This window comes from Phocoena sinus, chromosome 6, assembly GCF_008692025.1.
Source record: "Phocoena sinus isolate mPhoSin1 chromosome 6, mPhoSin1.pri, whole genome shotgun sequence".
NCBI lineage: Eukaryota > Metazoa > Chordata > Mammalia > Artiodactyla > Phocoenidae > Phocoena > Phocoena sinus.
This window is the reverse complement of record NC_045768.1, coordinates 37,802,565-37,946,743: the sequence shown is the minus strand read 5'-3', so window position 1 is coordinate 37,946,743 and position 144,179 is coordinate 37,802,565. Positions and strand designations below refer to the sequence as shown.

At 40.5% G+C, this 144,179-nt stretch overlaps 1 pseudogene; it reads right to left on the bottom strand.

Moving 5' to 3' along the window:
* Window positions 1–40,234: 40,234 nt before the first annotated feature.
* LOC116754988 lies at window positions 40,235–95,932 on the bottom strand (annotated as a pseudogene).
* Between the last annotated feature and the right edge of the window lie 48,247 nt (window positions 95,933–144,179).

Sequence of the window (144,179 nt, the reverse complement as noted above, 5' to 3'; positions counted from 1 at the left end):
GGCCTCACCTTCCTGTACATGTATCACATCTTGTATATTGCCTGCCCACGTGTCCCTTAGTTCATCAGCCTTTTGTTGTAAGTTCTTTGAGGGCAGACAGCAAGTCTTATACTTCTTTGTAACCATCCTCTCCCGTAATTAGCAGAGCCCCATGTACACAGTAGGTTCTCAATAAGCATCATATGTTAAATATCTATTTGGTAGGAACAGTAGTTATTAAGAGGGATTTTTTTGGTACTCTGAATGTCAGGGTCTCTGCCGTATATAATTAAAACAAGAGTGAACATGGAAAAGAAAGAACAAAACAACCAATGGGTCAAAGAAGAAATCAAGAGAGAAATTTAAAAATACCTTGAGACAAACAAAAATGGAAATATACCAAAATTTGGGGGATGCAGCAAAAGCTGTTCTAAGAGAGAAGTTCATAACAATAAATACCTACCTCAAGAAACAAGAAGTCTCAAACAACCGAACTTTACACTTCAAGGAAGTAGAAAAAGAAGAACAAATGAAGCTCAAAATTAGTAGAAGTAAGGAAATAACAAAGATTACAGCAGAAACAGAGACCAAAAAGACAATACAGAAGTTCAATGAAACTTAGAACTGGTTCTTTGAAAAGATAAACAGAATTGACAAGTCTTTAGCTAGAGTTACCAAGAAAAAAAGGGAGGACTCAAATAAATAAAACAGAAGTAAAAGAGGAAATATCACAAACGGTACAACATAAATACAAAGGATCATAAGAGACTACTATGAAAAATTATACACCAAGAAACTGGACAACCTAGAAGAAATAAATTCCCAGAAATACACAACTATGAAGAGAGAATCGTGATTAAGTAGAAAATAGGAACAGACCAATTACTAGTAAGAAGACTGAATCAGTAATCTAAAAGGAGGTCAACATCATTAGTCATCAGGGAAATGCAAATCAAAACCACAATGTGATATCACTTCACACCTGTTAGGATGGCTATTATCAACAAGACAAGAAATAACAAGTATTGGTGAAGATGTGGAGAAAAAGGAACCCTTGTGCACCGTTGGTAAGAATATAAACTGGTGCAGCCACTATGGAAAACAGTATGGAGGTTCCGCCAAAAATTAAAACTATAACTACCATATGACCCGGTAATTCTACTTCTGGGTATTTATCCAAAGAAAACAAAAACAGTAAGTCAAAAATATATATGCACCCCCATATTCACTACAGCATTATTTTACAATAGCCAAGATATGGAAACAACAGAATTGTCTATCAATGGATGAATGAAGAATTTTATATATAATATATACGCACATACACACACAATGGAATATTACTCAGCCATAAAAAGAATGAAATCTTGGGCTTCCCTGGTGGCGCAGTGGTTGAGAGTCCGCCTGCCGATGCAGGGGACACGGGCTCGTGCCCCGTTCTGGGAAGATCCCACATGCCGCGGAGCGGCTGGGCCCGTGAGCCACGGCCGCTGGGCCTGCGCGTCCGGAGCCTGTGCTCCGCAACGGGAGGGGCCACAACAGTGAGAGGCCCGTGTACCGCAAAAAAAAAAAAAAGAAATCTTGCCATTTGCAACAACATGGGTGGACAGCATGATGCTAAGTGAAATAAGTCAGACAGAGAATGACAAATACCATTTGATCTCTCTTATACGTGGACTCGAAAACAAAACACAAAACAAGCTCACAGATACAGGAAACAGATTAGTGATTGCCAGAGGCAGGGGGTGGGGTGGTAGGAGAAATGAGTGAAGGGGGTACACATTTATTTTTAAATGTTTTTAAATTTAAACAAAGAATCTGTGTTACAGATCTATGACATAACTTCATTAAAGGAAGCGGGAGGGAGTTTATCTGAAAATGAGTAGACATTATAAGACTGAGGACTAAAGGAACTCTATAAATAAGCACTCTTCTCTCATTAATAAAGTGGTTTCCCTCAGTTCTCAATTCTGATACCACTATACATGTGTACTGGGTTTGAGCAAATCATCAAAGAGATGATGAATAATGGTTAAAAAAAAAGAAGAGACAAATTTTTTTAAACTAAAATACTGTTAATTCTGTGGAGGTTTATTAATAAGAAATAATGTTTAAAGGGCAATATTGCTCATCCTGGTTCTGAATGAGTCCTTCCCCTCTATAAAAAGCAACAAACTCTGTGACTATATAGTGATTGCTCCCTGCCCCGTGGTGCCAGGGCTGGGGCTGCAGGATTCAGGGCACTGCAGGCCTTTTCTTCTTTGTCCCGCAGCCCCTCTTGCATCCTCTCTTCCCTCAGTTTCCATTACCTCTCTCTTTCCTGGTTATCTTTACTTTTCTCTAACTGCTCCTTCTCAGCTCCTCTGCCGGGCCCTGGTCTGTTTCCCCAGAGCTTTGTCCTTCACTCTCACATTGTGCAGATTCCCCGAGGGACATCTTCTAAACCCAAGACGCCCATGTCGTCCACCCTGTATGCTGAAGACCCCTACTTACATCGTCAGGCTGCCCTCTCTGCTGAGCTCCAGAACTGGACCCCAAATATATTTAATCACAGGTGTTTATAAAGTTTCTACTATGTATGACATAACTGGGTAGAGGATATCTCTACCTGTTTAGGTAATTCAAATGTGACATATTAGAAACTGAATAGATCATCCTCTCTGTTTCTGAATGGCATCATCAATCACCCAAGCCAGAGAGGGAAAGAGAGAGAGAGAGAGAGAAGGAAGGAGAAGGAGGGAGACGGAGAGAGGGAGGGAGGGAAGAAGGAAGGGGAAAGGGGGAGGGAGGGAGGGAGGGAGGGAAATAAAGGAAGCAAGCTCAGTGCTCAGTCTAGTTTGTGGGCAAGAAGTTACAAAATTTATACTGCGGAAGTATAAGTCAGTAGTTGAAATGCAATTGAGATATGGCATCCATGATGTCTACGGAATAAAAATACTCAAAAGTACCTAATTCCAAAATTGCTAGGACATTTCTAACATAGAAGTGTATTTTATAAGTTCTCATAGGACTGCTTTAAGGATTGTGGCTAACTTAAGTCTTCTATACCAGGAAGCTGACCAGATTCCCCAAGGAAACGCCTCGGACCTCCACACCCAAAGCACTGGGTTCAGGGCATTGCACACTAAAGAAATGACTCCCACCAAATGCTCATTCCTGACCAGGCAAAAAGTAACTCTCCCTATTCCTGAGGTCTGATAGCAGGTGTTTCAGTGAAATGCCAACGAATGAGCCAGGAACGAGACACATCATATTCAAAAAAGCCTGTGCCAGCAAGGAGAGTGGGAGCAGGAGATGGCAATGAACTGGGGACTTACAGGAACAAAGAACGCAGGGACAGAGCAGGTGTGGTAGGGAGATGCTTTCCTGGGATCCATGACCTTCCTTTGACCATACACATCAGAGAACTGTTCAGATGAGGTCAAGAAACTCAACAGTTGGTATTCAACATACCAGCTTGGCCAAATGCATCTGTCAGTGTGACCTGAATTGCTTTGGGTCTCACCTATTTGTGGGCGTAAATAGAGTTCGAGAAATGGTATCAAGCAAAAATTTCCTGGTTTATGGTTCTGTCTTGTTGTAGCATTTTGGTCCCTAAGTACACACACACTGAGTCTGCCCAGGACTCTGAGCATCCTCAGAAATGTTTGCATGAGTTTCAAAAACATGTTCCATTTGTTCTTCCACTTTGGCAGCCACTGGGATGTCAGGTGTCAGCTAAGATATCCGAGGATGGCTCTGTCACACTGACACTGCTGTGTGTCCTCCATGAAAGAGCCTCATTTTCTAGTCTGCCAGGAAACCTGGAAGAGTAGTTCATACCCTGAAGATGGCAGGACAGCCCGGTGCACCCTTCACTCTCCTTAGGGCCGTGTTCCATGTAGAAACACAGAGATGCTCCTCTTTCCTTAGGACACAAACCTAGTGCAAGGGGCTGAACAGAGGAATAGTACCTTCTTGACTCCTTCATTTCTCCATCTCTGTATCCAAGTATTTGAATCAAAATTATTCCAAAATTCAAACTATTCTGTGAAATGCTTATATGTAATGTTGGGCCTGATACTTATAAAGTGGATAAAAGGTCTCTTCTAAAAGAGCTTCAGTGTTGAGAGAGAGCACCAGAATGGTAAGCCAGCTATAGACTCAGCAACTACGTTTTCAAGGTTTAGTGGACAGTTCCTATTTCAAGTAGTCTGCTCCATAAATACACTTGTCTTCAGACAATGTGAAAATAAAATGAACGGAATACTGTGGAGCAAGGAGTACAGTAAGGCTCAGCAGGGTTTCATGAATAACTATGCAGTAAGGACCTAGAGGTCTTTCTAACCATTTTTCTTTTCCTTTCCACTAGAATATATGAAAATAAATTGCTAAAGGATATGAACGTCTGGGACTTCCCTGGGGGTACAGTGTTTAAGAATCCTCCTGCCAATGCAGGGGACATGGGTTCGAGCCCTGGTCCAGGAAGATCCCACATGCTACGGAGCAACTAAGCCCGTGCATCACAACTGCTGAGCTTGCGCTCTAGAGCCCGCGAGCCACAACTACTGAGGCCGCGCACCACAACTACTGAAGCCTGCACGCCCTAGAGCCCACACGCCGCAACTACTGAAGCCCACGCGCCTAGAGCCCATGCTCCGCAACAAGAGAAGCCACTGCAATGAGAAGCCCACGCACCACAATGAAGAGTAGCCCCCACTCGCCGCAACTAGAGAAAGCCCACGCGCAGCAACGAAGACCCAATGCAGCCAAAAATATATATATATATAAATTAAAAAAAAAAGAATATGAACTTCTAAGTGCCCTTTCAGGCAAAGGCACTATACATTCTCATGTGTGAATTTGATAGTAAATGCATCCTATACTTAAATTCTTTCCTGGAGAACTGAACACAACTCTATACCCATACATATCTAAGGTTGAGAGCAGTTCAGACATAACCTGGGCTAAGCAGGTGTAGCCTTTCTTCCCATGCGCGGAACTGGCCAGACATCCAGGAGGAGAAGGGGGTATAGGATGCTGGTGGAGGAGGTGGCAGCTCTCTTTCCTCCCCAAGACAGAGGGGGTTTACTGATGACATGGACTCTTCTACGACAGAGTTTTCCACATTTTCTAAAAGGTACTTAGCGATTAAATGAGACAAAAGTTAAACATTTCTTTGGCCTTAATTATATGTATCCTTAAACAAATCCCCAAGAAACAAACAAGACCCTTCAGGGAGCAAATACTCCCCTCACAGCACGTGATCCTCATTCGAAGTGAATTCAGTATTAACAGTTTGACATTTATTGCTGATTAGAGAAACTGTGAGTAAGGAGACTACAAAAATAAACAAAATATATCCAATAGTTCTCAAGGATGGGGGTCATAAGAACCAGCTGGGGAATTTGTAGGAATGGAGATTATTGGCCTTGCTGTGGCTTCAATCACTATTTGCAATTATTTTATATATTATAATTCTATGCATCCATGCCTTTGCCATGTGACCTAGAACTCCTGCCCTCTGTGTTCATGTTGAGCTTGGCCCTGCAACTTGCCAATGAACCATAGGTGTAAGAGACAGTGTGAGATTTCAGGGCTGAGAACTCCAGCCGGGTCACGGGTTTCAATTTGCTCTCTTGCAGTCCTGCCATTTGCTATATGAAGAGCAGACTCTGGATGGCTACTGGTCCAAGCGGATGAGAAACTCGTGGAGCAAACCCAAATGCAACCCAAACCACAGCCCGTAGCCTGGAACCCAGAGTCCGGCCTCGCCAAAGTGCATCGGACCCACAGACCCCTGAGCAAGTTTGGTGGGACGCTTGGAATGCAACACTGTCACAGAAATAGTTGAGCAATACACTCCACAACCCGACCCCACATAAGACATATATGGTCCTCCACCGCGAACGGCTGAATCCATGGAATATGATTGGAATTCATTTATGATCCACCTAAAATAGCCTAGAAGCATTTTTTTTTAATTTATGCAGCCGTGGGTAATACCTACTTTAATTCTACTGCACAAACTTACAGATTCGTACAGAAATTTACTGTACGACTAGTTATTTCCACTTTGTGCCAGTATATAAATTCTCTTCATCTCTCCATTGCTAGCTCATTATGAGATTACATGATCACTTCACACATCAATTCTTCAAAGGGGGCAATTTCCATTACATGGAAGCCTCCCAACATTGTCATTAACAAGGAAACATAGTAGGCGGCAAAATCCTGGACTAGATGTTCATACAGAAGAACTAATGATTACCTCCACAGTCCACATTTCCTTAATTATAGCATCACATTCAGTAAAGTTAAAGCTTTGTCAGCCATCTCGGAGCTTGATAGGTTTATGTGTTTATGGGGAGAAGGAATCCATATCATTCAAAATGGATATGTTGTACAAGGGAAGGTTACCACCAGAGCAGAATGAAACAGATTGCACTGCAGTCTTCCTTTTTAAAATAACAAATTCTCCCAAAAGAGAGAAAATAAATAGAAGGGCAAATCATCTCTGTTGCTACGTTGTTTCTAAATTCTGCACTCTCCTGATGCCCAGAAAAGAATTCATTCTACAGAGTATATACTTAAACATGAAGCAGCTTGACAATTGCATAAATTAATGAAAACTCTCCACCAAGAAGAGATCTAACGCGATGATGTTTCAAAACAATGTCTAATTTTTCTGCAGCACCCAGATGAGATGTAACAAATAATTTCAGCTAATGCTTCTTGGGCTAGATGTGACAAGCTATGACCTAAATGAAAGAAATACTCTTGTTTTCTGTGATTATTTCTCCTCTGAAGGATAAAATAAATCTAATATAGATATTTTGCAAGATACACTATTAAGCTGGACTCAATACAGCCCTATAAAATGGAGAGCGTTGACTTGTGGGGCTGGAACGTGTGGAGGAGGTGGGCGTGAGTGAAAAAGAGAGAGAGGAAATACATCCTATTGAGAATGATGCAGGCGAAGAAATTATCCAGTCTTTTTGTGTTAGTTCCAGGTGACCCTGTCACTCAACCGACCTATATTTCCTTTCCAGGTTTGCGAAGGGAGTGGGGAAGGAGAGAAATATTTGCCAGGGAAAGTATTCTAGCTAAAGTAGTACTAGATAGTACAGTTCAATGGAAAATGATATCAGCCTTGGTCTGAGGAGTCTTGATTCCTGTCGTAGCTTCACCATTGATTTTCTCTGTAGCTTTGGAAATGCCCCAGCCCCTCTGGCTCTCCATTTCATCACCTGTAAAACAGATCATCTCTAAACTACTGCTCTCCAGTGAATGTAGATAACTAGCACAAAAAGATTTACAGACAGTGCTATGCAAAGAATATTATTCTAGCTAATTGATGCTCACCAAAAGAAAACTGTGTCCACCTCTCTATTTATGATTTGATCATATATTTTTAGTAATAAGGTCATAAGTAATACTGGCCAAAAGGCAAATGAGTCACTCGAAATGTTTCTAGCTAACGCTTATTACGATCAATTTTTCAGGAAGGAAAAATCATACAAGTTTCACGATCTGTCTCAATTCCCCTTTCTAGAGTCATTAGCCCACACTTTCCACCATCTTGCTAGTTACAACATGCCACTGTCACACCTCAACTAGTATGTTTCATGCTGGTTTCTCTGCCTAGAGCCCTCCTCCATCATAGCCCTTGACAAAAGATCTATGGAGGGGACGACTCATTCCCCAACCCCACACAATCCTAGAATGTGCTTCTTATGTCTGACTTTCCCCGTCTCCCCAGATTCTTTCCCAGCTTCTCCTGCAATACCCTCTTTTAGCCTTCCTCGAGGTGTCACCAGCCCTCGCTCAGGACACACCAAACTAGCCCCCTTGCTGTCCACCCCCGGAATGACAGAGCCCATTCCATGTCCTCTGTATAGAACTGTCTTTGGATTCAGCTGGTACTCATGGAGGTTTCTGCAGACGTAGTCTGGAAGGAAGAACGTATACTTCGTGGGAGGAAGGGTGCGATTAGCTCTGCTCATCTCTCTACACCAGCATTACTGGGTTGGGGGCAGTGGTTCCTCTAACTGCAAATGCAGCTGGTCTCCATTATAAGTCATCACGTTCTGGAGGTCACCTGGGCCTGAGTATCTGATGACTGCCCTCTCTACCCACACTCAACCTAGGAAGCAACTCATAATACTGCTTTTGTAAGGCCAACTCTAACCCAAAGCCCAGATAACTCCCCCAGCCACGTTATCCTGAAAGTGCTGTTGCTGCTTTCCTGGGTCAGTTGTCACTTGACAGAAACCCATATTAACTCCTGGAGGCAACTAAGATGCTGACTGGTGCCCAGTTCACTCCATTCTCTGATCCCAAATTTCTGCCCTTGTCGCGGGAGGCAGGAGCTTCAGTGCTTTCCACGAATGAACAATGTGTGTGTTTCATAAGGAAGCATATGACTAAAGTTACTTGCATGTATAAACAAGTTCCCCCCAAAGACCTAAAATGGAAAAAAAAAACTGTTTGTGAATTCTCACAAGTGTACTTGATGAATTGAGAGTCCCAGTGGGTTCAGCGAGGGTGTGAGGGTCTCAGGAGAGTCTGAATAACGTGTTTCACCTTATTTGACTCTTTCCCATCAAATTAATAGAGGATTGATTTAGATTTCAAAAAACATAATTGAAATATTCTTATGCATAGAATGATCTACTAAAAATAAATTCATTGCTAGATCATGCAAGTCTGAGATAGGCAAATTTAAAACCTTTCTATAGGACATGTGCACATTTTTATAAAAGACAAAGCAGATGAAGAGTATTTTTCTCATAGAAGGGAAATAGATTGTTTAAACACAGGCATTTTGTAAGTACTCCGTACTTCACAAATATGCAAATCTAGGCTCAATGGTGAAGAGTTAATTATTCTATTAATATCCCTGTTATATTTGCTTTTCTAACTTTATAATTTTCTTTTTTTTTTTTTGACTACAAAATATCGAACCCTTGAAATCCCCAAATACCAGAATCTGTAAGCGTCCTGGATCTTTCTGAACTTGTTTTTAACGAAGAGGAACAGAACAAATCTGAGATAAAACCCTCCAACCCAGGCTTGACTGTTACCAACTTTGCCACTGACCCAACGTGTGACCCGGGGCACATCACTTATCCTCTTGGTGCCGTGTTCCTTCACCTGGAGAATGAAGGTACCATAATAAGGGCTCACCGCCTCACAGGGCTGCAAGGAAGAGTCATGATTAATTCATTTCCCACACTCCAAACGAGAATCGTACAGCACAGTAATAAAATACAGGCAGTGAAGACACAGGTGTTTTAGGATTCTTAAGTTAATGAGATAAAGTATTACTTAGCTTTCAGATGCAATGGCAGACATATTTCAAATATTGGGTATTATTTACCTTTAAACTGGAAAGAATATTCTCATGGAGAGAGCGGTGGGTGGGGCCTCTGGGGAATCTTGGGACCTCGGGTCCATGGCCATCTCATCATGCACCGACTGCCTGAGCTCAAGAAAGACACTCTCTTGCTAATCTTTCGTTTTCCCCATCACCAAAACGAGGAATCAGATTCCCTGTCCCTAAGTACCCTGCCAAGCCAAACATTCAAGGATTTCTATCATATTCTTTTTTTTTTTTTTTTTTTTTGGTTTTTGGTACGCGGGCCTCTCTCTGCTGTGGCCTCTCCCGTTGCGGAGCACAGGCTCCGGACGCGCAGGCCCAGCCGCTCCGCGGCATGTGGGATCTTCCCGGACCGGGGCGCGAACCCGAGTCCCCTGCATCGGCAGGCGGACTCTCAACCGCTGCGCCACCAGGGAAGCCCCCATATTCTTTTTTTCTATAAACAGCAATATAAATTGTTTCATTTTAAAGAATGTCTACATGCCTATAATGGAGTCACTTTGCTGCACAGCCAAGATTGGAACAGTGCTGTAAATCAACTACACTTCAATTAAAAAAAAAAAAAGAGAGAGAGAGAGAGAAATTGCTTCATTTTACCTTACAGATCATTTTTTGGTGGTCAGATTTCCAATGGTAGCCCAGAATTATTTCTATATACACTAAGTTGGGAAACAAAGAAAACATTTACTTTGTTTTTCTCATTATAAAATAAATTCCACAATAAAATTATATGGAAATGTATTCAGAAAGAGATAGTAACATTATCTTACTTCTCTTGTGAAAACAATTTGGTTACAGTTTCCTTCATAGTTTTATAAGAAGGAGTTATTATAAGTATTTTCCTTCATAGTTTTATAAGTATTATTTTTACTATTAATATTTTAATAAAAACAGGTTTACATGAAATACACTTACTACAAAATTGTCTTTGTGTTTAAAAATTCTTCCCGGTCAGCAAGTATAAACCTATTGCATTCTTTCTTCTCAACTGCATTAGATTCCTCTATGAGTCTGTACCATAATATGGGCATCCTTTTAATAAATTGTTTTGTCTAATTTCCCCAATCACAAATTTCCTGTTCAGAAAACATAGTATCTCTGTACATGTAAATGACTATTGTAGAATAATTAAACTAAGATAGCAGCTTACAATCATATTTTAGGTTGTGTTTTGCTTTATTAATAAACCAACATGTCCGTATCCACCATTTAGTCAAATATGGCTCCACACTGTCCTGAAAGGCAAGTGAGGGGTACACAGAATGTAAGTTATTATATATGATAAAAACTTAATTAGCCACTTGCCTCAAAACGATTATATCTCTTTTAAAATATCTGCCTCCTTTGTTTGCTATAAGTATTCATTTAGATATATAAAATATACTAAGCAACATTTTGTCTGCATCCCATCAAGCAAATTCATTGAGGTGTGAGGGCTACATAAGCAGTGGAGCGGAAGACCATGCTATTACATGGATAAATGCTCCCGAGTTACTGAAGCAAGACAAAAACAATCTTGGGAACGTGGATTCTGGAATATGCTGAAGCAGCCATGTTTGGGGGGATGGGGGGAAAAAGGGGATTGCTCATAAATAGGAAAAATACCGATGTCATGAGATTCCATAAAATTGAGTGTGCTTAGTCTGATTCAGACAAATTGTTACTGTTATGCTATCTGCCTATCAGATATTTTAAATTCATCAAGAAGCCACGGTCAGTTAAGAGACCTCCATAATGGAACGTTTTATAAGATGATTTTCTTTTAATCACCCAAAGGTCTAATAGGGTGGTTGGCCTGCTTCCCTAATAAAATTCAAATAGCTTTGCCACAGGTCAAAGTGAAGTTGGCCATCCTACAAGGAGTTCATCTGTGACATCCATAATAGCTGCCCAGTCTCAAGGGACTATTTGAGGTTACTGCTTCTGTCAGAAAATAAATAATCACACACACACACACACACGCAGGCACATGCACTGCAGGCAGCGGTTTCCTAGCCAAACAAATTCCAATCCATAGTCTGTGACTTTGCCTTATGAAGGCCTGAGAGAGTAGCACAACCTCGTCCTACATCCTCCTGGCCTGGCACACCTCATGATTCCTTCCTCACCTACTGCAGAGGTCAGAGTTTCCCTGTGGGAGGCATCACAGCCAGAGACCAGCAGCTCAGGACCTCTCTGCAGGTCCCGTTCTTATCCCTTGGGCTATGGCCTTGACTCTCTAGTGGTGCTGTAGCCTACCTCCCATTTCCTATCCCTCTGCTTCATCCATGCCTCTGCTGTACTTTCTGCTTGGCTTTTAGTGGTGTCTTCAGCCTTGAATTCTCAGGGATTAATCCCTCGGGCCCATTCTCCAATGCTGATCCCAGATTCCAGGGCCTAAGGCCCTCATCTGGGAGGAGATTGAACCTACACAGTTGATATGCCTTTAATTGGTAATCACACATGGCACACGTGTGCAAGGGCACACACACATATGCACGCATGTTAATAAATGTATCTAACCATGTATGGGTGAGCCATCCCAGTTACTCTTACAAGTAAAGCTCAAAAGACTTCCCAGGACTTGGCTTCTCTCCCTCCACATCTTCGATCTGTTTTCTCTTTCTGCGTAACCTTACTGTGCGCACGGTAGTAAGGTGAGATGGCCATGGCCGCTCTAGTCCTTGAAGTCCAGCAAAAACAGTCTCTGCCCCATCCCTGAATTCTCAGGCACACATCTGATTGTACTTTACTGGCTTTCAATCTGTCTCGTGACATTCCCTGAACCAAATGTAGTGGCCAGAAAATTATAAACACTGATGCCTTCCAAATTCACCTGAAGCACAGGTTGAAAATTGGAGAGAATCTCCAGGGAGACTCTAGATTTACTGCTGGAAGAAGAGAGAGTGAAAGTTGGGGTGAATGATCAAGTACCTGGATGTTAAGATAACCAATTGCTTCATATTTTTGTGCCAGTTATAGAAATTCAGAAGCAGTTCAATCAAGAGTTTCTAATGACTCACAGACTCAGACAGTAGGAAGCCTTAGCAATCATGTAGCTCCTGGCTATTCAAAATACGCTTCCTGGACCAGCAACAATAGCATCACCAAGAAGCTTGTTAGAGTTACAGCACCTCAGACTCCCTGGACCTGTTGAATCAGGATCTGCATTTTAACAGTCTCCAGTATGTACAGTAAAGCTGAAAATTAATGATCCAAACGTATAAGTTTACAGATATGGAACCTGGGATGAGGCAAATGAAGATCCTTGGCTGAAGTCATACAGCCAGTGAATGGGATATAGAATCCAGGTCTCTTGCCATTCGTGGAAGGCTTTACTCCAAGTTGACACTACTTTGCATAGTCAACTTTTCAACCAATCACAATTATGTTTTTAATTATGTGCTTGTTACTAAAACATACAGGGGCTTCCCCGGTGGCGCAGGGGTTAAGAATCCGCTGCCAATGCAGGGGACAGGGGTTTGAACCCTGGTCCAGGAAGATGCCACATGCAGCGGAGCAACTAAGCCTGTGTGCCACAACTACTGAAGCCCATGCGCCTAGAGCCCGTGCTCCACAACAAAAGTAGCCACCGCAATGAGAAGCCCCTGCACTACAACGAAGAGTAGCCCCCGCTCGCTGCAACTAGAGAAAGCCCACGTGCAGCAACGAAGACCCAACACAGCCGAAAATAAATAAAATAAAATTTTAAATAAATAAATAAAACATACATATCAGGATAGAAGTCAGCATAGCATAATGGTTCAGAAGTAGAACTCTGCAGCCAAAGAGGCCTGGATTCAAATCTCACCTCTAGCATTTCTACCTCAGAAATTTGGGAAAGTTATTTGACTGCTGTGAAATGCAATTTCTCAGTTACCTACATTATAGAATTATTATAGGAATTGAAAAAGACAGGCATCTATGTATATTATAGATATTAAAAACTTAATCAGTATTTTGAGCACATGGAGCTTAAAATATTATTTTTATCATTATTTTTCATAGAATAACTTTTTCCACCCATTTCTTCTTTTCATCTCTATCTTCTCAGGCATCAGTAATACAAAGGTGGATAAAGATGAGTGTCTGCCATCCTGGAGACTATATTCTATCAGAGGAGAAAGAATAGCAACAAACTGGGCTGTGACAAATGCAAAACCATCAGCATGCACGAAGTACCACCAAACCACAGAGAAGAAGCAATTAATTTTGCCTAGCAAAGGAGAACAAGCTCCTCAGAAAACATCATATAGTCTGCACCTGGAGGGGGCCTGGGCCTTCATCAAGGTATTCCATTAAATTTAGTTTTTGAGGAATTAATATGTGTGTGGTGTTGACAGTTGAGGGCATTACAAAATAAATAAGATAACGCCCCCAACAGCATCCTAGGATCATAAACTGCTGATGGAGGCTGTGAGGCTCAGCCAATGTCTCCCCCAGGACCTTGCCGTTAAGTAGGGCTGTGAAACGAGTCGTGTAATGAAGCAGGGGTAGAAGTGTTGTGTGTCCGATCCAGAGCAGAGTGTGGAAGAGAGGGCCCAAGAACACACATTCCATTTGGCGCAGTTACAAGATGGTGGAGCTTTGTGATATAGCTCCTTGATAAGAGTCCCCTGCTGCCCAAGTTAGTCATGCTGTGTGGGTGAGAAATATACTTCGGTGGGGATAAATTGCTCTGACTTAGGGGTTGCTCGTTACCATAGCGTAACCCAGAACACCTGACTCACGTGGGATGATAACGTTCATGGAGGTAACTCCTGATTTTAAAGTGAAGAAAACCATAGCTTCTTCAGAAGGGGGCAGAGGGGGACTTCCCTGGTGGTCCAGCGGTTAGGACTTTGCCTTCCAATGCAAGGGGTGTGGGTTCGATCCCTCGTCGGGCGGGGAGGTAAGACCCTGCATGCCTCAGGGCCAATAAAACCACAACATAAAACAGAAGCAATATTGTAACAAATTCAATAAAGACTTTTAAAAAAATGGTCCACATCAAAAAAAAATCTTAAAAAAAAAAAAGAAGGAGCAGTGGGAGGGGATTGGCCTCAGAGAAGGTGGGAGGGGCGGGGGGAAGATTCTTACTAAACCTACCAAAGTGTTTTACTAAACAACACTTTCTAATCATATTTCCCTGCTCACACAACAGGTTTTTTTCAGAATTTAATCTTGAAATCCTCCTAAGGATGCACACTTTCTCATGGCCAATGAAACCACCGTACATCACTGAGTCATAGTGCATGTCAGTGTTACAAAAACAGTTATGAATTGCCTTAAGCAAAGCAAATCCATCTGTGCACCTTTGCGTGCTACTTCAAAGCCACCCGACCATCTAAAGTCAAACTTCTTAGGATTAAATAGGCTACAAGGCTGAGGCGCAGCGAGTGTCACTTTTAACCTCTAGCAAATGTTCACAGCCCAGTGGCAAACTCCTCCCAAACAACATTTCTAATGGGAGGGTGACAGACTTCTAACTAAAGCAGTTCCTGTGTGCCACTATAATAACCTATTTCTTTTGATTGCATTTATTTTTAATGATTATTTTCCCTGCGTGCCAATCCAACCTGTGCCGCCAGCCCAGAAAGAGGGGAAGGGGAGGAAGCCCGGTCCAAGAACGTTGTCTTGGGCTGCACTACCACCTAGAGGTACTACTGAAGAACTGACACATTGCTCTTCAAAGAGCAGTGGCCGGCTGTTTGGTTAAAAGGGGACCTTTCTCCCACTGCGTGGGGCTGGGTAAAATAACTGAAATGATTACCTCAGCTTCACTTAAACAAAATATATTATAAAATATGCAATCATAAGATATATAATAATTTTTCACTGAAAACACCCACGGTGGCCCTAAAGAGGAAGATCCTTTAAAGAATGGTTCTGAGGAGCTCTTGGAAAATAACACAGTTATTTTCATTACAACAGTTAGCTTTGCAGCTTGAACTGAATAGCTGGAAAATCATTTGGAAATGGATTGTTACAAAAGTCTGAATAGGTCCATCTGGTCAGAACTACACTTCAATTGCAAAAATGAAATTTATTCAAAAGTTATTCAGGTTCAAATCAGAAGCCAGGGAGTATTGTGGACATAGAAAAAAGGACAAGGCTGATGATGTCTTATTGATTACTGAAGTTCTGCAAATGACAGAATCTGACGGGTGTATTCCTAATTGTCATTATTTCAAGGGCAAACTCAAAAGTCTGTTGTTGACAAGGTCTTTGACTTTCTCCTCAGGCAATGTCAGCTTGTACACAAATGCAAGCCATTTTATGTAAACCTGAAGAACTTGTATTTCGTGAGGACGTTATTTCCAAATGATTAATGCAATGAACACACAAGTTAGGAAAAAGATAATTTAGGCAGGCTTTTGGAGAGGTAATGATTTAGTCAACATTACTAATGATACTTGCAATAAAAGAGGGGCAAAAGCCAGAGACAAATCATTCAAGAGCTTGGGAATTTTTAGCTACAATCTCTTCGTGACATTTTAAGCCAGGAACTATAGGCTCCTCTTTGAATTGAAGGAGCAAAGGTATGTTCAGGAACACACCCCAGGACCACAGACTGTGTGGCTCCCTTCGTTTGCATCATTTCTCCGAGATCAAAAAACCTAGGGTTTTGATGTTGAAAGAACAAGAGAGCAAAGACACACAAAAAAGAAAAAAACATGTATTTTGCCGTGCAAAAATCCTATTACCCCTACAAATACAAAATTCAATATTAGGCAAATTAATAGTTCAACTCACTGGAAGATGGTTATCTTCAGAAGGGCAAAACAGCACAGTTAAAATAACTGTTTACATTTTTGAGTACTTACAATGGTCCTGGTGCTATCTTAGGGCTTCACTCATTTGGTCCTCAAGCAATGGAGTGCGGTGGACACTATCACATCTCCATTTTACAGATGAGGACAGTGAGGTCCAGAGAGGTTAAACAAACTTAACGATAGAGCCTAGATCACCAGGTAGTTAGTCTGTCTCCAGAGTCTGTACTCGTAAATACCATGCTAAGCTATCTCATTAAAGAACATTTTTTATCGGACAACACAAGAAACTACAGCTTCTCCCAGTGCAATTGTTCAAGATGATGCCTCCAATTGATGTAAGTCATTGCCTTCCTAGGGACCACTCCTGCTGCCACTTCTGTAGGCTTCCTTCTCTGCTCAGATGCCCATTCAGGTCAGATCACCTCAGTAAGAGCAGAGGCCATAAACCCTATCAGTGTTCAGGACCTAATGGCTTTCTCTCGTGGATCCTTCTCTGGTTGGAGCTGAGCCAGCCCATTCTTCAGTCACCCCACAAGAAATTTCCTTTTCCCACCAGAGTCCACATGTGTCTTCCCTTCCCAGGCCTTGGGCAAAGGTGATTTTCTGAAGTCAATTCAGTATCATGTCTGAGGTAGGTACTCAATAAACATTTGAATAGTATCAATGGAGGTATTTCCGAAGCTGAATCAAGCCAGAGACGGTTCATGGTAGCTCTTCTAACCTCACCCAAGATCCCTGATGGCTGAAGATAGAAACTGGTCAATGGCCTACAGGCATTCATTGTTTTCCCCAAGGTGCCCTCTGAAAAAATTGAAACGCTGAAAAGTCTCAAAATAAGGATTTTACTGGTTCAAAAAAAAATCAGGAATTCCCTGGTGGCGCAGTGGTTGAGAATCCGCCTTCCAAGGCAGGGGACATGGGTTCGATCCCTGGTCTGGGAAGATTCCCACATGCCATGGAGCAACTAAGCCCGTGGGCCACAACTACTGAGCCTGTGCTCTAGAGCCCGCAAGCCGCAACTACTGAAGCCCGCGTGCCCAGAGCCCATGCTCCACAACAAGAGAACCCACCGCAGTGAGCAGCCCCCACTCACCGCAACTAGAAAAAGCCCGTGTGCAGCAATGAAGACCCAACAAAGCCAAAAATAAATAAGTGAATAAATTTTTTTAAAAAATCAGCCACGAGAAATAAGACTCATCTGCGAATGTCATTAAACTAAATGCCTCTTTGCTGTAGATCCTTTCCAGGGAGGGTGAAAGGGAGGTCATTTAACTATAACCCCCAGAAGCTGCCCCTGATAATGCAACATGTTCAGTTGGTTTAATTGTTAAGTCTTATGCTATCAGGATATGATAAAATCTAAATTATCCATAGGGTTGGGGAAAAGGAAAGTAGAGGAAAATGAAATTCCCAGGCACATCCCTAAAATGAATCCCATTGGACCACAGCTTCTGTTTCTCTGGTTCAGAAGTATTGAATGAATGAATGAACAAAAGAACCAACAAATCAACCAATGAAGAAACAACTGAATGAAGAAACCAAGATGCCCTGGGCCAATCAAAGGCAATACATCTACACAGTGGACGAGCACGTACACCATTCCCCTTTTGCGCCTAGGCAGTGGCTGCTGCCAAGAGATGCATGTTGTCTAGCGACCTGGCTGGCCTGGCCAGGAGTTGGCGGTCTCCAGCAAGCTGAGCTCCGCAGAGCCAGAGAACATGCGTGGCATTGCGCCCAAGAGAGAGCACCAGAGATGGAAGCCAGAGGAGCCTGTCTGAAACAGGTTTTCAGGACAAAGGAGGCCGGTGGTGGGTATTGGGAGTCAAGAGAGAGCCAAGGTGAGGATACAAGAGGCCAGTGAGACAAAGAAGATTGGGCCAAGCACATTGGAGTAGATGCGCAGGAGGGCTGTTTGTGCCAGCACTGAGACCACAAGTATTTTATTTGTTTGGCTGGGCTTTCTTTTCGCTTTGTGTTTATTTTTTTAATAGGTAATACATGTACATGGAGCAAATCTCAAAAGTTTCCAAAGGGTATACCAAATGGTAATCTCATTATCACCCTTGGCCATCAGTTCCCCAATTTTCCTCCCCTGAATTTCTTCTGGATACTTCCACAGGTAGCCTTTCCATATATAAGCATAAATGTATCTACATCCTATATATCACAAGCCATATCATATTGTACTTATCAGTCTGTATCTTTCTTTTAAATTTACCAGGACATCTTAGAAATGGTTCCATAACAGTATATGTAGAGCTGGTTCATCCTGATGGCTGCATAATATTTCTTTGTACGGACACACCACAATTTATCATGTTTTTTAAAAGGTATATTTAGCTCCTGTGCAAACTTTGCTGTAGCAGAGAATGCTGCAATGATACACATTTTGGATGTGCGTGAATGTATCGGTAAAAGTGAAACAGGTAGGTTCATAAAGAGTAAGTGCATTTAAAATTGTGATATGTATTGTCAAATTACTCTCCAAAGAGGTGCTACAAATTAATATTCCAAACCATGAGTGTGCCTGTTTCCCCAAACACTTGCCAACAAATAGGAAGAGTGAGATGGTATTATTGTTTTTATATGTATTTTTCTTATAATGAATGATGCTGTATAAACTTCATATGATGAAAACTGATGGAGACTTTAGGATTTCTTGGCATCTCATGTGTTACAGAGGATTAGACTCATTTCACAAGGGTGTGGGCAAAGGGGCCCATACTCTGGGATCCAAGACACCTGGGTTTGGAGTTTGAGATGAGGTCCCGTTGATGGAGCACCTACTATGTGCAGACACACCTGCCCCTCACAAGAAGCAGAAACTTGCTCTTCCACAGTGCTATTATTTGAGAAAAGCTGATTAAATGGCTTTTCTAAAGCTACGTGGCTGATAAAGAGAAGAGCTAGGATTGCAATCCAAGTCAGTTGTAACCACACTCTGTGCTCTTTCTGCGTCCTGGCATTACTAACTGCTAACTTGGAGCAGCAAGGCCAGCAGATCTGAAATCAGAAAACCCAGGTATGTCCATCTGCTACTCACTAGCTGTGCGACCTTGGGTAAATGATAACCTCTTTAGGGGCGGGGGAGGTCCTCAGATTTCTCAAAGAATTTGTCAAAAAGCTGGAGTTATTACCTTCAAGTTCTTCCAGGCCTCAGTCTGTAGCACCTTGTAATACGGCAAAAATTCAGATGTCCTGTAGGGAAGAGAAAAGCAAAAGCCCTGGCCTATGCAAATGCATCGTCATCATCTCCTAAAATTTCACAGCTGATTACCTTCAAAAACCTCATTTAGAAACAAACCGCCCTATTCTAAACTTTGTCCTGAGTGCCACCAGCACGCGTGAAGGAAGCATTTTTCCTCTTTCATTCATCTCCTTAGAAGAGTTCCTCTATAATTTTTTTCCTTTTCTTTTTTCTTCTCCCGCTACCTAAATAGGGAGTCATCTTACGCTTAGAAACCACAACTGAAGACAAATCTTCTTCTATACAACAGTTCATCTGTGTGTTGCTCCCTCATTTTAAACACTTGAAGGTTTATGACTTTTCTTTTTTGTTATTGTTTCTTAATATATTTCTCTCATTTGGCTTTTTGAATTCCCTGGAGAGGCCCTTACATTCTGGCTCGATCTGTCCTGAGAAGTGGGAAGCCAGCCGCAGCCTGCAGCCCTCTTCTGCATGGTATGAACAGGCCGGTGAGAGGAAGCAGAAGCAGAGCTCCCCGAAGATCCAGGCTGCCCAGGCCCAGCAAACCCTTCTAGAGAAGAAGGTCATCATGCTCATTACGGAAAAGTGCCTCAAGGAGGAAAACACTCTGCAAATGAACAGCTCACATTTGTCTAACTCCCTGACGTCACTGTCATATACCCAATTCATTGATGGCAGATGCCGGGGGCTGGACAACAGCCTAGCAAAGAGCCTGAAAACACGTCTGCTTTGATCACAGACTAGGTGTCTAGCAATGTGCAAAGTACTTAAACTTTCTTTACCTTTTCACCGAAATTGCTCTTAATATAGATAAGATAGATGAAGAAAGTAAAACTCAGAATGAGTTATGTAAATTGCTCACGGGCACAGTTGGAAGTGGCAGAAGTAGACTTCAAGGCCAGGCCTGTCAGCTTGTACCCAGTGACTCCTGTCCCAACTCCTGAGGATTCCTAGGTCGTGAGGTCAGTTCTCATCTAAGGCAGAAATTATCAACGGGGCAATATTGGCCCCAGATGGGACAAACTGCTTCTTGTAACAGTATATAAACAAATTTAAACAGTATATAAACACAGATGTACATGTAGTATATAAACAAATTTCTAAGATATCTATGGTATAAAATTTCATGTGGGAGGCAACTAGGAAAACATGTCTAAATGACTCTTCAGTGAGATGATAATGAAAATAAGTTGAGAAACACTGCTCTAGGCATACGCCTGACGCAGGTCTTCTGTGCCTCTACTGTATCATGCTGCCTCCTATTCGGCCTATTAGGCCGTTTCCATTAGACATATAAACCTCTTCCAATTAAGTGCTGCTAAACTTAAATTATCACTTAGTGAGCAGCTGATTTTAAAATCGAAGCTGCTCATAGTTACCTTACAAAATTTAGGTTGGGAAGCATTCAAGTCAGGCTCTGTCAAGGTGCGAGCACCAACATTTGGGTACAAACCATTTTCTCATTCCGGTCTTACCTCTCCTTGCTGCTCTCTCCTACCCCAGACTTTCCACTGTCTTTCCTCCACCTTCTTCTCTCTTCATGGTCTCCAAAGTCCACACAGGAAATGGTCTGAACTGGGCTTCAGAGGACAAGACCAGCCTGGGTAAGTTCATTAGCACGAAAAGCAGAGCCACTGTGGGTCCCCTCCTCTCTCATTACCAGCTCAACTCTTTACGTGAAATCAGAGCTGGGGAAATGATCACAACTTAATTCAAGCCAACCCAGTAGGAATTTACTGTTTACGAGAGGACCTGGGAAGGGGTGATGCTAGAGTGATGTGGGTCCTCAGGGAGCTGTTGATCTCTGCCCCACATTTTCCTCTTGAATCCCAGCTTTTCAGACAGAACTTTCTTACCCTCTACTATCTGATTTCTTCACTCCTCTTCATCTTTGCTAAGAACCCCAAAATAACTCCAAACAGAATCCTAAATATTATCGTTGTTCTTTCAGTAATTGAAAATTACTGAAATTTTCAATAATTCTCAGTTCTCTGAGGCTGATCTCAATGGCTGCCTGATTCCAAAGACTTATTATCATTTCCTCTCCCCACAGTGTTTCCTGCCATCACTGCATGCACTGAAAGGGCAACCACAGATGTCACCATGGATGTCACCTGCCCTCGACTGTTCTGAAAAGTGGATAAACCTGTGTGAATAGGATGGGGGAATCACTAAGGTTCCTAATGGAACTGCTGGACTGTGATCTCCTAGAAGGTAAAACATTGTTCCATGCACCTGTTTGGTCCTCTCTTCCCCAGCACCCTCGCTACTCAAAGCTTCTGGCTGTAGCAGGAATTCTGGAAATGTTTGAGGACTGCATTTGTTTCCTAGGGCAACTATAACAAATGACCACAAGCTAGGTGGCTTAAAACAACACAAATGTATTCTCAGTTGTGGAGGCCAGAAGTCCAAAATCAAGGAGTTGGCAGGTCCAGGCTCTCTCTAAAGGCTCTAAGGGTGAAGCTGTTCCATGCCTTCCTCTTAGGTTCCGGTGTTGCTGGTGATCCTTGGGGTCCCTTTATTTTGTAGCTGCGTCACTCTACCCTCAGACTCCGTCATCACACACTATTCTCCCTACCTGCTTGTCTGCCTTCTCCTCTTCTGATGAGGACACCAGTCACATTGGATTAGGGGTCACCCTAGTCAGGTAGGACCTCATCTTAATTTGAATATCTGTAAAGACCCTATTTCCAAGTAAGGTCACATTCACCAATACCAAAGTTTGGGATTTCCATAGATCTTCTGGAGGGGATACAATTTGACCTGCAACGGTGATTTAATGGAAAAAGCAAGTGAGTAAGTGCATACTTCACAGAAAGAAGAAAAAAGAAAGGAAGAAGAAATGAAAAGGAAAAAACTGGGTTTTTCATAAGATACATATGCTACTTTCATAAGTATCATATCAAAAGGAAAAAAGCCATCTCAACTCGGTTTTCTGAATTTATATTCTGATGAGTCACTATGCAATTTGTATTCCTTTATGTAACTGACACACATGAACAGCTCCTTTCCCCTAAGACCTTCGGTTAATTTCCTAAGTCTTTTGCCTGCTAGGTTGCTTTTTTTTTTTTTTTTTTTTTTAATTACCTGACAGTGAGTGCTTTGCATTAAATACCCCAAGTATTTTAGGTTAAGGTCTAGTTTGGGAAAAAATTTTACTTCTATGCTTAACAGGGGAGTCACTAGTGACTGGGCCATATGCCTCTAGTTGTCCTTTCCTTCTGTGCCTTGAAACAAAAACCCCACACCCTTTGTGCCTTTACCTTTGCACTCAAGAGAAATGGAAGGAAGGGAGGGGAAAAAGCTGGCCCACACTCTCAGCTCCTAGTCCTGCAAAGCAGAAGGAGAAGTGTTGGCTTGAAGACAGGAGCCCTGGACTCTGGGTCCAGCTCTGAAACAACACCAGACAGTCATAGGCTCTCCCCAAATACCAGTTACCTCACCAGTTAAATACAAGGTGCTTAGAATGGATAATCTCTAAAATCCCTCTTAGCACGGGCATTCATTCTATCCTGGGTGTCCACTCACTGCGTTAGGTCCATGGAGAGGAGAGTGTTTCCTCTGCTTACCATCCAGTTGGGAAATCACGAACTGGTTCTTAGGAGAATTTGAGAGCTTCCAATACTCGAGATGGAGGGAGAAAAACCCTATAGAAATCATAGTCGTTCCAAAACAAAAACTGAAAGAGACCTGGCCTGCCACAGGGCAAAGGCCATTGAGATGACTGTCTTGAATCTGAGCATTGGCTACATTACAATCTTATCTCTCCTTCTGAAGAGTCAAGACAATAGAAACAAAAGATGTTTCCTACAATTTTTTAAAGTATATATAATAATTATCATCATGAAATATTTTCTTCTCCAAGATCATTTAGACTCAGTAAATCTGGGTGATCTTTAAGACATACTTTGTCTCAGGCAGGGTGCTATAGTGGAAAGACTCAAACAGACCTAGGTGGAATCCTACCTCTGCCATTTAGGCCCTTAATCAATTGAGCTAAGTCACTCATCTTGGTTAAGCCTGTTTCCTCTTCTGTTAAAACAGGAGTTATTGCAAGGATGCAGTGAGAAAATACGTAGAAAGCTTGTAGGACACAGTAAACACTTAGGAAATACTTGTTTTTCTGACTAAAATAAGAAAAGTATGTCCTCTCCATACCTTGCCCAAATCTAAGCTAGCCACAAGTCTGGTTGATGCTCTATGGTACCGTCTGGTAGATATCTAGCTCCCTTTATGATAGAGCACCTGCACAAGGTCAGTTGTACATGCCGTGATGTGTATTTTTAGTCATTCATCTGTGTACTTGCCCAGTGCTCCCACTGAAATCCCATCAAGTCTACAATCTCTGGAGTTATAAACTCCTCAAAGGACCATATCCATTTACAGCCATTTGAACAGCCTCTAAAATGATAAGAGGCACAGAGTACACATTAACCCTATGGATGGCGGAGAAGCCCACGGGAACACACATTCTCCCAGTCACTACACAGCTGGAATTTATCAATGGCTCCATTCTCTCCAGCAGCAGAGGAGATGGCCTCTTTTGTGATCTTGTCAACTAAGTGATATGTTTTTCAGGAATAGGAAGCATATCTTTTTTTTGTTTGTTTTTCTTTCTGCCCAACCTTTCAGAGAGTATTTCCTCTAACCGATGCTGTGTGTTTATTTGGCCAGCTCTATGTCAGGTTGTGATCATTTAGATAAACTTAATGTTTGAAATAATAAATGCTCATTTCCTATTTTCAAAAAGCACTTATGGGCTTCCCTGGTGGCACAGTGGTTAAGAATCCACCTGCCAATGCAGGGGACATGGGTTCGAGCCCTGGTCTGGGAAGATCCCACATGCCGCAGAGCAACTAAGCCCGTGCGCCACAACTACAGAGCCTGCACTCTAGAGCCCACGAGCCACAACTACTGAGCCCGTGTGCCACAACTACTGAAGCCCGTGCACTAGAGCCCGTGCTCAGCAACAAGAGAAGCCACCGCAATGAGAAGCCTGCGCACTGCAACGAAGAGTAGCCCCAGCTCAGTACAACCAGAGAAAAGCCCGTGCACAGCAACAAAGACCCAACAGAGCCAAAAATAAAATATATATAAAATAAAATATTTTTTTTTAAAAAGCACTTATGAATTTTTAAAAATCACCTCACATACAAATATTAAAAAGGTCTCAAAATGTTTGGTGTGTGCTCATTTAGGTTCTCAAAATTAGAAGATTAAAAGGCAAACTATGAGAGAATATAAAGCAGTCTTCCTTTTTAAAATTTAAATCACCTAATGATTCTGAAATTGTAAAAAGAAAAAAAATAAAGGTACAAAATTATTGTAATGTTGCAGTATAGAGACTAATAGCCCACCAAAGTACTAATCCACGGAAACTGTAACATGTTACCTTATTGGCAAAAGGATCACATCTCTGCAGATGTGATTAACAATCTTGAGATGCAGAGGGTTTCCTGGATTATTCAGGTCATCTCAACAAAATCACAAGGGTCCTTACAAGGGAAAGAACAAGGGAGGAGAGTCAGAACCAGAGAAAGAGATATGAATGCAGAAAAGGAACTTGGAATGATGTCACTGCTGGAGGGCATGGGGGAATGATGTCATGTCATGAGCCAAAGAGTGCAGGCAGACTCTAAGGAGCTGGAAAAGACAAGGAATGGATTCTCCCTACAGTCTCTAGAAGAAATTCCATCCTGCCGAAAACTTGATTTTAGTCCATGAGACCTATTTTGTACTTGTGGCCTCCAAAACTGTAAAATAATAAGTTTATGTTGCTTTAAGTCATAGAGTTTGTGGTAATTTGTCAGATCAAGAAGAAAAACAAGACGGAATACATAGACTAATTATTTGGGGTTTTGATGTCAAAATTAAGAGATGTTACATGTAAACAAACTAGAAACATTCATGGATTTACAGTCTTTTTTGAGTCTTAGCAGAAAATAATCTTATCTACAGGCTTTGGGTAACTCACAGAATCAGTGAGAAGGCTTAAGAACCCAGTGCAGATTACAGATTATAAGCAGAAACCAAGCAAGGGAAGCTCATCTCAGGGGAATTCAACCACATCAATGGCCCAGAAGGTCTGTGATCCAACCAAGATATTGCCACTGTAGCACCCCCTCTACCATCACTGTGGTGTGAGTGATTTAATAACTACTTTTAAGTCTGTATCACTCCTTTAGAGATAGGTGCTAAGTCTAGATTATACACATAAGCTGGGGTTTTAGGGGATGGGGAGAGAAAATATTTGTTCCTTTAAATTTCTGTCAGGATCTGTGGCATTCTCCTTCCCACTAACATTCATGGTGTGGGATTCCCTCTAAAGAAGAAGGGTACTCAGATGCTGGTAGAAAAGAAAGTGACAAATGGCTATCAGAGGGTCTGATAACCTGAATTATCCAGCGTAGTATTTAATCAAGAAATTTAAAATACTATTGTGAAGACCCATTTGTCTACAGTTATGAAAAACATAGGCAAGTGATTAAAATTTTTTTGAATGAAATTCAAATATTTAAATTAGAGAATGTTTGAAAATTGTGTTCCATATAACACTAATCTTCCTCTTCCCTCCCTTCTATTTCTTTCCTTCCTTCCTTCCTTCCTTCCTTCCTTCTTTCCTTCCTCTTATTTCTTTCCTTCCTTCCTTCCTTCCTTCCATCCCTCCCTCTCTCCTTCCTTCTGGGCACATCAGTTGAAAATCCAATGAGTAACTCTCTGGAAACAAGGCTTACCAGAGATGCGCAATCTGGGAGGATCTAGTGTGAGCTGGGTAGAGGATGTCTGTGGTAATATAAGAGTGAACTTTTCTCTCTCTCTCTCTCTCTCTCTCTCTCTCTCTCCCTCTCTCTCTCTTTCTCCCCCTTCCTCCCTCCCTCTCTTGTTTTATAGTTTGACACAGCCTCCCACCAAGAGGTAGGAACAGAATATTCCAATGAGGCAGAATGAACAGCTAATCCAAACAGCATGAAGGGAAGGAAGCAGGAACTTCATCAGCACGTGGAGGCAAGGACAGGAGAGCACAGATGAGAACTAGGGTCAGGCTCACTGCAGCATTCTGTCCTCAGATAAAAAGATGCTATAATGGCACTTGGTGATTTTTTTAATGGACTTTTTATTCTTTTTTTTAATTTTTTTTTCCTTTCAGTATTACTGAGATACAATTGACATACATCACTGTATAGTTTTAAGGTGTACAGCATAATGATTTGACTTACATGCATCATGAAAGGATTATCACGGTAAGTTTAGTGAACATCTATCATCTCATTTAGATACAAAATTAAAGAAACAGAAAAAAATTTTTCTCGTGATGAGAACTTTTAGGGTTTACTCTCAACAATTTCCATGTATAACATTCAGCAGTGTTCGCTATATTTAGATGACAGCTTTCTTAAGTCACACTGTTCCAATCAGGACCAGTATCCTTCTGCAACTGCAAAGTCTCTCATCCTGGGCTCTCCCTTCAGTGTCTCTCTGGGACTTGAACTTCATACCATTCCTGTGCTGAATCTCTTATTTTCTATATTCCATGTCACTTACTCTTCCTTTGTTGGAACAAGTTCTCCAAGAGCTTCTTTTAAAAGTGCATAGAGTATATGAAAGAGAAGGTTTTTGGAGACCTTGAATATCTTGAAAATGTCATTATTATTGACATTTTCTTGATAGTTTGGCTAGGTACAGAATTAAAGTTTAGAAAGAATTTTCTTTCAGAAGTTTGAAAGCTTTGCTTCATTGCCTTTTGCTTCTAGTGTTTCTGCTGAAATGTGCACAGCCATTCTAATTCTTGTTTCCTGATTTTCTTGCTTCTTCTCTCTGGAAACTTGGACAATTTTTTCCCTAGACATAGGGTCCTAATGACGGTATACTCTATTTTCATCCATTCTTCTGGGTTCTAGATAGGCTCTTTCAATCTAGCAACTCATGTCTTTCGGCTCTGGAAATTTGTCTTATTTTGTCATCCTGCTTTCTCTGTTGTTGCCTTCCAGAACAGCTATTCTTGGATGTTGGCCTTCCTTCCTCTCCTGGTTTCTTTCTTTGTGCTTTTCTTTCTGGAAGACTCCTCAAATCTGTCTTCCAAACTCTGTATTGTTTACTTCTTTAACTTTGCTGTCACGTTTTCCTTTTTTTTTAATAGATCTTTATTGGAGTATAATTGCTTCACAATACTGTTAGTTTCTGTTGTACACCAAAGTGAATCAGCCATATGCATACACATATCCCCATATCCCCTCCCTCTTGAGCCTCCCTCCCATCCTCCCTATCCCACAACTCTAGGTCATCGTAAAGCACGGAGCTGATCTCCCTGTGCTATGCTGCTGCTTCCCACTAGCTAACTATTTTACATTCGGTAGTGTATATATGTCCATGCTACTGTCACTTTGCCCCAGATTCCCCCTTCCACCCCATGTCCTCAGGTCCATTCTCGACGTCTACATCTTTATTCCTGCCCCAAAACAAGGTTCATCAGTACCATTTTTTTTTAAGATTCCATATATGTGTGTTATAATACAGTATTTATTTTTCTCTTTCTGACTTACTTTACTCTGTATGACAGACTCTAGGTCCATCCACCTCACTACAAATAACTCAATTTCTTTCCTTTTTATGGTTGAGTAATATTGCATTGTATATATGTGCCACATCTTCTTTATCCATTCACCTGTCGATGGACACTTAGTTTCCATGTCCTGGCTATTGTAAATAGTGCTGCAATGAACATTGTGGTACATGACCCTTTTTGAATTATGGTTTTCTCAGGGTATATGCCCAGTAGTGGGATTGCTGGGTCATATGGTAGTTCTATTTTTAGTGTTTTAAGGAAACTCCATACTGTTCTCCATAGTGGTTGTATCAATTTACATTCCCACCAACAGTGCAGGAGGATTCCCTTTTCACCACACCCTTTCCAGCATTGTTTCTAGATTTTTTGATAATAGCCATTCTGACCAGCATGAGGTGATACCTCATTGTAGTTCTGATTTGCATTTCTCTAATAATTAGTGATGTTGAGCATCTTTTCATGTGCCTCTTGGCCATCTGTATGTCTTCCTTGGTGAAATGTCTATTTAGGTGTTCCACCCATTTTTGGATTGGGTTATTTATTTTTTTGATATTGAGTTCCATGAGCTGTTTGTATATTTTGGAGATTAATCCTTTGTCTGTTGTTTCATTTGCAAATATTTTCTCCCATTCTAAGGGCTGTCTTTTGTCTTGTTTATGGTTTCCTTTGCTGTGCAAAAGCTTTTAAGTCCCATTTGTTTTTGTTTTTATTTCCATTACTCCAGGAGGTGGGTCAAAAAAGATCTTGCTGTGGTTTACGTCAAAGAGTGTTTTTCCTATGTTTTCCTCTAAGAGTTTTAGAGTGTCTGGAGTTACATTTAGGTCTTTAATCCACTTAGCGTTTATTTTTGTGTATGGTGTTAGGTAGTGTTCTAATTTCATTCTTTTACATGTAGCTTTCCAGTTTTCCCAGCACCACTTATTGAAGAGGCTGTCCTTTCTCCATTGTATGTTCTTGCCTCCCTTGTAATAAATTAGGTGACCACATGTGCGTGGGTTTATCTCTGGGCATTCTAGCCTGTACTGTGGATCTATATTTCTGTTTTTGTGCCAGTACCATACTGTCTTGATAACTGTAGCTTTGTGGTATAGTTTGAAGTTGGGGAGCCTGATCCTCCAACTCTGTTTTTCTTCCTTAAGATCACTTTGGTTATTTGGGGTCTTTTGTGTTTCCATACAAATTGTAAAATTTTTTGTTCTAATTCTGTGAAGAATGCCATTGGTAGTTTGATAGGGATTGCATTGAATCTGTAGATTGCTTTGGGTAGTATAGTCATTTTCACAATATTGATTCTTCCAATCCAAGAACATGGTATATTTCTCCATCTGTTTATGTCATCTTTGATTTCTTTTGTCAGTGTTTTATAATTTTCTGAGTACAAGTCTTTTGCCTCCTTAGGCAGGTTTATTCCTTGATATTTTATTCTTTTTGTTGCAATGGTAAATGAGATTGTTTCCTTAATTTCTCTTTCTGATTTTTCGTTGTTGGTGTATAGGAATGCAAGAGATTTCTCTGCATTAATTTTGTATCCTGCAACCTTACGAAGTTCACTGATCAGTAGTTTTCTGGTGGCATCTATAGGATTTTCTATGTATAGTATCATGTCATCTGCAAAGAGTGACAGCTTTACTTCTTCTTTTCCAATTTGTATTCCTTTTCCTTCTCTGATTGCCATGGCTAGGACTTCCAAAACTATGTTGAATAAGAGTGGCGAGAGTGGACATCCTTGTCTTGTTCCTGATCTTAGTGGAAATGTTATCAGTTTTTCACCATTGAGTATGATGCTTGCTGTGGGTTTGTCATATATTGCCTTTATTATGTTGAAGTAGGTAGCTTCCCTCTATGTCCATTTTCTGCAGAGTTTTTATCATAAATGGGTGTTGAATATTGTCAAAAGCTTTTTCTGCATCTATTGAGACGATCATATGGTTTTTATTCTTTAATTTGTTAATGTGGTGTATCACATTGATGGATTTGCATATATTGAAGAATCCTTGCATCCTTGGGATAAATCCCACTTGATTATGGTGTGTGATCCTTTTAATGTTTGTTGGATTCTGTTTGCTAGTATTTTGTTCAGGATTTTTGCATCTATGTTCATCAGTGATATTTGTCTATAATTTTTTTTGTGATATCTTTTTCTGATTTTGGTATCAGGGTTATGATGGCTTTGTAGAATGAAGTTAGGAGTGTTTCTCCCTCTGCAATTTTTTGGAAGAGTTTGAGAAGGATGGGTGTTAGCTCTTCTCTAAATGTTTGATAGAATTCACCTGTGAAGCCATCTAGTCCTGGACTTTTGTTTGAAGATTTTTTAATCACAGTTTCAATTTCATTACTTGTGATAGGTCTGTTTATATTTTCTAATTCTTCCTGGTTCAGTCTTGGAAAATTGTACCTTTCCAACAATTTGTCCATTTCTTCATGGTTGTCCATTTTATTGGCATATAGTTCTTTGTAGTAGTCTCTTATTATCCTTTGTATTTCTGTGTCAGTTGTGATTTCTCCTTTTTCATTTCTAATTTTATTGATTTGCGTCCTCTCCCTTTTTTTATTGATGAATCTGGCTAAGGGTTTATCAATTTTGTTTATCTTCTCAAAGAACCACCTTTTAGTTTTATTGATCTTTACCATTGTTTTCTTTGTTTCTATTTCATTTATTTCTGCTCTGATCTTTATGATTTCTTTCCTTCTACTGACTTTGGGTTTTCTTTGTTCTTCTTTCTCTAGTTGTTTTAAGTGTAGGGTTAGATTGTTTATTTGAAATTTTTCTTGTTTCTTGAGGTGAGATTGAATTGCTATAAACTTCCCTTTTAGAACTGCTTTTGCTGCATCCCATAGGTTTTGGGTTGTCATGTTTTCATTGTCATTTCTATGTATTTTTTTTATTTCTTCTTTGATTTCTTCAGTGATCTCTTGGTTATTTAGTAGCCCACTGTTTAGCCTCCATGTATTTGTGTTTTTTAGTTTTTTTCTTGTAATTGATTTCCAATCTCATAGTGCTGTGGTCAGAAAAGATGCTTGATATGATTTCATTTTCTTAAATTTTCTGAGGCTTGATTTGTGACCCAAGATGTGATCTATCCTGGAGAATGTTCTGTATGCACTTGAGAAGAAAGTGCATTCTGCCACTTTGGGGTGGAATGTTCTATAAATATCAATTAAATCTATCTGGTCTATTGTGTCATTTAAAGCTTATGTTTCCTTATTTATTTTCTGTTTGGATGATCTGTGCATTGGTGTAAGTGGCGTGTTAATCTCCCCTACTATGATTGCATTACTGTCGATTTCCCCTTTTATGGCTGTTATCATTTGCCTTATGTATTGAGGTGCTCCTCTGTTGGGTGCATAAACGTTTATAATTGTTATATCTTCTTCTTGGATTGATCATTAGGTAGTGTCCTTCTTTGTCTCTTGTAACAGTCTTTATTTTAAAGTCTATTTTATCAGATATGAGTATTGCTACTCCAGTTTTCTTTTGATTTCCATCCGCATGGAATATCTCTTTCTATCCCTTCACCTTCAGTCTGTATGTGTCCCTAGGTCTGAAGTGGGTCTCTTGGAGACAGCATATATATGGGTCTTGTTTTTGTATCCATTCAGCCAGTCTGTGTCTTTTGGTTGGGGCATTTAATCCATTTACATTCAAGGTTATTACTGATATGTATGTTCCTATTACCATTTTCTTAATTGTTTTGGGTTTGTTTTTGTGGGTCTTGTTCTTCTCTTGTGTTTCCCACCTAGAGAAGTTTCTTTAGCATTTGTTGTAAAGCTGGTTTGGTGGTACTGAATTCTCTTAGCTTTTGCTTGTCTGAAAAGCTTTTGATTTTTCCATCGAATCTGAATGAGATCTTTGCTGGGTAATCTTGGTTGTAGGTTTTTCTCTTTCATCACTTCAAGTATATCCTGCCACTCCCTTCTGGCCTGCAGAGTTTCTGGTGAACAATCAGCTGATAACCTTATGGGGATTCCTTTATATGTTATTTTTTGGTTTTCCCTTGCTGCTTTTTTTTCTTTGAATTTAATTTTTGTTAGTTTGATTAATATGTGTCTTGGTGTGTTATTCCTAGGGTTTATCATGTATGGGACTTTCTATGCTTCCTGGACTTGGGTGACTATTTCCTTTCCCATGTTAGGGAAGTTTTCCACTATAATCTCTTCAAATATTTTCTCAGATCCTTTTTCTCTTCTTCTTCTGGGACCCCTATAATTCAAATGTTGCTGTGTTTAGTGTTATCCCAGAGGTCTCTGAGATTGTCTTCAATTCCTTTCTCTTTATTCTGCTCCTCAGCAGTTATTTCCATCATTTTGTCTTCCAGCTCACTTATTCATTCTTCTGCCTCAGTTATTCTGTTATTGATTCCTTCTCATGTATTTTTCATTTCAGTTATCGTGTTGTTCATCTCTGTTTGTTCTTTAGTTCTTCTAGATCTTTTTAAAATATTTCTTGTGTTTTCTCAATCTGTGCCTCCATTCTATTTCTGAGATTCTGGATCATCTTTACTATCATTATGCTGAATTCTTTTTCAGGTAGATTGCCTATTTCCTCTTCATTTATTTGGTATTGTAGGTTTTTACCCTGCTTCTTCATCTGTGACATATTTTTTTGCCATTTTGTTTTTGTTTTTTTTTTTTTTTTTTTTTGCGGTACGCGGGCCTCCCACCGCTGTGGCCTCTCTCGTTGCGGAGCACAGGCTATGGACGCGCAGGCCCAGCGGCCACGGCTCACGGGCCCAGCCGCTCCGCGGCATGTGGGATCCTCCCGGACCGGGGCACGAACCCGCATCCCCTGCATCGGCAGGCGGACTCTCAACCACTGCGCCACCAGGGAAGCCCTGTTTTTGTTTTTTAATGAGTGGGATTGTCCTCCTGTCTTACTGGTTGTTTGGCCTGAGGCTTCCAACACTGGAGTTTGTAGGCTGTTTGGTAGAGCTGGGTCTTGAGGCTGAGATGAGGACCTCTGTGAGACCTCACTCGGATGAATATTCCCTGGGGTCTGAGGTTCTCTGTTAAGTCCAGTGGTTCCAACAGAGAGCCCCCACCACAGGAGCTTCGGCCCAACCCCTGGTGGTTCGCTTGGGGGTTCCTCCCGTCTCTTTGGGCGTCAGGGTCCCTCACCAGTGGCCAGCGGGTGCCCTAGTTGTAGGGAGACATTAACTTGGTGCCTTTCCACACCACCATCTTGACTCTGCCCCCTGTTTTTAATTTCTAAGAGCTTATTTTTGCTCTGTGAATGTTCCTTATTGATAGTACCTTGTTCTTGTTTCATGGCTGTGATAGTTTTGTCTCTCTCTCTAAATATATTAATGATAGATTTTTTTTCCCTCCATAAGATCTACTCCCCCCACATTGATATTTTTCTGTTTATTTGGTCTCCATTTTCCACGTTAGAGCCTTCCACAAAAATCCAGTGATCCTTTGATTGTTCAGGGGAGCTAAAATCCTGATTGAAAGCTCTGAGTGATGGGAGCAACTTACCAACTTTACTGTAGGGTGATGTGGGCAGGGTGCATTTCTTGGGGAGAGGTCTTACCTCTTAGCTGGTCAGTACTCCAGGGAAAGGTCTTTCAATCTCTGGAAGATAAAGGCAACAGTATCCTGAAAGCCAAGTGGGTATTATTAGCTTTTAGCACTGAGCACTCAGATGTTGTTACTTAATTTCCCTGCTTTTTGAATAGTACCAGTATACTCAACTGTGCCCAGCATAGCTCCCAATCTAGCATCCCTCTCTTTCACTCCAGAAAATACATCTCCAGACTTTGGTCAGAGTAATAGTGGCAGAGCATGGGAGAACAATACTTAAGGATAGAGCTGTTCTCAAAATGCTTTTCCCCCACCTCCCCTTATACCCCCAGTTCCAGAGGTACCTGCTTCCACCAATTCCTGAGCCTTCTGGAAAATCTTCAGTGTAAATCTAGATTCCTCTCAGCTTTCCCCCACTAGTGGCTTAGGATTCAGCTTTCTTAGGTTGTTTACTCATTTCCAAATTTTTCATCTGCTCTCCAGTTTCATAATTTTGTTGCTATTGTCTTCTGTCTTTGTGGGTTTGTACCTTTAAAAGAAATATCCATTTGACTCTAGTTTCAATGGAGTTTTAGATAGAAGAAAAATGATACACTGTCTCATCCCAGAAAACATTCAATATTTCTGATTCTTAACCCAATTTTCCTCAATCTTTGTACCTTCCTTACTTCCTCAGCCCATGTTCATAGCTATAAGAGGGATGATTAAATCAGGCTAGTTTCAGAGCTGCAGTTATAAGACAGGAGATGGATTACAACACATTCCTGCAAAGGCCACATTTTATTCTTAAACTTCAGCACACTTGATGGTCTTGAACTATTGGCCACATACATCTTTTTCTTCTGTGAGATTTAGCTTGCCAGCATATAAAACAGCATCTATGGTTTTAGTACCAGGCTCCCCTTGCTTGGAGCCTCAAGGGGCATGTATTAGCAGTAAGTGTAGATCAGGGGTGCAGGACAGAGCAGGGGGACCAAGCTCTCCTTCCCACAGTAGGCTTCCAGACTGAATTGGAGCACGGAAAGGACTAACATCTCTAAATCAAGCTTGGAGTTTTGATTACTACATTGGTATTCTCATCTGAATATACTATGTTTGCAACTTCTCGCCCAGGGTAGGGGTTCTTATTTGGGGCCATGGACTCATTGAGTCTATGGATAAAAATCCATATTTCTATCTTGGATGGGGAAAAAATTACATGTTTGTGGTCAGTCCCTACTATAATGTAATATGTTTGAGCGTCTGTCTTACCCACTCCACATTCCCAGTGTCTAGAATCACACCCAGGACATGATCAGGCTCAATAAATGCAACTGAATTAGTGAGGGAACAGTTAGGAGGGAGATCACCAAGGTGCTGAGAGATCATGGTAAGAAGTTTTGGGGTTTTATCTAAGAGATGAAGTATCTATTTCTAGAATGACTGATCAGGAAGAGACGATATTTGTGGTAAATTAAAGAACATTAACTTCACTCCTAAAACCACACTGGAACTACTCATGACTCCCCATGAAGAGATCTTAATCCAGCTCCTGAGTTCTACCCTGCTGCACAGCAAGTGGGAGATGTGCCAGAAAACTGGGATTGAAAAATGTTCATAAGTCCAAAATCCTAAGAACAGTGTGGGACTCTACAAAAATGTATGTCAAATGCCATGAAACGTGGTTTGTGCACTGCCAGCCTGCAAGTTCACAAGTTAAAGGGCCTTACAATTAAATTCCCACTCTGCGGAAATTTAAGAGATATAAATTCACAAATAAATCTGATACACAGATGCAGAAAAGAAAATTTTAAACTGGGTAATTTTTCCTAGAATTTGCACTTGAAAATTGATCTTACCCTGTAATTTCAAGTTGAAGCATTTGTGCCTGTTTTCCATTTTCATCTATGAAGACATATCTTAATGTCTAGATCTGGAAAGAAGAGATGTTATTTTTATTTTAAGGCTTGCAAAACAATATGCTTTGCTGGGGATTCATTCCCATCTTGAGGATTTTTGCATATATTCACTGGAGATCCTTGTCAACAGGCTACTTGTCCTACCATAAAGGTTAGTTTCAATTCAGTTAGAAATAGCCACCAAAACTTTTACTGTCATTTAGATTCAAAAATCCCAGACAGAACTCTGGTATTTTCTTAACCCCTTCAACTACTTCATCTAATCAGCCCTTAATAAATGGAGATCCTACACTTATAAGGACTCCATTCACAATTTTCCATTCTAACTTCCAGGCCCTCATTTTTTTCTCAATGATTTCCTTGTCTTTTAATCCACTCTACACAATATTCTATCCTATATGATACCCCAACTATGTATCCATCAAAATACCAAGAAATGTGGGAGGTCAGTGAACTTATGTCAAAGTGAATCCTCTACAATGCCCCATCCCCCAGGTAATCTGGTAAATTTTGGGCATTTTATCACACACTGATGGTAATATCCAGGGTCCTGAACAAGACCAATGCAATCAATTGTGCCTCAAAACTTTTTCATTTTTAATTGAGTGATCAAAGTGCCAGGTACTATTCCAAGTCCTTTCCATATAGTAACTCATTTAGTGCTCATAACAACTCCACGAGGAAGGTGCTGTTATCACCCCTATTTTACCAATGAAGAAGCTGGGTTACACCCCTTGCTCACAGTTACCTACTAGTAGATACATGAGGCCAGGTTCAAACCAGGCAGGCTGGCTGCAGAGCTCAGACCAGTGGCCACTAATACATGCTGCCTCTTATTTATACTGTCCTTGACCATTGTGTATGTGTGTATCTCTGTCAATGTGTGCCTGCAGAAATTCCACAAATCCTGCCTTAGTTAATTCTTTGAAGCAGCAGCAGACAACAGGGATAAAGCTCAGGGCATATGTCTAGTTGAACAAGTATGAGGGCAATAGGAATGCTGACCAGTTAGAAAGGATGCTACATAAGTGAGAGCAGACAGCCTCATCCTGGTTTGAAGTCGAGAGGGGAAACTTCCTGAAGGAAGTGATGCTTAAGCTAAGGCAGAAGGATGAGCAGGAGTTAGCTAGATGTGTATGGGGTGGGGGGGTGGGGGGCGGGTCAGAGAAAGGAACTAATCCCTGAGGTCATAAGGCTAGCCAGAGCGCATCCTATGAAAGCCTCACTATTCCTGGCCATGACACCCCAAGCTGGTCAACTGGCCGAGATGACAAGGCTGTGCCACAGACCGCACACCATGTGTTCATTCTTTTCTCCCCCCAGCCAGCTGCCAACTGCACAGTTTCATGTAGACACATCCTAGAACTAAAACTACTTCAGGGATGCCTGCAGCAAAGCTGAAGAGAACATCCAGAAAGCCAAAGAAAGCGTGCTTCATTGAATTTACAATGCAGAAAATATCTGTAGCTCCTTAGACATTTGTATTGCTATAAAAATTATACTTTATGGGATAATTATTAATGGTTTGAAGAGAATAAACAGTATAAGCAAAATAAAGCTGATACTATGAAAATGTAAACCATGTAAATCAAAATCATAAAATCATTATTCAATACTCAGAGGCCTACTTAATATATACATATGAAATTTCTTACACACATATACTATAAAAGCCCACAAAGACCATCACTCTGAAGCCATTCATGTACAAATATGAAAATAAATCTTTATCTTTAACCTTGATTTTATCTTCAGCAAGAGGACTGTACAGTTTGGCTTTATGCAAATCACATTTAGTATTAAATAATCAAACGTCACATATGTCATATAAAGCAGCAAGTAGAAAAAATAAATTATGAAAATGCATGAGGCTAAAGTTAGCAGTGAAAGATGTCTCCATATCCAACTTTCTTTTCCATGATGAAACTAAAATATTATCCAGTGTGTCAGGATACATAAAAAAGAGTGTAGCATAACTGATTTTAAAAGCTCTCAAAGGAAAAACTGAGCCAAGATGAGTTACTTGCACAGAACTACGCAAATGTATCAAATTATATCTGTTAAAAAAAATTAGATACCTTTTTCTTACCAAAAATATTCTTTAAATTTGAGAACACCTTCACGAAATCAAATGTTGATAATAATCTTGATTTCCTAGCAAGGCAATGGAAAGAGACGTAAGTAGCTTTTCTTTAAATAAGATTGCTAACTGGAGCTTTAAGTTTCTAATTTGGACTTTGTCGCAAAAATATTTATCCAGGTTCAAAGAGCTACAGATGATGGCTTTGTGTACCAGAGGCACCTATGTAATCTAATCAATTTGGGTGTACCAGCCGTACAACCCAGAAGCAAAGATCAAGATGATATTTCTACATCAAAGGTACATTCTTATATACAGATTGTAAGACAAATATAGACACTTTGGGGGAAAATAAAGACAACACAATAACATGTATACTAACAGAGTTTTGAGCAATTGCACCAAACACCTAAACATGAGTACCATAAGTCAACACATAGGTGTCGGGTCCATTCTAACCTGGGCTCTGTAGATGCCACCTAGGCAAACAGCGGTGGCAGAACTTTCATCTGACCATGGCACAAAAATAACCACCACTCCCTCCCCGGTTCAGTTTGACATTCCCCACCAGCAAGGCATTCCTTTCGGTCAAAAATGTAAACTTTTTTTTCTGGGACCAAAAAACAGGAAACAGGAATCCACAGTAAAGTTGCTGAAGACACAACCAACTTTCCAGTTAAAAAAAAAAAATAGATCTAGTAGGTAGAGAGAAGGCACACCTTGAAAAGCTAAACAACATTGTGGCTATTTATAATCTATGTGTGTAACATATCTGGTCAATATGCATTAAAAATAATAACAATAGAGCTTGGGGAATTTAAGGTCTGATCATAAACATCATAAACAGGAGAAAAACTGCTACATGGAATTATTTTAATTCAACAAAAAGGGATGTTTTTAGATGATGTAGTACAATAAATAAGAGCTATTATTTCAGTTTTTTCAGCAAGCTACTTGGGGCCTAGCCCTATCACAAGGTAAGTTCAAGTCTCTGGTTGGGAATAACTTGGCGAAGGCCACTGAAATTCAAAAGCCAAACCTAAAAAACCAGGCCTCACTGACCCACCCTGGGGTCAGGTGTTTAGCTGTTGGAGACATTTCACTGGGGAATCTGGGTGGCAGCACAGCTTCTAGGAGGGCAAGACCCACCAGGCTGTGGGTGAGAGTAACTCACTAGTCTCCTCAGACAAAGGACTCTGACTTACCTCTCCCCTAACCACAATCCGCTTCAAAAGAGATGATTTTCCAAAACTACACGTAACGTTTCTTTCACCGTTCATTATTTAAGAAACTGAATGCTGGCAACCAGAGAGTTAGGAGATTTGAGTTATACTGGAGATTATGCTTTTAAATCACAGGGAGGTTCGAGCATGGGTATTTTCACTTGGCAAAATGGTAAATCGTTTTAAGTACTAGTGTGCTTTTTTAATGAGATATAATTCACATACCAAAAACTTCACCATTTAAAATACACAATTTAGTGGGTTTTAGTATATTCACAAAGTTGTGCAACATTATCACAATTCCACAACATTCTCATCATCCCCCAAAGAAACCACACACCCATTAGAACTCACTCCCTGTTCCTCCCTTCACCAGCCCCTGGCAGTCACTTGCTGTTTTTTTTTTTTTAAGTGAAACGTGACAACTTTCCTGTACTTTGTATTTTCAGTAGCGCGTGGCTTTATACGTTTTCATTAGAATTTTTAAAATTTATTTATTCATTTATTTTTGGCTGTGTTGGGTCTTCGTTGCTGCATGTGGGCTTTCTCTAGTTGCGGCGAGCGGGGGCTACTCTTCGTTGTGGTGCGCGGGCTTCTCATTGAGGTGGCTTCCCTTGTTGTGGAGCACGGGTTCTAGACGTGGGACTTAAGTAGTTGTGGTGCACGGGCTCAGTAGTTGTGGCTCGCGGACTCTAGAGTGCAGGCTCAGTAGTCGTGGTGCACGGGCTTAGTTGATCCGCGGCATGTGGGATCTTCCCGGACCAGGGCTTGAACCCGTGTCCCCTGCATTGGCAGGCAGATTCTTAACCACTATGCCACCAGGGAAGCCCTTCATTAGAACTTTTAACACTTAATTCAAACCATGGGCTTTATAAGTATTCTGAGATTATAAAATACTCTCTTCTATATACAAACTATTTCTGTTGCAAAAATGTTTTTTTTTATACATAAAAAAATAGATATTTCTGTCTCCACTGGAGCTTAAAACATTACCATTTTTTTCCTCAATTAAATTCTGTTCTTGTATATGAAGTGAGAAGAATCAATACTCCAATATTTAAAAAGCATGAATGACCCGAGTCCTTATTAACTGTGGGCCATCTCACTCTCCTTCCCACTGCTTAAAGACCTACCATGCTGAGAGGGCCAAGGCCTGAAAGGCAAAGCTGCTTGTTTACAGACAAGGAAGCGGATCTAACGTGGGCTGGTGACACGTCCAAGACTACAAGGCTAGTTTACAGCACAGCAAGGATAGCAACCCCCCTTTTCCTAGTTTTCTAGTATTGAATATTGGAAGTAAATGTTATAGGTTATCTACAAAATCAGCCACCATATGAATCTAATTATGCCAGTGAATTTCTTCTATAGTTTTGATCTGAGCATGTGATTTTTTTTTTACCACTTTAAAAACCTATATGTTATCTGGTAAGACTTTGTGAGGACAAGACAGGTACATTTAACCAGGGGGCCCAAATCATTCATTGAAACATAGCAAACAAGAGCTGAGGTTCTGGAGGGACCCCAGAGCATCTCTCAGATTCCACACACTGTAACTCTCCACACGACAGTGTCCGTAGGATGCACCACTATGCTATGTAAGAAGCAAACAAGTCACATACATTCAGTACTCTGGAAATGAAGGCCTCATGGGCCAAGAATGTTTGGGATTTAACCATTGCAACAATTCATCTGGGCTGACTTTTTGGAACTGGTCCCACTCAGACTGGAAATGGATTTGCTGTCATCCTCACCAGTTCTTTTCTTTACTTCCCTGGAGAGAGAAAGAGAGACATATAGACAGAGAGAGAAAGGAGATTACTGAGGTATAAAACTGAACCGTAAACAGCTCTATAGAAATAAAACGGCACTACTGAGCACTTGCTATGCACCATCCAGACAGTGTTCTAAATGCTTTGTAGCTGTTGACTTATTTAATTCTCACAACAACTATGTGATTTCATTGTTCCCCATTTTATTTAAAAAAAATTTTTTTTTAATGATTTTTGGCTGTGTTGGGTCTTCGTTGCAGCGAGCGGGGGCACTCTTCGTTTGCGGTGCGCAGGCTTCTCATTGCCGTGGCTTCTCTTGCTGCGGAGCACAGGCTTTGTTGCTCCGCGGCACGTGGGATCTTCCCGGACCAGGGCTCGAACCCATGTCCCCTGCATTGGCAGGCGGATTCTTAACCACTGCGCCCCCAGGGAAGCCCTGTGCCCCATTTTATATGTGAGGAAACGAAGACAAAAAAAGAAGTTAAGAAATTTCCCTTCGGTCACACAGCTGGAGAAGTGGCACAGCAGTTGGGCTCCAGCACCTGCGTTCTAAGCACCAGGTCACACACTCATGCATGAACACACACACATACCCAGGTGCATACACACATGTGCACAGACACACATGCCCAGGTGCATACACATGTGTGCACACACTCACACGCACAGACTCCTCTTGCTCTCTCCTGTGGTTTCATATGGCTTATAGTCTGCCACACACACAGCTCACGCCTTAGAATTCTGGAACCTGGCTCCCGTCCCCAGCTAATGCACAAAAGCAATGATGACTTTATAACCATTCTGTAGTTATACACGATCATGGAGTTAACAACAGATGGTTAAAATCCAGGAAAAAAGAAGTCTGCCTTTTGCCTCTTCCTAAATTTCTTTTAGAATTAACTTCTAGAGGCAGCACTGGACCTAAGACCTCCATGATCTTATGAAAGCCCCCTAGGAAGTCTCCTATCCCTGGGGATGCTTGGGAAATACACCCTTAGACAAGCTGAATGGCAGTCTCTGTGGGTGAGGAGAGTGTGACAGCTCGTCCCCAAGGTGGTCCCAAAGAATTCTGCCTCCCTGTGGTGGTGAAGCTTGTGCGGCTGCCCCCTGGTCAGCACCGCCTCTGTGACTGCTCAGACCAGTAGAATGGCGAGGAAATGGTGTGCTGAGATTTCTAAGCCAGGCATTAATCAGGCCTGGCCGCTCTGAGCTGCAATGTAAGTAGCCCAGGGTTCTTCGCTGGAGAGAGGTAAGAGAGGTCCCGGGGGCTGAGATCCACAGGGAGGAGCATCCTGGCCGCAGACATGCAGACGCGCCACAGCCGGTGTCCATCTGACTGCGAACACATGAGACACCCAAGGGAGAGAAGCTGAGGACTCTCCAAGTGAGATCCAGTCAATTCTGGTAATTTCAGAAAATAAAAAGTGGTGCTGGTCTAGGCAATTACATTTTGGGTGGTTTCTTACAGAGCAGTAGATCCTGGGAACTGGCATATTCCCAGCACGGCGACGCTGTTCAACAGGAATAGAATGTAATGTAATCCATATATGTAATTTAAAAATTTTAGCAGCCACATTAAAAAATGTAAAAGGACAAGTGAAATTTTATTAATATATTTTATTTAACTCAGTATTGCAAAAATACTATCATTTCAGCATGTAACCAATAAAAATATTAATGAGGTATTTTACAATGTTTATACTGTCTTCAAAACCCAGTATTTATTTAATATATCCAGCGCATCTCAGCTTGGATCAGCCATACTTCAGGCAGCTAGTGGCCACCAAACCAGTCAGCACAGCCCCAGAAGGAGCTGATACCTGCTAACCTTTGTAAACCACTGCACTGTGAGTAGGAAACAAAAGGGAAACTAGTTCTTGCTGAAGGCCAGTTAATAAATGCTATGTTACGTGTCTTCACATATCCCTTATTTAATACAAATAACACTCACACCCGCTCGCACAAGATCCTCACAGGTGACAGGTGAGCATCACTGTCCTTACTTCACAGATAAGGAATCAGAGACTCATGAAAAGAAGGAAGATACACAGTTCAATCCATAAACCCTATAAGACTCAGTTCAGACTTCTAACCTGCAGAGCTGTAAGATAATACATTTTTATTGCTTAAACCACAAGGCTAGTGGGAATTCGTTACAGTGACGATAGAAAACTAGTACAACTTCCAAATGCCAAATCTCGACCATTTGGTTATTCAATAAATGTCTGATTTATGCCAAGCTCTGGGATCCTCAACTAGTGACCTTTGAGAGAGAGACAGATGTCTTCTAAATAAATTGTTACCAGGTCCCAAGAGAGCTGCTAACACACAAGCACAGCGTTTGCAGGAACACAAAAGGTGCACCACAGTTGTGCTGGGGTGAGGGGAAGGCAGCTTTGTGGAGACTGAGCTTCAGGGAGACTTTGACAGTGGAGCGACCTCTTGATGGGATAGGAATTCACCTTCATGTAATGAGGAAGGGAGATCCCAGGTGCAGGAAACAGCATGCATGAGGCGAACAGGCATGAAAGAACTTGGCCACAACTGGAAGCAATGTTTGCTGTGTGGATAGATGATCTTTCATTTGGGAAGCAAGATAAGAGATGCAAACAAAGGTAGGTGAGGCTGGGCTCTGAGAGACTATTAGCCACTTGTTAAGGAGCTTGGACTCTATGCTGTAGGTAGGACACCTACCTACAGCAAGAAAGAAAGTCTTAATTGGATGTTTATTTATAAAGATTACCCTGTTTACAGGGTGGGGGATGAACTGATGCTGGAGAAACTCTGAGGCAGAAACTGAGGTGCCTCCTGCACTACCTGGAGTAGGAAATTCTGAGGCCTGAAGCAAAACAAGAGAGAGAGAGAGAGAGAGAATACGGACAGATTCAAGAAAGATTACAGAGAGGTCACCTAATCAATAGGGCCCCAGAACCCACTAGAGGTAGGTGATGGAGAAAGAGAGGAAGGAGTCAAGACTGATTCTGGTTGGTAGTTTCCTGAGATAGGATATGTAGAATGAGGAACAATTTTAAAGAAAAATTAACACATTAGAATTTGGACATGTTGGGGCAGTCATGCCTATGGAATTCCCATTTGTTAGTGGATGGGAATATGGTCATGGAATTTTTTTAAAAGATGAGGATTAAAAATACAGAAATTGGAAGTCATCAGCTAGACATAGTTCTAGAAACCATGGGGGTGGAAGACATTAGGCAGAGAGAGGAAGGAAAGAGGAAGAGAGTGCAGAACAGAATCCTGAGATTACCAGCATTCAAAAGGCAAGCCAGAGATTCAGAGTAGTGAAAAGTCCCAATTTTACTCTTAGTAGCTGTGTCACTTTGAGCAAGCTGATTAAGCATTCCAATTCCCAATTTTCTTATCTGTACAATGGGTATAGTACTCACAGCATCCTCACAAGACAACTCACATCGCTCCCTTCTGGGAGGTCCAACAGCCTCTATTAGCTACATATCATATGGCTCCCTGGTCATATATTTTGTTTTCTTTTTTTCCTCTAATATTAAATTGTATGGCCTTTCTTACATACCCTGATATCCCTACACGGCTTTGATGCTGAGCACTCATAATTATGCAGATATTATTGAACCTGAAAGCAAATATTAAGGGAAAAAAAACAGGTACCCATATTGTTCACCTGGACTTCAGTTTCTTTAATCTACCAAAAATGCAGGCACATCCCACTTTAAGGAAGTCAGGAAGATACAATTTCATACAACTCAAACAGGTTTAAGGCTGGGAAAATTAAATTACCTCACCAAAAACTACCATGTGCTTCACAACTGCATTTTGAATGACTCAATCTTATGGACAGGTTTACACCCAGCGGGCTCAGCAATGGCGCTGATACATCAGCCTGAACTTTTTGTGTTTTTCTCAAATTTCAGGCCATTGATCGATTTAATGCCTGTTGAACTTGAATGTTTAAAGCCTGTGGCTCTAGTGACGGCAAATGTATTTACCAATAGACAATGGTTGGGATGAATTTCCTATCAGCCCTACAGGGAAATTGCATTTCTAGGAGAAACTTTTCCTGGGATTGAGAGGTTTTCCAAGAAAAAGCAGAGGAGTTCAGGTTGTTAACCAAACATTTATGGCCTCCCTTCGAAAACAAATTTTGTTTCAGACAGTGCAAATCCATAAACTCTTCTAGTTCAAGTTTTATGACATGACATGGAATGAAAGGGACCATGCCGGGAAATATCTTATGAAATCTAAATCAAGAACTTACATGTTTTGCATTATATATAACATTCTAAAGGCTGTAACACTTTATTTTTTTTCCACATCTTTATTGGAGTATAATTGCTTTACAACGTTGTGTTAGTTTCTGCTGTACGACAAAGTGAATCAGCTGTACGTATACATATATTCCCATATCCCCTCCCTCTTGAGCCTCCCTCCCACCCTCCTTATCCCACCCCTCTAGGTGGTCACAAAGCACCAAGCTGATCTCCCTGTGCTATGAGGCTGCTTCCCACTAGCTATCCATTTTACATTTGGTAGTGTATATATGTCCATGCCACTCTCTCACTTTGTCCCAGCTTACCCTTCCCTCTCCCTGTGTCCTCAAGTCCATTCTCTACGTCTGCAACTTTATTCCTGCCCTGCCACTAGGTTCAGCAGTACCATTTTTTTAGATTCCATATATTCGTGTTAGCATACGGTATTTGTTTTTCTCTTTCTTACTTCACTCTGTATGACAGACTCTAGGTCCATCCACCTCACTACAAATAACTCAATTTCTTTCTTTTTTAATGGCTGAGTAATATTCCATTGTATATATGTGCCACATCTTCTTCATCCATTCATCTGTCAATGGACATTTAGGTTGCTTCCATGTCCTGGCTATTGTAAATACTGCTGCAGTGAACACTGTGGTACATGTCTCTTTTTGAATTATGGTTTTCTCAGGGTATATGCCCAGTAGTGGGATTGCTGGGTCATATGGTAGTTCTACTTTTAGTTTTTTAAGGAACCTCCATACAGTTCTCCATAGTGGCTGTATCAATTTACATTCTCACCAACAGCACGAGAGAGTTCCCTTTTCTCCACACCCCCTCCAGCATTAATTGTTTGTAGATTTTTTTGATGATGGCCATTCTGACTGGTGTGAGGTGATACTTCATTGTGGTTTTGATTTGCATTTCTCTAATGATTAATGATGTTGAGCATTCTTTCATGTGTTTGTTGGCAATCTGTATATCTTCTTTGGAGAAATATCTATTTAGGTCTTCTGCCCATTTTTGGATTGGGTTGTTTGTTTTTTTGATATTGAGCTGCATGAGTTGCTTGTATATTTTTGAGATTAATCCTTTGTCAGTTGCTTCATTTGCAAATATTTTCTCCCATTCTGAGGGTTGTCTTTTCGTCTTGTTTATGGTTTCCTTTGCTGTGCAAAAGCTTTTAAGTTTCATTAGGTCCCATTTGTTTATTTTTGTTTTTATTTCCATTTCTCTAGGAGGTGGGTCAAAAAGGACCTTGCTGTGATTTATGTCATAGAGTGTTCTGCCTATGTTTTCCTCTAAGAGTTTTTTAGTGTCTGGCCTTACATTTAGGTCTTTAATCCATTTGGAGTTTATTTTTGTGTATGGTGTGTAACACTTTTTTAAATGGTAGTTTTACCTGTGGAAACTATGCCGTTTTCACTTAAGACTTGGGTATTTTGACAAACAAATCTGATGGCACAGTATAAAGCAAATTTAAGTCTTTACATGTTTGTTTATTTCTAATTTTCATATTTAACACATTGTTAACAGAACTCAGAGGACTCAAGCCAGGCCACAATACAATAACAACCATTTTAAAAACTCCTTGATAAGTGGTTCACAAGAAGTGACCTTGTTATCGAACGCTTCTGCACACAGGTGTTTTGTGTTCCCAAAGAAACACAAACCTGAGTGGAAGCTACCCTGTAAACAGGGTGGTGCCGGGCTGAGCCAACTCTCTGGCGGGAGCACACGGGAAGAGCACAAGCGGCCTCCAGCTCTCCTATCCTTGTAACATAGAGAATTGATTATAAAAAGAGAATCGATTCTGCAATCTGGGTGTGACGGTGGCACTCTGGAGTCATTTAACTGTAATGTGACCCCACAAGACAATTCAGTGTTAAACAGTGATTATGTTATTCAGTCGAGTCCAGGCTGTTACATATAGAATCATAGACTGTCAGGACTACAAGGGCCTTAGGAATCATTTTCTTCAGCGCCCTCGTTGTACAGATTAGAAATGCCTAAAGGAAGACAGGGACTTAGTCAAGGCTCTTCAGCTGTTCGGGGTAGATTTAAGATCAGACGTTGAGCCTCCTGACACTACACTCCTCCAACGAGCTGGGCAGAAGCCAGCAGCCATGCGGAGGGCCTGACCTGCAGCATCCTTTCCTGCTCATCCAGGACAGCAATGCAGCACCCCCTGCCTGAAGCTAAGGTAGCACCGAGTCCCTTATTGTACTAAAGTTAAGATTCTTATAAAACCAGAATCTCACAAATGATCAGGAAAAGAACTACACGCCTAAAGTTATGTTTTTGCTTTGGCAGCAATTAAAGTATCATTGGCCTGGATTTTGTTGATACACGTTTTTTTTTCTCTATTTTTTTTTTTTTTTTGGATATTTAATCCCTTTAGACCAGCAAAGAATCATCTTTTCATTTGTGGCAGAAAACTAGGCAGAAGAAATAAATCTAACAGAAAACATTCTTATTTCCTAAGAATGCTGCAACGATTAAAGTACAGTTAAATCCAAGGTCTTCAGTGATGCAATTTTCATTCTAATCCACATCTCACAATATTATTTATTGTTAACACCATTGACTTAGCTTAATAATTACCTGGGTAATAATTTAAACAAAGTGCTTCCAACTGGCATGATATACAATTTGCTTTGTTGAGGTTTTTTTCCCCTTTACCTTGGAAAATGCCATAATAGACAGCTATATTCATAATAGTCTCCTGTGTTTAAAACCTGGTTCCTGGAAGTGATTCATACCTGTCAACTATTAGCTTTGTGGTGACATTTTGCAGAAACATCAACAACACCTCGGATACATCTCCTTTGTTTGTCAGTAAAGGTATTTTGCCAAAGTTCACAGTGAACAAGCATCATTACCAGTTTTTATAAAAACCATGTTTGTTTCTCCAACCACTACTGAAAGACAAGACAGTGTTTTCCAATGTAGATTCATGTTATGGTCAAGAAATCTGGCACACACAACAGCTAAGTGAAAATTCAATCCTGCATCCAGTTTTCGAAATGTAAGGCAAAACTTTACCAGGAGAGATGGAGAACAGCTTCCACTATATTCGAACCATCTTTGGCATTTGTTTTACAAAATAACGCCCCATAGGTCTGTAAAAATTATAAATACACCATTAAATGAAGGCTTTAATTAGGTTTCCTGGAATGTTAGCTTTTAAAACCAATAAAATAAAATAAAAATACTCCCCTTTTGAGTATGCTAAAACTAACAGCTAAGAAATTGAATTCAAAGTTTCAATACTTTAAAAAAAAAACAGGTTTGAGCCTAGTTATTCCAGGAACAACTCCTAGTCAGAGGATTTTTATTTTGCATCCCCCCCCAAAAAAAACCCGTAATACAAAATTTCATGTTTTAAGGTTTTTATTTCCAAGAGTCACATGTGCTACCAAGTGTTCTCTATCAAATAATTTGAGAGAGAGAAAAATGATAGCTTAAGGTAACCACTCAGGAATTAAATGTCCATCTAAAGTATGTCATGAATTGGGAGGTTGGGATTGACATATATACATTAATATGTATAAAATGGATAAATAAGAACCTGCTATATAAAAAATAAATAAATAAAGTATGTCTCCTTTTGGCCAGAAGCTAACACACATTCCCCTTCACCCTATCATCTTTTCCTATCAAGATTCAACAGCCTCTCTGTCACTAAAACCTATGGACATTTTCTAGTCCTCTATTTTTCAACCCCCCAGTGGTTATGCATATAATCATCGATCATACCACTCTCCTTCTTCAAACCCTTTAATGCTTTCCCCCATCCCTCTCAAGTAATACTGAAATGCTTACCTGGCAACAAGGCTTAGCTTGTATGTGGCCCCAGCCAACCCCCCAGTTTAACCTGTCACCACTCTCCCTCACTCACAACGCTCAAGTTACCCTGGCTGTCCCTCTATTTCCCCAACGCTCCAAATTCCCTCCCACCTCAGGACATATGCATCTACTGTTCCCACTACTAAGTCATCCCCTACCCCACTAACCCCCTTCACCAGGCTGACTTTTACCTACCTTCTAGATTTTTAGGTAATCCTCCCTTGAAGTTAAGTGTTTTCTAACTCTGAAAAGTCGGTATTAGGTTTTCCTATTATAAAACCTCTTGACATATGTATTTTCCCAGTATAGCACTTGCCACAGCTGTAATTGACCAAGTTATTTTTGTGTGTCTTTGTCTAACAAGCTGGAGACAATTTCCCTTAGGAAAGGAGAACTCTGTGTGCTGTGGGGCTGGGTGTGGGCGACACAGCCCTGTGTGGGATACGGGCAGGATGTGATGGGTGCTCCGGAGCAGAGAGAAAGGGAAGAACCGAACAACAGGCAAAGACTACTGTGAAACCTTTACCCGTGAGCCCCCAAATCCACAGAAAAGCTTAAAAAAAAAAAATGAATGTATTTGTAGTAGAAATGGGTAGTGCTGCTACCTGACACAGTGCTGCTACCTGGCACAGCCAGGATGTTATGGGGTGAAATAGAGACTGCCTTTGAGGACGCAGGAGGGTGGAGGTCAAGAGATGCATAATAAGGAAGCAAACCTCGGGAAATCTGAGAAATCGTGAAGAGGGAATAAAACTGGCCTGCAGCCAGGAATTCTGAAATCTCTAGAGGGACACGTGGATTACATGAGTTTAATATCTATCTGCCCCAGACAGTAAACTACGTGAGGGCAAGGACAGTCTGGTTTGTTCTCTACCCTTTGCTCAGCTCACAATGAAGTGCTTTTCACATGGTGGATACAGTTAAATATGTGTTGAATCAATCTCTTCTGTATTTCATTGCCTAGTTTTGATGTTTATCATATTTGGTTCAAAGTTCTAAAATTTAAAACAAGTAATAATTCCAACTTAAAATAGTGAGGTTGGGACTTCCCTGGTGGTCCAGTGGCTAAGACTCCGAGCTCCCAATGCAGGGGGTCCAGGTTCAATCCCTGGTCAGGGAACTAGATCCCACATGCCACAACTAAGAGTTTGCAAGTCGCAACTAAAGACCCCGCACGCCACAACTAAAAGATCCTGCATGCCGCAACTAAAGATCCAGTGTGCCACGATGAACACGCGATGCAGCCAAATAAATAAATAAATAATATTTTTTAAAAATAGTGAGCTTGAAACTTCTTTTTAAAGTTAACATGTATATGCTACAGAGCAGTCCTTTCATGGTACTGATGACAGACAGCAATGATAGCAACATCAGGTCAGACTGTTAGGGTAAGAACCTCTTATTTAACCCAAGGAGCATCTGGTTCCTTGTTTGGGTAAGACAAGGCACAAGAGGGCCATGCAGCCTTCTGATACAATGATAATAACGAGAGAATAAACATTACCCACAATAACAATCTGGACAGAAACAGGGTCCAACCACTATACAAATGCATAACCAAAAATAATTTTACACTATTCCAAGTGAATACAAACCTTACAGAAAAGAACAAGTCTTCCAATTCCCTTCACCCCTTCACCCAGGTGACACACAGCCCAACCTTCTGCCCCTTGGCACAGGGACCCTCTGGAACCAAACCCATGTTTTCAAAGTAGGACACCCATTCTTTTCCTTTTACCCAAATTCCAGGACTAGAGAAGGGTTCCAGGAGCTGGGGAAGAGTGAGGAGGAAGACGGGATAATTTTGCCTCCTCTTTGTCACTGACACTCAGTGGGGGAAAACGATCATGTGATGCTTTTACCTCTCTAAGGGATTTAATTCTTGGTGCAGTTACTAACAGTTATGGGGCAGACAGGCATGGGGGCGGGGGCACTGGGAGTTCTGCCTGTATAAGGACAGAAGACCCACCAAACTGAGCGGAGGTCCGTCAAACAACCTCTTCAGCTAAGGTTGACAAAAGTGCAAGACCCCTTCCAGCTTGGACCCACTCTCACTCTTACCATGGCCAGTTTTTCTCCAAGGTACCCTGGGACATGTTTTTGTCCCTCTGCTTTAGCAGCGTCATGAAGATCAGCCTTGTTTCCTACCAAGACGATAGGAATGCTCTCATGGGCTGCAGCCTACCACGAAGAAAAGGAAAAAACTGTGCACACGTCACACATTGGACAAGTTATGAGGATGATGACGACAACAGCTACCATTTCCAAATGCCCCTTATGTGCCACGTGATGTATACACAATATCTTCAAACCTCAAACTATCTCTAAAAGGAGCCAAACTTTCTCCCATTGCCAGGTGAGAAAACTGAAATTCAGAGAGGTTAAATAAGACCTTGTAAGGACCAAGGCCAGGGTGGTCCAAACTGATTCCATCACGCTTGCCACTATACAAACCAATAAAACTCAAGAGGCGTGACCACAAAACACTACTCGGCTGTAGTGCCCACATAATTTTCCACAACTTTCACTCCAAACAGTGGTGATTACAAATCAACTTCATTACCTCAGGTATAAAACACACAAGAATTCCCTCAGCTACAATGGGACAAAAATGGAGTCTGGGGCTTGCCTGGTGGCGCAGTGGTTGAGTCCGCCTGCCGATGAAGGGGACACGGGTTCGTGCCCCAGTCCGGGAAGATCCCACATGTCGCGGAGCGGCTGGGCCCGTGAGCCATGGCCGCTGAGCCTGCGCGTCCGGAGCCCGTGCTCCGCAACGGGAGAGGCCACAACAGTGAGAGGCCCGCGTACCGCAAAAAAAAAAAAAATGGAGTCTGAAAGTTCCACACTCACTGCTCTCTGGTTTATAGCAAAAGCAAAATACAAAGGCCCTAAAGATCAACATTTTTCTTGCGAGGAGTCACTGAGCGATCACTCAACGTAACAGACTCTTAAGATTAATGCCCCCAAATCAGCACAGCACGCTGTCACACAGCCCCGACACTCAGAGGGGAGCTGGCGAGCGCAGCGGAAGCGCTGAGAGGCAGGGTTAAGCTTGAGACCCCACCAATCCCACCACGTGGCTGCTCACTGGCTGCGTGAAGTCAGGCAAGTCTGTTCCTGGTTCTGCCTCACCTTCCCTGTCTAAAATGAAGGGATCAGCAAGGGCACATCCCCTTCAGCAGGCAGGATGAGAAGGGAGGACAAGCAGACAACCCTTGCTCTGGATCCTGAACAAGAGAGACAGCAGCCCTGACTGAGACGTGGGGAATGACCCTTTGCGGTGCCTAAAGACATCCAGGTGCTCATCCACTTCGGTGCCACACCTGATACAGCATCAAGAATTGAGCCTCAGGAACAAGGAAACTGTATTCGACTTCCTTTCTCTTCAGACCATTTTCCTCCAACTGAACATACCAGAGTGAAGTAAAAGCGAAGGGGAGAAGGAAATGAAAGGCCTTCCCTAAAACTGGACACCCCACCCATTAAGGTGTTAAGTAATTGCGTTCAGTGGGGAACTGCTCAGGATCTGAGGGGGCATCACGTGGAAGCCATGAATCAAATACTCGCTTAAGGGCTTCCCTGGTGACGCAGTGGTTGAGAATCTGCCTGCCGATGCAGGGGACACGGGTTCGAGCCCTGGTCTGGGAGGATCCCACATGCCGCGGAGCAACTGGGCCTGTGAACCATAACTACTGAGCCTGCACGTCTGGAGCCTGTGCTCCGCAACGAGAGGCCGCGATAGTGAGAGGCCCACGCACCGCGATGGGGAGTGGCCCCCGCTCATCGCAACTAGAGAAAGCCCTCGCACAGAAACGAAGACCCAATGCAGCCATAAATAAATAAATAAATTTTAAAAATTAAAAAAAAAAGGACTACTTAAAAAAAAAAAATATATATATATATATATATATATATATATATATTCGCTTAAGTAAGCCAAGGGTCTGAGCGTCTAAATGACTTCCCAAAGTCATACAGGAACATACTGGCACCTCCTTCAAGTCCTGACTCAAATATCACCTTCTGGTGTGGCTACCCTGACCACACTACCTGCAGCCCCCCTGCCTCACCATAAGGCCCGTTATCCAGCCCTCTTTTTGGTTTCATAACATTTATCACTTTCTATCGTTCTACTTATTTTATTTAAGTTTGTTGTGTGTTATGCCTCCCCCACTGGAGCACAAGCTCCTTAAGGGTAGGGCTCTGTGTTTTATTAATGGATATATGGCAAGCATGAGCCCAGTACACACACAAAGCAGGTATTTCAGAAATCTTTTTGAATATGTAAAAGAGATCAATATTGTTTGAATATTGTAAATATTCAAACAATAAATTATTTATGACAGGTAAGTAAATGGTCTTCGTTTTATTATAAGATTTTGTAACCCAGTGATTTTCAGTCGAAGTGTATTCATTATTAGTTCCGAGGGTCCATTCACCACTGACATTCTACTGCTTCTCAACCCTCTGGCTTATCCCAACGATCTCACCATTAGTTTCTACCCATATTTATGGTGGTCATATAAAGCATCCCAATACAATTTCCTCAAATTAGAAAAGGTAGCCATGGCAAAGGTTCACTGTGATAAGTGAAAAGTCAAATGCCAAGTGGCATCTAATTTTTTCTACATAACAAATTCAAGAATTCGTATTGAATACAGTTTTCTTCCTTTTTAGACCATATGAAAGGTAATACGAATAGCTAAAAAGGTCACTTATCATATGTAGGTGCTTATTTAGCAAATTATGGCCATGGGGCCCCTGGCACAGGCCACAGCTGGTCACTAAGGGCTATTTCAACCCTATGGCCGACCCTGCCTTTTGTGCCTCCTTTTCTTGAATATAATCCAAAGTCTTAAAATGAAGACCAAATCCAACAGTTCCAACAATAAACTGTTTTGCTACAGATCTTAAATATCTGTAGGTATGAGTGAGCTGGGATTATCCATTCTCACCGGATTCTCCGAACTCACTGGTCGATCCCAGGGAGGTCATCTGTTCCCTTGAGTAGATGCCTCTCCTCTATGCACTAACTACCTTGGAGATCCTTTCTTGACATCAAAAGATTTTTTTCTTAATTTGCTGCACACTCTGGTGCTTAATCAAAGGAGCAACCGACGTTGAATCAGGAGGCCCCATTTCCCCTTCTACGCCTAACCCCTAAATAACCAAAAACCAGTGTCATACGCTTTCTATGCCTTAGGTTTCTCATAAAAAGTGAGAATAACATTACATTTCTTACTTCCTTGCTCAGATATGTTACACAGATGAATATAACATGTGGGAAATTTTGTGAAATAAAATACTATATAAATGTCAACACACTTTCATTGTGTTTATAATAATTTTAAGTCATGATATTTCAGTTGAACAAAATGCATGTTTATTTATCATTGTCTAAGTCTTATTGCAATTTCAACCAGTCATTTCTTAAATCACTTCTCTAGTTAGAAAGAAAACACTCATTCTGGTGATTTACAGGGTATGAAATAGGCCCAACTGAAGAATCTAGAAGCTAACCTGAGATCAGACAGCAATCAGTTCTCTGTTCAGCCACCACTGCACTTAAAGCCTGTTAAAAATTATAGATAATAGACTTACTCGAAAAATTGTATTAGCCACCAGTTTTGTTTTGTTTTTCTCCGGGAGAGCATGCTAAACCATGGCTTGAACTGTAGTGTCACGGTTATTAATGACTGTTGGTAGCACACTGCCTGTGGTCAAAATCATTTTCTACTTTAAAAAGTATTTACCATGAAACCAAAGGATATGAAAGCTCCTCAGATGAAAGACACCATCTTACTGGAGCAAAACAAAGCACAGACAGTTACCACACATGTTTAAAATACCAACTGGTTATTTCAGTGGTACTTTGAGATGTGTAAATCACCCAAATCACTACCAGAAAGAATAAGGTCGAGAACACAGTTCTCTATGCTATAGAATTTGGACCTGGCACAAGCTCACACCCAGGTGGTATCTCACCTATGCCTCTAGCACACATGGAGGCCCTATTATACCCCCAATCACACTACACACCCAGCCCCATCACCCCCTTGTTTGTGAGAGCTGCTGCTCCTTCTTGGGCTGCCTGAATTTTCATGCACTGCCCATGGGGTTCTGATTTTATCTATAAGAAAACACAGAAGTTATCTTTTTTCCCCAGAAGCTCACTTTAGTAGTGTCCTTGGCTCAGTGGGAACTTGCCCAGCTACTAAGGAAGAGACCAGTACTGCCAGATGCCACTGGGAACCCCACATCTCACATCCAGTTCTTCCTGATGGCCTGGATCAGTGGCTTCTAATCAAGTTCGTTTTGACAAAGAAGAGAAAGTACATTTTCCAAGACAGCCTGTGACTCTCCTGTGTAACTTTTTTGTTTCTCTGTTTTCACTTCTTACCTCAACCATACCTTCCCATTCTCGTACGTTGAGAAAGCTTTTCTCACATGTAACATCATACAGCAGCAAAACACCATCTGCTCTTCTGAAGTAAGACTTAAGCAATACTTCTGAATCTGGAAGAGAGAAAAGCAGATAAGTAACAGTTCTAATCAGTCAGTCAGTTTGGGGCTGCCTCATTCTTCCAACTCTTTGATGCTCACTTTCTTCTCATCTTCTAAAATAACCCCCAATTGAGAAGAATCTAATAGCAGCCTATTACTGTGAAATAGCCATCCCCGAGGCCTAGAATGACTTGGTGAATGGTAACAACATAAGAATCTGGGCTGCTGATTGAGAAAAGCAAATCATTTTCTCCACCAGACAATCCCAAGAATGTCTACAAGCCTCAGAGCATAGCTTGAGAGCATAAGTTCTAAAAATTTCAGCCTCAGCAGCAAGCTACCAGATCCCATGTGGAGGTACAGAGAAGGATGGAAGAAGAGGCACATCAGAGAAAAATTATTTTGGGGGTGGTGGGTAGGGAATACTGCGCGTGGGTGGGAGAAGAACTACCCATGTGCAACACCACAGGGCACACACACAGGGTACGGGGTGCTCACCGGAGGAAGAGCACACCTCCACCCACATGTCCTAACTCTAAACCAGGTGCAGCACTTTACAGGACCTTAAATAGGGCCATGTCAACCACACATATTTTTTAAATGGCTTGTCTGTGCAAACCTCAGCAGAATTCAAAGCATTATGGAAAGCACTTGCCTCTCCTGCCCAGCCGTATCCCAGTGCTGCAGGGCTGTTAGCTCTCCATCTACGACGAGAGTTTTCAATTGAAAATCAACTTCTGAAAAAAATATAAGAGGACATGGAGAACATGATGTAAATAATTCCATCGGTTTTTACTTTCGAGCCTTATTTGGATGAGACAAGGGCCAGTAAGCCAAAGTTCAGCGAGGTAGAGAGAAATGAATCTGGCCTTCAAGAGGAGTAACCTTCACAAACTAATTATAAGTCAGACCACAGACATGTGCACAGATGCACATCTGCAGGTTGGCTGGCTTGGGGAAGGATTTTTTTTTTTTTTTTTTTAAACATCTTTATTGGGGTATAATTGCTTTACAATGGTGTGTTAGTTTCTGCTTTATAACAAAGTGAATCAGCTATACATATACATATGTTCCCATATGTCTTCCCTCTTGCGTCTCCCTCCCTCCCACTCTCCCCATCCCACCCTTCCAGGCTGTCACAAAGCACCGAGCTAATATCCCTGTGCCTTGCGGCTGCTTCCCCCCAGCTATCTACCTTACTACGTTTGTTAGTGTGTATATGTCCATGACTCTCTCTCGCCCTGTCAAAACTCACCCCTCCCCCTCCCCATACCCTCAAGTCCGTTCTCCAGTAGGTCTGCGTCTTTATTCCTATCTTACCCCTAGGTTCTTCATGACATTTTTTTCCCTTAAATTCCATATATATGTGTTAGCATACGGTATTTGTCTTTTTCTTTCTGACTTACTTCACTCTGTATGACAGACTCTAGGTCTATCCATCTCATTACAAATAGCTCAATTTCATTTCTTTTTAAGGCTGAGTAATATTCCATTGTATGTATGTGCCACATTTTCTTTATCCATTCATCCGATGATGGACACTTAAGTTGTTTCCATGTCCTGGCTATTGTAAATAGAGCTGCAATGAACATTTTGGTACATGACTCTCTTTGAATTTTGGTTTTCTCAGGGTATATGCCAAGTAGTGGGATTGCTGGGTCATATGGTAATTCTATTTGTAGTTTTTTAAGGAACCTCCATACTGTTCTCCACAGTGGCTGAACCAATTCACATTCCCACCAGCAGTGCAAGAGTGTTTGGGGAAGGATTTGATCTATAGACAAAAGGAAAATCTATGTTCTATTTGCCCATGTAATTAGATGGACTCAGTTATATCTGTGTGTGTGCATGTACATAAATGTCTATGTATATATGTATATATGCAGGTATACTCTGTGTATGTATATAGGGTACGCTCTCTAGCAACCGAACCAAATATTGTGGTATTTTTATGAATCAAACTGAAGTGAACTTTCAAATTTGTTATCTTGAAGGGTATAACAGACAACCACAAATTTACAAAGACACCCACTGTGTAAACCCCCCAAGTGGTAAACCGGGCCCAGATGTAAAACTGGGTTCCAGAAGTAAACCCTCAGATGTAAACCCCCCCAGTTGTAAACATGGGGCCCAGATGTAAAGCTGGGTGGAAGCCATAACCTGCTCAGACGCCAGCCGAACCCCCCGATGCTGTGCACAGGAGCAGAGAAGGCTAGCGCCCAACGCCCCACATGATTCACACCCGAGCCTGGACCTCAGGCGACTGCAACTGACCTTGAAGCCCCTGACAGGAGGCCACCCCTCAGGTGTCTCCAGGACCCAAGCAGAGGAGCCCCCGACAGGATGCCCGGCCTTCAGGCAACTCCGTGACAGGATGGCTGACTGAGCCGTGCGGCTGACAGGGTCTTGGTGCTCCGGCCGGGTGTCAGGGCTGTGCCTCTGAGGTGGGACAGCCGAGTTCAGGACATTGGTCCAACAGGGACCTCCTGGCTCCACGTAACATCAAACGGCAAAAGGTCTCCCAGAGATCTCCAACTCAAAGCTAAGACCCAGGTCCATTCAAAGACCAGCAAGCTCCAGTGCTGGAAACCTTATGCCAAACAACTAGCAAGACAGAAACACAACCCCACCCATTAGCAGAGAGGCTCCATAAAATCATAATAAGGTCACAGACACCCCAAAACACAACACCGGATGCGGTCCTGCCCACCAAAAAGACAAGATCCAGCCTCATCCACCAGAACACAGACACTAGTCTCCTCCACAAGGAGGCCTACACAACCCACTGAAACAACCTTAGCCACTGGGGGCAGACAACAAAAACAACGGGAACTGCAAACCTGCAGCCTGCGAAAAGGTGACCCCAAACACAGTAAGTTAAGCAAAATGAGAAGATAGAGAAACACACAGCAGATGACGGAGCAAGGTAAACACCCACCAGACCAAAAAAATGAAGAGAAAATAGGCAGTCTACCTGCAAAAGAATTCAGAGTACTGACAGTAAAGATGACCCAAAATCTCGGAAATAGAATGGAAAAAAAACAAGAAACATCTAACAAAGACCTAGGAGAACTAAAGAGCAAACAAACAATGATGAACAACACAATAAATAAATTAAAAACTCTCTAGAAGGAATCAATAGCAGAATAACTGAGGCAGAAGAATGGATAAGTGACCTGGAAGATACAATAGTGGAAATAACTACCAGAGAGCAGAAAGAAGAAAAAAGAATGAAAAGAATTCAGGATAGTCTCAGAGACCTCTGCAACAACATTAAATGCACCAACATTCGAATTATAGGGGTCCCAGAAGAACAAGAGAAAAAGAAAGGGAATGAGAAAATATTTGAAGAGGTTATACTTGAAAACTTCCCTAATACGGGAAAGGAAATAGTCAATCAAGTCGAGGAAGCACAGAGAGTTCCATACAGGATAAATCCAAGGAGAAACACTCCAAGACACATATCAATAAAACTATCAAAAATTAAATACACACAAATAAATACTAAAAGCAGCAAGGGAAAAGCAACAAATAATATACAAGGAAATCCCCATAAGGTTAACAGCCGATCTTTCAGCAGAAATTCTGCAAGCCAGAAGGAAGTGGCAGGAAATATTTAAAGTGATGAAAGAGAAAAACCTACAACCAAGATTGCTATACCCAGCAAGGATCTCATTCAAATTCGACAGAGAAATTAAAAACTTTACAGACAAGCAAAGACTAAGAGAATTCAGCACCACCAAACCAGCTTTACAACAAGTACTAAAGCAACTTCTAGGCAGGAAACATAAGAGAAGGAAAAGACCTACAATAACAAACCCAAATCAATTAATAAAATGGTAAAAGGAACATACATATCAATAACTACCTTAAATGTAAATGGATTAAATGCTCCAACCAAAAGACACAGGCTTGCTGAATGGATACAAAAACAAGACCCATATATATGCTGTCTACAAGAGACCCACTTCAGACCTAGGGACACTTACAGACTGAAAGTGACAAGATGGAAAAAGATATTCCATGCAAATCAAAAGAAAGCTGGAGTAGCAATTCTCATATCAGACAAATAGACTTTAAAATAAAGACTATTACAAGAGACAGAGAAGGACATTACATAATGATCAAGGGATCAATCAAAGAAGAAGATATAACAATTGTAAATATTTATGCACCCAACATAGGAGCACCTCAATACATAAGGCAAATACTAACAGCCATAAAAGAGGAAATCGACAGTAACACAATCATAGTAGGGGACTTTAACACCCCACTTTCACCCATGGACAGATCATCCAAAATGAAAATAAATAATGAAACACAAGCTTTAAATGACACATTAAACAAGATGGACTTAATTGATATTTATAGGAAATTCCATCCAAAAACAACAGAATACACTTTCTTCTCAAGTGCTCATAGAACACGCTCCAGGATAGATCATGTCTTGGGTCACAAATCAAGCCTTGGTAAATTTAAGAAAATTGAAATTGTATCAAGTATCTCTTCTGACCACAACACTATGAAACTAGATATCAATTACAGGGGAAAATCTGTAAAAAATACAAACAGATGGAGGCTAAACAATACATTACTAAATAACCAAGAGATCACTGAAGAATTCAAGAGGAAATCAAAAAATACCTAGAAACAAATGACAGTGTAAACACAATGACCCAAAAACTATGGGATGCAGCAACAGCAGTTCTAAAGGGAAGTTTACAGTGATACAATCTTACCTCAGGAAACAAGAAACAGCTCAAACAAACAACCTAACCTTACACCTAAAGCAATTAGAGAAAGAAGAAAAAAAATTCCCCAAAGTTATCAGAAGGAAAGAAATCATAAATGATGAATTGGGAGATTGGGATCGACATATATACACTAATATTTAAAAAATGGATACCTAATAAGAACCCCTTTTATAAAAAAATAAATTAAATAAAATTCAAAAAAAATAGAAAAGGAAAAGTAACAAGTCACACTGCAGAAATACAAAGGATCATGAGAGATTACTACAAGCAACTTTATGCCAATAAAATGGAAAACCTGGAAGAAATGGAAAAATTCTTAGAAAAGCACAACCTTCTGACACTGAAACAGGAAGAAATAGAAAATAAGAACAGACAAATCACAAGCACCGAAATTGAAACTGTGATTAAAAATCTTCCAACAAACAAAAGCCCAGGACCAGATGGCTTCACAGGTGAAGTCTATCAAACATTTACAGAAGAGCTAACACCTATCCTTCTCAAACTCTTCCAAAATATAGCAGAGGGAGGAACACTCCCAAACTCATTCTACAAGGCCACCATCACCCTGATACCAAAACCAGACAAAGATGTCACAAAGAAAGAAAACTACAGGCCAATATCACTGATGAACACAGATGCAAAATCCTCAACAAAATACTAGCAAACAGAATCCAACAGCACAATAAAAGGATCATACACCATGAACAAGTGGGGTTTACCCCAGGAATGCAAGGATTCTTCAATATATGCAAATCAATCAATGTGATAAACCATGTTAACAAATTGAAGGAGAAAAACCATATGATCGTCTCAATAGATGCAGAAAAAGCTTTTGACAAAATTCAACACCCATTTATGATAAAAACTCTCCAGAAAGTAGGCATAGAGAGAACTTACCTCAGCATAATAAAGGCCATATATGACAAACCCACAGCCAATATCATTCTCAGTGGTGAAAAACTGAAACCATTTCCTCTAAGATCGGGAATAAGACAAGGTTGTCTACTCTCACCACTATTATTCAACATAGTTTTGGAAGCTATAGCCACAGCAATCAGAGAAGAAAAAGAAATAAAAGGAATCCAGATCAGACAAGAAGAAGTAAAGCTGTCACAGTTTGCATGATACAACACATAGAGAATCCTAAAGATGCTATACCAGAAAACTACTAGAGCTAATCAATGAATTTGGTAAAGTAGCAGGATACAAAATTAATGCACAGAAATCTCTGGCATTCCTATACACTAATGATGAAAAATCTGAAAGAGAAATTAAGGAACACTCCCATTTACCACTGCAACAAAAAGAATAAAATACCTAGGAATAAACCTACATAAGGAGACAAAAGACCTGTATGCAGAAAACTGTAAGACACTGATGAAAGAAATTAAAGATGATACAAACAGATGGAGAGATATACCATACTCTTGGATTGGAAGAATCAACATTGTGAAAATGACTATACCACCCAAAGCCACCTACAGATGCAATGCAATCTCTATCAAACTACTAATGGCATATTTCACAGAACTAGAAAAAATTTCACAATCTGTATGGAAACACAAAAGACCCCAAATAGCCAAAGAAATCTTGAGAAAGAAAAACAGAGCTGGAGGAATCCTGCTCCTGGACTTCAGACTATACTACAAAGCTACAGTAATCAAGACAGTATGGTACTGGCACAAAAACAGATATACAGATCAATGGAACAGGACAGAAAGCCAGAGAGAAACCCACACACATATGGTCGCCTTATTTTTATAAAGGAGGCAAGAATATACAATGGAGAAAAGACAGCCTCTCCAATAAGTAGTGCTGGGAAAACTGGACAGCTACATGTAAAAGAATGAAACTAGAACACTCCCTAACACCATACAATAAAATAAACTCAAAATGGATTAAAGACCTAAATGTAAGGCCAGAAACTATCAAACTCTTAGAGAAAAACAAGGCAGAACACTCGATGACATAAATCACAGAAAGATCCTTTTTGACCCACCTCTTAGAGAAATGGAAATAAAAACAAAAATAAACAAATGGGACCTAATGAAACTTCAAAGCTTTTGCACAGCAAAGGAAACCATAAACAAGACAAAAAGACAACACACAGAATGGGAGAAAATATTTGCAAATGAAGCAACTGACAAAGGAGTAATCTCCAACATTTACAAGGAACTCATGCAGCTCAATATAACAAAAACAAACAGCCCAATCCAAAAATGGGCAGAAGAACTAGACATATCTCTAAAGAAGATATACAGATTGCCAATAAACACATGAAAGGATGCTCAACATCACTAATCATTAGAAAAATACAGATCAAAACTACAATGAGGTATCACCTCATACCGGTGAGAATGGCCATCATCAAAAAATCTAGAGACAATAAATGCTAGAGAGGGTGTGGAGAAAAGGGAATCCTCTTGCACTGTTGGTGGGAATGTAAATTGATAAAGCCACTATGGAGAACTGTATGGAGGTTCCTTAAAAAACTAAAAGTAGAACTACCATATGACCCAACAATTCCACTACTGGGCATATACCCTGAGAAATCCATAATTGAAAAAGTGTCACATACCACAATGTTCATTGCAGCTCTATTTACAATAGCCAGGATATGGAAGTAACCTAAGTGTCATCGACAGATGAATGGATAAAGAAGATGTGGCCCATATATACGATGGAATATTACCCAGCCATAAAAAGAAACGAAATTGAGTTATTTGTAGTGAGGCGGATGGACCCAGGGTCTGTCATACAGAGTGAAGTAAGTCAGAAAAAGGAAAAACAAATACCATATGGTAACACATATATATGGTATCTAAAAAAGAAAAAAAATGGTTCTGAAGAACCTAGGGGCAGGACAGGAATAAAGACGCAGACGTAGAAAATGGACTTGAGGACATGGAGAGTGGGAAGGGTAAGCTGGGATGAAGAAATTGGCATGGACATATATACACCACCAAATGTAAAATAGATACCTAGTGGGAAGCAGTGGCATAGCACAGGGAGATCAGCTCGGTGCTTTGTGACCACCTAGAGGGGTGGGTTAGGGAGGGTGGGAGGGAGACGCAAGAGGGAGGAGCTATGGGGGTATATGTATATGTATAGCTGATTTACTTTGTTATAAAGCAGAAACTAACACACCATTGTAAAGCAATTACACTCCATAAAGATGTTAAAAAAAAAAAAGACACCCCTTGTGAAGAGGGTAGTCAATCTGTTCTAACGTTTCTGGTTATCAAAATAAGAACTCTTTAGATGAAGAAAAATAAATGATAATTTGCATATTTTCAAGTCCTTTTCCTGAATATTATGCAAATTTGAGAAACCATGACACTACTTTTTCCTTGTTCTGAGAGGTATTATTCATATATTCTGTTGTGAAGGAGGGGAGGGAACATACACCCAGCCATGATTTTGAACATAATGGCAAAAAGGCCATCAGTAAGATCAGTTATCAACATCCAATGACACCTGATCAGAAAGACTTTCCCTGGGCACCCTGTGTAAAAGTGCACATCACCCAAACCTCATTTTTTCAATTTGCTTTTCATCCATTTCCTTCCTTTGGATGTAAGTTCCTTTCAGCCTGGGACTTCGTCGATTTTGTTTACTGCGTGCCCATACTCCTACAACAGTATGCAACTCACAGCAGGACTCAGGAAATGCTTGCTGCATAAATGAATCTGTCATTTCTGGCTCTAAACTTGGTTTGGTTGATTTCACTGGGTAAGTAAATACCTAAGTCCTTTGTTAGTCTTCCTTTCCCAAATTTAGGCCTTAGCCCAAACAGAGGAGGACTATAGACAAGGACAAACACACACACCTACCTATATATATATGTATTGTACAGAGAGAGAGAAAGGGAGAGATCCATGTATCTGTGTATATAATCCCTAAAGAAAACAGAATCAAGCTAAAGAAGGTCTTTTTCCCATTATCCACTGAAAAAGGAACCATACCCAGGGTGGCACTTGTACTCCCTCAAAATTCATCCTTGCAAAGTCTCATGAGGAAACTTGGCTTCCCCACTGCAGCATCCCTGGCCAGCACAATCTTGTAAGGCTTCTGCAAGCTGTAGGATTTATGGTTACCATCCACCATGTCCGTCTAGGGAAAGAAAGCCACAGTGGATGACAAAGGTAGTGCCAGCTTTCTTCCTAGTAAGTTATATGGCACAAAAATGAAGTGTTCATGAATAAAAGTGCCCCCGAAGCCACCTGCCTGTGGTGAAAGGGCCGAGATGGGCTTTCTTGAGGAGCTAATAACGACGTGGCCTTCGCTAGCAGACCCCTCGGGCTTCTAATCCAGGATGGAAGCCACACCTTCTGAGCCACCTTCATCCCTTACATCAGGAACCTTTTTTTTTTATTAAAAAGTCAGCCATTATAAAGCAAAGTCTTTCATTACACATATACATCATGAAGTAAAAAGAAGAAAAACACGCACCTGAATCTACTGTCAACGCTGTTATGGGACAAAGTGGCCTCAAAAGGAAACCTGTGAGAGTTTTCCCTAACTTAGTAGAGAAAAACATTCTCCTATGTTTCACATGTATGACCTTTAAAACAATGCCCATGACAGATGAAGGTCAAATAGGGTGATATTTCTACTGAAGATCAGGCCTAGGAGAGCAGTGATTTCGGGGCTCACATCTGTGTCTGAAGTATCACCCCCAAAGCTCTCCTGCAAGCTCTGCAACCTTCAGAATCTCCTCTGGTGCTTGTACTCCACCTCCGAGTCATACTCGGAATCTTTCAGGGTAGACAAGCTGTTCTCGGGCAGGCTGTCAACATCACAATTCATCCTCCGCACGGGATCACAAAGGGCCAGCGAGCTGCAGTCCTCACCCAGGTAGGAAGAGTGGGATGACCGGGTGACAAAGGAGAGGACCGCTCCCTAAGGGCTGGCGATACTCAAGATGACACAGCAGTGGAATCAGACAGCAATAGAATCAAGAAGACCGATAATCTCATTCTTCCCAAGAGCCACAATGTATTCCATGATTAAGCATCAGGGGAAATAAAATCCTCAGAGCAATATCAGTTCATTCTATGCAACAATCAATTAAGATAAAGACATTTAAATCAAACGTTTAATAAATGAAGCTATTTTCTAAAAATCACCATCTTTATGTCCCGATACAAAAAGAATGAGAACATCCAGGATGCAAATGCAATCTTAAGTTGTATTAAGAAAATGTATACAGAACATGTGAACTTTTCTACTCTAATGTGGTCAGACCATATTCTGAACAGTGTATCCATTTCTGGATAATATCTCTACTGAAAAGGGATGCCAAGGGCTTCCCTGGTGGCTCAGTGGTTAAGAATCCGCCTGCCAATGCAGGGGACATGGGTTTGAACCCTGGCCCACGAAGATCCCACATGCCACAAAGCAACTAAGCCCGTGCACCACAACTACTGAGCCTGAGCTTTGGACCCCACGAGCCACAACTACTGAGCCCACATGCCACAACTACGGATGGCCATGTGCCTAGAGCCCATCCTCTGCAACAAGAGAAGCCACCGCAATGAGAAGCCTGTGCACCGCAACGAAGAGCAGCCCCCCAGCTCGCTGCAACTAGAGAAAGCAACGAAGACCCAAAACAGCCATAAATTAATTAATTAATTAATTTTTTTAAAAAAGGGATGCCAAGAACCTGGATGAGAAAGGCAACTGATGACGTGAGACTTAAAACATTCAGGTCAGTGCACTTGGCTTAAGCTGTAACGGCTTCTCTCTTCAAATACTTGAAGAACTGACACAGGAAGAATACATTCTCTCAGGTTGCACAAGACAAAATAAAGGCCAACTGAATTTTTCTGGGAGTCACATATCTAATCAACATGGTGAGAAATGACAGGTAATTAGAAATGTGTCGCCCTGTGGCCATCATCAAAAAATCTACAAACAATACATGCTGGAGAGGGTGTGGAGGAAAGGGAACCCTCTTGCACTGTTGGTGGGAATGTAAATTGATACAGCCACTATGGAGAACAGTATGGAGGTTCCTTAAAAAACTAAAAATAGAACTACCATACGACCCAGCAATCCCACTACTAGGCATATACCCTGAGAAAACCATAATTCAAAAAGAGTCATGTACCACAATGTTCATTGCAGCACTATTTACAATAGCCAGGACATGGAAGCAACCTAAGTGTCCATCGACAGATGAATGGATAAAGAAGATGTGGCAGGAATAAAGACACAGAAGTAGAGAATGGGCTTGAGGACACGGGGAGGGGAAAGGGGAAGCTGGGATGAAGTGAGAGAGTAGCACTGACTTATATACACTACCAAATGTAAAATAGATAGCTAGTGGGAAGCAGCTGCATAGCACAGGGAGATCAGCTCGGTGCTTTGTGACCACCTAGAGGGATGATAGGGAGGGTGGGAGGGAGACGCAAGAGGGAGGGGATATGCAGATATATGTATACATATAGCTGATTCACTTTGTTATACAGCAGAAACTAACACAAAATTGTAAAGCAATTATACTCCAATAAAGATGTTAAAAAAGAAAAAACAAGGGCTTCCCTGGTGGCACAGTGGTTAAGAGTCCGCCTGCCAATGCAGGGGACGCGGGTTTGAGCCCTGGTCCAGAAAGATCCCACGTGCCGCAGAGCAACTAAGCCCGTGTGCCACAGCTACTGAGCCTGCACTCTACAGCCTGTGAGCCACCACTGCTGAGCCTGTGTGCCACAGCTACTGAAGCCCGAGCACCTACAGCCCGTGCTCCGCAACAAGAGAAGCCACCGCAATGAGAAGCCCACGCACTGCAACGAAGAGTGGTCCCTGCTTGCCGCAACTAGAGAAAGCCTGTGTGCAGCAACAAAGACCCAACCTAGCCAAAAATAAATAAGTAAATAAATTTATGAAAAAAAATAATAAAATAAAAGTAAACTATTCTTATCTTCCCAAAGAGTATTTTCATTACAATATGTAAAAATATAAAATAAGTTATATTTTTGCTAGAGTTCTTAGAAAAATGACGAAACTAAAACAAATATACAAGATAAAATCCAGTAAGGCCACAAAAGCAATAAAATTAAATTTACAAGATGATTTTAAGTTTTTTTTTAAAAACTGTTATTGACGTATAGTTGATATATATTATATAAATGACAGGTATGCAATATAGTGATTCACAATTTTTAAAGGTTATACTCCATTTATAGTTATTGTAAAATACTGGCGATATTCTCCATGTTGTACAATATATCCTTATAGCTTATTTTATACCTAATAGTTTGTACCTTTTAATCTCCTACCCCTATATTGCCCCTCCCCACTTCCTTCTCCCCACTGGTAACCACTAGTTTGTTCTTTATATCTGTGAGTCTGCTTCTTTTTGTTATACCCACTAGTTTGTTGTATTTTTTGCATTCTACATATAAGTGATATCATATAGTATTTGTCTTTCTCTGTATGACTTGTTTCACTTAGCATAATGCCCTCCAAATCCATCCGTGTTGCCGCAAATAGCAAAATTTTATTCATTTTTATGTCTGAGTAGTATTCCGTTGTATATATAGACCATATCTTCTTTATCCTTCCTTCTTTGATGGACACTTAGGTTGTTTCCATATCTTGGCAATTGTAAGTAATGCTGCTGTGAACACTGGGTGCATGTATCTTTTCGAATTAGTGTTTTTGTTTTTTTCTGATATATACCCAGGAGTGGAATTGCTGGGTCATATGGTAGCTTTAGTTTTTTGAGAAACCTCCACACAGTTTTCCAGAATGGCTGCACCAATTTACATTCCCACCAACAATGTACGAGGGTTTCCTTTTCTCTACATCCTCACCAACATTTGTTATTTGCGGTCTTTTTGATGACAGCCATTCTGACAGGTGATATCTCATTGTGGTTTTGATTTGCATTTCCCTGATGATTACCAATGTTGAGCATCTTTTCATGGGCCTGTTGACCGTCTACATTTCCTCTTTGGAAAAATGTCTATTCAGTTCTTCTGCCCATTTTTTACTCAGGTTGTTTGTTTTTTTGATATTATATGAGCTGTTTATATATGTTGGATATTAACCCTTTATGAGTCATATTATTTGCAAATATTTTCTCCCATTCAGTAAGTTGTCTTTTCGTTTTGTTTATGGTTTCCTTTGCTGTGCAAAAGGTTTTAAGTTTAATTGTTTCTTAAAAACAAAAAGGAAGGAAGAAAATAATCATTGGAGGCTTGCAGTTCAATACGGTGGACAGAATACATGAATTTGTCTTCTTTCCCTTTTGAGACCTCATTAATATGAAATTTCAAAGGAAATAAGCCAATAAAAGTTAAAAGACATGGTGTAGGAAGGGGAAACTGGGGCGAAGTGAGAGAGTAGCATGGACATATATACACTATGGAACATAAAATAGCTAGTGGGAAGCAGCAGCACAGCACGGGGAGATCAGCTCAATGCTTTGTGACCACCTAGAGGGGTGGGATAGGGAGGGTGGGAGGGAGGCTCAAAAGGGAGGGGATATGGGGACATGTGTATGCATATGGCTGATTCACTCTGGTGTACAACAGAAACTAACACAGTACTTTGAAGCAATTATACTCCAATAAAGATCTATTTTAAAAAAATTAAAAGAATGGAAGAGGGCCCATCAGCAGTAAAGTGATTTAAACACATTGCTGGAAAAAGGAAACTGGATGGTAATGTGCTGACAAAGGGAAGAGAGCTGAGGAAAAGGAGGTCCAGAAGATGTGTGTTGAAGGTCCTACTGTAGAACAAAGAAGAGACAACTGGTCATGCAGAACCCCAGAGAGTGAGAAGGGGGGCTGAAAATAGAGATTAAAATTGTATACTAAGGCACACTGCCTCTCAAGCCCATAGCTGCTCTTACTCTAGGAAAGAAGAGCAGATAAGCCAGAGCTGATTCCAAATGCAACAAGACAGGGTTTGTCTTTTTAAAAATAACTGAATGATTCCCAAAAGGAAAGCTAAGGCTTCTCTCTAAACATCCATACTCCATGCACCTAGTAATCGGGGTCCCCTGTCTGACAGCCAGCTTCACACACAGAGCTCCAAGGAAGACCATCTCTCAGAGGAGATGCCCTGAGGTAAACAGATCTACTTGCTACATCAGCTACCTAAAATGATCTGAAATTCCAAGATGACATCTGGGTAGCAAGTTTAAAAAGCAATCAGTCCAATAAGAATAGAAATTTCCTGGACTCCAAAATTAGTACTTTCAAGGAGAAAAAAACAAATTCCATGCACTGCAAAGAATAAGTAAGTTGCAAGGTATCAGTGATATCATGAAGATGGCAGAGTTTCTTTTTACAAGAAACGAAAAACTCAACCAGAGAATCCAAGAGAAATAAGCAATTTTACAAGAAAGTCATGAACCAAACACAAAACCAATTAAGAGGTAGCAAAACTTGGAACTGGCAGTACATAAAGGGGATTCATCTGACCACAAAGCTGGGAACCTTCTCTTTTGAGTGGCATAGGAATAATGACTGGAGAGAAAGAAATGAGTTTCTCAGAACCAGTGGCATAAGGTGTTGACAATTATACTAAATTGGTAAACTTCTGTATAGTTCTTTACAGCCTTTAACATGTTCTCCCATAAATCATCTCCTACTCTCTTACAGGATAACCCTAAGAGGCAGGCAGGAAGTCTGGTATAAATGTGAAAGCACCACCTGTGTAAAGACAGAAAGACAACCCATTGCTTATTAGCTGAGTGAGTTTGAACAAGTTATTAAACCTGGAACTCATTGTCCCCATCCATAAAAGTGGGGAATTTGCACTTTCCTCAGAGAAGGTTTGAGAATTGAATTTTTTTTAATTATGAAAAAGAGCTTCATAAACTACAAAATCAATAAAATGTTAGTTATTAGGGTTAGACAGGACAGTTTATTATTAATCCCCATTTACAGATGAGAAGCTAATGATCAAAATGAGGAAGTCAATTGTCCCATGTATTACAGGCAGAAACTGGCAGGTCTTGATGAGGACTCAGGTCTCGTCACTACTGACTCTCACTGTTCAGGGCCTGTTTGGTCTTCATCATATGCTGTATCAGGGCAAGAAACTCTGTCTCCTTTTGCAAACATTCTCTTAGTCTAAAGATTTGGGATGACATGGAAATAAGTAAAGACAGTGGCTAGGAGAATCTGTGACTCTAGCATAAAGCAAAGGATTGGTCCATTCAAATTCTGTAATAAAAGCTTAGTATGTATGGTCTAATGACCTGTGGAAATCAAATATAAGGTTGACATTGATAATAATTTTCCAAAAAGGATATGGGGAGAATTCTTAATAATTCCAGAGGTTTAAATAGCAATAACCCACAAAATGCAGTTAACTGTCAATCTCATTCAGTACAAATACTGGAAGGAGCATTAAAGGTTATCATATGAACAATCAGAAAAACAAAGTGATGTCCCCAAATCGCACAATGCCACTTTCATGGATGATTATTTTTTAAGCACCCATTTTCATTTTAGCTAAGATAATTCCATTAGTTATGGAGACCATCCACATGCAGGAAGTAAATCCAGTACTGTGCTGGAGACAATGTGTACCAGCAGGTGAGAGGCTATTTATTTTAAGCATCTCTTCCCAAACTCTCTATTCAGTGATGTTGACTTGGGAGCTTGAAATCGGTAAAGGCAGGAGTATTTATACCATGGAAATCGTCAAATGCTACAAATCCCTCCTTCCCTTCCTCCCCTCTCCAGAGTCTGTTGTTATTAAACATCTACCAGCACAGCAGAGTGAAACAGACCCTACTCATTTTAGAAACCAAATAGAGCAAAGGCCAAAACCAATCACACCTTTGCTTTCACTTCAGCAGGTTCTCTCCTACTTCTTGCTCAACAGGGATCCTCTAGATCTGGAACTTTCCACAGAGAAGGAAATATTCATTTCATTTAATAAACATTCACTGAATACATGTACCTTGTAGTAAGCTGGCTGTAGGGCTGCATGACAAGGAAAGACCATTTCCCTACTGTCATAAGCAGACCCAGGACTTGAGGGCCCTTGGTTGGTAAAGACCAAGGAAAGAAAACTGAGGTTTGATGGACAAGTGTTCAGGGGATCAGAAATATTTATTAGATCTATGCAAAAGATAAGCTGCCCTTAGAAACAGAAAAAGAAATTAGGGGCCTTAAAAAGTTTTTTTTTTTTGCCAAGGAGCCCAATTTGATTCTGAAATCTGATCCATCTGCTGCTTCAATATGATTCCATATATTTTTAGTTGCTAATAATTTAGACACACTGAGATACTGAAGGTATCCCTCAAAGTCCAGCTGCCACATACCTACCTTTCTGAGTTTCTTTATTGTCACTGTAGATCTCCCAGTTCTGTTTCACGCTGAAGTCTGAGGTCACTGAGGGCTTCCTCAGCTTTGCATTTTTCCTGAAAGAAAAAAAGAAAGATTTTGTTCACTTAAATAGGTTCTTTAAAACCCTGTGGGTGAGAAAAATTTTGTGGCAAAAAGGCTGATGCCAAGTCTCCTACAGAGATGGTGAGAAGAGAGAAGGGAAGTAACCAAACTTTAGACGCCCAGCACTTCCATAATGGAAACCTACAAGAGTGAAAGAATTGAGGAATCTCGCAACCTACTTATACACATCACCTGGAGTGACACCTCTATGACCACTACTCAATTGTGATAGAGGGCTGTAACACATCAATTAACTAGCTAATTAATTACTGCTGTGTTTAATTAAAAGCTACTGGCACAGCCAAGGGTCCCAGTGCTTGCCTGAATCCTATCATGTCATCAGGACTCAGGAAGTCCTGGTGGGTTTACTGTTTTTCCAAGAGCTTACACCTTATCTAAATTCAAATCACATCACCTGCAAATCTCTATGCAAGTGCTGCCCCTTAGGCTGGTATTTCTCATATGTATCACCCCTGGTGCAGAGAATGGCAGAAGGGCAACCCAGGAGGTCAGGGGCTGAAGCTCTCGTGAGTCCAGATACCTTGGAATTTTTTTCTCTTAACACATTACGGAAATTTATATCCTATGTTCAGTATTCAAATAAAGTTTTAAGTTTATAACTACTGGAATTGAGTGTAACAAGGCCTGAATAAATGGAGAATATACCAGGTTTGTTCATTATTTATTATTATTAAGATGCCAATTCTTCCCCAATTGATCTTTAGATGCAACTGAAGTCCAAGCAAACCCCCAGCAGGGGACTTTCCTGGTGGTCCAGTGGGTAGGACTCCAAGCTCCCAATGCAGGGGGCCCAGGTTCGATCCCTGGCCAGGGAACTAGATTCCACATGCATGCCGCAACTAAGACCTGGCACAGCCTAAATAAATAAATATTAAAAAGAAAAAAACCCAGCAGGTTTTGTTTTTTAGTTTTAGGGGTTGTTGTTTTTGTGGGGTTTTTTTAGAAACTGACAACGTGATTCTATGGAAATTAGAGGACTTAAAATAGCCAGGACAATTTTGAGAAATAAAAAAGTTGAAGAACTAACACTACCTGATTTTAAGACTTATCATAAAGCAATGGTCATCAAGACAATGTAACACTGGCATAAAGACAGACAACTCAATCAATGTAACAGAGCAGAGAGCTCAGAAATAAACCCAACACGAATACAGAAAACTGATTTTGGACAAAATGCAAAAGCAATCCAGCAGAGATAGTCTTTTCAACAAATGGGCTGAAACAATTAGATATGCACGTGCAAAAAAATGAACTTTGATCCATACCTTGCAAAATGGATCCTAAATGTGAAACCTAAAACAATAAAACTTATAGAAGAAACATAGAGGAAATCTTCGCAAACTTGGGATAGGCAAAGATTTCTTAAACACTTTAACACCCCACTTTCACCCATGGACAGATCATCCAAAATTAAAATCAATAAGGAAACACAAGCTGTAAATGATACATTAAACAAGATGGACTTAATTAATATTTATAGGACACTCCATCCAAAAGCAACAGAATACACATTTTTCTCAAGTGCTCATGGAACATTCTCCAGGATAGATCATATCTTGGGTCACAAATCAAGCCTTGGTATATTTAAGAAAATTGAAATTGTATCAAGTATCTTTTCCGACCACAACGCCATGAGACTAGATATCAATTACAGGAAAAGATCTGTAAAAAATACAAACACATGGAGGCTAAACAATACACTACTTAATAATGAAGTGATCACTGAAAAAATCAAAGAGGAAATAAAAAAATACCTAGAAACAAATGACAATGGAGACACAACGACCCAAAACCTATGGGATGCAGCAAAAGCAGTTCTAAGGGGGAAGTTTATAGCAATACAAGCCCACCTTAAGAAGCAGGAAACATCTCGAATAAACAACCTAACCTTGCACCTCAAGCAATTAGAGAAAGAAGAACAAAAAACCCCCAAAGCTAGCAGAAGGAAAGAAATCATAAAAATCAGATCAGAAATAAATGAAAAAGAAATGAAGGAAACAATAGCAAAGATCAATAAAAGGAAAAGCTGGTTCTTTGAGAAGATAAACAAAATAGATAAACCACTAGCCAGACTCATCAAGAAAAAAAGGGAGAAGACTCAAATCAATAGAATTAGAAACGAAAAAGGAGAAGGAACAACAGACACTGCAGAAATAAAAAAGATCATGAGAGATTACTACAAGCAACTCTATGCCAATAAAATGGACAATCTGGAAGAAATGGACAAATTCTTAGAAAGGCACAACCTGCCAAGACTGAATCAGGAAGAAATAGAAAATATGAACAGACCAATCACAAGCACTGAAATTGAAACTGTGATTAAAAATCTTCCAACAAACAAAAGCCCAGTACCAGATGGCTTCACAGGCGAATTCTATCAAACATTTAGAGAAGAGCTAACACCTATCCTTCTCAAACTCTTCCAAAATATAGCAGAGGGAGGAACACTCCCAAATTCCTTCTACGAGGCCACCATCACCCTGATACCAAAACCAGACAAGGATGTCACAAAGAAAGAAAACTACAGGCCAATATCACTGATGAACATAGATGCAAAAATCCTCAACAAAATACTAGCAAACAGAATCCAACAGCACATTAAAAGGATCATACACCATGATCAAGTGGGGTTTATTCCAGGAATGCAAGGATTCTTCAATATACACAAATCTATCAATGTGATACACCATATTAACAAATTGAAGGAGAAAAACCATATGATCATCTCAATAGATGCAGAGAAAGCTTTTGACAAAATTCAACACCCATTTATGATAAAAACCCTCCAGAAAGTAGGCATAGAGGGAACTTTCCTCAACATAATAAAGGCCATATATGACAAGCCCACAGCCAACATCATCCTCAATGGTGAAAAACTGAAAGCATTTCCACTAAGATCAGGAACAAGACAAGGTTGCCCACTCTCACCAATATTATTCAGCATAGTTTTGGAAGCTTTAGCCACAGCAATCAGAGAAGAAAAGGAAATAAAAGGAATCCAAATCAGAAAAGAAGAAGTAAAGCTGTCACTGTTTGCAGATGACATGATACTATACATAGAGAATCCTAAAGATGCTACCAGAAAACTACTAGAGCTAAACAATAAATTTGGTAAAGTAGCAGGATACAAAATTAATGCACAGAAATCTCTGGCATTCCTATATACTAATGATGAAAAATCCGAAATGGAAGTCAAGAAAAAACTCCCATTTACCACTTCAACAAAAAGAATAAAATATCTGGGAATAAACCTACCTAAGGAGACAAAAGACCTGTATGCAGAAAATTACAAGACACTGATGAAAGAAATTAAAGATGATACAAATAGATGGAGAGATATACCATGTTCTTGGATTGGAAGAATCAACATTGTGAAAATGACTCTACTACCCAAAAGAATCTATAGAGTCAATGCAATCCCTAACAAACTACCACTGGCATTTTTCACAGAACTAGAACAAAAAATTTCACAATATGTATGGAAACACAAAAGGCCCCGAATAGCCAAAGCAATCTTGAGAACGAAAAAAGGAGCTGGAGGAATCAGGCTCCCTGACTTCAGACTATACTACAAAGCTACAGTAATCAAGACAGTATGGTACTGGCACAAAAACAGAAAGATAGATCAATGGAACAGGATAGAAAGCCCAGAGATAAACCCACGCACATATGGTCACCTTATCTTTGATAAAGGTGGCAGGAATGTACAGTGGAGAAAGGACAGCCTCTTCAATAAGTGGTGCTGGGAAAACTGGACAGATACATGTAAAAGTATGAGATTAGATCACTCCCTAACACCATACACAAAAATAAGCTCAAAATGGATTAAAGACCTAAATGTAAGGCCAGAAACTCTCAAACTCTTAGAGGAAAACATAGGCAGAACACTCAATGACATAAATCACAGCAAGATCCTTTCTGACCCACCTCCTAGAGTAATGGAAATAAAAACAAAAATAAACAAATGGGACCTAATGAAACTTCAAAGCTTTTGCACAGCAAAGGAAACCATAAACAAGATGAAAAAACAACCCTCAGAATGGGAGAAAATATTTGCAAATGAAGCAACTGACAAAGGATTAATCTCCAGAATTTACAAGCAGCTCATGCAGCTCAATAACAAAACAACAAAGAACCCAATCCAAAAATGGGCAGAAGACCTAAAGAGACATTTCTCCAAAGAAGATATACAGATTGCCAACAAACACATGAAAGAATGCTCAACATCATTAATCATTAGAGAAATGCAAATCAAAACTACAATGAGATATCATCTCACACCAGTCAGAATGGCCATCATCAAAAAATCTAGAAACAATAAATGCTGGAGAGGGTGTGGAGAAAAGGGAACCCTCTTGCACTGCTGGTGGGAATGTGAATTGGTTCAGCCACTATGGAGAACAGCATGGAGGTTCCTTAAAAAACTACAAATAGAACTACCATATGACCCAGCAATCCCACTACTGGGCATATACCCTGAGAAAACCAAAATCCAAAGAGAGTCATGTACCAAAATGTTCATTGCAGCTCTATTTACAATAGCCCGGAGATGGAAACAACCTAAGTGCCCATCATCGGATGAATGGATAAAGAAGATGTGGCACATATATACAATGGAATATTAGCCATAAAAAGAAACGAAATTGAGCTATTTGTAATGAGGTGGATAGACCTAGAGTCTGTCATACAGAGTGAAGTAAGTCAGAGAGAAAAAGACAAATACTATATGCTAACACATATATATGGAATTTAAGAAGAGAAAAAAAATGTCAAGAAGAACCCAGGAGTAAGACAGGAATAAAGACACAGACCTCCTGGAGAACGGACTTGAGGATATGGGGAGGGGGAAGGGTGAGCTGTGACAGGGCGAGAGAGAGGCATGGACATATACACACTAACAAACGTAAGTTAGATAGCTAGTGGGAAGCAGCCGCATGGCACAGGGATATCGGCTCGGTGCTTTGTGACCGCCTGGAGGGGTGGGATAGGGAGGGTGGGAGGGAGGGAGACGCAAGAGGGAGGAGATATGGGAAGTATGTATATGTATAACTGATTCACTTTGTTATAAAGCAGAAACTAACACACCATTGTAAAGCAATTATACCCCAATAAAGATGTTAAAAAAAAAAGTAGGTAAAGCAATATGTAGAAAAATTGAGAAATTAAAACATGTTAACAATTAAAAAAAAAAGATTTCTTAAACACCAAAAGCATGATCTGTGAAAGAAAAAATGGACAAATTGGACTTCATCAAAATAAAATATTTCTACTCTTCAAAGACACTGTCAAATTAGTTCCACTCATTTTATTCACAAGAAAATTCTGGTTTGGAGAACCATTTCTATGGCCACTCTACTCTCCTATCTCATTTCCTTCAAACGTCCCATCTTCTGAACACTCGTATGTTCTCACTGTCCTCAAATATTTTGCACAGCACCCAACACATAATACATAAATTTTCAACAGAGGAGACAAATGTTATCTTGGTTTACTTCACATCATCCCATCCCTTAACTATTTTTTTTTTTCAATTTTTGAGACTGAAGAGTTGGGAAATAGCTTTATCCCTCCTTAGTCAAAGTATGTTTTAATATCAGTCTCTGATCAAAACCAAAACTCTTTGCATTTCCTATCTAGAAATCAAACCCTGCACATCAGTCAAGGCTCTCCCAAAAGTCACCTGTTCCATGAGGCCTGCCTGCCTGCCCTGACTGATTCAACAAGAAATCCCTTCCCCTGCCACATTTTATCTGAAGCTCTGTGTACTGAGTTTTCTGTGGATGTTTATCTTCCCAGTTACCCTATCAGTCTCCATACCCCCTGCAGCACCCAGAGATCTGACCGGCAACAGATCCTGCATTAATGAATAAATGAGGTCGGAGCCCAGGGAAGAAGGACACAGTGGGAGGTGAAGTGAAGAAGGCGGTGTTTTGTACTGGATCTGAGGCAGGTGAAGGACTCTGCCGCAGGGAGGGTAAAGAACACAGTGGTGAGGAAGGAGCAGGGGACCCTTGCCGGCCACAGGGTCAGGACAAACGATGGGAAATCTGATTGACAAGCTGAAAAGGGTCAATCCCCTTCTGAACACAGTGAGAAAGGAGAGATTCTAGAAAGCACAACAGATCGCATCTGAAATCTACACGCAAGAGCATACGCTCCACTTCAACCTGCTGGTTGCCTTCTCCTTCCTTTATTTTTCCTTCTTCTCCTTTTACATTGTTTCGAATGGGGGAGGTGCCCAATATTTCCTATATAACCTACACTAAGAAAGCTGAAAAGACTCAAAAATTATCAGCTGAAGAAACTGTCTGTCCTGCAGGGATCTGTAACTAATATTTCTGATATGCAGAGATCCCTTCGTTTTCTTCCACCTCAGATTTGTGTTTTTATGGGTCGAGGTTACTGAAATCGGAACTCTGGCTGAATGGCGAAAACAATGTTGTGAATCCTAAATATGTTTGAATAACAAACTGGGATGCATTTCTAATAAAAGAATATTTATGTTTAAGTTTATAAACATTATTATATGTATGTAAGTCCCCACAAATTAAGTCACACGATTATGTAGATGAAAACGGACTTCAAATCCTGCGTAACATAGATTACCCACCACCAGCTTCTACAGAAGGTAAGGACTTGCTTGTCTTTCTAAATCTCCCAATGACGTCTTAATGTACCATAGAATCATGAGTACCAGTAAAGAGCTCATTTCCTCTCCTAAAATTAGAATACTCTGGGATATAAGTGCATTCTATCTGTTCACTCAGCAGCAAATGTATTTCTTGAATTCATATTTAATATACATTGAACACCTACTACTAACTATTGAATGACTGGCATTTAACTATATTATTATTGATATTGTGGAAGAATAACTGTTGGGTGCATCAGCTATAGCCGAATTTTCTTCAACAGTTAAATCTTGACCTTACACTTGAGTAGATATGATACTGGCAAGAAAATCTGTTGGAGATTGTGTACAACCTGCTCTGGCCTTCTTAAAAGTCTTTCTCAAAGGTTACAAGAGTTTGCTCTGAAAAATCACGTAATTAAATGAGAATTTCTTTTCTATGATGTCTTTGAACTATCTTAAAACTATCTGTACACATGTAGAGTTTGTTTAGTTACTATACAAAAAACATATCACAAAAAAGTCTTTAATCTACTTTTAATTGAAAAATCATTGATTTTTACCTACCTACCCTGCTACCTAACCTTCAAACACAAAGATAAACCAATAATCGTTTTCCAGTCTCTCTGTTTTATGCAGATAGACTAAAAAATATCAAACTAAAGCAAAATTATAGAGATTTTCTTACAAATTTTCTTCAACACATTTCCCCTTTAAAACAAAATGTTGTTGACATCTTCAATTTCAACATTTCAACAGTTAAAACCCTTTGAGACATCATCTCATTCAGTGATGCCTGGGGTGTATTTTCCACAAGGTAGAAGTTTCCTGAGATACTCTCCACTTCATTGCTTCCCCAGAAACCTGCAGGAAATTTTAATTACTTTTTCATTTGATTTTCTAAAGAACCGAAGGGTGATTTTCTGGAATGTGCTTTTAAAAAGAAGGTAGCCGGGGCTTCCCTGGTGGCGCAGTGGTTGAGAGTCCGCCTGCCGATGCAGGGGACACAGGTTCGTGCCCCAGTCTGGGAGGATCCCACATGCCGCAGAGCGGCTGGGCCCGTGAGCCATGGCCGCTGGGCCTGTGCGTCTGGAGCCTGTGCTCCGCAACGGGAGAGGTCGCAGCAGTGAGAGGCCCACGTACCGCAAAACAAAAAAAAAAAAACAAAAAAAAAAACAGAAGGTAGCCAAAAATCCTATTAAAATCTTTTTCACACTATACCAGGATCATTTGCCCTGAAAACTAGTCCACTTTTGTGCTCCTAGAGCTACAGCCCACTAAAAGAGCAAACAACCTTCAGATCTACAAACACTATCTCCTGAAGGAATCTGACCTCAACCCCTCAGGAGATCCAAGAAAAGAAAAGTCAGTCTTTGGGAATTCCCTGGTTGCGCAGTGGTTAAGACTCCACGCTTCCAATGCAGAGGGCCCAGGTTTGATCCCTGGTCAGAGAACTAGATCCCACATGCATGCCGCAGCTAAGAGTTTGCATGCCACAACCAAGACTCGGCGCAACCAAATACATAAATTAATTAATTAATAATAAAAAAAAAGTCAGTCTTCTCTTAATTGAGTCACCACTTAACTCACTGGTTCATCAGATAAGGAAAAAGCAATTTCAGTCAGCTGTGTATTTACATTTATCTCAATTTACATCCCCAAACTTCACTGGTTTCCAGTTCTGGTTCCCTGAGGTATGAGCTACCCTCTCTCACCTGTGTGGATAACATCCCTTTTGGGCAGTACAACTGGCTTAAAAGCTACTAAACAAAACAGAAATACATGTTGAATGGCTTCTTTAAATGCAAGTGGTACTAAAGAAGGAGCCATAATAAAGTTATTACAATAATCTGCTTGAGTGGACAAGGAGAACCCACAAAGCAGTAGTATCTGTTTACCTCCACATACAGTTTTTGTAGCATTTTCCCAAGACTCAAAAAAAAAAAGCATTAAAGATAATCTCAATGACCAACCATTGGGCTGGGGGCCGAAGACACAGGTGCAAGCCCATGTCTTGCTTATGGCTTCATATCAGCATAAGACTATACCCACTCTTGGCTAGACGCCTACTTCTCACATGTATTCATAATATTATATATCCATGTTTTGTGTTTACTTTTCTAAATGACATAATTTCTACAAAGATAATTTAGAACTACAGTGTCTGCTTTGGGGAACGTTCAAAATGAACAAAAGGGGGAAAGGAGTTAAAATATACATAAAAACAGAAAAGGAATAAAACTGCAAAAAAATACCAATTTCAAAATGATGGCAGCACTCCAGTCACCTGAAACTCACATATCTGGCACCATGAAGAATCCAAAAGAAGACTGAAAGTCAGGAAAGGATGAACAGCACCCTGTGAGACACCCCTCCTTGGCACAGGACTACGTTCAAGGGGGTTTAACACTCAATTCTAGTATATCTGATCATTTTGCTTTCTGAGTCTTCAGCAAACGAAGGTACTCAGGAAGGAAGGAAGAAAGAACCAACAATAGTAAATTGTAACCTGTCAGCCTGACAGCAAAAACAGAAAATGCACACAGGAACTCAAAAAGCCAAGCTGAACTACCATCCCCCAAATCCTGAGGATATCACTATACTACAGTCCAGGATGAAACTCGGCTTCATAATGACGACCCTGAGTTAGCAAGGAAAGCTGAAGGTATTTTGCAAAGAGTTATTAAAAGCAAGGCACTGGGGGACTCCATATGCTTACCAAAAGACATGTGACAGACTGCCCATGGCAGCACTCTACGTGACAGCCACAAAGTAGAAAGTACCCAAATGGCCATTAATAGTAAAATGGATAAATGAATTGTGATATCTTCAACAACAAGCTCACAAGCATAACGTTGAGTGCAAGAAGCCAAATCCATGGAGTAAGGAAAAGAACAGGCAAGAGATCGTGCCTGGGGGGGGTCAGGGAGGGGCTGTAGTGATTGGTTGGAAGGGAGCACGGGAGCTTCTAAGTAACATGCTGTTTCCTGACCTGGATGCTGAATATGCAAGCATTCCATCTGGAAAGATTCAGCAAGCTGTACACTAAGCTCTGTGCCCCTTTCTGTATGTGTATTTGTCTCTGAAGAACACATTCACAAAATATTACACAGTATACGCGATGAAGTATACATTTCTTGTCTTCGTGGTAAATCCAATCATGAACACTTCACAATTCAGATTTCAAGTAACCAGAGGCAACCCCAGGCAAAATTTGAAGCACGTGATGTTTATCTTTCCTCCCTCAGTTCCACATTCTCTTTCTGGGGCTTTTCTATCTTTTGGAAAGCAACTCCCGACCAAGCGTGGTCACACACCACGCCCCCCCGCCTCCCCCCGTTTCTCATTTCCTCAGCAGAGTTTAATACACACACAGATCTCCCAGGGATCCCGTTAAAATGCAGATGCCTCAGTAGGTCTGTGGTGGGACCTAGAGCCCGCATGTCTAGAAAAACTCCCAGGTGTGGCCAATGCTGCTTGAGTGAGGCCTCGAGCTGCAGAGCCTGAGGAAAGACGTGATTTAAAACCTGTGCCTGCCAAGCTCCTGGGTGCTGAGGAATGCCTCATCCTGGGAATATGAGCATGGAAGTTTTAGGACCCATATCTGGTGGAACATTCTTGGCTTCCCAATGCCTCTCAAATTGCATCCCTATTAGCTCTACCAACTCAGGGACAAAAACTAGTAGTTGGGGACAGTAAAGTAAAAACCTGCTCCTACTCTAGGGAGTTTTGCTCTGTTTCTCATTAAAACTTCACCTTTGGACTTGTTAGCATGGTGCCTTTCCCATAGCACTTACAGGAGGGAGGGAGGGAGGGAGGGAGGGAGAAGTAGAGAAAGAAAGGAAGTGAGCAAGCAAGCAGTTAGTTTGCCTGGGAAAGTGCAGCAATGTGAAGTGCTGGTGTGACTTGCCAGATGGCTGAGAGGCTGCTTAAATCCAAGATGTCTCTTCCATGAGGGGCTCAGTTTGCAGTTACGAATATTTTCATGAAGAGTGAGGTTGTAGGGTGAGAATGGAGGGGTAGACACCAGGGTGAGTAAGCCCTCTTCTCCCAGGGCATCTCAGAGCCCTGAATACAGATAGGACAAGCCTTTTCCTGGCAGATGGAAAAATGTTAATAACTTTAAAGCCTCCCCAGAAACTTGGTATGTGGTTTTGAAGTGTTTAGGCATTTGGAAGGGGTACAAGGGGAATATAACATATGTATAGGGATTTTTCCCAGATTCAAATAAATATTTGAAAATTTTCTGGTGTGTATTTTATAAGATGGAAGCAAAAAAAAAAGAAAGAAACAAATGCTCTCTGATCTCTCCAAAACATTCCCGTAACATAGGGAATCTCGAAAACAGAGTATCTGAAAAACATTTTATTTAGTAGCTGCAATGGTTAATTTTATGTGTCAACTTGGCTAGGCTGCAGTGCTTACGTATTTGGTTGTACGTGTCTGGACGGTGCTGTGAAGGTCTTTTGTACATGAGATTAATAAAGCAGATTACCCTCCATAATGTGGGCAGGCCTCTTCCAGTGAGTTGAAGACCTTTAAATGAAAACTGATCATCCCCAAGGAAGAGGGAATTTTGCCAGCCCACTGCCTTCCCTGAGTCTCCAGCCTACCGGCCCAGCCTGCAGATTTCAGACTTGCCAGCCTCCACAATTGTGTGAGCTAATTCCTTAAAATAAATCCACCCCCAGCCGCCGCCTCTATACACACACACACACACACACACACACACACACACACACACACTCACATCTTACTGGTTCTGTTTCTCTGGAGAACCCTAACATAATGGGTTATGTCATTGTACTTTCGTTGGAGTTTATCACATAAACAAATACACCAGCTTCACAGTGAATATATGTTAGCACTGCTTAAAAGAGTTGAGTAAGATTATTCAGCTTACTTGGTTGAATAAGTTGAACTCAAGAACTGAATTCTTATTCAGCTGCTGAATGAGAACTTTAATTTTAAATAGCATTCAACAGAATAGGTCACTTTTTAAGGGCCCAAATGCTCACATAATATAACATTTTAATTCTCACAGGCCTCATTAGGATTGTAACAGCCTGTCTACTAGATCAGAGGACTTCTGTGGACAGAGTTTATTAGTCCAAAGACAGCTTATTCACTGAAATCTTTTAGGAGAGAGGCAATACATTATCTTTTTAGACCAATATAAAACCTCCAGATCTGTACACATGGAATCAATCTAACGCTCATTTCTGGCTCGGTGCCTTCCTTTAGCCTCCCATGAATTTGTACTCAAGACTAGGACTGCTCAGACAGAGTACATGTTCCTAGAGCATCAATTAGCTCGTCCCCTAGGTCAATAGGTGAGAGATGCAGAAGTGGAAGTTGCATTTCCCAGCATGTCAGTGCTCTGCGCCCAAGTAACAGCCACCCAACGCAAGCCTATTACCGCCACTGAAGGCAGCCGGCTGCAAGCGAACCCAGTGCTAGGCACGGTGCCCACTCCCCGGGGACTTCTTCCTGACACAGACATTCCACATGCTTTGCGCTTGTTCATTTTGTCCTTGTTCCCGTAACTTGGCAGCCACAACCCATATACCTCCATCCATCAAGTTACCTTCACTGTAAAAAGATAAATAAATAAACTGCAAAATCCTATATTTTCACTGTTTAAAACATCTACAGTTTATCCTGGACTGGGATTCTGGACTGCTGCATGTCTCTGTCGATTAAGAATGTAACGTAGGGTTTTTTTTATTGTGCTTATATCTTATTAGGATTGTTACTGTTTTTGAGTATTCCGGTTGCAAAGCTGTACAGATAGGGAGAGGTCGGTCCCATTCCTACTTTTTTTTTTATATATGTCTTGTGTGTGTTTGCAGAATATTAGGTTTTTCTGGAATGCACATACTACGTTAGAGCAAAAATGCATGCGCTATAATTCATTCACTAACATCCCCAAGCTACTCATATCTGCCAGACTGAAGTACAGGCTATGCCAACAGATCCCCAAGGAGGAAAAGGAAAAGTATTTGCATCACCAACACTAACACTAGTTTACAGCATGTCTGTCAGAAAACATGACATACAAATGTCCTAAAACACGGATTTTCTAAGCAAATGTCAGTTGACTCCTCAGAAGTTCTTCTGCCTCAGCCAGAGCAAACTGTAACTCTGCTCTATAGGAGCAAGAATTACAGCGTGACTGTGTCACATCAGGGGATGAACTGTGCGGCCACCACGCCTAAGGAGATGGGCAACAAGCCAGCACATGCTGCCTCAACCCCCCTGACCCTCCACCTCGGGACCAGGCAGCCACAGGTGGCTCACAGCAGGGGAGACTTCCACCACTGCATTCAGGTTTCAAAATGAATAACTCACTTGCACTTTTTTGTTTTCTAGCCAGACATTAAAACAAACAAGCAAACAAAAACACTCTAGGTCAGAGATACCATTATGACAAAATGCCCACTTGAGCGTGCTCCATAACTGTGTAGTTGTAAATGATCACAAGAGGGTATCGTGGCTGAACATTCCCCAGAATGTCCCCCAAAATTTTTAAAACTTGAAATTAAAAAAAAAAATGAAATTGAAGAGAGTGGTTGCCATTAGTGTGGGGCGGTGGCGGGGGGCGGTGGGATGGAGCTCTCAGAATCTCTTTATCTGGAGTGCTTCCGCCTGGTCACCTGAAAAGTACAGGTATGAGTACATTTAAGGGGAAACTCTTGATGGAGCCTGTATTTGGGGCCGACGAAAATTACAAGACACAGAGCTTTTGTAGCTATCCAAATTTCTTATCTCTATAAAAAAGAAATTTCATATTTCCATAGTTTTTCTTTTCTTGTGGTTAAGAAACATATAATGTGAAATCTACCTTCTTGACAAACTTGTAAGTGTGCAGTACTGTCACCTACATGCACACTGTTGCAGAGCAGATCTCTAGAGCTTGTTCACGTTGAACGACTGAAACTCTCTAACCCACGGAACAGCGACTCTTCATTTCCCAATCCCCCAACCCCTGCCAACCACCATGCTACTTTCTAAGAGTTGGCTATTTTGATACCTCATGTAAGTGGAATTATACATTATTGGTCCTTCTGTGACTGGTTTATTTCACTTAGCATAATGTCCTCAAGGTTCGCCCATGTTGTCACATACTGCAGAAGTTCCTTCTTTTTTTTAAAGCTGAGTGATATTCCACTGTATGTATACACCCCATTTTCTTCATTCATTCATCTGTCAATGGACACTTCAGCTGTTTCCAACTCTTAGCTATTGTGAATAGTATTGCAATGATCATGGGAGTGCAGATATCTCTTCAAGATCCTGATTTCAATCCTTTTGGATATACATGCAGAAGTGGGATTGCTGGATCATATGGTAGTTCTATTTTCAATTTTTTGGAGGAACCTGCATACTGTTTTCCATAGCGGCTGCACTACTTTACATTCCCACCAACAGTGTACAGGCTCCCAATTTCTCCACATTCTAACTTGCACTTATTACCTTCTGTGTTTTTAATAACAGCCATCATAACAGGTATGAGGCAATATTTCACTGTGGTTTTGATCTGCATTCCTCTGATGATTAGTGATGTTGAGCATCTTTTCATCTCCTCAAAAATTTTTTTGCCTGAAGGACAAAATATTCCAGCAATGAAAGGAAACGCCATTGTGGTACCAGAAAATATGACCTCTCATCACTAAGTTCCCTTATTTTTGATCAGAAATCATTCCATTCCAACTGATTTTTTTACCTGTCTTAAAACTGTGACAGACAAGTACTTCCAGCTTCAAATGAAGAGAAGGAAAGACATCAGGGGAAAAGGTGTTCTGGATATCTCAGTGCTCAGCCCTCCTCCCCCAAGGACACACTATCAAGGCAGCATCACCTGGAGGTAGAAAATATTGTACAGCACCACCTGTTGAGCCTGAACAAGGTAACTCTGAAATGCTAAGAATATCCAAGAGCAAAAAAGAGAGTAAAGATAGACTATCTTTGGGTCAAAATATGATCCCACAAACTTGAAAGGGGAGGAAGTAACACGATTAAAGGTCTAAGGGCACCATGGAACCACATGTTCACCGATCTTCAGGGCAGGATCACAACTGACACTTGAATTTACCAGGGCATATTCACAGGTAGGAAACAGGGGTTGCAAACTGGAAATGGTATCTTTCCCACCTCACGGAGTACGCAAAATTAGAAATTTCTACTTAAAAGCTGGATGTTTCACCATTCTTTATAAGCTGGCATCGCTGGCAACACTGGGCCTATATCCTGCCTGTCAGCATCTGTCCGTCCCCCCAGCAGATAAAGCAGAGGCTGCTACTGGGCCCCAACTCCATTCTATCGGGTCAGTGTTACCTGCCTGGCCGCGGAGGCCTCTGAGTTTGTGAGCCCCTCTCCTTGACATCAGTCACAGCCCACGGGATGGTGAAGATGGGAACCTGAAGATGATCTGACCAGGACCTAGAATCTCTCTCGTTGGAACTGTATCATCACCACACAAGATAAGTGGAGATAACGTCTCTACTGGAGAGAGGAAAATACTGCCTGAATTTAGCAGGTGTGCTTGATTTCCGACCCCCAGTGAGACCTGGACCCAGACCACCCACCTCATGACTCTTCCCGTTCGTCACACTCACCGGTGCCTCTGGAGAGGGAGCGGCTGGCCAAGAAACTCTGATTTTCGACGGGGTATGATTTTTAAGCACCCAGTTCCTAGCATAGTCCCAGGCACACGTGGATACAAAAAAAATCTTTTTTAAATGAAGTAATTAAAATGAATGACATAGGAAAAAAGCACGAAGAGTTTCTTCTGTGGGCAAATGACAGACATGATCCTTAAGACTGGGACCAATTTAAGATGAACTTCTTCCACAATATTTTTGCCCTCAATTTAAATGATGGACAAGATCGATAAGCAACGAAAAATGGAGAAACTAATGTTTTCAATCTTTTATAGTTCTTGAGGAGTTCAAGTCCTTTTAGAACAGTATTTCTCACACTTGACTAACATGTAGACCTTATTAAAGAAAATACCCCCTATGGATTGCAGAGTTGACGTAAATATTGTCTATATCATGTTACGAACTACGAACGAACATAAACAGATATAAACTAATTATACTTATAGTTCCAAAACATTAATGTGCCCAACACACGTTTGAAAATCAATGGAATGATAATTAACAACATTCATTTAATCCAACAAGGGATGCACTTCCACTGAAACTACATACCCACAGCTAATGTCAGTAGGCACTGACACACAGCTTGTGTGCTGCACTTTTGAGTTACATTTACAAGATCAAAACCCCATTCCCCATCACTTTTCCATTGAGAACACAGAGACTCCAACACTCTATGTTGTCAATCAGTTTCATTTTACACGGACACATCACTTACTAAGCCCACTGCTGTGCCTTCCTCATCAGCCCATGACAAGTGGGGCTGTGGGTGCCGCATAACCAGTCTGAAACAAAGAGGCAGGTTTTGAAATGCTGTAGCCAGATCTGTCATGCAAGGGTCATCCAGGTGATTGCAAATGTGCTCCAAATAATTTGTTTTATATTAGCATATAATGATAACACAAAATGAAAACAAAAATATTGGGTCTTCTAAGACTCCCAAAGCATACAAGACCCAAAGGGCCCCTGACTGGAGAAACATTCTTGACATGAAATGTCCATAGTCCGAGGATGTGACCAGAGGTATTTTTCCATTTATTATACTGCATCCCAGGTCCTTCAGGTGTTAGAAACTCCTAGATATTTTAAAAGGTGAAACGATAAGCTTCTTGAAGGTCAGGGTCACTCTAGTGCCTGGGACACTGGCAGGCACATGAACACTGAGGGAATTAAAGAAACATGTCTGAGCTACTGCATCTATATATCTTTATAAGACATACAAATGAAGGCCTTAAGGTTTAAATTCACTTTCCTCTTTTTATAATTACTCTGACAAAAGCAATTATAATTTGGAAGACCCCAAACACTTACCAGTTGAAGCAATGAAACTGTTTTTCTTGGTTTTTTGTTTGTTTTTTAAATTTTTGGCTGGGCCATGCGGCATCTCGGATCTTAGTTCCCCGACCAGGAATCGAACCCTGCCCCCTGCACTGGAAGCACAGAGTCTTAACCACTGGACCACCAAGGAAGTCCCATGAAACTGTTTTTTTGAGGAACTAATTTCTATGAAATCATATGTGTCATTCCACCATTACAACTTTCCTCTGGGAAACAGTGTTTACTTCCCATTTTACAACATGGCATGAGACTAATAGTCAGATAGGAGAAGCCCGAGTATCATGATAAATAACCTCTTCCCATTTCTTCCTTCCAACAATATACCGCTGTCAGGCCCTACCTAAACTTTACCAAGCTACACATGAAGCAAGAAGGTATACTGTATATACCCTCTTAGGAGAAGAAAGCAGACATCTGAATCACTACAGCATCCTAACCTTCCCCATCACCTAAAAGCTCTCTCCACCGTCAGCCTCTAAGCTTCCATTCACAGCACATTAGCCTGTTTCAACCACTTCCATTTTACAAATGAAATAAGATCATGTAACCTGGGAACAAACTGAGAAACAGGTAAAGATGTTTACATGCTCAAAGTGACAGGAGTAGTATGACTGTGAATTTCAACAGTGATTCAGGATAGGAGTAAATGAAAACTTCAGGTTAAAAGCCAAGCCAGAGAAGAGTCTGCAGCTCTTAGAGCGTAGTCTTCCAATGATACCTCATTTTAAGCCTTTCTCTTTTTTTTTTTTTTTTTTTTTTTTTTGCGGTACGCGGGCCTCTCACTGTTGTGGCCTCTCCCGTTGCGGAGCACAGGCTCCGGACGCGCAGGCTCAGCGGCCATGGCTCACGGGTCCAGCCGCTCTGCGGCATGTGGGATCCCCCCGGACCGGGGCACAAACCCGTGTCCCCTGCATCGGCAGGCGGACTCTCAACCACTGCGCCACCAGGGAAGCCCCTAAGCCTTTCTCTTTTTGTCCACACCATAAGGCAGAGTAAACAAGCTCTCATCAAAATCTGACAGCAAAGCTCGGAACAAACAGTGAGATCTGAGGGTCAGAGCAGGCCAGAATACCTTTCTGGGGCCAGGAGGCCAAAAAGAAGTTACTATCTTGAGATGAAACTCAAATATCAGAACCAGAGGGGGTCACCACCAGCAAGCAGAGTTCAGAAAAACTAAGCCACACACAGATTCCTGCCAGGCCCAGGCGCAAGGTTTGGAAGGTTCAAGGTAGTCTATGGTTTTCACAGACAGGTAGGCTTCTCCCACTCAGCAGTAATGACACACATAATTGTGACAGAGGATATATTGAAGGGAAAAAACAAAAAGCAACAACCCAGCAACAATTAGAAAATAAAGATATATAGAGAGATATACAGATAAAGATATAGATAGATAGATAGATAGATCTTTATGCATCTGTCTCTATACATCTCCAGTTCTGAGTGCATAAAAGGCAGAGAATCTCTGGAAAGCCTGTGGCTAGCACACTGATAGGCCCCAAAGCCAGGGCCAAAGGAAAGCATTACACACAGTCAAAAACACTCGGTGGCGCAGTGGTTAAGAATCCGCCTGCCAATGCAGGGAACAGGGGTTCAAGCCCTGGCCCAGGAAGATCCCACATGCCGCAGAGCACCACAACTACTGAGCCTGCACTCTAGAACCCATGAGCCACAACTACTGAGCCCGCATGCCAGAGCTACTGAGCCTGTGCTCTAGAGCCTGTGCTCCGCAACAACAGAAGCCACGACAATGAGAAGCCACCACAAAGAGAAGCCCGTGCATCACAACGAAGATTAGCTCCCTCTTGCCGTAACTAGAGAAAGCCCGAGTGCAGCAACGAAGATGCAATGCAGTCAAAAATAAATAAATAAAAACATTTTAAAATAAATACTGTATTAAAAAAAAAAAAAAAAAAACACTCTTCCAGGACCGAGGCTCAACCCACCATCATGCCTCAAGGCTGAAACAAATCTTTATCTCCTTGGAGAGCACAAGATATTACTGGCCATATGAGTGAAAAAAAAATATTTATCTTCAAACACTACAAACACAGTCCAAAGCACCCAGATGCTCACATTTGGAAGATACTCAAGAGCTGAGATCAACCAGAGAAGAGCTGATTTAACTCTCGCATCTCAAGCTGCCTCGGGGCCGTTCTCATTGAGTGGGAAGAGAAGGGAAACTGAGGCACTATCTAATCAATCAGTCAGTGTCTCTCCATCCGTCTGCTCATCTTCTGCCCCCTCTCACCCTGTCCCTCTCCCTCTGTGTCTCCAGATCACTCTCTGTGTTTATTTCTCTCTTTGCGTCCACCTCTCCTCTCTTCCGTTCTCATCTTGCAAAGCACCACATCATGTAGGTAAAGTGGGTTTATGAAGCAACTGCACTATTGCAAAAGAAGATGATTAGAGGGAAAAGCCCTAAAGTGGAACCCGAGAAAGGGAAACGTAAAGGCAGTGCTGACCGATGCTGAAACCACGCCTCTGTGTACTTGTAGCTATGTGTTTTAAAAAATCTAGTGAAGTGGGACTGGTGTTCAACTGTTGCTCTTTTCCTATTTTAGTCATCATCTTTATAGTTGTACAGACATGCTGAAGTAAACCATTTTGACAACCCATATACAGGTCACACAGGGGTAGTTTTGGTTCCTTCTCCAATAAGTTTCTTGCTTCTAAATTATTCAACAAAAGAGTCCTCTTCAACATTGTGTGTGTAGAAAAGGTGCAAATCACGTGAAACAGCTGACAGCATGGGTCCAATTTTGGCACCTGAACGAATCCCACCCTAGCCCTGTCTGGCAGGTCACCAATCACACTAACCCCTGTTACACCAGATGCACCCACCCTGGGTCTGTCCCTGGTCTGGCCATTGTGGCACAACCAGTGCCCGTGCACAAACCCATTGTGGTTCCAGTGCCAGCTGGACCCTTGTGTTTCTGTTTCTAAGAATGCGGGGTTCCAAGTTAATTTATCAACGTGAATCAGTCCACAAATGACAATCGCTATCACTACAAATGGAACTGAGAAAACTCTGAAAAGCTTCAGCTCTGATTAGAGGAGAGAAATGAATTCCTGTTATGCCCTTGCCTCAGTCAAATGCTCAATGTGTGCGTGCGTGCGCACACACGCACGCGCACACACACACACACACACACACCCTATATACTTCTCTCCTTGCCAGTCTCAGAACACACCAGCGCTCACTAGGAACTTGAAAGTATAGGGAGGGAACCAACAAAAGAAATGAGGAGATCACACCCAGCATGAGCTAACTGCATTCTCAGTATACGAAGCGAGGAATCAAAGAACACGGGCTTATTTGATTCATTCAGCAAATATTTATTGAGTACACTTATCGTACTGGGTACCAACCTTGCTTTCACCAAGCGAATGTCCCTGGCACCAGAAACTGGCTAGACTAGGTTATTACAAGTCTGCTCTCTGCTTCTCCCCAGACATCCTCTCCCCACGTGATGGATTTTTCTTGGCCTGATGCAATCCTCCTTCCAGAATTCTCTTACACAGCTACATCACCTTGCCCATTCTGGTTTCACCTGCTGGCTGACCTAGTTCTAGCTTACTAGGAAGTGGTGACGGCCCATCCTGGCCCTCTGGACCATTACACCTGCCCAACTCAACAGGTCACTCGGACACTCCCGTCCCCAGCCTTTAAGGAAAGGAGTCCCTCAATATTATAAGAGAAAACGAACTTAAGAATGTGTTAACACATCCCAGAGACCATTTTTATTCTTTCCCAATGCAATGTTATTTTCTCTCTAATATCGCAATTATTGATAACTGAGGAATTTAACCCAAATTTGCTTAATATTTTGATCTAAGAGCTTGAATGATCTTTGAAATGGAAATCGCCACCACGTTTTCCTCTACAGGAACCAAACATTCTTATACTATCTGATATCTGTTCTCCTCAAACTGTACATGAATCCTCCTAGGATAGGCATGGGACAGGGTCACCTGGGGGAAGATGGAGTGCCAGGTGGGAAACTAAGCCACCAGATGAAATGGCACACCTTCCCAGAGAGACAATTTTCCCCTTGAAAGGAAATATAACATTTTAGATTAAAACAAGCCCCAATATATTATAGAGTAAAATGAACAAATGCATGATTTTTTTAAGATAAAAACTCAAGACTTCAAAGAAAGCTCCTGCTTGTGGGCAGTGTCTCAGGCTATGCCCACAATACACGGTGTTTCCTGCAAATAACTCTCTTGCCTTTACAAGTTCTTCGATGAAATTTTTGAGAAATGTTTAACCCACCCTATGAACTTCCTGAGGGCATGAACTACGTCTCCTCTTTCTCTTTGTCTCCAGGGACCTAGGACAGTACATAAGACAGTGCCTGGCACAAAACAGGCACTCTGATGTTTGCAGGATTAATTTGGCTGAAATAATGGCAACAGCACTGTCAATAACAAAAGATTTTTTATCACATTTGAATGGGAGGAAGGGAAGGTGAACAGCTGTATGAGGACATGGAATAGAAGCAACCCAATTTACCAAAACAGCTGATGGCTGCCATGTGAACAGTCAGATGAAGCAACTCTGTTTATTTCTTTTCCACTTGAACAAGTACAGGAAGGCAAATATTGTACCTGTTAATCTCGCAGAAGATGGGGGTGGGGCTTAGGACACAAGTCTACCAGATGACATTGGTGCCATTAAATTTAATAACTTCTGAAGAGTTGGAAAAGCATTGTGATAATAATAATGTCACCAATGGTATTAAGTCCTGGTTTGTATGCTGATCCTAAGAAGGTCATTTTGATCATTTAAAGGTTGTGTCATATATTTGCTGCTGAGACTTGACAACTCTGAAAAGTAGTTCAGTGTGTGTGTGTGTGTGTGTGTGTGTGTGTGTGTGTGTGTGTATAAAATGTGGTGTGGGCTTACCTTTCCTTATTCTTAATATTGTTACCTTTTTTAACTAGCTGGACCCAAACCAAGTTACACATGAAAGATGATTCGAAGTATATATGGCTTATAGCAAAGTTTAAATTTTTCTACTTCCTTGGTGGAGACACTGCATTTTCACTCATTTGTAAATAATAGAAAAGATGGGTATCACACACACTTTCTCCACACAATCCATCTTATACTGCAATGAGCCACTTTCTATGCCAGTATTCTCGAACTCTCCAAACTGCGGGGAGAGGCTGTCCGGAGGAAGAAGTGAGGACTCCCAGCCCTGCAGGTCTAAGCGGTTAATGGGTGAGCCAGGCCACTGCTGCCTTCCAGGGCTATTTCCTTTTCTGAGTCATATGTCTCAAATATGTGAACTGCCAACCAAAATGATGCCTTTCAGACCTTCCTAATAATGACAGCCAGAGATCCATAAAATTTCAACGGAAATCCAGAGAGCAGAAAACCATTTTATAGTATTAACATGCTTGTAGCGCCTGAGGAAGAAGTGAAAATAGCTCAAGACATACCAAGACTCCTGGCAGAGACAGATGGAAATTAATCTCAATAAAACCCAACTATCTTTCCCTCTATGCCCTAAACCTGCAGCCATTCCCTTTCGCCTGAGAATTAAGTAACTTGATGTTATGTTACTTCTGTCAGAGCCATAAGAGTAGAGAGTTTATTTTTCATGATTTTATCATTTTATTCTGTGATATAAAAAGCGAGAGTTTTCACTCTCAGTTTACAACATCCGGGATTAAATGCTGCTCTTTTATTAACTGGGCAAGTCCCTTAACGTCTTTAGGTCTAAATTTCTCCATCAATCAGAGATAAGAAAGTCTACGACCCTGTTTAATTCTGAAAATCAAACAAATGAGCTTGTAAAATTGTAGGCATCAATGAATATCTGTGTGCAGCAGTATAAATGCACAACAATGTCTTGTTTTCTATGTAGTAGCAGGAAAACAGGGAGTACAAAAACTGCTATAGAGAAAGCCAAACTGGCTAACAGCCCGGGTCATGGCTCAGGTGCCGCTCAGGTGCATCCAGGAGGCCTGGAGTAGAAGGTGCCGTAATCAAGTCGTTGAGAAGTGGGAGCGCTCCTAAATCAGTGTCTGGGAAGATTCTCCGGACTGCGGATTTCACTTTGGCCTGTATAACTAACAAAGTGCCCTTTGCAGGGCTCAGATATGAGCAAGTAAAACTTTCTCCCCAAACTCTGACTCTGAACGAGTTCTTTCCTTAACGCTAGGGCATCTCGTCTTGGGGAAGTCAAAGCGAGTCGGTGAATGGAGAAAAAGGAACTCAGAGAGAGACTAGGAGGGCTGCACGCTCCGCCGTGTAAGAGGGAGAGATGGCAGCGCCCCTGGGAGGACAGGAAACACCACCACCACCTCCCGCCCTCCAAACTACACACGCACCTGGGGATGAACTTGGCCTCGTCCCAGAGTCGTGCCTGGAAGTCCTGCCAAGCCTAGCCAGGGCTCGCCGCGTCCCAGGAGGCGGCCAGAGCCGCCGCCGCGTCCTTGTCGCCCTCGTCCTCCTCGCTGTCCCCGGGGTCGGACCCCGCCCGGTTCTCGCGGCCCCCAGCCGAGGCGCCGTTCCCCGCGGCCCCCAGCCAAGGCGCCGTCCCCCGCGGCCGGCCAGCGGAAGCCGAGCGCAAACTCCTGGAAGGTGAGGCGCAGTCGCGGTCGGCTTCCAGCCTCCGGAGCCGGCCTCTGCGTCGGCCGGCAGCACGCGCAGCTCCGCCCACAGCGCGCTGAAATTCTCGCGCTCCAGCTTCCCTGAGCGGTTCGCAGGCGGCGAAGACGGAGCGCAGTCCGGCTAGCTCCTCCAGGTCCCCGTCCGCCTCCGTCCCGCCTGGTGGGGCCAACCGAAAGGGCTCCGCGGCGCGACGGGGCACGCGGTCCGCCCCGGCTGTGGCGACAGCGGGGAGTCCGGAGCCACCTGCTGAACCCCGGGAGCCGCCGCAAATTCGGCGAGTCGGGCTGGTTTGGCCACTGGCGGGAATCTCCGGGCGGGGCGAGGAGCCTGGATGGGACGGCGCGCTCCGACGCGGCTTCGCGTTCTGCCAGCCCTGGAGCGGTGCCAGCGCGCCCCTGACCCCGCGCAAAAATGCCCACCCGCGACTGAGACCTCGGCGCGGCCGCACGCGCCTTCCCGGCGGGGCCTGGCTCTGCCCAGCCTGGGAGGAGGAGCGCCCAGCTCCGGTTCCCACGCCTCCGGGATTCCGGCTGTGCTTCCCGTGCGGAGCTCTGGAGCCTGAGTTTGGGGCTCTTGGAGTTGGGGGACCCGGCCGGAGCTGAGAGTGAAGCAGTAGGCTCTTCGGCGTAAACAGTGTTTACTCGGGTCAGTCAAGAGCTGGCAAGAGCGTAGAGAGCTAACTGGACAGAAAGGGGAAAGGAAAGTAGGGGTAGGATTCCAAATTGGTTAACGTTATGTGTATTTTATTCTTTTCTGATTCCGGAAAATTGGTAAACTTCTGTATATACAAGAGTTACCAGAAGACCCCCATTCTCTGATTTTACTGGCTTTCTTTAATGCATGTCTGTCCAACATTAAGATCCAACTAGTTAATGCACATTAGGAATCACATAGATCTTCCAGATCCTCAAATCCAAATAATTTTTCACAGTTCTTGTCTCCAAAACCTGAGAAAATTAATAACCAAAGTCCTTGACAGGCAGCAATATTTAAACAAGGACTGAGGTAGCTTTTAAACAAATCTTATGGAAATTATATGTACAGATGTATGTTACCCTTTGATCTTAATTTCAACAGTGCTATTATTGTTTCTTTAATACTGGCTGCTTAATGGGTATAAGATCTTTAAAATTCATTTTTATGCTTCTTTTAAAAAATCTCGTCTTATTTTCAAGAGACCCTCACTTTGTCCTATGACTTATGTTCCCTTTGGTGATTCTCATAGCTTGTGAAAATGCATTTGGGTTATTTTTACTTTATCACATCAGTTCCCTCCACCTTTTAGACTTTTTTATTTATTTCCATTTCTTTTAGTAATGACTCTGTATTCCATTTATTTTCATTCTGAATTCTCTCTATTGCTTATTACTTTGATTGTTTTCAGTGTCATAAAAATAGAGGATTTGACTGACACATTTCTTCAAGCTGATGTTCTTAAACAGGAAGCTAAATGCTAAACATCTGAAGAACTGTTTCTTCTTGAATAGTACAATAAATAAGGTCAACACTCACAGCATCCGTCAAGCTGTAAATGCCACTGATATTCGCCATCTGTAAATTTAACTAGTAAATTATGAGAGGCATTCTATTAAGAAGCCCTGGTCTTAGCAATCTAATTGCTAAGTGAATATAGTTCTGTTCAAGTAGATAGCTAATACATTGGAATGAATTTTATTATTAGTGCAATAAAAATGTTATTGATTTTGGGTTTATGTGCTTTCCTGTTTATTCTAAAGACTGATTTTTCCATATAAAGTAAAAAGTGGCCTCAGTAATGCCACTTATTACCTCAGTAATGCCTTTAAAGCTTTTCAGATATACTTATTAAACTGAATCTTTGAAATATCATTATCATTCTGTTAGCAATTAATAAATATCTGTATTTTTCAAAATAGATAAGTTAATATTTTTAACTGCTTTGCCAGAAATGCTTTCTTGAAGACTGCTCTTGCAACTTCCTTCCTTAACTCACACTGACCTTTGCACTCAATTCTAAATTCTTATATTCTTTGACCTGCTTTGTCCTTTCAATAAGCCCCTTCACTGAGGGGTCATCAAGAAACATGGATTATTCCAAAAGTCTGTGTACACACCTTCTCATTTCCACTGATTTTAATCTACTCCAGTTATCACAACAGTTATCATAACACAACAAACACCTAGTGATTTAAAATAGCAGCCATTTTATTTGCATAATCTCACTGCCATCAACTTGGGCAGGGCTCAGGTAGGTGGTTTTTCTGCTGGCTTGCCTGGGATCATATAGTCATGGTAGCTTTACTGTGGCTGCGTGGTCTTAAGAGCGCCTCACCCATACGTCTGGAAGTTGGTGCTGGCTGTTAGCTGGACATGTGTCTTCAGGAGGCTCACGCCAGCTTTGTCACATGGTGGCAGTGTTCCAAGAGGTTTAGGACCAATGCACAAATGATTTCAAGCCTCAGCTTGTGTCATGTTTGTTGCTATTCCATGGATCAAAGGAAGTCACATGGCCAAGCTCTAAGTCAATGGAGGAGGGGATTATACAAGGTCATGAATACAGGCAGATGTACTTTATTGGAGGCCCTTACTATAATAATATACCATACTTAGCCTCTAACACATTCTCTCAGGCTCCTGTCCTGCCAACCTCCTGTTCGTTCTACACAACCACAGCTGGACAGTCCTTCTTAAACACCAATTATTCTGTCATTTTGGAGCTTAGTGTTTCTCAGTCAGTGGTAATTTTGTTCCCCAGGAGACATTTGGCAATATCTGGAGACATTTTTGGTTGTCACAATTTGAAAAGGGGGAGATGCTAGTATCTAGTAGGTAGAGGCCAGGGATGCTGCTAAAAATCCTATGATGCACAGGCCCAGCCACCCATAACAAAAAAATTATCTGGTCAGAAATGTCAGTAGTCCTGATGTTGAGAAAGCCTGCACCCAAGCTCTTCAACCTCTAGAGGTGTCCCAGTAAAAGGAGAACCAAGGGTAAGCTCTTCATCTGGGCATCCAAAATCCTCTACAATCTGGTCCCACCTTATACTGTATATACAAACATTTCTGCTTTAGTCTCCATCAGGGCTCCTCCTGTCCCCCAAATATGCCGCACTTGATTACATGACTAACTTGATAGCTCCTTATTGTCATAACAAAATGTAAATACTAAACATCCTTTAGCTTTTTTCACTTCTCCCTAACCAAACCATTTCCCAGCCTTAGGGGAAGAGTTGGATCCTGCTTTTCCTACCAAAGTTTCCACAATTTCATATGACCTGTCGCCTACAAGGACATTGCTTAGCATGTACTATGTCAGCTCAGGCCACAGGAATGCTTTTTTCTTTTATTTTTTAGTCTTTTTCACAGTTTTATTTTTCACATTAAAACTCTGATTCATCTGGAATTTATTTTGGGTCAGGTGTGAGTTGTAGATTCAACTTTATTTTTTTCTGAATTTCTGCCTAGTTGTCTCAACACCATTTATACAACAATCTCTTCGCCATGGATTTAAATACCACTTTTAGCATATACTAAATTCCTGTACGTATTTGAGTTTATTTCTGGACTTTGTAGTCTGTTCTATTGAGGAATCACTCACATTTTGAAAGGACTCTTCAGCTTATAAAAAGATTCTTAAAGGAGTCCTATTGGGTTGCTTTTCGTCTTTTTAAGTATTTAAAGTACCTCACAAGGTACTAAGGAATGCTTTTGAATATCCCTAGAAATATGCTCAGGGGAAGGCAAAGATTACATAATCTATCTTACTACTTTGAAAAATTAGAGGAAACAGAGGAGAAAAAAGAAATAGGAGGCATTTATTTTCTATTTTAGCATCCAGAAACAGCTAAAGGCAGTGCACAACTATTTCCTTGGCATGAAATATTCTCCACAGTAACTCAAGTCTAAGGGTGTGGCATTGTCTGCAGTTTGTGAAAGGGCCCTATGGAATACATGGGCTACCTAGAAGTCACTGCAATGCCCTGACACAAGTCCTGCTGAAATCAACGCATCTGACATTGCTGTAGTACACTGTAGTACGCATAAAACCAGAGTGTATACTATTAAATATTTGTGAGTTATAAGAGAGAAAATATTCCTTTCAACTTATTCTTGTCTCATAATACATTGAGTGACTGAAGAAAAGTAGATTGCAATGTACCATAGTAATCTCAGGTAAAAATTTAAATGCATTACAAGCAAGCAAGAAAATACAAACACTTAAAATTCTGTACTTTTTAACTTTATCATTATTTAGAGGGGTGGAGAGGGCAGAGATGTTTGGCATGCAAAATGCATTGTTTTTGTATGAGATGTCAAAATTTCATGTGCAGTTATCTCTTGCTTACCTATCTCCATCTAAATTTTAAAATAATTTATATCTGCAGCTGGCAGAACTTAAAGTAATGTCTGTATTATTGATCAATCTATGACTCAAAATACTGAATAAAGTAAGGTTACTTCAAAAAATCTTGTATCTTATTTTAATTGGGAAAATTTCTGGGCATATTTAACTAAGAATATTTTCAAAGTCTTTGTTGCTAGAAGTGCTATTTTCCTGAAAACATTAGCAGGTAAGGGCAGACGTGTTGTGAAATACTTTGACTCTTTCATAAAAGCTTTTATTTTGCACAGGTCAGAAGTGATGGTACAGCTGGTAGCTTCGGTGCCTCTAAAAATTCTTCAAACCCAATAAAAACATAATAATTCAACTTACAGGAGAAGAATTAAAGTCATCACAAGGGAATGGTGATAGGATAAAGGAAGAATGCACAAACTTTATTAATGGTAACTTATTTAACATTTTTTAAAATAAGAAAATACCAACCGACCAGAACCTTGTGCAATTTTGTCTGGTTGTTAAGTTTTTCGGTTCCTCAGCAATTTAGAAGAATCCTATGATAAATTCTGCTTAGAATGTATTAATTTTCCCTTTAATGAAGAATTGCCAAGCCTCCTTTTAGAAGGCAAAAAGGACCAAGGTTTCATGATGTTTCCCATCTTATTTCCCTGCCAGTGATTTCAGCTTATGTTTAGTGTTAAACTGAGGGACTCAGTTTGACCTTGGTTCCATTTCTGCTCTTTCTCTAGTTGGTTTCTGATCAAATTTTTTTTTTAGTATAGTTGTGAATTGCTCAGCTGTATGTATGTGTGTGTGTGTGTGTGTGTGTGTGTGTGTGTGTTTAACCATAAAAAGTCCCAAAGCCTTTTTGACAGGCAGGATTTATAAATTATAAATAATTATAAACAGCTATTAGGAAGCTATGTTCATTTTAATATCGGTAATATTGGAATGATAATTATGTCAATATTTCCTTGTTAGCAATTTACTAATTATTTTAGAGCTGCTCAGGACACACTCAACTTTTTCCAAAATTTGTATTCTAACAGTAGGCAGATCACGTTCTAAGACCACAATGAATTTTTTCCTAGGGAAGCCTATGAATTTTATCTCAAATACTCAAAAATTACTTTTAGCTCTAGGGAATGCAGTGTGTGCATTGTTATATCAGAGATACATTTATATTCATGCAAAATAATGGAGAAATATCCATTTCTGTGTAACATGAAAGTTGTTCCCAATTCTATATAAGATGTTAAAATATTAATCCCTTTTTATAGACCAAAAAAGATTAAAGCTCCTATTTCCAGAAGTACAAAATTAGACGAAAGATCAGTCAGAAAGAGATCTATAAAATTCTAAAACCATTCCTATTCCTCTGGAAAGCATTATATAATTCAGAATTCAAAGGATGAGATATTCAAATAAGGCTCTTTTCACCAATACCCAAGAGCCTCAGCTTAGCAATGAACTAAGATACTCATCTTTTACTAATGTAGTAATTAGAAATACAGAATCAGAATTTCTAATGTTACATGTATTCCTTAATTTGTAAGTCTTTAATGTTATAGAAGATGAGTGAATAAAATGAAAAGTTAGCTTTATAAAAAGAAAAAGAGGTCACATTTGCACCGTACAATGAGATAGAATTCTTGCCTACCAACACATTTGTTGAGAATGCAATACCTTTAGAGATGATTTTTTAAAATAATGTATATTTCATTGTCTTTTAAGCTCTCAATTCACGTTTTCCAGTAATAAACAAATTATTAGTTAATTTTTATAAGATATTTACAATTGGCAAAAGGGATTTGCAATATTCCAGACTATTCCAATATGTTGTTTGTTTTGAAACCTAAAAAGTTCCAGGGCCCCATATACAAGTATTTGTTCTATGTATTCCCCTATTTATTCTATGGATTCCCCCATTTCATGAAAGATTATTACACAAATCTTAGATTTCATTCAAAGAGCTCAGATTTCAGAGAGTAGACTAGGACTAATAAAATAATTCTTGAAATATGGAACACTTGAAATGGTAGCTTCAACTCTGGTGACTCCTGAAATCTTTTTATTTCCTTAGCTTGTATAATTCTCGTAAATGGTGTTCCAAGGACAGAGGCCAAAATAACTGAAAGGTATTTCATTTAAGTTTTCCAAATATTTTTTCTGAACTTTTCTATGAATTCCAAAGTACATTTGAGATGTCATGATGTCATGGCTTGGTTTCGTCTTTTTTTTGTTTGTTTTTTATTCAGGGCCTAGGTATATTTATTTGTTTGTTTACAAAATTTACTGAGCCCAACCCCATCCTAGCCACTGTGTTCCTCCAGGGCAGCAGCCGAGCCTACACACCCCATATAACATGAGCAGCCCAGGAAGGAGGCAAGTGGGAGCTAGGACCAAGGGAGGGGAAGCCACAGCGGTCTGCTATGAGTCACCTTGGTTTAGTCTTAAATAAAGTTACCAGAAGCTATTTTCTGAGAAATATTTAATGATTGCTAGAACTCTGTTAATAAAATGGAAACAACCACAAGGATTTATAAAGCACAAACCAATGCACAGCTAATATCACGTTTCCTCTTCACTTCATAATGGCATATGGGACTGAAAGAGACACAAGTGAGCAAAATCAACATTGTCTTACCATTGACAGTTTTTACAAAGTTTTTTAACCACATCCAGGGTGACATTCTTGCAGAAACTGAATTTCACACATTCCAAACTAATATGACAATAATTAGCCAATGAGCAAACCCTGGAAAGAAGGAAGAGGACAAAAGGTTATTGGAATAGATTGTGAAATGCACTTTTTACAAAGTTTACAAAAATTCAACCCTCAAATTTACCTTGGCCCTGCATATCCACTAACCCCACCCTATCGCTCCTCACCTACTGGTCCCGCCTTCCCAACCAGGCTGAGGCTACAAATGGACCTTCCAGAAACACACACGATGAACACACCTAATACAATTTCCAGACTATGAAAATAAAGTAAAAAGGTAGACAGGACAGGGGCAAAGATTTAAAGATGTCAGAGTTTCATTCTGAGATTCTGAGAAAAATGGTAAAAGTAGATAAATCCAGGTAATTGTTATAGTGTTATCATTTTGATGTGTATTTAATAATAATGAGGTAAAAGTAATCATTATCTTAACATCTGGCACCAGAATTACTCCCAGAAGGGAACCATCTTAGTTTGGGATAATACCTTTATTTAAAAAAAAAAAAAAGATTTATTATTTATCTTTATTCATTTTTGGCTGCATCGGGTCTTAGTTGTGGCATGCGGGCTGTTCGTTGTGTTGTGCGGGCTTCTCTCTAGTTGTGGTGAGAGGGTTTTCTCTTCTCTAGTTGTGGTGCGCAGGCTCTAGAGCCTGTGGGCTCTGTAGTTTGTGGCGCATGGGCTCCGCAGTTTGTGGCATGCGGGCTCTAGTTGAGGTGCGCAAGCTCAGTAGTTGTGGCACACAGACTTAGTTGCCCCGTGGCATGTGGGATCGTAGTTCCCTGACCAGGGATCAAACCCGCATCCCCTGCATTGGAAGGCAGATTCTTAACCACTGGACCACCAGGGAAGTCCCTGGGGTAATACCTTGATAGACTCTTGCAAGAGAAAAGAATCTGCAGAATAACATGTAATAGTTCTGCCAATTTTCATAGACAAGGATGGATTTTTCTTCCTCCTGAAAAGTGAATAAGGAAGACAGTGGAGAGAAGAGAGACGACAGAAAAATGGAGAGAGGTTGGACCACTCAAGGTGAGAAGGCTGCTGGGGAACCAGTGGAAGAACTTGTGAAAGTGCTATAAGCCCTTCCTAGGGTACCTGAAACATTTCTGCTGAAGTCTGTTTTGCTCACAAATGAACTAGAAGAAGAGGCTGAGGTAACACTGATCATGTGAAAGGGAAGAAGAGCCCAGGAGGCAAGAGAAGACAGGAGGGAACATGAGCACGTAAATCCCACCCCAGAATTTGTCAAAATTATGGGCATGGAATTTTGATAACCTTAAGCAAATGTTTACCTAGATCTCAGGAGTCAAAAAGCCTCCTTCAGGACAAGGGATCTCTATAACCTAAATCACAAGTTCTCAAAGGATGGCTCCCGGACCAGCAGCAGCAACAGCAGCATCACCTGCGAAATTGTTAGAAATCTGGGGGGCTTCACCCCGAACCACTAAATCAGAAATTCCAGGGGTCAGGCTCACCAATCTAACAAGTCTTCCAGGTGATCCTGATGCACAAAAAATCTGAGCACCACTGGCCTGAAAAATGATTCACAGCCTTCGCCATGTATTAGTTTCACCTGTGACATGATAAATAAAAAATACTGATGCCAGAGAATCACTCTCAATGATTCTACCAACATAAACAAATTATACTTCAAAGAAACAAATTCTTGAAAATAAGTCTATAGGCAGAAACGCCAAAAATCTCTATTAGACATAGCTTCAGGATGGTGGAGGAGTAAGACATAGAGATCACCTTTCTCCCCACAAATACATCAAAACTACATCTACGGGCTTCCCTGGTGGCACACTGGTTGAGTGTCCGCCAGCCGATGCAGGGGACGCAGGTTCGTGCCCCGGTCCGGGAGGATCCTGCGTGCCACAGAGCGGCTGGGCCCGTGAGCCATGGCCGCTGAGCCTGCGCGTCCGGAGCCTGTGCTCCGCAACGGGAGAGGCCACAACAGTGAGAGGCCCGCGTACCGCAAAAAACAAAACAAAACAAAACAAACAAAAAAAACTACATCTACATGAGGAATAGCTCCTACAGAACACCTACTGAACGCTGGTGGAAGACCTCTGACTTCCCAAAAGGCAAGAAACTCCCCATGTACCTGGGTAGGGCAAAAGAAAAAAGAAAAAACAGAGACAAAAGAATAGGGACAGGACCTGCACCTCAGGGAGGGAGCTGTGAAGGAGGAAAAGTTCCCACACACTAGGAAGCCCCTTCACTGGTGGAGATAGCAGGTGGCAGAGTTCGGGGGCGGGGAGCTTCAGGGCCACAGAGGAGAACGCAGCAACAGGGGTGCAGAGAGCAAAGCAGAGAGATTCTCACACAGAGGATGGGTGCCGACCAGCACTCACCAGCCCGAGAGGCTTGTCTGCTCACCCGCGGGGGAGGGTGGGGGCTGCGGGCTGAGGCTCGGGCTTCGGAGCTTAGATCCCAGGGAGAGGACTGGGGTTGGCGCCGTGAACACAGCCTGAAGGGGGCTAGTGCGCCACAGCTAGCCAGGAGGGAGTCCGGGAAAAAGTGTGGAACTGCCTAACAGGCAAAAGACCATTGTTTCAGGGTGCACGAGGAGACAGGATTCAGGGCACCACCTAAACAAGCTCCAGAGACGGGCATGAGCCGCGGCTATCAGCACGCACCTCAGAGACAGTCATGAAATGCTAAGGCTGCTGCTGCAGCCACCAAGAACCCTATACGCAAGGACAGGTCACTATCCATACCTCCCCTCCCAGGAGCCTGTGCAGCCCACCACTGCTAGGGTCCCGTGATCCAGGGACAACTTCCCCGGGAGAACACACTTCGTGCCTCAGGCTGTTGCAACGTCAGGCCGGCCTCTGCTGCCAGAGGCTCGCCCTGCATTCCGTACCCCTCCCTCCCCTCTGGCCTGAGTGAACCAGATCCCCCTAATCAGCTGCTCCTTTAACCCCGTCCTGTCTGGGCAGGAAACAGATGCCCTCAGGCGACCTACACACAGAGGCGGGGCCACATCCAAAGCTGAACCCCAGGAGCTGTGCGAACAAAGAAGAGAAAGTGAAATCTCTCCCAACAGCCTCAGGAGCAGAGGATTAAATCTCCACGATCAATCTGATGTACCCTGCATCTCTGGAATACCTGAATAGACAATGAATCATCCCAAAATTGAGGCAGTGGACTTTGGGAGCAACTGTAGACTTGGGGTTTGCTTTCTGCATCTAATTTGTTTCCGGTTTTATGCCTAACATAATTTAGTATTTAGAGGTTATCATTGGTATATTTGTTTAGTGATTTGGTTGCTGTCTTCCTTTTTATATATATATATATTTTTTCCTTTTTCTCCTTTTCTGAGTATGTATGTATATGCTTCTTTGTGTGATTTTGTCTGTATAGCTTTGCTTTCACCATTTGTCCTAGGGGCTGTCTGTCCATTTTTGGTTTTGGAGGTTTTTTTTAGTATAGTTTTTAGCACTTGTTGTCATTGGTGAATTTGTTTTTTGTTTTGGTTGCTCTTTCTTTTTTTTTATTACCTTTTTATTTTTATTAATATATTTTTAATTTCTTATTTTAATAACTTTATTTTATTTTATTTTTCTTTCTTTCTTTTTCTCCCTTTCTTCTGAGCAGTGTGGCTGACACGGTCTTGGTGCTCAGGCCGGGTGTCAGGCCTGAGCCTCTGAGGTGGGAGAGCCAAGTTCAGGATATTGGGCCACCAGAGACCTCCTGGCCCCACGTAATATCAAATGGCAAAAGCTCTCTCAGAGATCTCCATCTCAATGTGAAGACCCAGCTCCACTCAACAACCAGTAAGCTACTGTGTTGGACACACTATGCCAAGCAACTAGCAAGACACAAACACAACCCCACCCATTAGCAGAGAGGCTGCCTAAAATCATAATAAGTTCACAGACACCCCAAACCACAACACTGGATGCGGTCCTGCCCACCAAAAAGACAAGATCCAGCCTCATCCACCAGAACACAGGCACCAGTGCCCTCCACAAGGAAGCATACACAACCCACTGAACCAAACTTACCCACTGGGGGCAGACAACAAAAACAACGGGAACTGCGAACCTGCAGCCTGTGAAAAGGAGACCCCAAACACAGTGAGTTAAGCAAAATGAGAAGACAGAGAAAAACACAGCAGATGAAGGAACAAGGTAAAAATTCACCAGACCAAACAAATGAAGAGGAAATAGGCTGTCTACCTGAAAAAGAATTCAGAGTACTGACAGTAAAGATGATCCAAAATCTTGGAAATAGAATGGAGAAAAAACAAGAAATGTTTAACAATGACCTAGAAGAACTAAAGAGCAAACAAACAATGATGAACAACACACTAAGTGAAATAAAAAATTCTCTAGAAGGAATCAATAGCAGATTAACTGAGGCAGAAGAATGGATAAGTGACCAGGAAGATAAAATAGTGGAAATAACTACTGCAGACCAGAATAAAGAAAAAAGAATGAAGAGAAATGAGGACAGTCTCAGAGATCTCTGGCACAACATTAAACGCACCAACATTCAAATTACAGGGATCCCAGAAGAAGAAAAAAAAGGGACTGAAAAAAATTTGAAGAGATTATACTTGAAAATTTCCCTAATACAGGAAAGGAAATAATCAATTAAGTTCAGGAAGCACAGAGAGTCCCATACAGGATAAAACCAAGGAGAAACATGCCAAGACACATATTAATCAAACTATCAAAAATTAAATACAAAGAAAAAATATTAAAAGCAGCAAGGGAAAAGCAACAAATAACATACAAGGGAATTTCCATAACGTTAACAGCTGGCCTTTCAGCAGAAACTCTGCAAGCCAGAAGGGAGTGGCAGGAAATATTTAAAGTGATGAAAGAGAAAAACCTACAACCAAGATCACTCTACCCAGCAAGGATCTCATTCAGATTCGACGGAGAAATTAAAACCTTTACAGACAAGCAAAGACTAAGAGAATTCAGCACCACCAAACCAGCTTTACAACAAATGCTGGAGGAACTTCTCTAGGCAGGTAACACAAGAGAAGGAAAAGACAATAAGAAACTGAAAACAATAAAGAAAATGCTAATAGGAACACACATATCGATAACTACCTTAAATGTAAATGGATTAAATGCTCCAACCAAAAGACATAGACCGGCTGAATGGATACAAAAACAAGACGCATATATATGCTGTCTACAAGGGACTCACTTCAGACCTAGGGACACATACAGACTGAAAGTGACAGGATGGAAAAAGATATTCCACGCAAATGGAAATCAAAAGAAATCTGGAGTAGCAATTCTCATATCAGACAAAATAGACTTTAAAATAAAGACTATTACAAGAGACAAAGAAGGACGCTCCATAATGATCAAGGGATCAATCCAAGAAGAAGATATAACAATTGTAAATATTTATGCACCCAACATAGGAGCACCTCAATACATAAGGCAAATGCTAACAGTCATAAAAGGGGAAATCGACAGTAACACTATCATAGTAGGGGACTTTAACACCCCACTTTCACCAAAGGACAGATGATCCAAAATGAAAATAAATAAGGAAACACAAGCTTTAAGTGATACATTAAACAAAATGGACTTAACTGATATTTATAGGACACTCCATCCAAAAACAGCAGATTACACTTTCTTCTCAAGTGCACAAGGAACATTCTCCAGGACAGATCACATCTTGGGTCACAAATCAAGCCTTGGTAAATTTAAGGAAACTGAAATCATACTAAGCATCTTTTCTGACCACAACTCTATGAGACTAGAAATCAATTACAGGGAAACAAACATAAAAAAGACAAACACATGGAGGCTAAACAATACATTACTAAATAACCAAGAGATCACTGAAGAAATCAAAGAGGAAATCAAAAAATTCCTAGAGACAAATTACAACGAAAACATGATGACCTAAAACCTATGGGATGCAGCAAAAGCAGTTCTAAGAGGGAAGTTTATAGCAATACAAGCCTACCTTAAGAAACAAAAAACATCTCAAATAAACAACCTAACCTTACACCTAAAGAAACTAAAAAGAAGAACAAACAAAACCCAAAGTTAGTAGATGGAAAGAAATCATAAAGATCAGAGTAGAAATAAATGAAATAGAAACAAAGAAAACAATAGCAAAGATCAGCAAAACTAAAAGCTGGTTCTTTGAGAAGATAAACAAAATTGATAAACCTTTATCCAGACTCATTAAGAAAAAGAGGGAGAGGACTCAAATTAATAAAATTAGAAATGAAAAAGGAAAAGTTACAATGGACACTGCAGAAATCCAAAGCATCATAAGAGACTATTACAAGCAACTCTATGCCAATAAAGTGGACAACGTGGAAGAAATGGACAAATTCTTAGAAAGGTATAAACTTCCAGGACTGAACCAGGAAGAAACAGAAAATATGAACAGACTAATCACAAGTAATGAAATTGAAACTGTGATTATAAATCTTCCAACAAACAAAAGTCCAGGATCAGATGGCTTCACAGGTGAATTTTATCAAACATTTAGAGAACAACTAACACCCATCCTTCTCAAACTCTTCCAAACAACTGCAGAGGAAGGAACACTCCCAAACTCATTCTATGAGGCCACCATCACCCTGATACCAAAACCTGACAAAGATACTACAAAAAAAGAAAATTACAGACCAATATCACTGATGAACATAGATGTAAAACTCCTCAACAAAATACTAGCAAACAGAATCCAACAGCACAATAAAAAGATCATACACCATGATCAAGTGGGATTTATCCAAGGGATGCAAGGATTCTTCAATATATGCAAATCAATCAATGTGATACAGCATATTAACAAACTGAAGAACAAAAACCGTATGGTCATCTTAATAGATGCAGAGAAAGCTTTGACAAAATTCAACACCCGTTTATGATAAAAAGTCTCCAGAAGGTGGGCATAGAGGGAACCTACCTCAACATAATAAAGGACATATATGACAAACCCACAGCAAACATCATTCTCAATGGTGAAAAACTGAAAGCATTTCCTCTAAGATCAGGAACAAGACAAGGATGTCCACTCTCACCACTATTATTCAACATAGTTTTGGAAGTCCTAGCCATGGCAATCAGAGAAGAAAAAGAAACAAAAGGAATACAAATTAGAAAAGAAGAAGTAGAACTGTCACTGTTTGCAGATGACATGATACGATACATAGAGAATCCTAAAGATGCTACCAGAAAATTACTAGAGCTAATCAATGAATATGGTAAAGTACAGGATACAAAATTAATGCACAGAAATCTCTTGCATTCCTATACGCTAACAACAAAAGATCAAAAAGAGAAATTAAGGAAACAATCCCATTTACCACTGCAACAAAAAAGATAAAATACCTAGGAATAAACCTACCTAAGGAGGTAAAAGACCTGTACTCAGAAAACTGTAAGAAACTGATGAAAGAAATCAAAGATGACACAAACAGATGGAAATATATACCATGTTCTTGGATTGGAGGAATCAACATTGTGAAAATGACTATACTACCCAAAGCAATCTACAGATTCAGTGCAATCCTTATCAAATTACCAGTGGCGTTTTTTATATAACTAGAAAAAAAAATCTTAAAATTCTTATGGAGACACAAAAGACCTCGAATAGCCAAAGCAAACTTGAGGGAAAAAACATAGCTGGAGGAATTAGACTCCCTGACTTCAGACTATACTACAAAGCTACAGTAATCAAGACACTATGATACTGGCACAAAAACAGAAAAATAGATCAATGGAACAGGATAGAAAGCCCAGGGATAAACCCATGCACATATGGTCAACTAATCTATGACCATATGGAGAAGAGACAGCCTCCTCAATAAGTGGTGCTGGGAAAACTGGACAGCTACATGTTAAAGAATGAAATTAGAACACTCCCTAACACCATACACAAAAATAAACTCAAAATGGATTAGAGACCTAAATGTAAGACTGGATGCTATAAAACTCTTAGAGGAAAACATAGGAAGAACACTCTTTGACATAAATCACAGCAAGATCTTTTTTGATCCACCTCCCAGAGAAATGGAAATAAAAACAAAAATAAACAAATGGGACCTAATGAAACTTAAAAGCTTTTGCAAAGCAAAGGAAAGTACAAACAAGACGAAAAGACAACCCTCAGAATGGGAGAAAATATTTGCAAACGAATCAACAAACGATTAATCTCCAATATATATAAACAGCTCATGCAGTTCAATATTAAAGAAACAAACAACCCATTCTCCAAAGAAGACATACAGATGGCCAAGAAACACATGAAAAGCTGCTCAACATCACTAATTATTAGAGAAATGCAACTCAAAACTACAATGAGGTATCACCTCACACCAGTTAGAACAGGCATCATCAGAAAATCTACAAACAAATGCTGGAGAGAGTGTAGAGAAAAGGGAACCCTCTTGCACTGTTGGTGGGAATGTAAATTGATACAGCCACTATGGAGTTTCCTTAAAAAACTAAAAATAGTTCCTTTAAAAAACATATGACCCAGCAATCCCACTACTGGGCATATACCCAGATAAAACCATAATTCAAAAAGACATATGCACCCCAATGTTCATTGCAGCACTATTTACAATAGCCAGGTCATGGAAGCAACCTAACTGCCCATCGACAGATGAATGGATAAAGAAGGGTTGGTACATATATACAATGGAATATTACTCAGCCATAAAAAGGAACGAAATTGGGTCATTTGTAGAGACGTGGATGGATCTAGAGACTGTCATATAGAGTGAAGTAAGTCAGAAAGAGAAAAACAAATATCGTATATTAACACATATATGTGGAACCTATACAAATGGTACAGATGAACCAGTTTGCAGGTCAGAAATAGAGACACAGATGTAGAGAACAAATGTATGGACACCAAGCAGGGAAAGTGGCAGGGGGGTGGGGCAGTGGTGGTGGTGGTGTGATGAATTGGGAGATTGGGATTGACATATACACAATAATATGTATAAAACAGATAACTAATAAGAACCTGCTATATAAAAAAATAAATTAAAATTCAAAAATTCAAAAAAAAAAAAAGGAATGAAATCTTGCCATTTGTGGCAACATGGATAGACCTAGAGGGTATGATGCTAAGTGAAATAAGTCAGATAGAGAAAGACAAATAGTTTGATTTCACTTATATGTGGAATCTTAAAAACAAAGCAAATGAACAAATATAACAAAACAGCATCAGAGTTACAGAGAACAAACAGGTGGTTGCCAGAGGGGAGGGAGTGGGAGAAGGAGAGAAATAGGTAAGGGAGATTAAGAGGTACAAACTTCCAATGGCAAAATAAATGAGAATAGTGTGGAGAATACAGTAAAAAAATTTTTTGAAAAGTAAAACTTACAGAGTAGGCAAATTAGGAAGTAGCTATTCATTTTACAGATAATTCTAGGCAAAGTTCCTAAATATAACAAGCTCTTACTACACATTCAAGATGGTATTTGAGGGCTTCCCTGGTGGCGCAGTGGTTGAGAGTCCACCTGCCAATGCAGGGGACGCGGGTTCGTGCCCCGGTCCAGGAGGATCCCGCGTGCCGCAAAGCGGCTGGGCCCGTGAGCCATGGCCGCTGAGCCTGTGCATCTGGAGCCTGTGCTCTGCAACGGGAGAGGCCACAACAGTGAGAGGCCCGCGTACCGCAAAAAAATAATAATAATAAAATAAAAAGATGGTATTTGATTCACAAAATTTCAATTGACACATAATTTACTGTGGTGTAGCCTTCGTAGCCTGGTCTCAACCCAGTCATTAAGTTAACATAAATTTACAGAGCACCAACCACATGCAAGGAACTGTGTTTTGCTTCATGATCAATACCTAGAGCCCCAAACACCTTTTGGGGCTGGGCTCCAAATCTGTACTCTTGCATGTCTGTTTTTGTGACAGAATCTACAGAATCCCCATTTGAATATATAAATCAGAGAGTCACAGAAGTGCTTATCCCATATTGTGCCTAGATTAACTAAGGAACCGCCAATATGATCATAATACAACACTTATTATACTAGGCTCAAATAATTTAAGCAATAGGCTCTGCCCTTATATGGCATCCATCTTCTTATTTAAGATATCAAGTAATCTAACATGGCACACATAATGCTAATTTAGGAGCTCTTCACGGATTAGAAGTAAATGCCTAGAAATTGAGTAAGATTAAGCTATTGTTGCTGTGTGAGTTTGCTGTTTTGAGTGAAAAGAGACTAAGAATGAGAGTTTATTTCTTTCCAGAATTTTGAGTTTGTGCTAGACTTCCCCAAATATATCTAAATACATCCCAAAGCAAGTTAAGAGTGGACTGTCAACTTTTAAAGGAGAATTCCTTTCAAGGACATGACATTTTGATTAAAAAGAAGAAATGAAGTATTGTTCTTCTCTCAGTACTTCATTCAGAGCAGTGTTCAAGGCAAGAACACTTCAGAGCCCAAGGTGAACCTGGTAAAAGGGAAAATTGAGAACATAAAATGTTTAATTCAACTGCTTATGTCAGAATATCCTTTCACTGGCTTCCGGTCAACCAGTATCAAAAAGCATGATAACAGTCTGTTCTCAGCCAGAAGTACTATCCACTCCAAATTCACAGAATTGCAATCAACATTCAGTCTGTGAAAATCAGCCTGTCCCACTGTCATATCACCTTTTGGCTAATCATATCTGAGGGAGAAGTCAGACTCCCTTCTCCTTCCACATAGATGGAAGCCAAGGGGGATGGAGTCGGGGGAAAACAGCAAGCTTGGGTCCAGGCTTACTAGCTTTGTGACCTGTATCATTTCTCTTTCAACTTCCAGGGTCTCAATGACTCTATCTGTAAACTGGGGACAATGCTACTTTTCACAAGTAGCATTGGGAAGATGGGAAGCTGATGAAATAACGTGTGTAACAAGTGCCTTGTACGGTTCCTAGAACATGGAAGGGGCTCAGTAAATAATAACTATTATCATTATCTCTCATTTGTTCAATAGTTTTATTGAATTATTGTAAATTTTAGCTCAGTTAGAAAAGTGGCAAAGGATCCAGTTAATGGGCTGACTTTTAGATCTATTACCTATTCCTTAACTAAATAGCAATGTTTCCTCAGGGAAACAGTTTCAAATATTTCTTCTTTTGGATAGAAGAAAGGATCCAATGTCCAAACCCTTTCTATCACACAGGTACTCTGGGATTCTTTCCCTCCTAAAATGCACACTTCAGAGCATTACTTCATGGTGGAAAGTCTGCATTTTAATGTTTAATGAGAAGGGAACATATGGTGCTGATAACATGAAATGAATTGTTAAATTTAATCAACAGATGAACAAAAGTCACTAAGCATGGTATCCTCAGTAAATCCAAGCCCCTTGATCCTCCTATGTTATATGAAGCTGCTGCAAACACTGATTAGCAAATACTTAACCATTGCTCCTAGGGGAGGTACCAGGGTTAGGTTTCTGCAAGCGTTTGAACATAACATTTTTGTCAAATGATCAAAACATAACCTTGTTTTTTGTGTGCTTTTGTTTAAAGACACCTTATTTAATATATATTATTGGTTCGTTAACACTGGACTCATGGACAACAGCAATATAACTCATGCCTGAACAAAGTTAATTTGACACATATTTTCTCTATAAGGCACGTCACAGCCTTCTTGCCCTCAGGAATACTACCCAGCACTTCAGTACTATGTTTGGGGGCCATTTTAAACAGCAAGATCACTAATAAAGGGCACAAAAAAATGTGAAAAACATGGCACTAAATGGACCAAGAAAAGGACACTTCTTTACAGTATGAGAGCTGAAACAAGAAGGCAAAGCCTCGCCCTGTTGGATATCAGCTGAGAACATACACCTTGGGCTACTTAAATTTGTCCCTGCTCTGCACATGTCCACAAATGGCCAGGAAAGCATCATGAGTATTGATTTGGGGGTTATAAATAAATTTCATCAAGTAGGCAAGTTCTTAAATATGGAATCCATGAATAATAAGGATCAACAATATCGGTACATTAAAATCAGCAACAGTATATACGGTCAAAGGCAGCTTACAGCAGAAGCAGCACTACCTTAGTAGGTGCTGGTGATACCTAAATTACAGGACAGCCATGATCCGTGGCAGTGGAGATTTATAAAAAAATTTTCACATTTCTTACAAATTAATAGTACACAAGAATATGGAACCACCCCTCACCCTCAACTTACAGGACATGAAAAACCTGATTGTTTTAAAGCATTAAGGATTGCAGGTATTAGTGTCTGTTCCAGCAGCAGGTACTGTTGGTGTATTTTTCACACATATTTATGTGACTTGAGTTACTACTTGCATGGGTTTTAGGAGCATCCTCCTTTCAGGTCACAATAAGGGCACAGGGAAGATAGTAAGTAATAACTCTGTCTACCTGGTATAAGACTGCAAGTCCATGAGTTGGTTCTGAAGGAATCAGGGAACTCACACCAGCCCCTCTTCTTGCATGACTTTCAGTTGAATGATTACCTAAGGCAGCATCCTTCCAAATGTGGTTCCTGAACCAGCAGTAACTTGTTAGAAATACAAATACCTGGGGCCCACCCCAGATCCTCTGAGGGTGGAGCCCAGACATCTGTGGTTTAACAAGCCCCCCCAGGTGATTCTCATGACTTTAGTTTGCGAATCACTGACCTCAGGAATCTTCCTAATCACACCCAGGTCACTTTAGTAGTTAGCACAGGTATATGAGCCCTGAGTCCATGATTATATCTTGGGTAAGTGAATTCATTACTGAATAATGACTCTTTAATCATATATTTCCCAGAACCAGTACAAAATAATAAAATACCTCTTTAAACTGACAGCATACTTTTAGGACATTATTTCAAAATCAATTCATATTAAAATGAATGAGTTATTGTGAAGGGTTTTAACACATGAACTATTTATTGCCCCATCCATCTATATAGGTTAATTTGAGTTAAGGAGTTTTGGGTTTTTTTAAGGCAATAGGAAAGTGAGTATTCAGGTGTGGGGTGTGTATGTAAGCAAAAGTCAGACAAAACCTGGGACTTCCCTGGCGGTCCAGTGGTGAAGGCTTCACCTTTCAATGCAGCGGGTGCAGGCTTAATCCCTGGTCGGGGAGCTAAGATCCTACATGCCTCGTAGCCAAAAAACGAAAACATAAAATAGGACCAATATTGTAACAAATTCAATAAGGACTTTAAAAGTGGGCCACGTCAAAAAAAAATCTTAAAAAAAAAGAAAGACAAAATCTAACATATTGCGGGGGGTGGGATGAATTGGGAGATTGGGACTGACATATATACACTAATATGTATAAAATAGATAACTAATAAGAACCTGCTGTATAAAAAAAATCTAACATATTATACAGTGCAGGTATTATAATGAAATATGACATAAACTATTATAGGAACTTTTTCATAAGGAAATAATTAAGCTCCCAGTTATTTAAATAAATATTTATTATATTGACTGTGCTACAGCCAAGTAACTCATCGTCCACTAGAACTTGTTATTGTGAGATATGATCTATATTAAATACAAGTCAGATTTTACCAAAAGTTATCAGAATAGTAAAATAATGTGTATCTTAGTATCAAAAGGCCTTCACCTTTTTGCAGCCTATGTTCTTAGGACAAGTCCTTTACCTCTCTGAATCTCAGTTTCCGCATATGTAAAATGAGGATGTTGGATTTAGAAGGGTCTATGGTGTCTGATCTAAAATTCTACCTGAGGGCTTCCCTGGTGGCGCAGTGGTTGAGAGTCTGCCTGCTGATGCAGGGGACACAGGTTCGTGCCCCGGTCCGGGAAGATCCCACATGCCGCGGAGCGGCTGGGCCCATGAGCCATGGCCGCTGAGTCTGCGTGTCCGGAGCCTGTGCTCCGCAATGGGAGAGGCCACAAAAGTGAGAGGCACACGTACCGCAAAAAAAATAAAATAAAATTCTACCTGAGATGGAAACTGAGCTGGAAATGTAAGAGTTAGCTTGAAAACTAGAGTCTCAGAGAAGAGGAAACACTTGAGGTAGAGTCAGGTACTGAGAGCCTCAGATATAGCCCTTCACTGTAGACCAGTGTAAGACTTGGATGGGATATGCAGGACCAGCAGAAATGGTGGCCTAAGGGAAGAAATACTGGGGAGGCATCAACAACAGGGTGTGAGGGAACACTGCCTTCCTAATAGTCCTAGGGGAATGTATTTGAGATGATATTGATACCTAAGAAAAAATATAATTCCCGCTGGAATTGAGCCCACCTTGAGAAGCCAGCAAGATAACTCAATGATTGTCTATTGCCATTCAATTATGATTTCTTTCACATGTTGTTGACCTCATTGCCTGTCCCATATTGCTTTTAGAGTTTGATCTCCAACCCAATTACCTGACCCAGGACTGTCACCTGCTTCCAACTAAGCTTGTCAGATCTTCCAGCAACAAGCCTTGATATTAAGCCCCAAAGATTTCACTCAGCCTTAACCATTTTGTTTTAAAGTGCAGGTTTTATTATTATCCAGGTATGGCCAGGCCAGCAGATCAGGAGATGACTGCCATTGAAAAGAGAGTTTGTTATACTCACAGTTCCCAAGAGGAAGTAGCATGCCACACCACACTGGGCTACATGGGGAAGTACCAGTGTCAGGAGGCAAAGGAATGAGGGGAAAACGTGGGCAAGAGCCTTTGTTGTGGTCTTTATTGGAAGGAATGGTGAGACAGAGCAAGCAGGTTTAGGATTGGCTGGATTGAATAATTTTGGTGGATTCTAGGGCATAGGGGCTGCCCCTAGTTGTCAGGTACATGGCCCGGGGGAGATTATAACTGGCAGATAGTGGCCTGGAGTGTAAGAGCTAGGTAAAGGAGGTGGTTGGGGAACGTGGGCATTGGACTGGTTGGTTTGCTTATGAAAGGCGCACTTGCAAGTGAGTCCTTTACTATGTCTAGGAATTAGAGCCCTGGGAAAGGCAGTCTCTCCAGGGTCAGCAAAGCCCCAGATGTCAAAACATCAGAATAAAAAGACATGTTTAATACACATCTCCAAAGGTCACTTCCCTCTGGCTATGCTCACACTCTTTAGTTGGTCCACAGGTATCACAAGACCAAAAGAAGGGAGCCTCTGCCCAGAGCAGTTGAAGTCAAATACCCAAGGGATAGCTTTTACTTGGTATGGTCACATCTGCACAAGAGTATAAGACTGACTGAAATATTTATGAGACCCAGGTTTGAAACCCACTGCCCCTGAGAATGTCATTTAACTACTCAAGACCTCTGGGTTTTTTTTTATCTCCTCGACAGTGATGATAATACTGATCAAATTTTTGTGATAACCTAATGAAATGAGGCAGGCTGGAACTATAAAGCACTATGTAATTTTTAGCATTTATAGTTATTTTAACAGCATAAAAATAGATTGACAGGGCTTCCCTGGTGGCGCAGTGGTTGAGAGTCTGCCTACCGATGCAGGGGACACGGGTTTGTGCCCCGGTCCGGGAAGATCCCACGTGCCGCGGAGCAGCTGGGCCCGTGAGCCATGGCCGCTGAGCCTACGCGTCCCGAGCCTGTGCTCTGCAACGGGAGACGCCACAACAGTGAGAGGCCCACGTACCGCAAAAAAAAAAAAAAAAATAGATTGACAGAGGTGAATACTAAAGTGTTTATGGGTGAAATAATACATGCGTGATCTGCTTTAAATTATCCCAGCAAACAAACAAAAAAGAGAGAGAAGATTGATAACAGAAGATTGAAAAAAAACTGGTAATTACTGAAGCTCAGTGAGGTACACGGGAATTCATTATACAGTTCTTCTTTTGCGTATTCATGAATATTTTCATAATAAAAAAATTTAATGTAATTTAAGAGACAGGGAAAAGAAGTATTAGCAATCATTGGAGGACTGCTATTATATTCAAACCCAAACTCTATTGTACAATATTTTGCTATCATGAATCAAAAACTCATCCTCTTTCCACAGACTCCTGGATTACTAAGGTTACTTGATCTTTTTTCAATGGTTCCAAATATCTCCAGGCTAAAATTGACTTAGTTTAATCAAATTCTTGTTATAGTCCATTTATGTTAAGCAATGGAATTCCTAATGGTAAAACTATAATCAACATGTTATGACTGTTTCATGATGAGAGGTCCTATCCAATTAGGGAATTTACCTATCAAAGGCCCTTCACTCTCAAGAGAGCTTCACTGAATAATGATGGGGATTGCTTAATTAGTGAGGTTAAAACATCCTTCAAAAACAAGGTCAAGATGACATTTCTATCTGTGCCAAGTTGATGAAAGAATCCTCCAAATACAGCACTCAGAAATCTTGGTGTGAAAATTCCTGTAAGACTTATCAACAGAAGGAAAAGGAAAATACATTGATCTTAATGGTATCAATGGATTTTTCTTTAGGCACATTCTAGGTATTAGATTTACATAAATATTTCCATAAAGTTTCCATAAAGTGACCAACTTTTTGCTTGAGAAAACTCTTCCTCCAAATTCATTGTTCCTGTTTAAAGAAATAAGAATCCATTAAAAAAACAAAAAACTGTGAACCATAACTCTATAACTATAAAACAATCAACAGAGGAAATTTAAAAAGAAGCAATTCTCTGAGAGTCTTCTTTTCACGATATCTGTAAAACCTCTTAAAGAGATTGTAAGAAACACTGAGTTAGTCTATGAGATAGGAGATGAACAATATAAAAGACCCTTTAATCAAAATGCTGTATGCAATGACAGAGCACTTGATAATCAGTGTGTCTGCTCAAGGAAAGGAGAGAGAATGCATCTACACAAATATATCTGGTGGTATCAGACCATTCAAACTACAAAGAATTATTTCCTTTTTCTTCCCATAAAAAGAAAATCTCAATGACAAATCCCAAAAAATTCTTTGCTTCATCTGACTAAACAATTCTGCATTTCCCAATGATTCGGTTCTTGGTAGACAGCATCAACTGTCAAACCCCTCATTTAATTTTGTATACTTTAATATAGTTTTGTATACTTTAATACAGTTACAAAGATATAAAATGTCAGCTCTCTAAAAACATTTAACTGCCCAAACTAGTATCAGGATATCCAGAACATGTAAAATAAAATAAGTCACATTATTTAAGACTTGCCCACTACCAAGGCTAGTCTGCCTTGGGCAAAAGACCTCTTTACAGGCTTCCTACACTTTCAAACTTCACTTGAGTGCCAAGTGTAAACAACAGTTCAGCTAAGAGGAAGAAATGAAAGCCTCACATTTATTCAATGTCTATTTTATTCCAGGTAAATGGGTATCATAACTTTCATTGTTAACAAGGAGGAAAATGGGGTTCAGGAGCTGTTGTGCAGCCTACTCGAGTTTGAGCCTCTGTAAGACGCCAGGTTTCAACACTTCATGCCCTTTCTACCTCTTTTTGCTACTTCCAAGGGCAAAACTGAGCTTCACACTACCAGCTAACTGTTCACAATACCTGCCACTTCCACCCAATCTCAAAGAGTCACAAAGCTAAATGAGAGAATACAGACTCCTGCACTGTGTTAAAAGTGAAAAAATAAAGAATGGCGGGAAGCCATCATCAAGTCTAGAGAACAGCATGAAGACCCACCTGCTTTAAATTAGTTTCAACTTCACCCATTCAGAGTCACTGAAAACTGACAAGGGGAACACCTTGCCTCTCACTCCCCAAGCTTATTTTTCAAATTTTAACCCCCCTCAATGTGTTTTTTGTTTCCACTTAACAAACCAATTAGTCTAACAGAAATTATAAACCCAAAATAAAATTCTCTTTTCTCAGCCTTAATTGTGAACAAACCATAAGAGCAAAGCTTTGTTTTTATAAAAGTAAAATGCATGGCATTATATGGGATTATGTACTTGACTGAAAGTACCTTGGAAATTGTTCTAAAAGCTGTAAACATTATGGAAGTGTATGACTGCATTATTATAGAACCCAGCCAACTATGACAAGCAAGTATGGTGGTAGGATATAAAAGCTGAAACCAATCATTGCCAGGAATTTTGGTTATAACGTTGAATGCCCTGGCTGCAGGGTTGCAGCCTAGAAGAACACCACCCAAGGCCAAGTGACTACAGAAATTGCAGCTGCTCAGCCCAACATCTTCTAAAAAAAGTCTTAGAAGCCCACTGCCCCCTCTTTTCAAAGGGATTAACTGAAAGCCCAGCTTGCATTTTCACCAGGAATATCCAAAGAACGCATCTCTGGCCATCCATTCTCTCTTCCCTTCTGCTTGGTACTTCTGGACCCTTGACCCATCCCATCCCTACCCTACCCCATCTAAACCCATGAACTGAGCTCTATGGAAATACTGCTCCATACACCAAATCCTCCATGAATTTATCTGTTTCTTTGCTTAATCCCTCTACCTTGCCTTAAGGGAGAGCCCTGCTGCAAATACTTTCCCACAACCCTCGGAGACTGTTCATTCTCTCACTGTCATGTAGCTCAAAATCAGGACAGGGAGTTTTTGTCCTCTGTGCTCCCCATCATCACTTGCCAAAAATTATCACCTCCCCTCACATCATGCATGACAGCTTCTCCCCTTCCTCTTAGCTGTCAGTTACCACCCTTGCAGTTACACGTCAATCACCACCCTTCATGAAGGACTTTAGTGCACAATCAGTCTTCCTCTTCACCCTAAGTCCTGCCAATATCCTGGGGGACTTCAGTAGCCAAGTCGATGACCCATCTAACACCTTAACCTTGGGTTCTTGACCCCATAACTTAGACCCTTGTCCTCTGCACCCCATCAGCCACCCACTCCGTTAGTATGGCCTTGGACCTTTTCTTTCCAGCTTATAACTACTTTTCTACCTACTCCCATTGAGACCTTCTTCCACGTCATCAGGACCTCCAAATATCTGTCTTCTTTGCTTTCACTCCTAACATCAGCCTTCTAATTTCTTCATTTTATCCTTTTTTTCCCCAAGGCCAGATGTCCCATGTTTATTTACATGTGAAATGTGTTTAGCGCAGTTATGATGAATGTAGTGATAACACCTGACAGCAGCAAGACCTTTTGGGGAATCAATGTTGACTACAGTATATCATGCAAGTATCTACATATATACAAAAGACTCACTTTGGGCTTCCCTGGTGGTGCAGTGGTTGAGAGACCGTCTGCCGATGCAGGGGACACGGGTTGGTGCCCTGGTCCGGGAAGATCCCACATGCCGCGGAGCGGCTGGGCCCATGAGCCATGGCCGCTGAGCCTGCGCGTCTGGAGCCTGTGCTCTGCAACGGGAGAGGCCGCAACAGTGAGAGGCCCGCGTACCGCAAAAAAAAAAAAAAAAAAAAAAAAGACTCACTTTATTCTCTTAATACTTAAATCCCATGACCTACCATTTCACCGATAATCTAGCCAGTATCCCAAAGTCCTGTCTCACTTGTCTGTCATAGTCAGAATCCACATAAATTGCTATCCATGTTCTCTGGCCTTGCACTGGAGCAAGGTACACAATATACTTACATTTTAAACAAATGATCAGCAACCTGTTATATTTGTCTGGCCAACACACTACACTCTCTGAAATGGCTTTCAAACCTATGTCACTCATCTCTAGACATGTCCTTAGAGCTCCAACTTCCCTTTTCCTCATAGCCAATGACCTTGCCTCCTACCTCATGCTCAACACTCCACTACCATATCCTTCCACATATTCTTTCAACTTTCTCCACTCCTCCTACATTAGTTGACCACTTCTCTTCCTTTCAAAAGCTAATTCCTAATCTTTGGATCCCATTAACTCCAGCCTTTTCCAGAACTATATGCTGTCATCTATACTTTTTCCATCTTATATATCTAATCCTTCTGTCTGAAATGGATCCTCCTCACCAGAATTTGAACACGTTCAAGTTTCATCAATGAAAAACCAAAAGGTTCCTTTGACCTCACGTTCCTATCCACTCATCACTTTATTTCTTTCCTGCCCTTGTAGATAAAATTGCTATTTTCTATCTCCATTTTCTTATGCCCCATTCATTCATCATTTCATGCCAATGTGGTTTTTTACTCTGTCACTCCCCCAAAATAATTCTCATGAAGGTCACTAATGATTGCTAGTAGCTAAATCCAACAAACATGGATTTTATATACTTTAAGCAGCACAGGACTGTTAACCACTGCCTATTTCTTAAAATGTCTTATTCTTTTCATTTCTAAAAGACAAAACAAAAAACAAAAAAAAACCCCATATTCTTCTGGTTTTCCTCATATCTCTTTGACTATTCCTTCTCACTCTCTTTTGCAGACTCAGCTTCTTCTATCTGATCATTGACTATTGGAGCTTCTCAAGGCTAAAGGCAAGATCCTCTTCTCCCTTACACCATAATATCTCTCTGGATGTCAACCATGGCCATAGCTTCTCCAACTTACATCTCCAGGCAGATCCTGGTCTGAGCTCAAGAGTCCTATATCCTTATACCTAATCTCCACTGATATATCCCAAAGCCCTTCAAACTGAGTATAGCCAAGAACACACTCCAAATTTTCCTCCTCAAATAACATTCATTTCCAAGTTTTCTCTATCTGTTCATAGAAACATTATCTGCAATAAGCCAAACTGGACAACCTAAATGTCCATCAATAATAGACCTGATAAATACAAAAAGTACGATGTATCAATGCAATGGGATACTATACATTAATTAAAATGAATACACCATAACCATATGCTTTAACAACAGTGCATCTCACAAACAATATTAAACAAAAGAAACAAATCACAAAATGATATAAACAGAATGATTCCAGTTATAAAAAATTTTTAAGTGGCAAAATTAAGCTATTTTTAAAGGATGCATTATATGTGGTAAAACTATAAATAAAAACAGGGTGATGGTTCTCACAAAGGTCAGGCCATTCATGGTCTCTATTACAGAGGCACGGTGACGTACACAGAAGCTTCTTATGCAATAGATGATATTCCATTTCTTAAGATAGGTGATAGATATATGAGTGATTTCCAATTAGTCTCCATACTTTACAATTATTTTTTAAATTGTCTGTGTGTTACAACTATCAGTCTATATACAAGGAGTTTTTCAAATACACACAATTTTTTAAAAGGTAAAACTACAATCTCATTTAAATGAAGTTCAAGAAAAGGTAAAACTAAGCTATGATGATAGAAGAGAGAAGAGTGGTTACTTCCAGGGGAGGGAGAAGATTATAACTAAAGAGGAACATGAAGGCCCTGTCTGGAGTGATGGAAATACTCTATATCTTTTTTTTTTTTTTCCAGTATGCGGGCCTCTCACTGTTGTGGCCTCTCCCCTTGCGGAGCACAGGCTCCGGACGCGCAGGCTCAGCGGCCATGGCTCACGGGCCCAGCCTCTCCGCGGCATGTGGGATCTTCCCGGACTGGGGCACGAACCCATGTCCCCTGCATCGGCAGGCGGACTCTCAACCACTGCGCCACCAGGGAAGCCCAGAAATACTCTATATCTTGATGTGGGTGGTGGTTACATGGGTATATACATATGCAAAAATTCACTGAGTTGTACACTTAAGACTTGTTCATTTTACTCCACGTAAATTATACTTCAATAAGAAAGAAAAAAGAAAATTAAATAAATAAAATTCATACATTAAATATGATTTATATAAAAAGGAAAACCTGGATGTACTTCAGCACAGTATTTTGAAAGTTCCATCTTACCAAATCATAGCCTAAACCAGAGGTGGGATAACTATGGCCCCTGGACCATCTTGTTTTTTGTAAATAAAGTTGCATTGGAACACAGCCACACTCACTTGTTTACAGAGACTCTATGTTCTTCAAAGCCTAAAATATATACTATCTCATGTTTTTCAGAAAAAATTCACCAACTCCTGACTTAGTCAATAGTTCATAACTTTTTTAGGAATTCATGACTGTCTCAAAGAATCCAGTGAAAGCTATAGATTATCTACTCAAGAAAACACACAGCTTCTTAAATATAAAACGTTATTCAGGAAAAAGAATATATGTATAACTGAGTCACTTTGCTGTACAGCAGAAATTAACACAACATTGTAGATCAACTATACTTCAGTAAAAAATTTTTTCAATGTTATTCATAATTTCAGGAAGTTCACAGACCCTCTGAAGCAGTCACTAACCCCAACTTAAGACTTTCTGTCTGAGGTTTTCATCACAAATTACTAAACCACTCTACTGAGAACAGTCCACAGGTTGGCTCTCTTTTCTTTGAACAACAAATGATTAAACTTCCATTTCACATTCTTGTTCGCTCTACGGAACTACTCATAGTTATAGCCAATAACAAAGTTGCCCAGGTCACAATATCCAGTCCTGTATCAATTGATTTATTTTGTTCTCCATCTAGGTGACAGTCTATATGCTACTTAGCCTTGAGAAGTCTTTCTGAAAATGTGATATAATTTGGTACCAAGGGAGACCAAGAACACCAGAAGTGATGAACTGGCAGTCCCTAGCCTTAATACTAGAAAAAAGCACAAAACAATGGCTTACAGACAGAGGAGTGAGCAGTGTCACATTCACATATGAAGAACATTGGTACGTTTATTCAATAGACCAAAAATGTACAGGAAGAATACAGACCAAGAATATAGAGGAAGTAAAACTTTGTGGACCAAATGATGGAGTGTATGTGGATGCTGTGTGCTCTTTCACAGCAGGGCCATTTTTGTGCAGCTACTTAGTCCCTGCAGTGCCTTGCACGTTGTAGGAAACTAATAAGCAATTTTAAAATGGATAAATTAAACCAATTTATAAAAACAAAGTCATGATTTTATAAATGGTTTAGGCTTCCTGGGAGCAATATGATAGTTTTATTTATTTTGCATCACAGAAAAAGACAATTATGAGTGCGGAACAGTCCCTATGTTTCTGTAATTCTGATTTCTTATTAATGTGCTCACAACATATATCAAAGGTCTAGCTGGTGGGAGGCTGGCCAACTTATTCGCACCATTTATTGTTCTGAAAGAAAGCATTCATAGAAGTCATTTGATGAGGACAAAGCATGTTTTGACCAATTCCAGAATAACAAAAAAAGTCTTCACACAAAACAGACACGGCAGCCAGCATGATCTCTGATCTAATGCTTGTTCTTCAATTTTTCATTACTGCCTTCCTCACTGCTGTATGAACAGTGGGTGGCATTCAACAAAAGCTGATTAATGCTGAGATTTCAAATTGCTGAAAATTGAAAGAATGTGCCCCATGCTGACAATTTGTTAATCAAAAAATTGTCATTTCTACCTCCATGCAAGCCTTAGCCCATCTAAATTTCTTCCCAGATGCAACGTTATATATTCCCCTTTCAATGAGATTCAATGCATTTTTCCTAACGGTGAAAAGATTTTATGGGCTCATCAAGAGGCTAAATCTCTCTAATTCCGAAGAATCAATTTCCAAAGTGGAGGGAACATATTTTGTCCATATTTGCTACTTCTTGTACCAAGTTGATAAGAATCCACAGATTTATGTGGACACTGAACTCTTACAAGTTTATCAAAACAGAATTTTGTTGCTTACCAATTATATTTTGAAAGAAAATTAAATGTTTGTATTGCTTTCTAGTAGTTAGCATTATTAAGGCCTCGGAGCAATTGGCACACATCAGTCTACACAAAGTGGCCATGATCTCAATGTGGACAGGTGACAACTATCAGAACAACCATATTTAGGAGGCAGAATGGACTCAAAGAACACAAAGAAGACAGTAGGCCCTGGGGCTCCTAAACCACAGGGAACTTGGGTCAAACTCTCCTGGTTGTTCTCATCACCCTTTCTCTCTTGACTTGAGGTCAAGGACACTTCCCTCCCCCATAAGGGTATACCAATGACTCATTCCAAAAAAATCCCTCCCCCCAACTCTTCAACCTCCACTTCTCATACAGGCTGAGGCTGTGTTTGCCATCCTGCAAAACTAATATTATACTCTCTTAGCATGTCCTATATGGGTGGCCTACCATCTTGAGTTAGAATGAAGATGGGGGTACTTGTCTCAAACCTTATATTTTAAGGGCACCGCAGAACATGGGATTTTAAAGCCTAGGGTGTGTACAAAGAGAGAAGTCAGAAGAGAAATGTGACCACAGAGCCAGGATCTTAAATGTCTCCACCTTCAGTGAAAGAATAAACTGTGATTGCCCCCAAAAAGGAGACACCACAGAAACTGCCCATCTCCCCTGAGTATTTATGGTAATCATAAGTTGGCCTTCACACTGATTTGTGGCCTAAATTTATATCACCTGTTTGGTATGAAAAGCCATAAGTCCAGAATTTCTTTTAAAGTGATTCTGGGTTAGTAGTGTTCCAGGAACCAGGAAGAAGAAAAAGCAAATCCTTACTGGAGAAATGTGTGTTCACCCAGTCCTCCAGGTGTTTCCAGGGGAACTTGAAACATAAGCTGACACTTAAAAAGTCAAACCACTAGAGGAAACAAGGCACCATGAGCAAGAATTACCAGAAACAAGCAGCAAAGTCAGATGGGCAAAGCCTGCAGATATTGGAGTTTTTAGGTACAGAATATAAGATAAGAATGCATATTAACACTAAAGAAATAACAGACAGCATTGAAAGTATGAGCAAATAACAAGAAACTATCAAAATTGTTTAAGCAGATTTGAAAAAAAAGAAAATTTCTAAGAATGAAATGTAAAAATTAAAATTTAAAACAATTGATGCATTAAATGGCAAATTGCATGTGATGGAACCAGAAAAAGATCTGGAGACAATATGCATAGTGCAAATGTTTATAAATGCTAACAATTCTTCCAAAATAGCTTAAAGTGGTTTTTAAATAAATTTATTTATTTTATTTTAATTATTTTTGCTGTGTTGGATCTTCATTGCCGTGCACAGGCTTTCTCTAGTTGTGGTGAGAAGGGGCTACTCTTTGTTGCGGTGCGCAGGCTTCTCATTGCGGTGGCTTCTCTTGTTGCGGAGCACGGGCTCTAGACGTGCAGGCTTCAGTAGCTGTGGCGTGTGGGCTCTATGCGTGCGGGCTTCAGTAGTTGTAGTGCACAGGCTTAGTTGCCCCGTGGCATGTGGGATCTTACCGGACCAGGGCTCAAATCCATGTCGCCTGCGTTGGCAGGCGGATTCTTAACCACTGCACCACCAGGGAAGCACCAATAGCTTAAAGTTTTACAAAGAATTTAATAAGAAAATTTCAAAGAGAATTTTTGATGAGAAAATAATTCTATTGATAAATATTTTTTAGAAAAGCAAACAGGGAAGAATGAGAATAAAATGTTTACAAATAAAATAAGGAACTGGGGCTTCCCTGGTGGCGCAGTGGTTGAGAGTCCGCCTGCCAATGCAGGGGACACGGGTTCGTGCCACGGCCCGGGAAGATCCCACATGCCGCAGAGCGGCTGGGCCTGTGAGCCATGGCCGCTGAGCCTGCGCATCCGGAGCCTGTGCTCCGCGGCGGGAGAGGCCACGGCAGTGGGAGGCCCGCGTACAGCAAAAAAAATAAAATAAAATAAAAAATAAGGAACTTCTTTCGTATATCAGAATATTTAATAAAAATATATAGAAAAACAGGATATTAGCACAGTAATTGACAAATTAATGTAATAGAATGGATAGTCATTAAATATTTTCTGATGAGGATGAAAACTTACTATATGTTAAAGAAAGCATTCCAAACCAACCAGATACCATTTAGAAACATTTCTAATACTATCTGGCAGGTAGTATTAGAAAATTGGCCCAGCTCACAGAAGTTATGCCAAATCCTCACCTTACCCTGGTGACCAAAATAAGAGTAAGAAGGGACTTTCTGGGTTGTCTAATATTTAACTATAACATTAAATCTCTTTTCCCCAGTAGCCAATAAAATGAACAACAGAAACAAGAAAAAAAATTGAAAATATCTAAAACTCTTCAAGAGCAACCCAGCAAAGACAAGAGTCATTGAATGCAATAAATTTCAAAAACTTTTGAAAGGAAAGAAACAGATTCTGGATCAGAGAAGGATTAGTATGACTTGGTTTCTAACCCCCCGCCAACATCCCCAAAATTCATGCTGTCAATAAAATCCTGAGAATTTTCAGCAATCCTCCAATTATGAAGAAAAGCAAAATAAATTATGTATAATAACCATATAAATTATAAGTAGATGACTTTTCCTTGAAAATATAAAAGGAAGATTGAAAAAAATTAAACATTAATAGTAGATAATTGGGGGTGTTAAGAATACATATAATTATGTTTTTTGTACATTTTTAGTTTCCAAAGAACAATATCCAATAACATCCAAGAATAATATATTCCAAAAAATAATAAATATTTAAGTGTGGAAAGAATACAAACATGTATTCCACAGAAGAATAGAGGCAAATAATCAATAAACAAATGTTCTAATAAATGTTCAACTTTGCAGCAAAGCAAAATGATGATGTATAACTCAAATCTATCAAAGAAGGAAATTTTAGTTTTTTAAATTTTATTGTATATATTTTTTTATACAGCAGATTCTTATTAGTTATCTGTTTTATACATATTAGTGTATATATGTCAATCCCAATCTCCCAGTTCATCCCACCACCACCACCACCACCCCACCAGCCCCGCTTTCTCCCCTTGGTGTCCATATGTTTGTTTTCTATATCTGTGTCTCTACTTCCGCTCTGCAAACCGGTTCATCTGTACCATTTTTCTAGATTCCACAAGTATGCATTAATATATGATATTTGTTTTTCTCTTTCTGGCTTATTTCAGTCTGTATGACAGACTAGATCCATCCATGTCTCTACAAATGACCCAATTAAAGAAGCAAATATTTTTATTTAAAGTTATAATAGTGCTCAAAGCTAGCAAAATGAGACTACATTTTCACATTCTGTTGGGATGCATATTGTTACCTCTCTATAGAAAGCTATTTTGCAATATTTATGTCCCTGTCCTTTGATCCAATAATTCCACCTCTAAGATTCTATCTTAAAATTTTCATCATATTACACATAATAGCAAATATTTAGTAATTATAAAAATATCTGTTAGTGAAGTTGCACATTCGTTTTATGGAACAATTAAAAATTATTTTCACTACAATGAGGTACCACCTCACACCAATCAGAATGGCCATCATTAAAAAGTCTACAAATAACAAATGTTGGAGAGTGTGTGGAGAAAAGGGAACCCTCTTTACTGTTAGTGGGAATGTAAACTGATACAGCCACTATGGAAAACAGTACAGAAGTTCCTCAAAAAACTAAAAATAGAGTTGCCATATGATCCAGCAATCCCACTCCTGGGTGTATATCCAAGCAAAACTATAATTTGAAAAGATACATGCACCCCTATGTTCATAGCAGCACTAGCTATGAACACAATAGCAAAGACATGGAAACAACCTAAATGTCCATCGACAGATGTATGGATAAAGAAGATGTGATATATATATATATATATATATATATATATATATATATATATACACAGTGGAATATTACTCAGCAATAAAAAAGACTGAAATAATGTCATTTACAGCAACATGGATGGACCTAGAGATTATTATACTAAGCAAAGTCAGTCAGAAAGAGAAAGACAAATACTGTATGATACCACTTATATGTGAATTTTAAAATACAACACAAATGAACATACCTACGAAACAGAAACAGACACACAGACATAGAGAACAGACCTACGAAACAGAAACAGACACACAGACATAGAGAACAGAAACAGACATTTCTCAGAAAGAGAAAGACAAATACTGTATGATACCACTTATATGCGAATTCTAAAATACAACACAAATGAACATACCTACGAAACAGAAACAGACACACAAACATAGAGAACAGACCTGTGGGTGCCAAGGCGGGTGGGGAGAAAAGGATTGGGAGTTTGGGAATAGCAGACGCAAATTAGTATATACATGATGGATAAACAACAAGGTCCTACTGTACAGCACAGGGAACTATATTCAAGATCTTGCGATAAACCAAAACGGAAAAGAATATGAAAAAGAATGTATATATATGTATATAAACATATATATATGTATATATATGTATAACTGAGTCACTTTGCTATACAGAATTTATACAGAAGTTAACACAACATTGTAAATGAACTATAATTCAATAAAATTGTTTAAAAAAAGAAAGTATCATCAAGGAAGACTTACCTTAAAAAAAAAAAAAAATGAGGGCTTCCCTGGTGGCGTAGTGGCTGAGAATCTGCCTGCCGATGGAGGGGACACGGGTTCGAGCCCTGGTCTGGGAAGATCCCACATGCCGTGGAGCAACTAAGCCTGTGTGCCACATCTACTGAGCCTGCACTCTAGAGCCCGCGAGCCACAACTACTGAAGCCCGCACGCCTGAAGCCCATGCTCTGCAACAGGAGAAGCCACTGCAATGAGAAGCCCGCGCACCGCAACAGAGTAGCCCCTGCTCTCCACAACTAGAGAAAAGCCCACATGCAGCAACAAGGACCCAACGCAGCCAAAAATAAATAAATAATTTTTTAAATGATGTTTTCAAAAGATATTTAATGGATTGAGAATATTCTGTGTACTTAATGAAAATAAATGCCACAAAACTATCCTTGTGATTATGGTTTTGTTTTAAAAAACTTTTTTTCCACACATAGAATAAAGACTGAAAGGAAATATATAAGATGTACACAGTGCTCATCACTGGGTAGTAAAATTAATGGCAATTTTAATTTTCTTTAATTCTGTATGTCCTAATTTTTTTTAATCCTTATTTTTTTAAAAATAAGCATGGTACTTAAAAATCCTTATGGATTTAAGAGTGAATTTTCAACAAATAGATAACAAGTAAAATAAAATATGGATATAATAATCTGAGATCTAGACAGAAAAGAACTGTGCTCTCTTAAAGATAATGAATGAAATTTCTTTGTTACAAAAACCACTATGCCTTCAACAGGACTTGAACAGAAAATCTACAATTGAAGAAATGCAAATGGCAAACATATTTAAAGATAAAACCAAATAACCAAAGACAAGAATAATAAAGCAATCTTACAAAAGAAAAAAACTTCTTTTCCCTGTCAAATAAGTGAAGTTCACTTTGTCCCTGTGCCTCAATTCCCCACCTCGCCTCAAAGAACAGTGACTGGCAAGGGTATGATGAAGAGGCATTCCCTTCCACTGTTGATGGAGTACACATTAGTCCAATCCTTAAAAACATTTGGAAATGTAAATCAAGATTTAAAGTGTTTTTTTTTCATGTAGTTAGACCCGGAAATCCCACTCTGGAGAATCTAGCCTAAATAGTCATTAAAGGGGAGATGGAAATCTCTGTGTAAAAAGATGTATCATTGGGGCAGCATTTGCTTCAAAATATTAGAAACATCCTAACTGTTCAAAGCTTATGATGCTAATGGCAAGTTTTTAATAATGTAGGAAAATATTTGCTAAAATTTGAAAGAGAAAAATAGGTACAACTATTCAAAAAATTAACCTATGCATCAGAAACAATTAGAAGCAAATATATCCAGATAGTAAAACTTTTAAAAAAGAAACAAGAAAAAATACACTGGAACTTTTCTGAACCACAGCATTGGTATTAATATTCCAAAGTGAATACAGGTGAGATTTGAAACTGTGGCAACAGGGACCATTTTGGAATTCCCTGCCAAGACTTCATTTCTCGTTTTATCTTTCCATTTAATGCTGACTTATGTCAAAATTGTTCAAGGGCTAGGATTCAAAAGACTTGAGATAATGCAGAGAAACCACAACCTGTTGCCAACTTATGTAAGAAATGTTGGCCTCCTTAATTTACTTGTATACTTTGCCAATCAGAATTGGATTTGATGAGGTTTTTATTGGCCAGCCCCAGCCTTTCTTTATCATAGGGGCCACAATCCTTGGTGTGTTTTTCTACCAAATAAGTTATTACACAATTCACAGGCTGTTGACGTTGGGAGGATTCATGGTGTTTCCCCAAATTATTTCCTGCATTGTGCCAGATCCTGAAGGTGTAAAAAGTATTCTTTCTTTAAAAGCTGGTTAAGGAGACAAGGTTATCATTATAGAAATATTAGGGAACAGTATGTGCCACAGGCATTCAGAGAGGGGGACAATCAATGTAGGCTGGAATAAAATAATTAAAGTAGCATTTATTGAGCACATACTAAATACTAGTCACTAAGGGTCTTATATACATTATCTTTTTAAATTTTCACAACAGCTCTCCACGATAATCATTATGACCCACACTTTATAAATAACTTGGGCTCAGAAAATATATAACTTTCCCAAATTCACATAACTAATAAACAGGTCTATATGAGTCCCACCCTTTCCCCCCTACTACTCAAAGAAGGCTTCAAAGAGAAGTAAGAATTTGAGGGGAAAAATGAGTACTATATCAATAGGTAAAAGGACAGGTAATCTGTAAACAAATTATAATGTATCCAATACTTCCTCCTCATAACAAGTTGGCCAATTACTTACATCAGTTTAGTAGAATATTTTTTCTGCTTATAAAGTAGAACGTCTAAGCATCAAAATAACCACAGGATCAAGCAAATATCTAGAGTCTCTCAGTTACTCTTTCCAAAAACATAATATAAACTGATTTTTATGATTCATGATTTATAAAATAATAAGGAAGTGAGTTGATCAAAGCGAGGATGTTTCAAACAGATTCTTGAGAATACATCAGACTTCCAGTTCATGTTGGGGTCATCATACACCATATTTTTAACACATCATCACATCCAATGTACTATTCAATTAGACTTTCCCAGGCTGATGGTGTTGGGAAATTTTATTTTTAAAAAAAAACAAACAAAAAGTTGAAGAGAAGGCAGTAGCCTTTCTCCAGAGGGAGTGACCAAGAGAAAAATTCTGTTTGTCCAGGGGTTGTTTATGCACAGAGCCTACACCTTGGTTTTCACACTGGGTAAAACTCACCAGACTCCTTTGGAACAAAGGAGAAGCAGACTCAAATAAGAAGCAGACTTAAATTAGTGGAATGAAAATCTACCACCCACCGAATCAATTCACCTCACAAATACGGAAGAAGCCCATACTGCTGTTCATGAAGCTTCTTTCTAGATGGTTTCTATAGGTGTAGGAGCAGCAGCAGCTGCCCCGAGAGACCAGACATGGATCTTTGATGCCACCTTATTTGAGGATTCCACACGCTCTCCCTTGATGAGCCTTCAGGTTACGGAAGTCAAACCTCATCAGACCCTTAGGAATCCTGTAAGTCTGGAGTACCTTCCTGCGGGTACCATCTGCTACTGGTCATCTTACTGTAGTGGGTGGAATTTCTCTCCCCAAATGTGGAAGAATGACAGTTACTGAAAATACAGCTATTTGACGATCTTTCCAGAACGATGGGGGGAAAGCATGGCATCAACTCTTTCAGCCCAAGACAGTGGAAATCAAATCACGATGGGAAAGTCTCTAATTTTTTGTGATTAGCTTTGAAGTTCTGAACAAGAGGAGAAAAGGAAAATGTTTTCAAGATGTTTCCTTGAGTTGTGCTATAACACAAAGAACACTATGCTTGAGACTGGAAGGTCTAGCTTCTATAACATACTTTGTGTCACTTAGCAGGTCACTTAATGTCTCTGGGCCTCATTTTACTCAACTGACAAATACGGATAATGCCTACCTCAATGAATGCTTGATGAAAACACCAAATAATTAAATACAAACACAACAACAGAACGTACTCTGTAAGCTAACAGGTGATATAAAAATGTTAAGGTACATGTAAATGAGAAATTTATCGTTACTTACCTGTTCCCATGCTTTTCAACTAAAGCTTTAATGGCTGTGTCTGTAATATGGCATACACTAATGGAGAGTCCTTGAAGGCTGAAAGTCTACCAAAAAAAGAAGTATCTCAATAACATCTTTAGTTTAAAAAAAAGATTTAATACCAAAAGCTCACAGTTTATTAGTTATTCAAATAACCACAAAATTATCTAAAGAGGATTTTGTTTTGGTAAACAATGCACTTTAATTACATCAACTTTGGAGGGCTCAGTAAGTCAGGCACATATATATCTTTGTTTCTTGGATTTCTTTTCTGTTGCTTTGATTTTTGTCTTTGTAGAAAACATATTTTTATTTCAAATTATTTTATCAAGGCTTTGATTGTGACCAAAGAATATGGTTGTGTAAGGGATATGGAACGCTCCTTAAGTGGCGTGGCCACTTCAAGTATAGTTTCCACCATCACCACCATGTTATTCGGCCAAAAGTAGTTTCCTAGGAAGATAAATTAAGGAAAACATACAGTGACATCATGATCATTATACAGATTCACTTTGCTTACCACCAGGCCAAGCTTCAGTCAGAAATTGACAAAGAAATGAAATATAGTGAGTCTTACATAGCATTTGGTTTTAGATTTATCACCAAATATAATGGGACATAAAAGTGACAGTGCTTTTATATGATATACTTCTTCCCACTGGATGCACAAAATCAGAAAAGCTGAAAGAAAATCTTACCTGACACTCACAAATTTACACCACCAGTATGTATTCTTTGTGAACACGAGGCTCAACTCTAAAAAGCTGGCACTTTACTAAAACATGGAGTTGATTTAATATAAAGCCTTTATCTTAAAAACATCCTACAAGGAAGCTTTTTACATTGAGAAGAATGATCAGAGGACCCTTGATAAAGTTACATGTCATAGAAATGGTTATCCTACATTAAGGCTTGAAGCAAAGGAAGGAAACTGAAGCAATAGCCCTGGAGATGAAGACTTCCCCTCCCCATCAGGCATGCCATCTGCCATTTTGAAGCAGGCCGTGGAGAGCCAGCAGATTCACCATTTTCATTACACAGGTAGTTGGTGAAAATTATTGCTATCACTCAGTGCAGCCATTTCCTGGTTTTCATCTCTTATTTACATGTCGACACCCTCAACAACGAACTTCTGTTTTGCTTTCACCTTTTAGGAAACTGGTAAAGACACTGATATCTTTAAAATGATCCTGTATTTTCCAAACAGTTCTTATGGACGCTGTGTGCAGAAAGTATATTTGTGATGCCTGACAGCACATCTGATTTTGCTGCTTTGGATGGAAAGCCATAATGACTCATTGCCTTCTGCATCTGATATATATTGACATCAAAGTTTCTGTTAAAATATCTGAAGGAGGCCTTGCTTCCTTCCAGAATACCTATCATCAAATTCATCAGAAGTAGAGATTAGTTGATTAGAGAGGCAGGTGGAAAACTAAAACTACCTTGGCCACAATTCTACTCTAAGAGATTGTGATATCAGGATGGCTCTTCACAACTGTCTGGTTTTCTCTTTCCTTCCAGGAATGTGGTAGGATTCCAATTGCCCATTCCACAGAGCTCGCTGCTCTATGAAATGTAATCAGTTGTTTTAGGATGCAGTGCATGCTTCACCACGTCCTCTTTCCCTTCTTCCATGACAGTTGCCAGTACTCCAGCCAGTGCCTGCTCTCCTAGCCCAGGCCCTGGACCAAGCATGACAAAGCTGTTGAGTAGAGCCTCCAACCCATCCAAGACGGACATGAGCAAAACCGTTATTGTTTTAAGCTACTGAGAGCTGAAGGTTTTTTGTTACCACAGCATAATCTAGATTTTCCTCACTGATACAAGGCTTATGCCGGCCTTCTATCACTAAAGGAAATGCTTCTGCAAGCATCTGCAAGAACCCTGCAGATAATCAAAAAAATTGCAGAACTCTTTTACAAGGTTCTTCAACTCAGGTGACCCTTAAAATTGAAATGTAGATCTGTAATCCTTGTCTTGCTGACATAAACACCACCAGTGATGCAAATCTGATGAAATATCTAACCTTGGCTACTTCATTACGATAAAATTCTGCATGGGGGATGATGCGCCCTTATTACAAATTATCGTATTACCTCCAAAAGATAACCAATTTATAGAGCTGCTACAAGGAATGTGTACCAATTCTACTACAACGCTGCTGATACTGTATAATTTTTTAAACTATTTTAGCTGGCATATTTTAGTTGTCTAGAGTTGTTTATTTCACATATTTATTCTTGCAGTAATAAGCTTTTAGAAGTTGTCTTTTATTTCATTTATTATCATTTATTTATTCAATACTTATTACATACCTATTATGTGTGAAGTACAAGGAAATGTCCCTGTCCTCTCAGAGCTTACAGTCTAGTGAAATGCACTGATATCCTCTTTTTCGTTTATCCTTCCAAGTTTGAATGTCTTCTTTATAAACATGAATTTTTAAAAGTATTGTATATATCAGCCCCTTTGGGGTTTTTTAATGGTATAGAAATTTTATATACGTATATTCTTGAAGCTATCAATCATCCATTTACAATTTTGTAATTTCTTCAAAAATGAAGACGTTGTCCTCCTTCTATATATTGAATAAATGATTTAATCTTTGTCAATTTTTATTAAAATTTGATTTTGATTCAATGTTTATATTCTTATTCCATATAGATTGACTTTGAAACATGATAAAGCAGGGATTCACCTTAAATTACTGAAATGCTGTCCTGTTTCTATAATACCCTATCTTAAACAACCCTTCCTTAACCTCTTTAAACATACATACAGAGTTTTGCATACATATAATTGTCTACGTTGGTACTCTCTAGTCTGTTGTATTAATTGGTATTCCTTATTGTAGCAAATACTATTTGGGGAATTGTAGGTTTATGGACTAACCCTGATAGTACACATTAAAAAAGAACACAGTCACTAGATGCAAAATGAGTAAGTTAGTAAGTATGTAATAAAAAATAATAATCATAATAACTGAGTAAGTTGGAGTAGGGAGCTAAGAGTTGTGAAATATTTGTACTAAAAGTTAATCTTGAAAAATGTATTGCTAGGTCTGTCTTATAGTGAGATGTCCTAAAATAGTGGAACACAATTTAGTAGATAGAAAAGAGGACAATTATGAATGTTGAAAAAGAAGGACAAAGAGCTAGAGACAGGAAGGTAGTAACAGATGGGTTCATGCTGGGAATAAGGAAAATAGAGTGGTACAAATAAATATTCAAAAGTTTGCTGACTAGGACTTCCCTGGTGGTCCAGTAGTAAAGAATCCGACTCCCAATGCAAAGGGTTCAATCCCTGGTCAGGGAACTAAGATCTCACGTGCTGCGGGGCAACTAAGCCCACGTGCCACAACTACTGATCTCGCGTGTCTCAACTAGAGAGCCTGCGTGCCACAAACTACAGAGCCCATGCGCTCTGGAACCCGCGCAACTAGAGAAGAGAAAACCCATGCTCCACAGCTAGAGAGAAGCCCGTGAGCCACAATGAAGAGCCCATGCTGCAACTTGCACCGCAACGAAAGATCCCACATGCCGCAACGAAAACCCAACGCAGCCAAATATATAAATAAATATTTAAGAAAAAGCAAAAGAAAGTTTGCTGACCGAAGTCAGAAGTTGGATCAGCTACGGCAGGGTCCACTGGACGATGCTTTATCAGAATGATACAGAAGTAAGACAAAAGCAAGACAAAAGATACTTAAAAGATTGTTTTTTTGGTAGAGGATACACAAAACTTGAACATTATCCTAAGGAGCTGACCTATTTTAAGACGTAAATGCAATCCAATTTTTAGTTATGGAGAACAGTATGGAGTTTCCTTAAAAAACTAAATATAGAAATACCATATGACCCAGCAATCCCACTACTGGGCATATACCCTGAGAAAACCATAATTCAAAAAGACACATGCACCCCAATTTCATTGCAGCACTATTTACAATAGCCATGGAAGCAACTTAAATGTCCATCGACAGATGAATGGATAAAGAAGATGTGGTACATATATATAATGGACTATTACTCAGCCATAAAAAGAAATGAAATTGGGTCATTTGTAACGATATGGATGGACCTAGAGCCTGTCATACAGAGTGAAGTAAGTCAGAAAGAGAAAAATATCGTATATTAATGCATATATGTGGAATCTAGAAAAATGATACAGATGAACATATTTGTAGGGCAGGAATAGAAATGCAGATGTAGAGAACGGACATGTGGACACAGGGAGGAAAGGGGAGGGTGGGATGAATTGGGAGATTAGCTTTAACATGAATACACTACCATGTGTAAAATAGATAGCTAGTGGGAGCCTGCTGTATAGCACAGGGAGCTCAGCTCGGTGCTCTGTGATGATCCAGATGGTGATCTAGATGGGGGGGTGGGAGGTCCAAGAGGGAAGGGATAGATGTATACACATAGCTCATTCACTTCATTGTACAGCAGAAACTACCACAACATTGTAAAGCAATTCTACTCCAATAAAAAACAAACAAAACAAATACAATGATTTGTCGAAGGCTATAGAATTGGTGTCAGTGGTACTTGTGTTAATCTTTTTCCAAACATCTAAGGCCTTTAAAGCTTCCTGGGCACGTTGCTTTCCTACCTGTACCCACTGGCCAAATAATCCCAGCAGGCTAGTTTCAGATGGCGCTAGTCCTGAAAATGACACCATTATCTTTGTTTTACGTGAGGGCTCAAGTTTACTCTTTAGGCATTTCTAGCTAAATGCCTTGTAATTCTGAGCTACAGCATAACCCATAAACTGAAAGTGTCGATCATGAAGAAGATTCTCCAAAGAAAATATTAGACTAAGAAAGTAATTATGCTGGAGGAGAGGTGTAGAATATAGTGGATGACAAGCAGGCAGGGGAATAAAAGCAGTCTTATCCTGAAAATTAACTCTGATTTAAGTTTAACACCATGCAAATGCCCAAACTGGCAAACAAAAGACTACAATGGAATCTATTATGAGGGGTCTTCTACAACATATCGTCCAAATCAATAGGGGCATTTATTTATTTATTTATTTTAAATTTATTTATTTGTTTTTGGCTGCGTTGGGTTTTCATTGCTGCACACGGCTCTTTCTCTAGTTGTGGCGGGCAGGGCTACTCTTTGTTGCAGTGCACGGGCTTCTCATTGTGGTGGCTTCTCTTGTTGCAGAGCACAGGCTCTAGGCATGCAGGCTTCAGTAGTTGTGGCACGCGGGCTCAGTAGTTGTGGCTCACGGGCTCTAGAGCACAGGCTCAGTAGTTGTGCACGGGCTTAGTTGTTCCGTGGCATGTGGGATCTTCCCGGACCAGGGCTCGAACCCGTGTCCCCTGCATTGGCAGGTGGATTCTTAACCACCGCGCCACCAGGGAATTCCCGGGGCATTTATTTTTATTGACTGTTAAATCTTCCAAATCAATAAGGGTATTTATTTTTATTGAATGCAAAAACATCAACAATTCAGCTCTTCTAGAGCAGAGCCAACCTTTTTAACCATGGTTTCTTTTCCCATAGCTCCAAATACACCCTTGGCTATTTTTGCATTCTTTTCAGAAATCCTTTTTGGAGCTCCGTAATCTCCTCCTCCTCTATCCATGGTCTCAAAGGACTGTCTGAATTTTTATGACACCACCTGCTATACACACAACAAACTCAAACTTTTAGAAGCTTTTTAAAAATAAATAAGGGACTTCCCTGGTGGCGCCGTGGTTAAGACTCTGTGCTCCCAATTCAGGGGGCCCGGGTTCGATCCCTGCTCAGGGAACTAGATCCCACATGCATTCTGCAACTAAGAGTTCACATGCCACAACTAAGGAGCTGGCGAGCCGCAACTAAGCAGCCCGCGAGCCACAACTAAGACCCAGGGCAACTAAATAAATTAAATAAACAAACAAATATTATTGGTGTCATGAAAATGATAAGTCATATCTGTAGTTGCCACCTCCTCACTCTAACAGTCTCCTCCCAAATAAAAAGGTCATATCTGAATGTGAAATGGCACACGAGTATTGATGGAGTAATTCTTTGGTGACAGTCTCTGCTTTGGAGGCAGGGGTCACAGAGCACTAGGCCCTTGGTGAGTCTGGAAATGGAGATGTTGCAGAATTTTTCCTGTTTGTGTCTTCCTGAATGGTAATTCAAATATCCAATCACTCCCCACCCCCTTCAGCTCAGTAAGGTTCTGCCAGGGCAGCAGGCAGGCTGTGCTTTGGTGGAAGGGAGTTCACTCCATGTGGAGTGGTTGGCAACACCTATGTCCAAAGGCATTGTTGGTGGAGGTGATGACCTCAGTGACGAGTGATTAAGGAGGGCCAATACCTGCCCAAGGTTGAGGTCATAAGTGGGGCAAGTATATTTCTGGCTCAAGCTTGGCTAGGGCTGGGGTGGGTGGGAGCAGTGATTAACTGCAAATGAGGACAAAAGGACTTTGGGGGATGATGAAAATGTTCTGAAACCAAAAATCATCAAACTGTTTACCACTTAGTATGTGTAAATTTTATATGAAATCAGTACACCAATAAAATTTTTTTAGAACCATATACACAAAGAAAAACTTGCTAGGGTGAAAAAAAAATTCCAAATCTACAGCTCTAATGAGCTCACCATGCCCCTGGCAAAAATTAATTTAATGTTGTTCAGTCTTCAACTTGTCTTGGCAACAGTTTTATTTTCGTGATAAAAACTGTATAAGAACTATGATCTTATCCATGCAGGAAAAGAAAGCCAAACAAAAAGATTACTTGCAAAGGAAGAATAATCACACTGAACCCAAGCTTCTCCTGTGCAAAAGTAAATGTCATGATAATAAAAGAAAGAAATTTTAATAGGACAAACTGAGCTCTCAGAATTATATGCCAGGCTAAGACATCATGTAGCTCTTGTCAAGGGAATAGAAATATAACCAAGCGTGCTCATTTGATGTTCAAAAGAGTTAGTATATAGTTACAGTTAATTCCTCTGAATAGCAAACTGCATACATTTCAGATGAAGTTGAATTTGTAAACAATATTTTTCCCCAATACTTCATAGAAACACATCTATTGCAAATCTGAGGACTCAAGTTCAATTGCCTTCAGGGACAGGCAAGTAACACAAATGCAGGGAGAAGGGCAGGTGTATTTCCATGGTATGCCAGACTCATCATTTTGGGAGTTTAGTGCTACTCTCGATACTTAGCTTCTGCATCAGGGACACTTCAGGGAATGGTGAGGACTGTGGCAAACTGGAGTGAGTTCCAGAAGATTGACACTTTTCAAGAATGAAAAAACAAAACCTTATTGCTGGGTCTTTTAATTTTTCAAATCAGATTACCTAGATTTTTATATTAAAAAATCTTCAATTTACTCATCTGAAAATAGTCCAGAATCAGTGGCTTTCATGCTGTTTTATGCCATAGAAACCTTTCTTCAAATTAAATTCTCCATAAAATACAAAAATATGAACCAGAGCTAGATTATTTCAAATATCTATGATTCTATGGGATCCTAAATAAGAGTTGACCGAGTAATCTCTTATCTAGCTGGTCAGCATATTTACCTCATGCCAATTTAACTCATTAGGTTAGCCCAAGTTAACATGTATTAAGTGATTATTATGGACCGGACACTGTGCCTTTATGGATGCATGATCCCACCATTGGCAGTCATACATACATATTTCAGGGCAGGGAAAGCAGAACACCACAGAGGACGTAGAAAACCCTGCTTCTAGAGGAGGAGGAGGAAAACGTCAGCCAAGGGTACATTTCCACTGTGCCTTAAAGGATGGGTTAAGTTTTTCCAAGCAGAAATGGGTGTCTAGAAAAGCCTGAAGAAACACATACAGGTGTGAAAGTACATAGTACCTTCAGGGAAAGTGAGATAGCTGGTACACAAAAGGAAACAGCACCCAGAAATTAGGCATTCACCTGTTTACTGGTAATTGAGTTATACTAATCAGTCATTTTCTTACCGTATTTGCATGGAGGAGGAGGAAAAACAGGCCTTAGAGTGGGGAGGATGTAAATCCTAGCTTACATGAATGAAACATTTCTATAATTATATACTTTAAGTTAGAATCACAAGGATAATCTGTTATTTTAAATTGTTTTCTTTTTGAGTTAATAGATTTTAATCCTAGAAATTAAGATTAGAAATGTTGATGAGAATCAAACCCATGATATTTTGTGTAAAAATCTGTACACTTTTGTGTTATAAATATTTATAAAATTTAAGAGGATTTGGCTTATTAAAATAAGATTATCCTTATTGTTCTCTCACATGGTGCAGGATGCAGCATCTCCGTGGGGTTTATTCCTGTGCTGTCCTGTGTTTGTTGCCCTCTCTGTGTGGGCTGCAGTGAGGAGGTACAAAAAGGAAGCAGCCACGCTCCGTTTGCTAGGACTCATTGTTTAACAGAAGTGATTTTGTGGAGAAGCCATTCTCCTCCACTGCAGGAAGGCAGTTGCCTTAAATTCTCTCTATAGAATTCTGAAATGCTTTCCTCAGAGACCAGAAGGGCTCCAGAAGGTCAAAACCTTTCACCATGACAATATGGTACCTCAGAGGGCAGAGGAAACTCCAAAGTTCCCAAGCAAGCATTGATGTACTCCTAGCATCTACCACCAATTCTGGAAGAGTAAATACTTGAGTTTGTGCCCTGCCATGAGAGTTTTCATTCTGATTTTACCTCTTGAGCCTAGGGGGAGCTGGAAGGTGGGGCTTGTGCTAGGGTTATAGGATGGAATGAGCAAGGCTTCATCCCTCTACAACATCCTGCATGAATTATAGGCTCTGACCCTGTCTTCTCTCAGCTCTTAACTTTGCTGAGACTTGAGAATCCTGAAGGTCTTGGTTCCAGCTCATCTCTCTACCCCCAGGGGCTGGGCCCCCAACCCTTAGGCACAGAATCACCATTCAGAGGAGGGACACATTCATGCTTCTTCCCATCTGGCTTTTCTGCATCCTGCTAGCAGTGGATACAGTGTGCTAAGTGCTGAGTCCTATCAGAGGAATAGATTCCTGCCCCCACCTCCTGGTTTGATGGTATGTTGAGCCATCTTGGGTTTCCTTAGGAAACAGTGAGGCGGGGGCATCCCATAGTCCCCCATACCACACCATGAGGAAGCCACAGCACTTCCTGCCCTTACTCTCTCCTCTGTGGTAGGTCAGAAAGTGGGACCACAGAGGTGCCAACTTCTGAGAGAAATGAGGTGTCCAAAACAGAGTTCCCTCCCATCCACTCAGGGCAGCCTCTTTGTCTTTCTGCTTCCCAGTGCTCTCCTCCAAACCCCAAAACTCCCTTGTCCCTGGCTGAACACTAGGATGCCATACCTGTTACCAGGTGATCACCAACTTCAACTTTTTTTTCTGCCCACCTAGGCTCACATGCTGCTACCAACTCCTTAGGCTCTAATAAAAAACCTTGCCATGGCAACTTCCAGAATTCCTTTTTGTCTCCGGCTTTGGCTCTATGTATCAGCCCCTCCCCCCAGCCATGATCCTCCCCAATTCCTCATTCACCCCCTTAGGTATTTGCCCTGCTCTCTTAATTGTAGAAAAAACATTCTTCTCATGATACAGAGTCCCTCCACATTACTGTCACCTTGTCTCTACTTACCACCAGTGAAACATCTGTGCTTTTAGCCAAGGCCAACCCCTCAACCTGTGACTCACTCCTATTATGTTACTTCTGCACCATAAAATTGCTCTAGCGGTTCTCCCTTTCTCTCCTCCATCATCAGTTTATTCCTCTTGACTGGATCTTTTCCATCAACACCCAACAAGCTATATCTCCTACCTTTAAAAAGCCCTCTTGATGCTATCTCATTTTTCTGCACCTCTGTGGAACAAACCTCCCTAAAGCAGTTGATTACACTTGCTATCACCAATTGCTCTTCCTCTCTCTCTAATCCACTCCCGTCATGCTTTTACCTCCACTTCTCACCTGAGTCTATTCTTCTCAAGGCCATGAATGATCTCTGTGTTGTTAAATCTAATGATCAACTCTGAGTCCTCATCTTACTTGGAGGATTGGCAACTTTTCATGCAGTTGATCACTTTCTCCTTGAAATACTTTCCTCTCTTGCCTTCCAGTATGCCACACTCTCCTGGTTTTCCTCCTACCTCACTGGCTGCTAATTCTCAGTCTCTGCTTATTGGTTCCTACTTTTTCCTCCAAATTCTTAATGTTGAGGTGTCCCAGAGCCTGTCTTTAGATCTTCCCTTCATTTACAATCATTGCCTTGGTGATCTTATCCAGTCTCATAATTTTACGTATCTATCTTTCTCCCTTCCTTCCCTCCCTCCCTCTCTTTCTCTTTCTTCCTTCCTTCCTTCCTTTCTTTCTTCCTTCCTTTTTCTTTCTTTCTTCTCCTCCTCTTCCTCCTTCATATTCATCATCATCATCATCATCATCATCATCATTCAATCTTTTTTTTTTTTTTTTTTTTTTGCGGTACGCGGGCCTCTCCCGTTGCGGAGCACAGGCTCCGGACGCGCAGGCTCAGCGGCCATGGCTCACGGGCCCAGCCGCTCCGCAGCATTGTGGGATCCTCCCGGACCGGGGCACGAACCAGTGTCCCCCACATCAGCAGGCAGACTCTCAACCACTGCGCCACCAGGGAAGCCCTTTTCTACTTTTTGATGGTCTGGGAATGTGTAGCTAATTTCTTAGAGTTATATTGAGGTGTGAGGCCCTTCCTTTTGATGTGAGTTATGTTTAGCTGCTGGACAACTGTCCCTTCCCTCTCTCTCCCTCTTCACCTCTTCAGAAATGGCTTTCAGCTTCCCAGGCACAGTGTGTCTATTTCTTGATCGAATACTGCTGTTTGCCTGCAGTGGTTGGTTCCTTTGCTAGGATTTTTTGAATTGAGCTTTGAAATGGCTGTATATTTTAAACTTATCTCTGTCTTACTTTTCGTCCACGCATCTCTTGGTTTGTATTTTTGTCCTACCTAGGAGCCCGGTTGCTGCCCCAGCACATTTACAATTTGGAAATGTTTAATTGATGGAGGAAGTAGGACCTAGAGCTCAGAGTCATAAATGCTGACTTTGACC